This window comes from Lynx canadensis, chromosome A1 (genome assembly GCF_007474595.2).
Source record: "Lynx canadensis isolate LIC74 chromosome A1, mLynCan4.pri.v2, whole genome shotgun sequence".
In the NCBI taxonomy this organism is placed as follows: Eukaryota; Metazoa; Chordata; class Mammalia; order Carnivora; family Felidae; genus Lynx; species Lynx canadensis.
The window spans coordinates 26,290,465-26,434,643 of record NC_044303.2 but is presented as its reverse complement, the minus strand read 5'-3'; the positions used below and the strand labels follow the sequence as shown (position 1 = coordinate 26,434,643).

The 144,179-nt window shown below is 43.4% G+C and overlaps 1 protein-coding gene across 1 annotated transcript; it reads right to left on the bottom strand.

The window, feature by feature from the left end:
• Positions 1 to 31,966: 31,966 nt before the first annotated feature.
• On the bottom strand, positions 31,967 to 119,844 carry SMIM2 (small integral membrane protein 2). Its single transcript, XM_030325764.1, is given in 4 exon segments — positions 31,967 to 32,005; positions 32,007 to 32,201; positions 32,203 to 32,239; positions 119,756 to 119,844. Coding segments are annotated over 4 exon segments (360 nt in total).
• Positions 119,845 to 144,179: the final 24,335 nt, after the last annotated feature.

The following is a 144,179-nucleotide window of genomic DNA, read 5'->3' as shown; positions in this document are numbered from 1 at the left end:
GCGCTGACCACATAGAAGTTCCCCCTTCTTCCTGCTGCATGCGCTACACTGGATGCAGTGTATCAACCTGACCGGGTGGCCTTACCAGGGCAAAATTCCACCACCGTCCTGCCTCCTGCAGAGAAGCTTCCGATAAGGCCGTCCCCATCATGGCTCACTTTGTATCCGGCCACTTTAACAAGTCATTAGAACACACAGTTGGCTTTATGATATCTATTATTTAAGATGAACAGATACGTCAATAAAAAGAATGATAACCCAATTCAGGGGTGGATGGGCAATTATTTTTGGTGATTTGCATATTATCAAAAGCCCCAATTGAAAATTGCAGATTGCTTAACATTACTTTTTTTAAAATTTTTTAACGTTTATTTATTTTTGAGAGGGGGAGCAGAGAGTGAGGGAGACACAGAATCCGAAGCAGGCTCTAGGCTCTGAGCTGTCAGCGCAGAGCCCGCGAGGCTTGAACTCATGAACCGTGCGATCATGACCTGAGCCGAAAGTCGGCTGCTTAACCGACTGGGCCACCACCCCAAGCGCCCCTCTTAACATTATTTTAAAATATCACCAACTCTCTAAAAAAGGTATGTGCTCTGGAGGAACACAATACATATCTGCATTGGAAAAAACTGGGGGGCCCTGCTCATGTCTTTATGTAAGCCTGAATTTTTGTTGAAGTGTAAAACATACACACAGAAATGTGCACAAATTATAAGCGTACAGCTCAGTAAATTTTCACAAAATGAGTACATCCCAGTAGCCAGCACTCAAGTCAAGAAACAGAGTTAGTGCTAACTCCCCAGAAATTGCTTCACGTTTTCAAGTCACGACTTGCCATCCGTAGACAACCAGTGCTCTGACTTTGAATGCCCCAGGCTCACTTTGTCATAAACCCACATTTATAAACTCTGTAAATGAAACCATTCAGTGTGTATTCTTCCCTGTCTGGCATCTTTCCCTCAACCTTATATTGGTGAGATTGATAGATGTCGCTGCCAATTAGCAATAGTTGATTCGTTCTCTCTGCTGTGTAGTATGCCCTTGTAGGCAACTACCAAAAATTATTTAATTCACTCAATATGGGTGGACATTTGGGTCATTTCCAGTTTGGAGCTAATGTGAATGGTTGCCAGCCGTTTTTTACCATTTGATGGTCGTTAACATACTCCTGCCAAAAGTCACACCACACGTGGATGTGAAATTCCAGGGCTGATAAATTCCTATGGCTATAGGAAGCAAACACAACTGCCAAAGAGCTTTTCCCTTGCCTGGGAAATTTCAAGATATGGTTACTGTATAAGGCAGTTATATGCAATTCACTGCATAATGCTAATAGTCATAAGCCAGTGAGAAGCAAATAAGGTTGGTGAATTTGCAGATAAAGAATATGGATCTATGTGGTCCCAGGAATAGCTGGCTATTTTTAAAAACCCTCTGCCTTTAGCAAAGCTTGGTAAGTTTTTCATGTTATGATAATGTGACACTCCTAGGATTTAACATAACACCACAATGATTGACTTAAAACTCTGCGAGGTAGGTGGCAATGGGCATTGTTCCCATTTTCCAGAAAAGGGAGTTTAGGCAAATCACTTTCTCTCCTTCTCGCACCATTCACGACAGTCAGTATTGGCATCGCATTGTAAGCTGCGAGCTGTCCCCATCGGTCCTCCATGAAGTCAGCCTGGCAGGGTGCCCCTCATGTTGCCTGCAAGGCCGTGGGCGGAGCCACAGCCTTGAGGTGGGAGGAATTCTATTAATACTTTAGACTTTTATAGTACTCTGCCTCTGGAGGACTTAGAGCATCCTTTCACAATTGCTGGCCAAAATTTGTGACTCATATGCCAGCACTGAAGAAATGTCGTTTTGGAGACAGGCTTTCATGTGGCTCTTGCAGGGACTTCCGGGCTCCTTATAGGAGCTGATATCTCATCCTTGGTTATTATGTTCAGAGTCAAAAAACTGATGACCTAGGCAAGGGGTAATTCCCTTTTCTCCCCTAAACGTCACTCACAGCATCCCAGCTCTTAGGCTTTCTGGAGTCCTCATCTTTCTCTTTGGGCCATGCATTCCTTGGCTGTCTGGCGAAGCCTGCAGACTCTTTCCCAGAAAACTGTCTTAAAACGTATAAAATAAAATGCACGAGGGGCACCTGGGTGGCTTAGTCAGGGAAGCATCGGACTTCAGTTCAGGTCTTGATCTTGCGATTCCTGAATTCAAGCCCCGAATTGGGCTCTGTGCTGATAGCCCCGAGCCTGGAGCCTGCTTCAATTCTCTCCCTCTCTCTTTGCCCCCTCCCCACTTGCACTCTGTCTCTCTCCCTCAAGGATAAAATAAACATTAAACAATTTTTTTTTTAAATAAAATGCACTGGAGTACAAAGGAAATCAAGTGTATCAAAATGCAGTTATCTAATAAAAAAGTAAAACAAAACAAATTTGCGATATAGTAATATGTGTGCTTTCTTATTGAATATAACAAGATTTAGGGCTGGGAAAATGATTAACATCATTTCAAAGTAATAATAGGCATTTACAAAATTTGATGACATCTACAACAATTGTAATATTAAAATATATTTTTTAAATATTTTCCTTTCTATTGGTGACAAAATCATAGATACTAATACTTCTGTGGTTTGTTGTCCATATTTACAGTTGAAAGAAATTTTGAATTTCCATTAAAGGTTCCCATCTAAATTCATAGCCCTCCTAAATGCCATCACACCCCTCTTGAAATCTATTCCCACCTCCGTGCCCCAGAGACGGTCCCTGTGCTAGACACACATATACACATTTCTACACAGCATTAGCTGTCTGGGGCCCACCAACACTTTTCCAGAAAGTTGGACTCTGAGCCAGTCCTACTTGAGCCTGTGACTATGATTGTCAGACTTGGCTAGTATGGCCAAACAAAAGTTGACCTTGACTTTAATTGCTGCCTTCTCTTGTCAGTTCCCAGCATGACTTTCTGTGATGGGCTGAGAAACAGGCCTTCTTTTAAATGATGTTCTTGCTCTTTGGTAACTATCAAGGAAGTTGAGGGAATATCCAGAAATTGTTGTTAATTTTAAGTTGATGCTAACCAGGTTGATGAAAACATTGTGGTTATGTATGTAAGAAAATGTCCGTATTTTTTAGAGATGCTTACTGAAGTACATAAGGATAAGTAATATAACTGGGATTTGTGATTAAAAATTTTAAATTACTCTCAGTAGAAAGGAGACTGAATGAAATGAGAGTGGTGAAAATTTGAAAATTCTGGACTCTGGGTGATGGCTGTATGGGAGTTAAACTATTTTCTCTACTTGCGTGTATGTTTAAGATTTGTTATTATTAAAATCCTTTAAAAATAGTTTCTGGACCAGGAAATTAGGTAAAGAATGCTTTTTTTATAGTGCTAGTTTGCTTCTTTACAATACTTATTTAGTTTCTTTCCGTGCACAATACTTGATTGTATTGTGTCTCTTATATATGCAAATTTTATTTTTATTTTATTTTATTCATTTTTCATTTTTTAATGTTTGTTTATTATTGAGAGACAGAGAGAGACAGAGCATGAGCAGGGGAGGGGCAGAGAGAGAGGGAGACACAGAATCTGAAGCAGGTTCTAGGCTCTGAGCTGTCAGCACAGAGCCCAGCGTGGGGCTTGAACTCACCAACCGCGAGATCATGACCTGAGTCAGATGCTTAACCGACTGAGCCACCCAGGCGCCCCGATTTATTTTTACTTTAGAGAGAGAGAGGAGGGGAGAGGGGCAGAGAGACAGAGAAACCGACACAGGACTCGATCCATCCCACAACCCTAGGATCATGACCTGAGCAGAAATCAAGAGTCAGACAGTCAACCGAGTGAGCCACCCAGGCACCCCACTTCTATATACAAGTTTTAAAAATTGGTTTCACTCATACCCTTTGCCAGTTGTTGGGCATGGCCTTGCTCTCTAAGAGTTTATATTCAAGTTGGGAAGAGATCATGTATATACATGAAACCATAGTTGGGAAGCAACATAAGACAGAGTACGGTATAAATGCCAAAACATGTAATAAAGATGGGAAGTGTGATAGGAGTTCAGGAAAGGCGAAGTCTGTGAGGACTGGGGGCCGGGCTGGTGACTTCAGGTCAGCAGTAGCTGTCTATCAGTCTCAGAAATTTGCATTCATTGCCTCTTGCTGGTTTAGGCTTCTTTATTTGCACTCATTTCTCCAACAGTGGAATTGTTGGTGACTTCCTAAAGCTCAGAAGCGACAACATTCTTGCTCCCCATATCTCCCTGTCCCCTTCCCTCAGAGGCTGTGTTTGACACATTCTGAGTCTCCACATACGTGCGCCCTCCTGTTCAGGACTGCTCTGCTTCACCTTTCTGTCCCAAATGGCGAACTACAACTCAGATGCTAAGTACTACCGCGAACATTCTTACCCACTCAACCCAGAGTGGTCCCTGGCCTTGTGTGGTGGTGGCAGGAAGCCAGGGGACTACTGTGCCTGAACCCAAACGTTGCCTCAGAGGACAGCCCCCTTCTTGCCAAGTGCTGGCGAAGGGGACTCTGACCAGCAAGAAAGCTTCACACAGATCTGCCATGAGGGGACAATGAAAGCAAAGGTGTGGATGCCTCAGCACGATGGTGGAGACCAAGTGGCAGAGCCACTGGGACCACAACCACAGCCCTCAGGATGGGCTAGAAATGATCTCTCAGAGCAGGAAAAAAAAAAAAAAAAAAAAAAAAAGAAAGAAAGAAAAGAAATTACTAGAAGGCATTCAAGAAGGCCTAAGTCCTAGATGATCTAAATTAAAAAATAAATAAATAAGTAAATAAATTTAAAAGTTGTTTTTTCACATTGCTTAGATCATTTAAGCCAAAGTAAGTTTTTCTTTTTCTTTCTTTCTTTCCTTTTCTTTTTATCTTCATTTAATTCTCATTCTGAATTAGCTGAGGCATCGTGGCCAGGTTACTTGGCCAGGCTGAGCTAGCAAGGAGAGAAGGGGTATGTCCATATAACTGTGCTGCCATCCACACAAAAGCTGGAGACTGCCTTGGTTGAAATAGCCTTTTGATCCTCTCAGGACTTCTTTCTTGGCTTAGAATGACAACCTTGAAGTACAAGAGAAAACATGAAATCCATGGTACTTAAGAGAGGTAGGATTCAAGGAATCTGCCCAGGACACACGCCCTGACTGACAGATACGCAAAACTTCCACCTATCGGGGCACCCAGCAGGGCCACCACTCTCTGGGACCTGTCTTCCTTGTCTCCACATTGCTCCCCACACCTTCTTGGGTAAGGGGGCTACATAAGAGACTCAGATCTGTATGCCTTCATTTTATTCCATCTCTCACCTTTAAGGGGGCAAAACTCACATCGTCTTAACAACAACAACAAAATGACCGCTGCTGTTCTGTGTCTAGGGGAGAAGCTCCTCAAAGGAAAAGTCATCAGGGTCACCTTGATTTTTGAAAGTGTCCTAGAAGGTGACCCTGATGGGAAGATGGGAGAGGGAAACTAGTTCTTACTGGGAAAGGGGCTATACAATCAGGAGACACATGGATCCTTGGATTACATATGAAACAAATCACATTTCCCTGCTTTGGTTGAGAACCCCCTATACACATGTGCACACACATAAAATACAATCATTCCTATTTCTTGGCTTCCCTAAAGTTCTATTTATCTACCATTACAGCAATGATCACATTATACTATATTATTTCTGGCATACTTGTATGTTTTTATCATTAAACTTGTGAATGTTTTCTTTGTATCTTTCACCTATAAAATATGGGCATGTGTTAAGAATTGTGTGTTGAATGAATATTTGAGTAAATGGCTGCTATACATATTTTTAACAAGATGGAAATCCAACTCACCCGTCGGAGTCAAGTCTTATTTTTCACGAAGGACCTGATGCCAGGTGTGTTCTTACCTCTCTGCTTGTCCCTGAACCATTTAGATGAACCCAGGACTTCAGAAGGCATTACTTCTGTGATGAGCCACACATTCCTCCATGTGCTTTAGTTTCTGGCAGAGGAAGAGGTGTGGACAGGCTGGTGTGGGTATGTCACCCTCACTGGGCCTGGCAGAGCTGGCCCGGGTGCACTGCCCAATACAGGGATCAGCTGATTTCCAAGAACAGCAATGACCTGGTGAGTAAAAGAAGTGGGTAGGCATGGCTTTTGAGTCATTTGGTGAATGCCTGGAAGCTTATCCTTCCTGCAGCACCCCCTCCCCCCATATGGAGCTTCCTCTTTCCTGACACCGTATCCAAAATTCCATCATCATTAGTTATTCAGGCTTTGGGGTATTTCGGAGCTTCTAATTAGAAAGTGATTTCTTAACTTGGTATCTGTGTAGGATTTTGGAATGCTGAGGGACATGGGGAGAGGTGAGGAGGACAAAGACAAAAAAGAAATGAGAGAGAGAGAGAGAGAGAGAGAGAGAGAGCGATAGACAGATTTTGTCTCCCTTCCAGAAGTCGTGTGCATAGGATAACACTTCCTAGAACACTGTCAGCCCTTCCAAAATTGTTCAGACAATATTGAGAAGCAGTGGGGTGGGGGGGGCCGGGGGTGGGAGGAAGGTCAGGACTCACCGCACAAATTCTTAAACACATGCTTTGTCTCTCAGCCTCAGAGCACTTGAAAACTCAAGCACAGAAGAGAAATGAAAGAAAAGAAGACACTGCAGTGTTAGCACGCCCCAGACACACACTTCCAGGCTCCCCTCTCCACCCAGATGAGATCTGAAGGACAGTCTTTTTTCTAGGTGAAGGCTAAGAATTTAAAAGGAAACACAGGACTGTATTTTCCAATCCCAAATCGGAACATTGGTTCCGACATATCTATAAATTTTTCTGTGAGGTCTTAAAAAAAGGAAAATAAGTTGTGTTTAGTTTACATGTAATAAATCTTCTTTATTGACTAGTGGATTTCATGTTGTTGGCTTCCGTTCCAGGAGAGGGGTCTCAATGCAGTTGCCCACTCTGTCCCTTCTGCAGCTGCTGTTCTTACCACCTAGACCATCACCATGTGCACAAGCTGGCCCCTGGAATCTGCATTTCCCTTGCCTCCCATGCAGGACCAGCCAGTAATTTTGTTGTGCTTTCTTTTCTCATTGTAAGTAGATATTCACTCTTGTGCCTCTTTTTGTATTTGTGATTTGCACTCCTTTTCATCAAGAGGACCTCCATCTTAGGTGCGTTTCAGTCCCCACAGAGTCGGATTTGCCCTTTTATACACCTGCTAACGCGGTACACATCATTAAATAGAAAATCTCAATTTATAAGTGTCCTGACAACCCTGGTTCTCAGTTAACTGGAATGTTCTCTGCATAACTTGTCCTAGGGGCAAGTAATGAAATTAGAAGGGAGAAGCAGATGGTAGGGATTTCTAACTTTAGAAACGTAGCAAGTGTTCTACCTGGTTCCCAGTCATTTGTCCACCTCTCTGCACAGAAGTGCATGGTAACATCTAACACTTACCTCGTTAGTAAGCTGGGCACCTTTTAGTCCTCAAGGGCACCCCTTGAGGTGGGTACCCTAACTGTACTCACAGATAAGGAAACTGAGGCATAAGAAAGTCAGCAAATTCCCCAAGGTTACACCTAATGTACAGGGTACAACTGGGATCTGACCAGGTGATCAGGTCCAGGGTCCTCACCTCTAAGCTATATCACTTGTATAGGATCGTTATTTACGTTTGAAATGTTAACTGAGTACTACAGAAACAAAATCTTTTACTTGGTCCCACAGGGCCATGCCTCACACCCTTGTATTAGGTGTGCACTGTGTGACACACAGTCCTCCAGTTAATCCCCCTAGATAAAGGAAGAAACCGAGGTCACACAACTACTAAGTGGCAGAGCAAGAATTTAAACCCAGGTCTGTCCAACTCCAAAGGCCATGAACAGAAACACGACACTATACGGTCACTTCCAACACCTTACATAGAGATTTATTAACCCGAAGAGACAGTCAAACTCCCACAACACTTAATGATTTCTCTGAGGCTAGATTTACTAATTAAACTTTCCTTCTTCGGCCATATCCCTCTCACATTTGGTTATTTATTCGTTCTTCTTAGTGCCACTTAAAAGAAATGAGATCCAAACTACTATCAGCCCATTTTCCAAATGGAGGAAACTGAGACGCAGAAAGTTAGGTCACTTGCTGGGACTCATCCCCCGGAGCCTGGTCCCGGAAAATTTTGCTTTGACCACTACATACTCCTCCAGAATCTCGGTCTGAGTCTATCAGAAATAGCCGGTGGCTCTCAGTATTTTTAAGCAGCTTTTAAGTTCGTGGAGTAGGTGTACCAGATCTCTGTGCGCAAAGGTTAATTAAGCCACTATAAAATGCAGAAGCAGCCAGGCCTTTGTCTCCAAGGTAATAAAATCACAAATGATTCCTGTTCAAAATGAAGCTTATAATAATCTGTTGCCAGTGGGTTGTGTGCGTTTTTCTCATTTTAACAACATGTACTTCTCTCTTCAACAGAAACATTAGGTCACAAAAGCCGATCTCATCTACATCTTTACAATATTGTTTATCGTCTTTTTGCATACCAGAGATAGAACTGGTAATGAACCAGCCAAATTGGATTCCAGGGAGGATTTGTACTGACTTAGAATACTTTCAGAATCCATTCACGATGCCTCTGATTTATCATTATACCCTCGGAAGCCATTTATCTGGGGGCCGGCTTTTCAGGGATAGCACATCAATTGTGTGCCAGTTATTGGGAATTATAACACAGCTGATGAAGTGTGACAACACAGAGTCCGTTGGATTTGCAGTAGATTACAGGAGAGTGTTATAGAAGTCAGCAGCTATTAAGCTGAAAATGTTTCTGAGCAGAGAGAGCATGAAAATAAGGAAATTGATTCTATCCCGTCATCTGACCTCTGTCCTGTGGTCTCTGGGTTGAGCACAATTCCTTTCATCTCTGCTGCTGCGCTTTTTTTTTTTTTTTTGTACCCGCTTCCACCCACCCTCTCTCCCCCCCAAGTAGGTATCATACAAAACTAGGAACAGGGACGGAAGATAGGTTGATACTTGTGGCTGTGCCATTTTGGGGGGTAAATTCAGCCATGCCACAGACTCAGTTATGGTCAGAAAAAGGAAGGCAGTATGTGATCTGATGAGGTTTTAGCCAATCTGTAAAATCCAAAACACCTTAGCAACCATGAATCATAGTCTTGTTATACTCACAACTGCATCCACTTGAAGGTAGCCCAGGTCAGGCTGCCCCTTCCCACAGTACACATGATATTCTAAGGAGGAGCTCATGGGAAAGGCAGTGGTGAAGCGTTTCAACCTTTTTGGAGATATCATCTAAAAGTTAACAATGTACATACTTTGTGATCCAGCCATGGCCTTTTCTGATTCTATTCTAAGAGGAAAGAAAAAAATGCCCAAGTAACACACAAGAGTGTCTATTAACAGCATAATACTTGGTGGTTAAAATATGGTAGCAGACAATTTGCATTTCCTGCAACAGGAAATGGCTGAAGAAAGCATGGAAATTATATACTATGGAATATTATGCAGGTATTAAAAAGAATAAGTTAGAGCTATGTACATGAACCTGGAAGGAGGTCCATATAGATCAATAAGTTACAAAAAGTTGGTTGCAGCCTAATGCACATAAGCACATAATACTAGATGACCAAACTTTACATCACCAGGACTTGGTTTCTCCAGAAAGAGTACCATCATGACAATATCATTTGTGAGTTTGAGGCGGACTCATCAGCTCATCATAAGGCAGAAGTCTGAATCCTAACTTAGGTTGGTTTTAATCTAGCTAGGGAGCTAGACTTGATAATATGTACATGCGCTGCCCATGTTTATATAACCCTGGTAATCCTCACACAGTAAAAATATCTTTCATCCTCCAGGGAAATCCCTTAAGGTAGGGTTCCAGTGGGGTGTTAGGTAGAGGGGCAAAATGAAAGAAAGCATTTTAGATATGTTTTTCTTCAAAATGCGCATCCCTAAGTTTTACCCAAGACCCACAGAATCTGAATTTCCAGAAGGCTGGAGATAGGAGATGGAAAGGAAGGCCAGAACATGTAAAAGTGCCCCAGGTAATCTCACTACTGTTTTCTCCATTTTTAAAATTTTTTTCATTTTAAGAGAGAGAGAAAGGGAAAGTGCAAGGACGCGAGCAGTGGAGTGGCAGAGCCTCAATCTCACAACTGTGAGATGATGACCTGAGCCAAAATCCAAAATCAGACGTTTAACCTACTAAGCCACCCAGATGCCCCTCCTCCATTTTTTTATGCAATTGCAAATAACTCTCTTCAAGTAAATGCCTTGCTTCAATGATCAAGAGGCAGCTGTGATGATGTTAGTAACAGTAGCATTTACAATATGCCAGAGGGGAGGTGTTAATTATTATTATCCCCATTTTACAGATGCAAATAGGCAGAAAGGTTAAGAATCATGCCCACGATTACAGAGCTAGTTTAGTAGCAGAGCCAGGGTTTAAAACCCAGGATGTCTAGCTTCCGAGTTTAAATGAAGAGATGTGAGCCACACTGAGTGAAATAGGGAAGGCTCATGAGCTCAATAAAACCTTTCCAAGTCCAAATTCCTCATTTATCTTGTCCGTTGGATGAAATCTTGAGAGTTATTCTATGTCTCAGAGCTCACCTACTGCCACACTCCTTGTCACTGAACTGCCCTTGCCCTTTGAATTATTCAGTGTATCTGGAGAAATGATTTTGAGAAAATACATTTTTACCATTTTTTTTTCTCTCTTTCCTCCCTCAGTTCCTCCTCTGCCATGGAAACAGGTTCCTTTCATAAGCAGAGAACTGTACTGAATCTTCCATTAGAAGTCAGTGCCAAAATGGGCTGAAATCTCATTATGTCTAGTTCTTCTTTACCATGTTCCTAACAGGTGTCACTTTCCGGACCTGTCTTTAAAATTAGCCTGTGAGTACTGGCTTGCTTCTGAAATCACTTGCTTAGGACAGGAGGAGGTGGTGAAGGAGACAGGCATGTAAGTGTTCTTTTGAAGGCTTGTTCTCAGCCTAAAATGTGGAAATTAAGTCTTTCTTACCTTCAAGAATGACTATGTTGTGAGAAGAAAGATGTCGTAAAAATTAAAGTCAGTTCTGTCACTTTTTAACAGTGTGTACTCCACACCAAGCCACTTAACTTTCTGAGCCTCAGTTTCTTCGTTTGTAAAATAGGACCAATAATTGCTGGTCTACTTCAAAAGGTTATTGCGTTGATCCATATAAGAACCCAGATCAACCGGCTTCATGTCCGTTGGTGTCCATCCAGGCATCCATCCCTCCCTCCATCCATCACCCTTTCATTTCTTCATTCATTATCTATTATACCTTCTGATAGTTAGCTAAGTGAAAAGTATATGTTAGGAGGCTAGGGGAAGAAAAGGAGAGATGAATCCCAGATTTGGAAAGAGCACTAAAGGCAGAGACAATGAGGTGATTAAGAACATAGAGTGAGCAAGGACCTACAACAGTCCATAATCCCATATTCTAATATTTTACATGCTATTCCAATTCCTCTGAAAGCAATCATTACATCTTGTACAAAAAGAATTAATTTTCAAAGTTTTCTTAAGACAGAGCCATCTTTATTTTATGCGGGCAGGACTCTTTAGTTGACATCTTCTATCCTACCTTTTCTCTAGGTCCCTCCGTTAAGTACAGTAACAAGTGAGCCTAAGTGGACAGGGCTTGTAAGTCAGGCCTGCTCCTCTGATCCAGCCATAGTAAAAGGTATCTGTGGGGCGCTTTAATCCATGCCTGATATAAAGATAAACCTTAGGTTTACATACACAATGTATATAAAATACAGATTCTATATGACCCAGAAAAATATCTTCAAGGTAATTAATGTTGTATATCTCGCTATGAAGGACATATATTAATAATTTGAATTTATAAAGCCCTTTTCCATGTATTGTTAGATTTCTCTTTGAAGTACCTTGAGAAAGTAAAAATAAGAGAGTAAGAAACACGAGGTGCCTGAGTGCCTCAGTCAGTTGAGCCGCAGACTCTTGATTTCAGCTTAGGTCATGATCCCAAGGTCATGGGATCGAGCCCTGCATTGGGCTCCGCACTGAGCACAGAGACTGCTTAAGATTCTCTCTCTCTCCCACTGCCCTTCACCTGCTCTTTTGCATGCATGTGCTCTCTCAATAAATAAATAAATAAATAAATAAATAAATAAATAAAATCTAAAAAAAAGAATAGGAAACATTATTTCACTCTCCCTATTTTATAGGCAAAGTAACACAGAGTGAAAGAAACATGTGGCAGATTACACAGTAAAATCAGAAAATGAGCAAGAACTAGATTTGAGGTTGCTTAGATTCCAGACAGAGCTGATATCTCCATTTCAGGTGGTTACTGAACCCAATGAGTGTTCAGATTATGGAGGACTTCTCTTCTGACAATACTGCTGAATAATTCTAGAAATAACCCATTCTTTTACTAATTTCACAAGCCCTTAACCTAGGAAAGGAGTGGAAAGTGTCTGGAGACAGGGCTGGGGCAGGAGGTCAGAACCTCTGCTGCCCTGAAAGCCATGTCCAACGTTAGTTAGGCCTTTATCCTGAGGGCAATGGGAAATCACAGAAGGGTGATGGGATATCACAGAAAGGTTTTGCGCAGGGGGAATGTCCTGACCATTTAGCACCAATCACTGTGGACCTCAGTGGGCCTGCTGGAAGACGCACATCTTGGATCAGGAAGTCCAGTCGGAATTATAGCGATAAAAAGCGTGTGAGAGAATGGTGGTGGCAGCTGTAAAAAGCAAAGTGAATAGATCATATCAAAACGTGAGAACCAAGATGTCCTTTCCCCAAATCCCACTGTTCTCGGATTTCTCCTTCTAGAATAACTGCACATGTGTTTCTGGTAGGAAAATCGTCCCTGCTCTTTCTCCTGCCTTCCGTAGCTCCCCGTCGGGCCCAGCCCCTGCAACATTCAGGAATGACACTGGATTCAGAAGGCCCGGGGATCCCTGGCTCTCTATCACAACCACCGATTGCCCAGACACCCGGATTCCACAGCCCTTGAGCCAGCCCAGGCCATTTGCACCACTTCGTGACTTTGCCTGCTGTCCTCACCAAGGAGATTCTTTTAGTCTCCTCACACGAGGCCAGGCCTCTCAGCGCAGGCGGTGAGGAAGGTGATAAGGCCCCACAGATGCGCGCTCATCAAACCCGGGGCAGGGCTGAAACTTGCGGCCAGCTTCTGGCCCGCTAGCCCCCTTGCGAGTCCGAGCGCTCCCTGGGGAAGCCCCGCCCCCGGCCGCCTCCGCAGCCCTATTGGCTTACTCTCCTGCCACTCAGCAGAGCGCCCGCCCCTGGGGTCGCGGGGAGGCGGGATCCCGAGTCTCCTCCCCGCGTTGGCGCCTCCTAGCTCGCCTTTCCAGGCGCTTCCCTGGCGGTAGTGTCTCCGACCCTGTAAACGTTTCAAGGCCTGCTGGCGACTGGCGTAGCCGCTTTCTCTTTGGATTCTCACCCTGTGAGATGGACACGGCAGGGAGAATTCAGCTTTACAGGTGGGAGAAGTAAAGGTCACAGAGGTTGAGTGACTCTCCATAGAAGCACGTGCTGGGATTTTAGCAATGTGTTTTCTCCTTCCTAACGTTGGCCCAGTCGTTAACCGTTCAAAACTTATTTCATCATCTGCGAAACGGGGAAAATGATAGCCATCTTGTGAAACTGGTGTGAAGAACACAGAAAAGAACAGGAGAAGAATCTAGTGCGAGGACTGGCCTGTGGTAGGTTGTTCATGAATAGTATGTGTGTAAGCCTCAAACATTCCCAGATCTTCTGACTTCCAGTCTGGGACTTTTTGTGCTAAACCAGTTTCAGAGGTCCAGAGAACTCGGAGGGTTCGGGGATATAGTCAAGGGATTCGGTGAGTTGTCACATAGGAGAGACCCCGCAGCAAAACACACTACTCTGAGGCAAATACTAAACATTGTTTTTACTACTATTATTAATTAGATTATACTTTATTTTTTGTCAACTTTTGTCAGGCACCGTTCTCAACCTTGTTTGTTTACTCTTCACAATGCCCTGTGAGTTGCCTCCTATTAAAACGCTCACTTTAGAGAGGGGACACTGAGGCGCAGAGAGAGGTTGAATAACACATTCATGCTTAAAAAGCTGAAAGTCGTCAGAGCTGAGATTTATACCCAACCAATCTAACTCATAAAGCCACACATACTGATATTTGTGTTTTACGCTGCGACAAAATGGGGTTGTGATAAGATCTGTCTTTGATAATACATACTTTTGTCACCATCTACAAGATGCCTCTGACTTTTTTAAAACTCCTAAAGGGCAGGAGGAAGAAAAAACGAAACAGAGAGGCACCTAACTAAGTCCTTGACTGTGGACAGACTATATATGGGCTGATTATGAGAAACTCACATGCAGGCGCTATGTTTGGAATTCCATTTTAGCTGAATGTTCCAGACTGTCACATCCCTCAGTGTCTCCATGGAAGTGCCCACTATGGGAGAATGGCCGAATGACATGATTGGAATGGAATGCAACAGTCATCTTATCTGACCACACAGATACCTGCCAGGGGAGGAATGCCTCACATCCTCATGATAATTTTGAAGACTTTCTGAGAAGGTGATAATATTATCCAATTACCTCACGATCATAAGGTGTACTGTGTTGACTGCAAACCCTGTGGGCCTCATTCAGCAGGTATCACAGAACAAGGAAAAAGAAAGATTGAGAGGGAGGTGGGACCTGGTAGCTAGAAGGAGACCAAAGACTCAAACTGAAGGTTAAATCCTGTGAGATAGGAGCAGGGATTTGTCTAGAGGACAAATCTTGGATCAGGAAGTCCAGAAGGGAATAATACCTACAGGGGAAAACTACAACTACAGGGGAAAACTACGAACAGTTCTCTCTGGGAGCCAGGTCAGAGTTCCTGCTAAAGTGACATTGGCCTCGATAGCTGTGGTGGCCTTGAACTACACAATACGCTTCCATACACAGCTTCTGTTTGTCCAGAACACTCCTTTGACTCTTGCCCAATAAGAATCCCCAAGGTCTTGGGCTTCACCCTGCTCTTCTGTCTTCTCTTCCTCCACCTTTCCTGGTAAACCTGGGAAATTTGGAGCGTGAAGAGGGAGCCGAGTGGAGGCTACGTTTTGGCCAATAGTAGATGTTAGATGACGTTTGAACCTGACTGGTAGCAAAAGGAAGATACTTAGAGGGCCCTGTGTTCCCTTCCCCTTCTCCATCCATATCTTTGTTAGGGGCAAAAAGCACCCGTATCTGGGGCTGGGAAAGAGCAGAGAGGTACATAGACAACATCAGACGGGTCGGGGTGGTGCTGGGGGTTGGGTCTCAAGCGCTCTGTCAACATCCTGAGATGATATTCTAAGTGACCAGAGAAAATTCAGTCGCTATTAAAAAGGGAAATCTAGGGCAATCCTGGCAGAGAAATATTGGTTATGAGATTTTAGCAGTGTAATTACAGCAGAGACCGATGAGGCAAGAGGCTGTGAGCTAATGACACCATCTGCTTGGAAAGTGGAGTAAAGGGTGGCATGAGCAATAAAGTCTTACAAGACTGTGGATTAGACAGGTCAGAGGACAGCTCTGGCCTGTGGCTGCTGGACACATGAGACAGGAGCAAGGCAGTGGAGCTAAAGGCCCAGGGATAGATAGCCAAGCAGTGTGGCTTCTATTCCAGAAATGAAGGGGCTTCACCAAACCACCATCCCCCAAGCTCCTCCATCCCCACCAACTGGTGATTTTCTTCGTGATATAAGTCGTGTCTACTGTGTTGCTTAGTATTCATTCCAAGAATGTCCATGTACTTTTTCTTGGGCTTTTGTTGTACATCTCCTTGATTTGGGGTACATTTACTTTGTGCTGGGCTTTTAGTAATTGGCTATAAAATGCTAACCTTTCATAAGTGATCCTAAAAACATGATTTCTACACAGTATTCTGAGTATTTACGATCTTAGAAAGGGAGACTACAGTCTTCTTCTTACAAGAAGCAGTGGGCTTAGCAGACCCTTCTGAATAGCTTGGAGGGCATAAGCCAGGGAGACCCAGGCCGAGATAAGGAAAACAGTTCTTTCATTTGGAATCCGGAACATTTAAATATAGACACTTTGATGTTCACCTTGACACCATCATTAGCAAGTGGATTTTCTAAGTATTAAGTTGACACATGTGAAGTGCTGATACTCAGTTGTTTGTTTTTTTTTTTAAAGTTTATTTTTGAGAGAGAGACAGAGACAGAGAGAGAGGATGAGCGGGGGAGGGGCAGAGAAAGAGGGAGACAGAATCCGAAGCAGCTATCAGCACAGAGCCCAACGCAGGGCTCAAACTCACGAACCACGAGATCGTGACCTGAGCTGAAGTCTGATGCTTACTCGACTGAGCCACCTAGGCACTTCCTCAATCATTTGTGATGCACAACAATGGTAACTTCATGTGGCTAAATCTTCTAGAATCTCAAATATACTAGGGGATGCTTAGCTTACCTGACTGAAGGAAAAAGACTGAGGAACTTCGGAGATCTAGATCTCTGTAGAGTGAGTATTCCAAATTGTAAACAATCCATTAAAAATAGTCTTGCAGGATATCTAATTAAAAACACTAGTTTTATTCATTTACTCATTCACTGTAACAGTAACAAAAATCATTGAGCATCTCCTGTGTCTCAGTCACTGTGCTGGAGATAGAATAAAATGATGGTCCCTGTCCTGAAGACCACACCGAATAGGAGTAAAGGAGTAAGTATGACACTGTGGACAGTGTTATGGGAAGGAGGCCTGGGAGAACAGGAAAACAGCACAGAGAAGGAGCCATGAGGGTAGGATTCTGGGGAAAGAGAGGAGGGGATGAAGGAGGGAACGAGGGTGTGCTCTTATTAAAAGGTTTTGATGTAGGAGAGAAGAATTATAATTAACCAAATGGTCCAGGCAGGGAAGAGCATTCTACACAGAAAAGGGCAGAGACGACCACATGATTTAAAGAAACAATTTGTGCTTAGAGTGAGCATGAATTTATTAAATCTACAGAAAGACATTTCTTAAAGGGCTTTAAGTCAGGTGCCTTGTTGTATTCATGTTCGTAGACCCTGTGTTGAGTCTAGGACAGTGCCCAGCATATAGTAGATGCTCAGTAGATGTTGAATTAAACTGATATGGAAGAATAAGCCTGAAGTGGAAATTTACTACATATTTAAAGGAAATTTTCTTCTCCCCTATTCCCTTTAGTCCATATTGATGAAGTTTCCATGTGTTCCTTGAAATCTTCTGTAAGAAAACATGCACTTCAGCTTATCTCTGAAAAGAGATGTAGTTATGTAACCTTTTAATGTGTGCATCTAAGTAGATATCAGAAGTATGTCTTGCCTTAGGGGCTTTTTCAGTTCCTTATTTGGAATATTTATTGTATACTCTCTATAGGCAAGGGCAATATGCCAGGCCCAGGAACATAGTGGTGAATAGGACAAATATAGCCCCTGCATTCAAGGAGTTTAATATTTTGTAGATAAGACAGTTATTAAATAATTAAACAAACATTTTCTAATTATAATTTGTGTTAATAAAATGGAAAACAACACACAGATGCCATGGGAATTTATAACAGAGGGCATAGCCTAGTCTGATAGCAATTAGAAAGGTGCTCAATCAGAGTTTCTTTAAGGAATACATTTAAACTGGAATTAAATGGAGAGGAAGTAAGAGTGTTCTAAGCAGAGGGAACAGCATATGTGAGGACCATGAAGAAAGGGAAGCTGGCCTTCTAAAAGAAGTGATTATGTGACTGCGACTGTATGCTGATAAAAACATCTCGTATGATCCTTGTAAAGTATAATTGATTTATCTGTCATTTTAATCCAGAAGAACCTAGCACATGAGAAGGAAACCCATTTTGTTCATTTATTCCAGCACATATTAAATAATTGCTATGTGCCTGACACTTTGCTGGGCGCTGGAAATTAAGGAGAGAAGAACTTCATGAACCTCTAGAAGTTTGTGGCCTTATGGGGAAACAGGTGAACCAACACACCATTATAATACAGTGTGGTTGTTTCTGTGCTTTAGGTAAAATACCCAGTGCACAGGAGTGATACGATCTTGTTTGCCTGAGAGAGTCAGGGATGGCTTTCAGATGAAGTATCTGAGATCTGAAGGATGAGGCCATTCCAGAGAGTAAAAGCAGCATATGAGGAAAGGGCATGATGTAGCTGGGGAAGAACAGTGAGTCATTGGGAATGACAAGGGAATGGGAAAGGAGGTGAAGTTAGAAGACTGGGCAGAAATTAGATCTTGAAGCATCTCAGAAAGAAGTTTTTCTTTTATTCTGTTGCCAGTGAGGAGACTACACAGGAGAATACGAAAGAGAGAAGAATCTAGACAAACTGCAAGGCTTACAACTCAGGAAACTGAGTGATAAGAGGCATTCAGAGAGACCATGACCGCTCCTTACTTATTTTTCAGATTTCAGCACATGATCACCAAAAGAGCTGACATGTGCATTAAGACCTTGTGGTTTTTGATCACCAGATCACTGGTATTCTTAGGACTTCATATTCTTACAGCCAAAGAAAAGTCTTTGCAAAGACAAAAAAAAAAAAAAAAAAAAAATCTCAAGAAAAATAAATTATTTATCAAGTCCCAGCCTCTCCCAAACACCTCCTCCTTTTTGACTCCCCCCAGTTGTATAGCTGAGGCAATATTAGTTGCCATGCATTATGTCATTACCATCGATAGCCAAATAACTACATAACCACCAGAGGGCAAATGAAAACGGCCATAAAGACACAGAGTAGTAATTATTTTTGCATTAGCACCAGCCACACTAGTATCAACATAGAACAATTATCATCCCTAACCTCATAGTTATGCTATAACCTCCACATGTCTTGCAGGAATAGATTGATGAATGGCATGGGAGGAATAAGCAACAATGGGGCAGTCGTGCAGTGAGACCCCTGCATCCGATGTCTGTGGGCCATCAGCCACAACGTTGGTGGAAAGCCAGTGGGAGAAGTTGGCTTTGATTACCACTGATCTAGCCAGTCCCCAGGCAGAAACCATAATTCAGCTTCCCTTTCTTTGGGCCTCCAGGAAGTGAGCATTTGAGTGGGAGCAAAGCTACAGCAGTAATAACACAGCAGGCAGCGTCCTTTGCATTTATATCTTGTTATTCTTCCCATCACTAGGCAACCATTCTTTGTGCTTAAAACTACACATCTTTCTACATTGTAACACCTTATTCTTTGAAGTAACCATTCTGGTGTGCAGTGTTCTTAGGGGATATCTATTCTATGTATTTGTTAGGTTAACACAAAAAAACCAAGCCGTTTTGAACCTCCAGCCTGATTTAGTAGCTTTTCTGTGTTCTCCTAGCATCATATTAGAGCATGGATCATAAACTTCATTTACAATCGCATATTTGTTTGTCCATTTCTCCCTCCAGAATGAGTTCCTGGAGGGCAAGTACTATATCCTGTCTATGCTTGTAGCCACATCCAGCATCTAGCGCAGTACCTGGCTACTTGAACAATCCTCCATAACTGCTGGCTGGCTGGCTGGCTGACTGGAGATGAATGAATGTTTTCCCTGAAATTCAAGTTTGGTGGTCAAAAGTATCATTATTTGGTTTAAAGAGCAAGCCAGGCTAATTGGATAGACTTGGCCAGAAAGAATTAGGCAAAATGTAAGATAAAGAGATCTTGGTCTCTCTGGTTGGGGACGTCTGACGTGGATGAGCCAGGTACCAGCTGCAGAGGCAAAGCCATTTTACTCTTCTGGCTAGGAATATCAAGTGACTTACCCAAGGATCTGAATAGCAGAATCACAATGAGCAAAATGGCTCATTATTGCTTAGGCCAGGAAGAAGAGCTCTCTCCAAGTAACTATTTGTGTCTTAAGTTGGATACCGTAGAAGCAGAGCTTGAGACAAGGAGTCTTGTCTAAGTAGTTTATTGAGGACATGCTCTCAGAAGAAAGGGAGTGAGCAGAAAAGGGCAGAGGAAATGCCAGGATGTGACCCCAGCTGCAATTTGATTACCGTGAGCTTTAGGATTGGTACCATCTTAAGACAAGGAAGATAACTCTTTGTTTCTCCTATATGCCAGTCTCTGGCTGTGAATTGTTGTTGGGAGGAGGGAACCATAACTGCCTGGTGAATACAACTTTTGTTTTAATGGAGAGCAATTCTCTGGGGAAGGGGGCAGCTGTGAGCTGTTAGTACTCAATTCCCAGAGCTGGGGGATGGGTACAGTGGCTAGTAAAAGTAGTCTAGGTATGGCACCAACAGCAGCTACTAGAATTGGGTAGTGTGAAATGATGTGGATTATAATAACCACTACCATTTATTGAGCACCTATTATATGTCAAGTGCTGTGCTGAATGCTACATCTATATCGGTCTATCTATCTACCCATATAGTCCTTAGAATACAGCTATTAAATAGGTGATATACTACCATTTCCATTGGACGGATGAGGAAACCCAGAAAATACCATATTTCATGCTTAAAAGATTTCCTTTTTGCATCTACATTCCTATGGATAGAATCAGGATATTGCATATCTACCTAGCCTAAATTCCATGCGGTCATTCAATTCATGAATTCCACCAGTGCTTTCGAGCACCTATTACATACCACAACTGGGCTAGGCCCTAAAGAGTTATCAGTGAACTGATAGTCTTGGATCCTATCCTCAAAGGGCGGAACTAAGCCTCAGGCTCAGTTCTAATACCCATTGTGACCCATTTAAAAATATTGTTTGGACACCTGTTGTGTACCTTATGCTCCATCAGGCCTTGATCAACAAAGAATCTAGACCCCAGGCCTCTGTAGCAATCCCTTTGAATTCCTCACATAAAACATACTTCTGGGTTGGGAAAATCAGTTTTCAAGATTTTGTACAAACCGAGCACCACAGGCCCTTTCCCTGTGTGTGGAAGGATTGAACTTGGTGGTCTCCAAATCCCCTTCCAGCTCTCACAGCCTAGGATACCTTCTGATCATCCACTCTGCTCATGTCCAAATCCTTTGTGGGGGACTGTTGTGGTCAGAGTCATGTGTCTACTTGGCCAGGCTGTAGTCAGGTACTGAACACTAATCTAGGGGTTGCTGTGGAAGTATTTTGTAGATGTGATTAACATCTACCTAAATTGATTTTAAGTAATGATTATCTTTGATAATCTGGGCTTTATGTAATCAGTTGAAAGGCCTTTAGAGCAAAACTAAGGTTTCCCTGAGGAAAAAAAAAAAAAATTCCATCTGTGGACTGCAGCATCAGCCCCTACCTGAGAGTTTCCAGTTTGCTGCTGACCTGCCTTACGGATTTCAGACTTGCCAGTTAGCCTTAGAATCCCTTAAGCCAATTCCTTGAAATAAATCATTTTTCTCTTTGTCTCTGTCTCTCTCCATATATACATATGTATGTATACATATACATACATATATGTAAATGTATGTGTATATATACATATATATATACAAAATCTGTCTTTCTGTACGTATGCGTGTGTGTATATATATATATAGTATACATATATGTGTACTATAAATATACTATATATACCATATATATATATATATATATATGTATAATCTACTAGTTCTGTTTCTCTTGAGAACTCTGAGTGACACAGGGATCCATCGTGTCCTTTTTTTCTTATAATATTGTCTGATATGGATCAGTCTGGTATCTTGTGGTATGGATATTTAAGGCCCCCATCTGGGTTACTAGGAGGCAGACAAAGCACGTGCTTTAATCAATAACACAGGGGCACAAAAACATGAGACAAGTTCAGCTTCTATTCAACTAACTTGTCCAGAATTTTGCAATCAGAAAATCATGCATGCAGTTCTGTGTTTTACACTTTGGTGGGATCTTTAAATTTTTGATCCAGGGGCGCCTGGGTGGCGCAGTCGGTTAAGCATCCGACTTCAGCCAGGTCACGATCTCGCAGTCCGTGAGTTCGAGCCCCGCGTCAGCCTCTGGGCTGATGGCTCGGAGCCTGGAGCCTGTTTCCGATTCTGTGTCTCCCTCTCTCTCTGCCCCTCCCCCGTTCATGCTCTGTCTCTCTCTGTCCCAAAAATAAATAAACGTTGAAAAAAAAAAATTAAAAAAAAAAATAAATTTTTGATCTGTATATGGGTGGGAGGGACTGTATCTTTTCATGTTAGGACCTATAAAGGTTTCATCCAGCTCTGTGTGTCCTCAAGTAAAATGTAAGCCCTATGAGGTCAGAGGCCAAGTCTTGTTTTTGTGTGTGTGTGACCCTACGGTATCTATACGGTGCTTAATAGACACTCACATACACAGGACATGCTGCATCAATGTAGTTTCATTTTATTTTATTCTCCAGAATATGTTACCTTTGGGAAACAGAAAACTGGCTCAGGTAAATGTAGGTTTGTTTGTTTTTAGGCAAATCAGTGTACCATCTCCAGGGAGAAGTTCTCCTCAGTTGGAGATTTATATCTGAAAAGCATTTGAGAGACTAGCCCTTCTCTTGTTTCTCTGGCCATTGACAGGGAGCAGGTTACTGATATGCATCAGGCTTTGCAAGCATTTAAAGAAAGATTATTTTTCACAGCAGCACATGGGCTGTTCTAAGATAGGGACAAGCATTGCTGGCAGTGGGAGGAATTACAAGGAGCTTTTGCTGAGACTCAGTCTAGGCTCTTTCTTGAACACAACCTGGAATAGTAGTGTGATACGTAAACAGCAGGTGTCCAATAAATCCGTAATCATAGGTGGACTGATTATTAACCCCTGGATTATTAACACCCTTGGTGGAGAAATTAGGGAAAGGTCGAGGTCCAGAGCAGAGCTTTCTTCGAGGCCTCCTGGAGAGCACTTCTATTTATCCCCTTTCACAGAAGTTGTTTGGAAACGACATGACAGTTATCCCAGGCAGGTGTTTGTGTGTATGGAATCTGAGGATACTGAGTATCAGCGGTCCTCCAAGCAAGTGAGCACGACTTTGCAGAGGGACAGATGTTCACCATCAGCTCAAGGTGGATGAGGTCAGCACCAGGTAGGGGCTGCCTATTGCTATGAACACCTGACCTTAGCCTTCCTCATGGTCTGAACCTTCCTTTGGCTATTGAACACAACACGTAATGTTGATGTGACCCAATATTTAATATTGGGTAAACAGCAGACGTCCAATAAATCAGTGTTCATAGGCCAGCTGAGACGTGATCCCTGAATTATTAACACCCTTGAGAGAGAAACTGAGGAGAGATCCATGTCCTTATACAAATAACTTCAGCTTCATGTGAGAAGTTGTCAACTCAAAAAGACAAAGCATATTTATGGAGATCATAAGGGAGGGACTTCAAGTTGAGTCTAACCTATGATATGAAACTTCCATTAACCTGAGTGTGCACCCTGGGGTCTCCCATCCCTGGCCAAGGACGAAAAATATTGTGCACCCTGAAATTGTGAAAATAGAGGCTAGATCTCGAGGCCCAAGAAGAATGTGGGGGCAGGTTTCCAGAATAAGCAGTTCCAGAGGATCAATAAGAAAATATCTCTGTGGAGGCGCCTGGATGGCTCAATCTGCTGGGCGTCCGACTTCAGCTCAGGTCATGATATCGCAGTTCACAAGTTCGAGCCCTGTGTTGGGCTCTGTGTTGACAGCTCAGAGCCTGGAGCCTGCTTCGGATTCTGTGTCTCCCTCTCTCTCTGTCCCTCCCCCACTTGTTCTCTCTCTCTCTCTCTCTCTCTCTCTCTCTCTCAGAAATAAACATTAAAAAAATTTTTTTTAATTAAAAAAAAAAAAAAAGAAAACATCTCTGTGTAACAGTGCTCCCAAAGCACTGAAAAGACAAAGAAAGAAACATGAAGGTCGAATAGCCTCCACCTCATAGGTCTCTGGAAGCTCCTTCTGCCGCACAAATTCTGTCACTTTCCTACTTGTCTCTGCTTCCTGCCTTCCCCCTTTCAATGGATTCCCCTCCACACTGGCAAGAGTGAATCTCTTAATGCCCTCTCCCCACTTAGCACCTTTGAAGTAAAAGCCCACATCATCACAGGATACTCAGAACCTTCCAGAACTAGCCCCAACCTCTTTCCAGCCACATTCCCTCTGTGCCTCCCTTCACATTCTCTTTGGTCACAATGGTTTCACATTCTTTTAATGACTCCTTATTCTTTCAGCTTCTAGGCCTGAAATGCCCTCAGCAAAGTTATCAGAAGCTCACCAACCCTTCTAGGCCCAGTTCAAATGGGGTTTCCACCTCCTTGGGCTGAGTCCATCTGTCTTTCCTCGGTGCTTTCCTAATATTCCTCCTTTCTGTGTGCTGTTGTACTCTAATTGTACAGTACATTCATACTTCAATTCTCACCAGCGTGTGAGCTTCTCAAAGCCAAGGGCAGTGTTTTATTCTTTTTGAAAACTCTTTGCCTCATTTGGTCCTTGTCACTTAATAGATCCTCAATAAATAGAGTTGGACAAATGAACCAAATAATCAGTCCAGCAGCTTAGATCTCCAAGCCCGACCTTCTGACCTTCAGCTCACACTCAGGTATTTTTCTCAAGCATTTTCCATTTGACTGTTGCTCTGAAAATCCATGCTCATTGCTGTGTCTGACTTGCACCGCTCCCTCATATTTCCATATATTCTGTATATTCATGGTGCCTCAATGCGTAATTTGTACTCATATTGCAGGAAATGATACAGTCTTCTCAAAGACTATATTGCATCCAGCATTAAGCAGTGAATACTACTTAAGTCAATGATTTGTGATATTTTTCTGTCATTCAATTCCGTGCTCTGAAAAAAAGAGATAATGGCAGGCAGGATCAAAATCTGGTTCAGAATTCCAGGAATATCCACTATTAGAGGGATGGGGACTTGGATACCCTCACTGCCTTCCTGCACTTACTCTGTATTTGAGAGTTGCCCTCAAATACACACGGACCCCGCTTTGATTCCTTGTTCAGGGAAAGGCTGATTAGTGACCTCCCAGAAGTCAGGTGCAGCCCTTGGGCCAAGACAGAGGCAAGAAATATGCTGTGACATCCCCTCCCGGCCTCCAAAGACCTTGCTTAGTAGGGGTGGGGTGTGGGTGCTCTGCTCTTCAGAGGAGGATCATGTTTGTAACCAAGGCATAATTCAGCTTGAATCAACACCCAGAACAAGCAATAACAAACGAGAGCTTTTTGTCATTGCTGTAGCTCCATGAACAAGATTATCTAAGCAATTAGAAGATAATTATTGTCTACATTCAGAAGGACAGAAGTGTCAGAATGAGACCAGCAGAAGCAGTGACATGGTGGATAATTTATTAGTTGTTGAGTGGCTGTTTTTCTCTCTCCAGGCCTTTGTGAGAGAAACATCCAAATGCCACAAGTACATCCCCGGGGAGCCGCAGGGTGGCAGGAGCCCAGGGTGTGGGAACATAACTGCCTTTTATCTGCTCTGATTTGGGCTTTATCAAATCTTTTGGCTCCCAAGGCATTCTGCGGCAGCAGTGTTCATGATGTCCTGGGACTGGGCCCATTCTGCCAGCTGCAGAGCACGCGAGAGCCCAAGGGTCTGCAGAGGCTTCTAGCTCTTCCTCCTCCTGGGCCTCAGAGTCTGTGCTGGCTGCACTTTGGATAAGCTCTGACCAGGCTCCTTTCTAAGTTCTTCTGAGGCTCCAGCCTTGTCTCCTTTCATTCCAGATTGATTTCTTCTGGGCTCTGTGCCTGTGGGAGACTGTAAGGCTAATGATAAACAAATACAGGGGTAACGATGGGTTTTGCCCCCTTAGGAGAGAGTGGTGGGGCGTAAAGACTTTTGTAGGACTCTAGACATCTACCTGTCCATCTGTCTGTTCATCTATCCATCCTCACCTAAATCTATACGTCCATATATGCATCTATACACACATACATTCGTTCAGTAAAGCTCTGTTGTGCTTATTCTGCTCAGAGACCAGGGAGATTTTGTACTGAGGTTGCTCATAGCAGAGAGGAACACAGACAAGAAACCACATAAGCATCAGAGATCATTCTCTCCCATCAGCTTGGACGCTCTAAGGAGACACGGAGATACCCACACACTCCGCAAAGACCAAGCAATAGTTTATACATAAAGTTTCAGCTTCCCAGGAAGATTTAAATAGGTGAAACCTACTGTTGCCAGTGTTTGGTCATATAAAGGACACTCTGAGCCCTGTGGTGACCATCCAGAGCTCTCTATCTTGTCTGCGTTTTCTCGCACCAAGGCCCCTACTTTCCCTATATCCTCACGTTCCTACACACACCCAGACACACACACACACACACACACACACACACACACACACACACACAAAACCTTTCCATTTGCACCAGCCATACCCAGGCATTGCAGCTCTCTGAGTTGTTTCATACCTTTGTTGTCCTTCTGTTCTGTCTTCCAGGGCTTGGTGAGACCAACACAGCTCCTGGACAGGGTCCACCACCTCCATCACTGTGCCTTGTCCCTGTCTTCCTTGCACTAGTGTGTGTGTGTAATCACAGGTCACCTACTGACTATGTGCATGGAAAGCTCACTTATCTTTGCATCTGTGGGACCCAGAACAAAAAGCCATGAAGTATTTTGAAACGTAAGTAATGTTAAATATTCAAGTATCTTTATTGTTCATTATATTTCTCTCCTATTCATTTGTTCACGAATACAATGTCAGATGCTTATTGAACACCTACTGTGTGTCAGGCTATATGCTCAATCCAATTTTCATGGTCTCTTCCCTTAAAACTGTCCTAAACCAGCATCTTAAAGGGTTGTGCTAATAGTGTGTGTTCAGGTTTTGGGGTGAGTAGGAGAAAAAAATTACCAGCTTATATTTACACAAGTGATTTATGCTTTTTACAAAGCATTTTAGAATCCTTTGATCAAGATCATGCATGGTCAGGTGAGGAGGGTTTTGCTTATTCCAACTCGGTGACACTGGGAGGCAACATGGTTCTAAAATCTGAGCTATGTGTCCTCTCTGGAGCGAGTATATGTGCTCACCAGCTCCGGATGACACTTTGAAACAGGGGTGGGTAACAGATGGCATTTGTGCCACTCAAAGCACTGCAGGTGGCACTCAGCCACTTTGTCACATTACTATCACTTTGTACTCTTTTTCTCCCTTTCCCTTCTTTCCCTCTCCTATTTGCTGTCTTTCCTTTCCCTTCCCCTTTCTCTCTTCCAGATGATACTATTATCCCATTCATAGGTACCCTTAGGTTTTGCTTAGCATCTGACACTTGATTTACTTTCATTCCTAAACTGGATTACACTGAAACTGCAGAATGTGAAATGAGGGGAGGGAAGAGACAAAACTGGTCCAGCTTCTGTGTCCCTCAGGATGACTCTATTCCCTGCCCAACACCCTGAGGTGAAGGAGCTGCACCAGCTGCTCAGCCTGGGCCATAAACCAAGAAGGACCCAGGAAAAGGATAGTATGGCATTGTCCGGTTTAAGCTGAAGAACTTCAAAGATACACTCAGCTCTGTGCAGACAAGGGTCTGGAAACGGAGCCTAGGCTTTCTCCTTAGGGCTTCACATTGTTGCAAAGCCAGGGAACAGGAGCAGAAAGGCAGTGCTTCCCGGGCGCCTGGGTGGCTCAGTCAGTTAAGTGTCTGACTCTTGGTTTCTGCTCAGGTCATGATCTTGCAATTTGGTGAGTTCCAGCCCCGCATCCGGCTATGCACTGACAGTGCAGAACCTGCTTGGTATTCTCTCTCTCTCTCTCTCTCTCTCTGCCCCTCCCCTACTTGCGCTGTCTCTCTCAAAATAAATAAATAAATAAATAAATAAATAAATAAATAAATAAACAAACTTAAAATTTTTTTTAAATAAAGAAAGGCAATGCTTGCTTTCACCCAACACACACAGAAAACCCCTTTCTCCCAGCAGTGGTTTCTCCAAACCCTGCCCGGGAATAGTGAATCTTGACTGACCCTGATTAATTGGAGCAGAAGAGGAAAAGAAACAGCAGGCCCTAAATGTCAAGGTGAGGAGTGTAGCCTGGCAGAACGAGAGCCAAGAGTGTTCTGTGGGGTGGAGCACGTGACTAGGATCCTCAGGCCCAGAGGGACCAGGAGCCAGTTCAAGTGGGAGGTGTCGGGAATGCAAAGTCGGCTGTAGACTCAGCACATTAAAAATGTCAAGAACAAGGCAGAGAATAATGCGAGGGGAAGAGTGCCTTCTGTTTTGTGGGAGGCAGGTTACGAAATGTTAGAAGCGCACGTTTGCTTTCACGTGTCTGCTTGGTTGCGAGTCCAATGTGCTGTCTGCTGAGACCCAGGAGAACTGATGGGAAAGTGGCATCCAGGAACCTGCTCCCATTCCAGGGAGTTCTGGCTCTGCCTTCCTGTGCTCCAGAGATTTTCCTGCTGCTGCGTAAAGAGGAATTTACAGAGCAAGTTGATCCAGACATGCTCAACGAAAAGTGAGCATTTATGGTGCTACTCACCAGGCCTGAAAGCTAGTAAGGAGTAGCTGACCCTGCACCTGCCCAGAAGTCCATGTGGCCAGCAAAACAAGATAGAATAGGGAAACCCCAGGCTTACTTCAACTTGGCATCATTATTAAAGGCATTGAGGGGTGGGGAGCCTGGGTGGCTCAGTTAGTTGAGTGTCTGACTCCTGGTTTCTGCTAAGGCCATGATCCTGCAATTGGTGGAATCCAGCCCCACACTGAGCTCTGCACTGACAGTGCAGAGCCTGCTTGGGATCTTGCGTTCTCTCTCTCTGCCTCTCTCTCTCTCTCTCTCTCTCTCTCTCTCTCTCTCAAAATAAATGGATAAACTTAAAAAAAAATAAGGACAGTGAGGTCAGTTCTCTATATTTCTTACCCCTGCAATCCTGATGCAGGGGCCCTCCTGGATATGTAGGAGAAGAGATTCTTCCAACCTGAAAAACTCTATAATTTATGACTACCATAGTCACAGTCTTCATGTCCAGTGGCTGAAAAGGAGCAACACCCAACCAGGAAATGCACCTTTGCCACTCTCAGCAGGAACCTGACTGTGTTGACAGCCCCCACATTTGAGGTACCCCTGGGAGGAAGGAGCTGGGCCACTGTCTTAGGGCCAACCAACAGAACTTAGTTTCCCCATTGGCAAAACTGGAGTAACAACACCTGCCCCATTCACCTCCAAGAGTTGTAGGCAGACTCAAAGAAGCCCACTGGTGTATCTGGAAGCACCTTGAAATGGAAGGGATGCTCATTGCTCAGCCTTGGCCTTTTACAGTGGTTTTGGGCCCTGAGGCAGCGGTCTAACTAACTGATCTCTCAAAGGGATCTTTCCCTCATCCCTGAGTGCAGTATTCTGCTCTGGGAGGGCTGGATGTCCTTTGGTCTAGAGCACACTAGGCCATTGTTGGCCATAGGTCCAGGCAGACCAAGTCCACGGCCAGGACACATTCAGGGGACTTCTCAGAACATCCTCTGGGGATGGGCTGAGCAGGTCTGCTTGCTGCCTGGGTGGTGCCCAGCCCCTCCTATCTCTTCTTTTACCTCTGTGTCAAACAGCAAATTCCTGAATCACTATACAAAGTGGTGGTTGGAGCGATGTAACTTCCCCCAAACATGGCTCGGGACCAGTGACAACACCAGCCACCGTGCTTAGCATGTGTTATTAAAGCCCCTGTGATGTCAACAGAGAAGCACATGTCAGTTGGGCCCAATCTGTCCAGCTAAGTCAGGGAATGCTTGCCAGTCCCTCAGGATGGGCTGCCCTAAGGGTGAACTCGATGCCCGAGGGGTGGAAAAACTAACCATTCTGGAAGAGGACTGAAGGTTTATCACACAAGCAAACAGTGGGGACAGTGCTCGGGTCTGTAACAATGGTAACAATATCCATTGTAGTATTCAGTGTGGGATCAGCCAAGGTCCTTGGGGAGTAATAGTGTGGGGAGGTGCGCTGAGCCCTACACCCAGGCTTCGAAAGAAAAGCTCTTATCGTTACCCAGTTAAAAACAATGTAAGCAAAGCAACTCTGTGATGGAAACATGTTGACGGTGAGGGAGAGACTTGAGGGAGACGCTGAGCAGTTCCCAGAATACATTCCCACGTAAATTCGAAGAATGCTAGTGGAGAGAAGCCACTGCTCGCTCTCCTTTAAGCCAAATAATATCTTCCTGCCGGAACAGAGTTGTTCTTGGCAATTGGAAGTAAACGTGAGGAGGGAATCAAAACATGATGCCTGAGAAAGGAATCCATAAGAAATCTGAAGGCAGGGACATGGTGAGATATAACAAAGAAAGATGAGTTGGTGGCAGGAACAAAGGTTAACTGTAGTGGTGGCGCATTGGCTCCTAGGATAGGGTTGGTGACGGCATGCACTTGGTAGTAAGGCTGGGGCAGGAAGGCTGCAGTGCATCCTTGCACCTCCATTCTGAGGGCTCAGCAGAGGGTCCCTGTCCAGCCATGGTGACCTCAGGTCGGGTGTCCGGAAGCTGAGGCCCTAGCCCCCGCTGCCTCCTTGCACCATTTCTGAACGACCCTCCAGGACCGCATCAGTGAGGCCTCACCTTGCGATGCAGAAGGTCAACACAGAAGGTAGTGAAGCCTGGCAGAGAGTACTTCCTTCCCTCCACCTTCAGTTACTGGAACTGTCTCTGGTGGACTTTGGCAAGTTTGACAAATGGCAGGAGAATCTGGAAGAATTTCTTGGCTGGCAAAGGGGAATGGATGGTTGGGCACAGACCTGCTGCTGTAGTTCTTTGTACTAAAACTGTAGATGGCGGGCAGAAAGGGCAGCTTCCTTTCACTTCTTGTCACAGCTCATCCCCTCCTGCCTATGTGCAAACTCCTCAGGTATTAGCATTTGGGTAAAGATGAAGTTCTCTGCGGTGGAAAGAACAAATTCATCCCAAACACTATACATTCCTGCTTAGAGGCATCACGGTGTTCGGGTGAATCACCAGGCAGAGACGACTACACTTGCCCAACTCCAACATCCTTGACTCACAGAGCCACTCATGTAGACTAATACCCACTGTTTATGCGGGCACCTTTCTCCAAGTGGCTGGAAGTGGTTTACAAGCTGCTGCTCATCCTCAGCATGTCCCCTGCAGGGAGAGCAAAAGGTGGGGAAGGATGAAGGGTAGACATAATCGTCTGCATTTTATGTGGGGAAACTGAGGCTCCAACAAGCCCTCGAGTGAAATGTGCAGACATGCGTGAGTCAGACACTGCCCGTGGAAGAGCAAAAATGAGTGATTCTGAATCCTACGTGGACTGTATTCTCGTACAGCCTTAAAACAGGTGAGCCAAAATGCAGATTCACTGTATTTTATGTTTATAACCCATTTCCCAGCCCTCATACCATCTGTGACTTCTGCTCCATCTCAGTGTGACACTTTTATTACCTTTAGAGGCCTCTTGACCATCCTCTCCTCCTGACCTACCCCCAGCTCTGACAGGTACCCCATTCCTGACACTTACTTCATTCTTGGTCATCACCTGATCCTCAGTATTTCTCCCATTGTGAATCTCTACCATGCTTTCCCCTTACCTGTTCCTAATCCATATACCTTAATTCCCCCAGGTGGGAATGGCAATAAGGTAAAGATTTGGGCTGGAGGGAAGTTCACAGATGGAGTATAAAGTGTCCATGTTACTCACCATTTGTTTCTGAAAATCAGAACATTTATTGGCTGAAAATTTAGGCCAAATCTAAATATCTTCATGTCAAAACAGCTCTAGTAAAGCAGCTCTATTAAAATAGCTGCCTTCAGGGGCACCTGGGTGGCTTAGCTGGTTAAGCGTCCAACTCTTGGTTTCAGCTCAGGTCATGATCTCACAGTTTGTGAGTTCGAGCCCCGCGTCGGGCTGTGCACTGTCGGTGTGGAGCCTGCTTGGGATTCTCTCTCTCTCCCTCTTTCTCTGCCCCTCCCCCGCTTGCTCTCTCTGTCTCTCTCTCTCTCAAAATAAATAAACTTAAAAATTAAAAAAAAAAAAGCTGCATCCAAAGGACTGAAAATCTAGATGTCACCTGCTTCTGGCACCTGACTGTGGTCCTCTTTCTTTGTGGCCCCGTCTCTTGTTCTGCTGTATTTCAGTGTGTGGTTATTCAGAAGACGAGTTAGCACCAGGGCAGCTTTATACTGTGTTGTTCCAAGCAAGGACTATGTAGGTCTCCCAGATGAAACCCGTCTAGAAGCCGAACAGGAGGCTAATGGCATAGCCATGTGTGTCTAGCTCCCCATGAGGCAGCCAGGCTGGCATCAGTCCTTTCCCCAACCTCCTTCCTGCCCCTATCCACCCACGAGCTCTTGTTGGGTCAAAAATGCAGTTCTCTGGTGGTGCCAGACAGCCAGATGATGCTGGAAAAAAGAAAGAAAAAGCAAAAGCAGATTTCTAAATTAAGCACAAGTCTCATTTATAAAAATAAATAACCACAGCCTAGCAACATGCTGACAGCTCAGCTTCCCTTCGTGATGTAACCTCTGTGGCTGGAGCCGGGGATGACACAGCCTTCAGAGGGCCCCACACCCTGGCCCCTCCCCGTGCAGAGTACTCATCTGGAGAGTGCTGACAGTAGCACTTTGAGGACCCAGCTTCGCATTCAAGGCCAACCAAGGGCCAGGCTCCATAGGGAGCAGAGAAGAGCCAGAGCTTTCCAGAGCTTTCCAAGCTTAACGAGGCTCCTAAACACCTACAAACTCTTGGCAGTAACTAACACACCTGAAGCAAAAGCAGATGAAGTTGTTTGGGCCGTTCTGTTGAAACAGACGCCCCTCCTTGAGACCACGACTTCTCTGTTCACCACTGAACGCCCAGTATCCAGCTTAGCACATGGCACATGCTGGGCCCTCAATAACTGTGACGGAAGACTGGATGGAGGTGGACGTGAATGGGTGGGTGCTGCCATCCCATCATCTCTGCCCCTCCAGCTCTGCTCTAAGTGGTGTGAACCCCAGAACATGAAGAGAGGCATAATCTCCCAACTATGACATGTACCAAACAGGCAGTGCTCCCTGGGACTTGAGCCAGCAGCTGGGGCGAGCACCTGCAAGGTGATTAAAGGATTTAGTCTTTTACTTCCCCAGGGGCAGGCAGTGTGGCCTTCACACATGGAGAGGGGCACAGGGGGTGGGATGTGCACTCGGTAGGAATTGTCAGTTCTCCTGCACCTTCTCTCATCGTTTAGGCAGTATCAGCTCCATGGGTGAGGTATGGCTAAACAGAGAAGCTACCGAACAAAACAGTACATGAGTTTCGGGTGTTAGTCCTTTGGGAAACCAAGTGGAGTCCATAATGCCCTTGGAGTCTCAATGGGCCAAACGCATCAGAAATGGAGACAGTACAGAAGATTATATCCTATCTCCGACCCTCTCAAGTAATAAAATTATTAGGTGAGGCCAGGGTGATTCTGACAGTCCCCAGAACACTGAATATTAAGTTATCTTCTGAATCCCATGAGGATCCTGGTGAGGTTGGAAGGGACAGCCTTGACTCCTGGGAACAGTGTTTCTGGTGATGTTTTACATACTCCCTAGTGACCAGAGAGTGGTTGAAGACAGCATGCCAAGAGTCATAAGTCACCATCTCAGAGCAGGGGCCCTAGGTTAAAAAGATCAGAGAAATTAGCCCACATTTCAGAAATCTGTCTTCAGACACCCATGTCTGGTCTGGCCAGAAGCAGTAAAACCACATCTGTGTCACTAAGAAGAAGGTTCTTAATTAAATTCAGATGTACAAGAATATATTACCAGTCTATTTTCAGAATAATAATCTATAATGGACAAAAGAAATCTAAACAGCAGCATAAGTGGTATAATAGCATTGGGCTATTAGCACACAACAAAAAAGCAGGACGCCTCACAGGCTCAGATCATTTCAATCCCACAGCCTTCCGGAGCACCACAGCTGTGGCACTCAGACATTTAGGAAGAGGGACTCCAGCAGTGACCTGATTAGGGGTGTGACCACAGGGACACAGCCCCAGCATATAGAGGGTAAGCATGTGGACTGGTCAGGGTACCCTCAAATCTACAGTGACATCTCTGGTGACTCTAAGAGTGATCCTCTCCAGAGCAGACCAACTGTGGCCTTCACAACCACAGTCCTATGCTCTAGCCTGGGGAGGGCACCGTGTGTCCCATGGGTTCCTAACGCTCTTGCCCAGGGCTCCCACTTGTGAAATGGCTGCATAGTGATAACATGCCATTTACCCCATTCTCTATAGGTGTTACAAAGATTTGTGAGAACGGAATCCAAAAGTCGGCTTTGTGACCTTAACTACTTGGAAACTCAGTTTCCTCATCTGTAAAATGGGGAGAATAGAAACTCTGCCATCTGCCTCCTAGGATTGTGTGAGGATCAAATGGTATACTGTTCTGTTCAAATACTTCTCAGTCTGCAAGCTCTCGTTCTGTGTGGTGATATTGTCTAAATTGTAAAGGTGTACAATGAGAAGTTTGTTTCTGATGTGGGTAATGAGACTTCCTTAATCAAAAAGTTCCAGGGTGCTGCCTGGTTTTCAGTGTGTCGGGGCTTGGTCCATTCTAGGCATATTTCTTCTCTTTTTTTTTTGTTTTTTGTTTTTTGTTTTTTGTTTTTGCAGAGACCCTTGGCCTCTTCCCTTGGCTTCACATACAAAAGACTTCTAACGTGTGTGTGTGTAGCTGTTTCTCTCCCCTTACCATCCCTGAAAAAGTGCTAGGATTCTAGAATGCATGTGAAACTTTGAGGGGCATGCTTGGTCTACCCCTTCACTCTGCAGATAAAGGCCCAGGGCACAGACACTTCCACACTTACGGCAGTCATGCAGTCATACGCATGCATGAAACTCATGGAGTTTCACTCGCCCTGTTCCTGGCTTCTCTTACAGCCTGGTGATGCCTGACCTTCACTGGGTCTTTGAGGCCACGGCTCACATTCAGGTCCTCCCTCCCTTCATAATAGCCACATTTCCCCCAATTTTGAGTGGGTAACTATGACTTAAGTTAGGTTTGTTATTTAGGATATGGGGGAGGGCTCACTGAGTGACAGTTTCTCTACCATCTGTTTACCTTCCTCTCCAGCAGATGAACTTACATCAATATTTTTACTAAAAATTGAGGTTATTTTGTGTGAAACTCTCCCCTGGTTTTCTTCATACTTACCTGTCCATATGAAGAAGGGTCTTTTATTTTGTCTGTGACAACAACTTTACATGTTTGCTAGGCATAGGGTGACTAATTATCCTGGTTAACCCAAGACTGAGGAGGGAGTGCATGGGACTTTCAGTTCTAAAAATGTCTCAGGCAGACCAAAACAAGTTGATTTCCTCAGTAGACCACATACCCTGTCCCATTTCCAAACTCAAATTATTGAGTGAATTGATACCAAATAATACCACATTGCTATGTGAGATTGGAAGCCACGAAGAAAACTGGAATGGATGAATGAATGAATGAATGAATGAAATTATTTGTTTTTAATAAAAACATCCACGAATGGGGGGAGAGAGAGAACCAGGAGGAGAATATCCTACTATCCAGGTGAACAGAAGAAGACAAAATTTCCATTAAAGGATTCATGTAAAAATGTAGATCCCATTCATCAAGAAGAAAAAAGCTTGATGGTAAATCAGGGCAATTCATATTACATAAGAAACAGACCGCAGTAGTGCCTCCCAATTGTTTTAACTTCATGGTGCACATTTTTAAAAATTGTAATGTCTGCAGCATGGAGTCCACTGAAAGGAGGAGCTACTTATGGCCAGGTGGCCAACGAGGGACTTCAGGACCACAGAAACTCTCAGCCGGCTGAAAGCTGAAAGGGTCAGTATCTCAGCTCACTTGTAACCCACTGACCTCTTTGAACCATAGGACTACAGCACTTTGGCCTAAACACATACATCTAGACTCTGCTCCATTACAAATCCGAAATCCACTTCTGGGTTTCTGGTGAAACTAGTAAAGCCTAGTCAGTCAAACTCCCTCTGTTGACCCAATATTTCAAAGCTTCCTTAACAGGCATTTACTGCAATGGGACTAGTGTGGGTTCCTGTTTACATTTCTACTTCTTTCATCTAGGTTTATCCCATATGTACACAGAGTTACAGGTTGAGCAATGACCCAATGACTGGCAAGAAGGAAGTGATCCTAGATTACATTCAGCCTGCATTCGGTTGCTGACCTGAAATAAGTGTAACAAAAACATTAAAAAAAAAAAAAAAAAAGATACTGCCAACAAGTTAAATTTAAATATTCAGATATTTCTTATTAATGAATCCAAAGCAACTGGCTTCCTTGAAAAATGGGAAGACCTGACAACACAGAGCCCAGTTTCCCCCATGAGACTAAGGGCCCAAGTACAGTGCACAGGGGTGCTGGCTTCCAGGATTCAGATCCCATCCCTGCTACTTCTAGGTAACTGTATTCGTGAATTTAACTCTCAAAGTCTTAGTTTCTCATTCCTAAAGACAACATTCAACGGATAGTATTTTGTGTACAGAAAAATCCTTAAAACAGTGGCTAACATATAATAATCGTTCAGTAAATGCCAATGATTCCCCCACCTCACGTCCCTTACATAGGTAGCTTTGCTATTTTTCCTGGCCCCGTGAGCATAACTCTTAGCCTGGATAGTTCAACCAAATGAGTTTGGCAACCGTGGTGCCTCAGGTCACTAGGTAATAATAACTCAAGTCTACATCCTTTCTGGGTTGATTGGCCCCATCCCCAGCCTGACACATACCCCTTCTTCCTCTCTGAGCTTTCTCCCACATTCTTCTGGGGCCCATAATGAAACCTGACAGTAGGGCAAAGGACACACAGCCATGCTGAGTCTTCAGACTTCCTAATTAGAGGTTTCTGGATAGAAGAAACATGGTTCTCCCATTTGCTTCAAGGTGTCTCACTCACTTTCTAATATCACGTCTTTCCTCGCCATTTTGTCCCCTAGGTACCCCCAACACATATAAAGAGAAAATCTTTTGAGTAATTCAGTTAGCAAGTCGGTCAACAAGAAGACATGAATCCACAGGAAAATGCGAGGGTGCTTTCCTCACAGAAAGTTGTTTTTAATAAACCAATTTCTGCTGCTAAGCAACTTTGATGAAGCTAAAGAGAGTCCTTGATTGTCTACAGTGGATTAGGTAGATGTTCTTATGAGTCAGAAGAAGGTACCAGAGAAAGTTTAACTCAGGCTGGGATGAGTGTAAAATATTTTGTAAGCAGCAAAATAGGAGTGGCATACACAGGTCGTGATGTCTAAGAGCTGTAGTTATTTTACTCACACTTTGGGGTGTCACGCTTGTTTGGGGAGTTCACTGCAAAGAGCTGGATTGTTCATTCATAGCTGAGTGGATGGAGTAATGGTGTGAGAGACAGTCTCCCTGGTTCTCTCAAGAAGACTAATAATTAAAGTTGTGGTTAGATCTTACACCAAACTAAGGGAGGTCCAGTGGAACTCCCTGGAAGTGAGAAAGAGGCTTTGAGGCAGATTCGATGTTGCAACTGTCAAATCCCACAACATAGTCATTATGCTAAGGAGATGAGGTGAACTATGAGGCAGCCAGTAAGAACAGCTGGAGAGTGGTACCATTTCCGATTGCTCCAGTCTCCTGGCTCCATTTGGAGAGGTAAGGCAGGGGCAAAGTCAGCGCCACAGTTCCTTTTGCAAAATGTAACACACTGGGTGTCTACACTTCCCGTTGCTGAAAACATGGAAAATCCTCTGGTGTAATTTCCTAAGCCTCTAAATATATATTTCCCCTAAGAACTAGATGTGGCTATTTCAACAAAGCCAATCAGTTAACATAAAGAACAACATTTGGAAGGGAGAATGTTTGTAGTGGGGAAGGGGGATTTCTTAGAAAATTCAATGACTTTTTAAAAAAAAAAGAAAAGAAAAAAAGAAAACTCAGTGACTTCTTTATAAATCTTTTAGGCATCTTTCTGATACTGAAAGAGTCTAATTAAAAATGTCTAGGGGCGCCTGGGTGGCTTAATCGGTTAGGCATTTGACTCTTGATCCCAGCTCAGGTCATGATCTCACAGTTCCTGAGTTCAAACCCCACATCGGGCTCTGCGCTGATGGCACAAAGTGTGCTTGGGATTCTGTCTCTTTTTCTCTCTGTCCCTCCCCCACTTCTGTGCTTTTTTTCAAAATAAATAAACTAAAAAAAAAATGCCTAAATAAACTATAAGCTTAATAACTATAAGTTGAATATACAACTGCAAGAAGTGTTAAGAATTGCTATTGTGACTACTTTTTGATCATCTTTGACTCTTGGTTCTTTCTCCTTTGCTGCTGATCTCTAAGAACATCAACAAGACCCAGGGCTTCTCATACTATATCTCTGTCCCTTCCTACTGCTTCATCTCCCTCCAGGCCGCTCTTTCCTCACACCTGAACTATGGAATAGCCTCTCAAACAGAGGTGAGAAAAATTGAGAGGCTTAAAGAGATAACCACCTTCTGAACTCCGCCATACTCTCCTTCCTGCTGAAGGAGATAAAACAAACTCATGGCACCAAGCTGGGTCATATAATTCTGAGTTAGTGCCAGTCTCATTGGCCAGGAAGCCATTTAACTTCACTTTGCTTCAAGGTTTCCATCTGTAAAAGCAAAGGATATGACTTGCTGCTCCCTACTCAGTATTCAAGTCTATGCTGGAAAGATTCATGAACAAAGGTTTGGAGAGCTCCCGGAAGGAGTGGGGAAATCTGATCACCATGTGTGTTCAAGGAAAAAATGGAAACAGCCCTTGTCTGGGAAAATGAAAGAAGTCACCTCCAATCTGATGACAACTGTGTGCCATGAGGTTCAGCAGAGAGAAGGTGCCATGAACGCCAATGGAAGTTGCCAGAAAGTAATGGAGATAAGAAGAGTGAAGCAGACACCAGGATCCATTAGCTGGCCAGCTCTCTTGGGAAGCTGAGCACACTGTCAAGGACAGCCAAACATTCAAGAGACTTTTCCCACATAATCTGTGCTTTGGACGTCTTGTATATCTTGATCAGTTTGTTGGTTACATGGGTGAGTTCATCCAACTGTACACCTATGTAAATTTTATCTTAATTTAAAATCTATCTATCTAATTCCACACAAATAAATGAGTTACCTGCCCATGAACAGCTATACTCCAATTACCGATTTTTTAATAGTCCTCATATTTATATTTAACAAGATTAATGTATGCAAATATGAATATTCATGTATCTCATAATCTACAGATTAAAATTGGCTGTCATTCTCTAGTAACTTATCTCTGAACATTTATAATGCACTGATAACCTTTCAAATGTCAGATATCTTTGGAATTATCAGAAATAAAATTAAACTGTGAGCAGCACACTTTTAGTGTTAAATATGTTTTATTGTTTTCTAATTCATTAAAAATTGGTAAAGCATGTATGGAAATGTAACAACTCTATCAGAATACTGGTTTGCCCAGGGGTGCCTGGGTGTCTCAGTCGGTTAAGCATCCAACTTCGACTCAGGTCGTGATTTCCTGGTTTGTGAGTTCAAGCCCTGCATGGGGCTCTGTGCTGACAGCATGGAGCCTGGAGCCTGTTTCAGATTCAGTGTCTCTCTCTCCTCTGCCCCTTCCCTGCTCTCTCTCTCTCCCTCTCCCACCCCCTCTCAAGAATAAATAAACATTAAAAAAATTAAAAAAAAACAATATCGGTTTGCCTAAATGATCCTATACTCTTACTAAGCCTAGTAATAAAGTTTACCATATATATGATTTAGTCGTGGAGAAAAAATATATAACAACACTTATAACTGAATCCATGAATTAGTTGTTGTTTGGTTTGCAGTTCTAACATAAAAGATAAATATTGTCTAAGGTTCATGTGTGATTTTCCTGAGAACAACCAATTTCTGAAAGGAGTCTGAAGCTGGGTCCTTATTAAAGAAAGATCACACTTTTGTAAATCATACATACTTGTGAAATTCGAGTTTGTGTGTTTTCTTTCTAATAGGAAAATCAAATAAACAAAGAAATAACTTATTTGAGAATAAATAATAATTCTCAAATTATTGCTAGCCAGTTAATTTGCTAGCTGTTTAATATTCTTGTCAGTATGAGTTCAGGTTTGTTCTTTAAAGGTGGTGAGGTATAATCACCACACCATCTTTCTCCTCATCATTACAGCTTGGTTCATCTAAGACTCTGAGACTTTCATGCTGAAAATTTACCCAGGACTACTCTAGGGAGTAACGTCTGTGGGAAAGCCCCAGAAATGGGATTGGAAGAAGTTGAGCCCCCTTGCAAGGAAAAAAATGGAAACAGCCCTTTTCTGGGACAATGAAAGTAGTCATCCCCCCTTTGTTGCCTGCAGTGAAAACAAAGACCCAAACTGATCCTCAGGAGGAACTTTGAAGATGGAAAGAGACTTTTCTAAAGACCCTTTTGGGGTAAAGGGTACCAGAATTTGTATTCCCACATCAGCTTATCATTGCATGTGGGCTGCCCCAGAAAAGTGTCATGACCTTGAGCAAGAAAGCATCCTTTGGCATAGGGAGCCATTGGTAGCCAGGAGAATAAATGCCTTAGAGGTGAAGGGGAATCTGATGTTGCACCACAACATCCACTACAATTGTCATGATATGAGTCTACTAAATGCCTGGCTATGTGCTATCTTCTGACTATTGTCCCATTAGGGACAGAATTTTTAATCCCTTTTGTAGTTGGGGAAACTGAGACTTAGGAAAGCTGAGTAATTGGCTCCAAGATCACCCAGCTACTGCTTAGCAGTACAATCAGAGTTCAGACACAGGCTACATGTCTCCAAAGCCTTTGCATTTGACCAAAACTGTCAGGGGCCTGGGGTCCCCTCCCACTGATCCGTTGTGTAGTCTTCACTAAACAATAGTTTTGAATCTCTTCTTAACCTGCATATGGAGACATCTTCCTGAAGCATTCACGGACCATCTAGGTCATCAGAAAGTGAGTAGGAAGGGGCCACTGGGCCAGAGATAGAGGAATAACTTTCCTATGGATCTGCTTTCCAGGGCTGATAGTGTCTAACCATCAATTTGGAGGTGTCTACAGGGGGCAGTGAACTTGAGTGCCCGTAAGGCCAATGTCAATATCCAAAGAGCTTTTGGGCAGTACTGGTACCTGCAGTCAGATGGATGGGAGGGCCATAGCTCTGGGTTGTCCATCTACCTGGAACCAAGCCTCCAGGCAGTAGACAGGGGCAAGGAATATGGCAAGAGGAGGATGTTAAGGGTCCCAGCTGACAGGTGCCCATAGGGGAAAGTCTGGTCAGGCTGGACTAATAAACATTAATCCTGGCTTAAAAGGCCAAGATGACCTTTACTTGCTGACATATTTTTCCTACTACATTTATTACTGCTCCTGCTCCTGCTCTGCCCCCAGCTATATTAAGCCATTTTCCCTTTCTACAACATTTACCATGTACTTTCTCAGCTTCAGGCTTCTGCCTGAAAGACCTTTCTCTCTGGCTCCCTTCTTTATCTGGCTAACTCCCACTAATCCCTTAGGATTCTTCCAGGAAGCCTTCCTTGACCTTTCAAGACTAGGTTAGGTGACCCTCCTGTGTTAAGCCAAAGCAGCATGTGTTAGGAGGATTATATAATGACTGGCACATAATAAGTACTCTAAAAAGAGTGGCTGTTATTAATATTATTCTTCCTTGATGGTACCTATCACTCTGAATTGGAGACTATACATGCGTTGCCTGAGATTAAGCCTTTACTCTGTCTCCAGCCTGAGATTAAGCCTTTACTCCAGCACCTAATAATATTTGTTGAAACTATAAAAAACCTCAGTTACACAACTGGGTAAACACAGACAGGAGAGTATGCAGGAGGAAATGGGGAAGGGCTCTCTTGCAACCTTCCAGAGATTGTCCCACAAAACCAATGCCAGTCTCTCCCCAGAGGTGGGTCTGAGCTTCTATCTATGTTGACTATTCTGCTCAAGATGTGTGAGCAATAGGGAGGAATCAGGCCTCTTGGCTGAAGACCTCAGAGCCTATAACTGGTCATGTGGGCAGAACCGCTGTTCACAAAGTGATTTCACCTCTCATTTTTTTAAGAGGCAGTGCAGCTTATGGAATAAACATGGGATTTTGGGTCAGACACACATGCATTCCAATCCAACCCCCCCCCCTTTTTTTAACTTAGAACCGTGGGATAACTTTAAGAATCTTTGGGACAAAGATCTGAATCCCAGCTGGATATGAATCCCATCTCCTTCACTTCCTTGCTGTGGGACATTAGACATGCTATATAACCTCTCTGTGCCTTAGTTTTCTCATCTGTAAAATGGAAATAATTCTTCTTTCACAGGTTATTATGAGGATTGAATTAGTTAATCATTGTAAAGCTCTTAGAACAGGGCTTGGCATATTGTAAACACTGTGTCAAGGTTTATCATTCTAAGCCTCAATTTTCTCATTGGAAAAGTGGATATAAGTAGAACAGTTCAGTGCCTAACATAAGGCATGATCTCAGTAATTATTATTATTATTATTATTATTATTATTATTATTTCTATTACTATTACTTCTTCTATAAGTGGAAGATACTTTCTTAGGGTGAACTTCATTGCATAACAGAAACGTTTTTCCTATGGATGCTTTTGGTCTCTGTTGATGATTTTGGGAGAAAAAGAGCTGTTTCTGTGTGGTTTTGAACCAGTCTCTTCCCTTGTGCCTTGCTTGTCTCACTAGTCCTCTGAAAGCCTCCTTTATGGACCCAAACACTCCAATGCACACTTATTTCTCTGATCTATAAGCAAAGGAGGAGTGTATTAATTTTCTTGGACAACCATAACAAAGTACAGTAAACCTGATGGCTTAACACAGCAGAAATTCATATTCTCACAGCTCTGGAGTCAGAAGTCTGAAATCACAGTATCAAGGGGGCCACACTCCCTCTGAAAGCTCTATGGGAGAATCTTTCCTTGCCTCTTCCAGTGTCTTCTGACTCCAAGCCTTCCTTGGCTTGTGACAGCCAAAATCCAATCTCTGCTTTCGTTTTCACATGACCTTCTCCCTCTGTACGCCTCTGTCCCAAATCTCCTTCTGCCTCTCCCCACTAAGGACATCTGTCAGTAGATTTAGGATTCACCTTAAATTCTGTAATTTTTTTTCTTGATATCCTTAATTATATCTGTGTCTGCAAAGACACTTTTTTCCAAATAGTTTTGCATTCATAGGTACCAGGGGTTAGTGCATAGACATGTCTTTTGGGCCCAACTGGTCAACCCACTGTAAGGGGTAACGGGGTTCTAACTGGGTCTAAATAGAACCCATCCCTGTTCCTTTTCCTTGTACACTTGTTCCAGTCTCATCCATACCTCTTTAATGGTCCCTCAGAGCCAGAGGGACCTAGCAACAAATTCACTCCTTCCTGGCCTCTACCCTGGCCCACATCTGCACCTGTTTCCTGCCTCAGGATTCACCGTGAGCAGCACACGGACACTTAAGCCCATGAAGGCTTATTCTGCTCTGCCCACCCAGTTGCCTTGCAGACAGCAAGGAGAACCAGATGTCACGCTGGGACCTTGCAGTGCCAGCTTGCCCCACCTGGCTCTTCACCAGGGTCATTTTGGCCACACATCAGGTTTCATAGATGAGCCCAAAGCAGGAGGCCCTGGTGAGCTGGAACAAGTAGAGGCAGTGGATCTGGGTCAGATCAGGAATTATGTTTGCACTTGGACCTGGAAAATAGGCTCAGAGAAAGAATCTGGGTCAGAAGCTTGGCAGACTGGCAGGAAATACAAGGCCTGATACACAAATTAAAATAGAGACTAGTTTTTATCCACACAGGCCATTTCTTAGTCTCCAAAGTCTTCTTGGGGTGGGCCTGTGATATGTGGTATATGCTGTATTATAAGGACCAACTAAATTTAGCATATATTCATGGAGCATTTGCTACATGCTAGGATCTTGGGAAACAGAGAGAGAGGTAAGACATAATCCTTGTGTCTTCAAGTTCATTGAAGAATAGCAGGGGACACATACACATAAAGATTGTCATAAAATGTGATAATTCTATGTGCACAATGTTATAAGAAGTCCAAGGAGAGAGTAACTCATTCTGCCTGAGTTAGGGAATGCATCACGATGGGGGCACAGAGGAGGTCACATTTGAGTGGGAGTCACATTGTAAGGAGAATCTGGGAAGAGCAGGAAGTGTACTGTCCATCCAGCCGATCAAGTGAGAGCCTCTTCTCCTCCTATTTGCTGGCCTCATCCAAAACCTGGACCTTGCATGAAAAGAACCACTTTTTTTGATTAACAATCTAGAGACAGATATTAAACTTGTCCTGCAGATAGGCTATGGCCCAGGGAAACAACCAACTAAAAAGCCTCTGGTTTTGAGGAAGTGTTTTGGTGGGTACTGGCTCAAACAGTAGAGACCCATAGCCACCACTGATGCTATCCAGATAGTAGTAAACTTTAGAGCCTCAGCATGTTATAATCATGTATCACCACTGAGATTATCATGTGGCCTATTTGGATATTTTTCTTCTTAAAAATGCTTTCTAGGAGCACCTGGATGGCTCAGTTGGTTAAGGGTTGACTTCCGCTCAGGTCATGATCTCACGGTTCATGGATTCAAGCCCCATATCAGGCTCTGTGCTGACAGCTCCGAGCCTGGAGCTTGCTTTGGATTCCATGTCTTCTTCTCTCTCTGCTCCTCCCCCACTTGCGCACGCTCTCTCTCTCTCTCTCTCAAAAATAAACATTACAAAATTTTTTAATGCTTTCTATGTATTTTACATATAACATTGATGTCTCTAAAACCCAAGAAGGCATTTATGATCTCAGTCTCTAATAAAAGGTAAGAAGGCTATTGCTCAATGCTCCCTGTTCCATATATTTTCAGTATTCAATGGATATCTCTTTGAACTTTCTTGGATGTGTCTTGCAACCAACATCTTTGTAATTAGTAGTAATATTTCTAAATTAGTAAATGGGGCCTCAATTTTATCTTTTTTAATTAATTTTATCTAATGGGATATTAATTTTATCTAATTATTATTGGGTCACATTAATAACCTAACTGGGTAAGTAAGTTCAAATGCATAGCAATATTAAAACAAACATGGATATATTATTCAGCATTTTATACACGCACACACACACACACACACACACACACACACACACATATATATGGGGGTATATCCATCATTGAATATATATCATTTATATTTTATATATGTATGTACAAATCTACATCAGCACTGCATATAAAATTCAAATAAATTTTAGAATCAAAACAATAGACTTCAAAAAACATGAAAGAAGCCAGACATAAAAGGCTACATATCATGTGAATCCATTTATATGACATTCTGAAAAAGGCAAAATTATAGGGTTAAAATTCATATCAGTGGTTTCCAGGGACTGGGAGTGAAGAAAGGAAATTACAGAGGAACACGAGGAAATTTGAGATGACGGAAATGTTCTATATCTTGATTGTGATGGTGGTTACATGATTGTATATACTTGTAAAAATTTAACCAACTGTACAGTTTAAAAGGATTAATTTTACTTTATGTAAATCAGATCTCAATAAACCTGACTTTACAAAGAGTCAAGTTACTTTGGACTCCCTTTCCAGGCTGATTCACTGCTTCATCCATTCTTTCTTATCTGATTTTAGAAATACCTGGTGAGAAGAATTTGAGAATTACCCAACTAATGTCTCTTCTCTCTAAAGAAGGGGGTTTGAGTACAATTTGAGTGATATGGGCTGCCAAACCTTGAACAATTTAAACTTGAGCAAGCATTTCAGGAGTAGGAGATACAAGGTGCCTTCAGATATATATAAAATACCAACAGAATTACACACAATATTTTAGAGACACATAATTATTTATCCCAGCTTTCCTAAACTTCTTTATTTGTGAAAATGCTCACCTGCTGCTGTATACCAGTAAGGCATTTGTGTCAGTTTCCTGTGGTACAAAACACCATGGACTGGGTGGCTAAAACAACACCAATTCATTTTCTCATAGTTGTAGAGGCTAGAAGTCCAAGATCAAGGTGCCAGCAGAGTTGGTTTCTTTGAGGCCTCTCCCCTTAGCATGGAGATGTCCATCTTTCCTCTTGTGTCTTCCAATTATCTTCCTTCTGTGTGTGTCTGTCTTAACCACTTCTTTTATAAGGGTACAGTTGTGTTAGATGGAGGCCCATCTAAATGATGTCATTTTGACATCATTACCTCTTTAAAGACCCTATCCCCAAATGCAGTTACCTTCTTAGGGGCTAGGACTTCAACATATGAATATAGGGGATCCATTTCAGCTCATGGTAGCACGTTTCCCACGCCTTACTTCCTTTACCATATGTTCTTCTTTTACAATCCTAGCCATCCCTCTGGCCATACGATTTCTCCCAAGATGTAACTTGCTCTCTCTTTTTTTCTACTTGGTTACTTCCATGCTCTGGTCAAACATTTGCAAGAGATGGAAGGCAACTCAAACACTAAAATACCCTAGGGATGCCATGACGCTGTCTGCAGACCCAGATGGAAACGTGTGTCATTGAATGTTTTTGTTTGTTTGGGTTTATACCCTACAAATTCTCTCCTCAAAAGGTTATGTGGAGCTGCTTTGAACTCTTAAATGATGTCAGGAATGTATCAGCCATGTCAGAAAGTACTTCCCACGGTGCACATAGCCTTATAATTGCTGCTACCGCACATGTAAGTGGTGAGAAATGGTTGAAGAGCAAATCAGCAGCAAGGAAACAATTGTCCAGTTTTTAACTCCAGCTTCTGCAGCTAGCATGGATAATAAATGGTCACGCAAAAGTCAGATCCTGAAGTCACTTATTTCTGAGCAGTGTAATCATCACAAGCTGAAAATATTCCTCTTCCCACTGAAAGGCAGGGAGACTTTATTGAACTTCTGGCAGAAGGAGCATCTGCTGGCTCAGCTTCCTCTACCACAAGACGGTATTCTCAGGCAGATCTTGGAGAATTGGAAGCAAGTCTCTCCTTCAGTATTTGCACAGTCTCATAGAGCAGAAAATGGAAATATAAATAACTCAGACTGTACGTCTAAAAGCAGTTGATGCAGACTCTGTACCTTTAGGTTCTACTTTTGAGCAAACAAAAGGCTGAGAACTCTTTAAAATTAATACTAGGACTAAGAAGTGATGCAGCTGGCAAGGTTTCATGTGAGGTATGGATGGGGATCGGTGAATGATGCAAATCAGGATGGTAAAAACCAAGAGGACCTAGATAGGAAGGAAGGCAGAAACATCTGAGAATGCAACACCACACTCCATAAGGAAGGGAACAAAGCAGTAACCATGGTACAGCTACCCTCTATTGAGCAAGGCCTGCACTAGATTCTCTACCTATTATGGGCCCAATCCTCAAACTGCACTGCTGTTTGCCTCTTATCACCCCCTAGTTTGCCGATGAGGACAGTGAAGCCTTGTAACATGTAGTACATCACAGAAGTAGAGCCCAGGTATCAAATCTTTTTTATGCCCAAGCCCATTTTCTTCTGCAGCCCATGATAATGGCTATTTACTCATTCATAGCTTATTGTATTGAGTAAACGGAATAATTTGAGGAAACTGAAAAATTTATTTCTTCATAGTTCATCGTATTGAATACATAGAATAAACTTTGAGGAAACTGAACACTTAATTTCTAAGTGTGGTTTTAATTCTGCTCAAGTGATTTTTTTCAATTGTCTTTATAAAATTCAAAAAAACAACATCACAGCAGATTCTGCTAAGAGGTTGATGCTTCAAACAAAGGAACACAGTTGACTTTTGTGTTCCAAGGTTCTGATGTCCAGAGCATACCAACTTTATTAAAGAGTGTAGCCCTCTATTGAAAGGGGTGCGATTCACCCCTCTCCACCCAATTCACAGCAGTTGGGGAAGTGTGATCTCTCCAGGGATGGGGTTGCTGTCCAATGGGAGACAGGACAGACAGGGTTTCTGAACAAGAAGTGCACAGATAGATTTGATTACAATATGCCCAAAGTGAGTAGGGGATTGCTGTAATGCTTGGTGCAAATTGGAAAGGTTGTAGGGACAACTGGGAAGAGTCCAGGAGGGAAAAACCTGATGAAGGAAAGTGAGTAGAAGAGAAGAAGGAGCACTGAGTGATGGCAGTTGTGGTAGTTTGAAGTGCTGTTTGGCCTAGCACTTACCCAAACATGGTTGGATTAGTACCAAAGCTTTTGATCCCTGGGTTGGATTCTGAAACTTCTAGCTAGATCTGCCCTGACTCTGGTGCCTTGTCTTCTGAGTTCCCACAGCCTGTGACTCAGGCCTGGTGTTTTCTTGGGTGGGGAGGGGATAGGACAAATGACTAGATCCGTAGGAAAAAGAAGGATGACTGGCTACCATTATACCTGCAACCTCAAAGGAGGCCCTGCTTCTGCTCTGACTCATGCAGTTGCTGTCATAGTGTCTCTGACTCAACCAGCCTAGAAACCCAAGAATCAACTTTGACACCTCTGACTCCCACAGGCATTATATCTGGTCTCCAACACCTAAGGATTTTATCCCAGATTATTATTAGAACCCATTCCCCTACTCCATCCTACTGCCAGTGCTTTGGGCCAGGCCCTGATCCTCCTTCATTTGGACCTAGTGCCTCCTAACTGGTCTTCCTGCCACCAGTCTACCCATTACAGTCCAGTGTCTAAACCACCACCTATGTGATCTTTCTGAGAAAGAAATGATTCTTCTGCTGTCCGTTGCCAGAGTAGTGGTTGTCAACTGGATGCTGCCTTAAAGTCCAAGAAACCAGGAGAGAAATTGCACATTTATGCTATGTGGCAGAGACAGTTAATGATGAACAAATATTCTGCGTGCACCCCCATGTGTTCTACCCTCTCCTGGGGTTAGGTTGTAACATGTGACTAGTTTCGTCTAATGGACTGTGAACAAAAGTGAAAATGTGACTTCCAGGCTGAGATAGGGTACCTCCTCCATGTCCAGGAACCTTGGAAGAAGTGTTCTCAGTGGCTTTTCTACAGCATGGAGGAGGGCTTCCCAATCCACAATGGACCTCACTTGAGCAAGAGTAAACCTACATACATTAAACCACTGAGATTTGGGAGTTTGTCTGATACAGCAGCTGAAGTTGTATATCTGACCAATACACCCCATGATATGGCTCATCAGTGTGGCTTTTCTCTCGAATGATGTTTTATCAACTCAATTTGGTAACACACTGTGTCTCATACTTACCCATGACTCTGATTGGATGTCATGGAGGTTGGATGACCATTTAAAAATGGGAAACAAATTAGTTACTTCTTAATAAATGTAATATTTGGGAAGATTAAAAAGAAATCTATGAAGACACGATCAATTAGGAAGAAAGTGTAAAGAGGCAGTCCTTAAGAGTGAATATTGGGGACCACTGGACTACAGGATAAAGTCCAAACATGAAGCTCATGTCAAAGCAGAGAGGACACAAAAGCCTTCCTGGCTTTTTTAGTAATGACTTCTTGTGCCTGTGTTTCAGTCAACCTGGACCTCAATTCATTCCCCAATCACACTTTGTCTTTCATGTGACCTTGCTAATCCTTCATCCTCAGCCTGTCCAACTCCTCCTCATCCTTCAAGACGCAGCTGAAATGTCACCTTCTTCACTGAACTCCCATGTCCCTCAGCCATGATCTCAATCATAGCACATCTTTCGTAATATTGGAGTTTCTTCTCAATCAGATCTGACTCTTCATTAAAATGCAAACTTCTTTGCACAGGTGGTGATGTAGTGATTCCTTTTTTCATCTCTGCCCCAGAACCCTAGAATAATGCCTGGCACGCAGGAGGTATTCACCAGCTTCTTTGGGAAGAAGTGCCTTCTAGGCACCCCAGATGGTGATTGATAAACTATTTATGTAAGTGGCCCCCTTGCTGTTCCTTAAGCATGTCAAAATTGTTCTCTCCTAAGAGCCTTCACATTTGCACCCACCTCTGCCTGGAACCTCTTCTCCCAGACCCCACAGAGCTCTCTCCCTCTCATCAGTCAGGACAGACACCTCTTTCTTAAAGAGGAGCTTTCCCTGGTCACTCTGCCCCTCTCTCTCCTTACTCTGCTTTATTTCTTCATGGTATTCACCATCTGGCACATTATATTTTATATTTCTTGTTTGTTTGTTTACTATTTATATCTCCCAGGAGACTAGAAGTTTTGTGAGGCCAAGGGCTTTCTTTGTTCATTGTACAAGACTAGTCCCTGAAACCTCATGGGTACTCAAAACTCTCAGAATGAATAAATAATAAAAGTTATCACACTTTAAGAAATCAAATCTGAAACCTAGCCTTACATTCTCAAGTGCTGTCTTTGTGAAGCCGTAAAACTCGAGAGTGAGAAAGGAATTTAGTAGGTTTGCTTTAGTCCAGTATTTCCATTCAGCTGAAGTGGAGACTTCAGGAGAGTTGTGCACAGAGTTGAAGCTAGACCCCTTGTCCAACCCCTGGGTTTTGACTCTAGTGCAGTGCCTTACATGTGGTGAACATTTAGTCAATGAGAGTTAAGTCAAATTAAAAGGGGAAAAGCCTGAAAAAAGTTTGTTGTCTATGTGGTATACCTTTCTGCCTCAAAATAAATTGAACATCAAAGGACATAGACCTCTAAGAGACTTGCTTGAGAAGGCAGAATTGTGGCAGGTGGGGACCCAGGCTCTCACCCAGGACATGATGGGTAGAGTCAAACCAGTTAGCCACACAACTACCTGACCCTAGAGAATGGAAGCCCCCTAAAATCAGCAGACATGGCTAGCTTTGTTTGCTGGTCACCAAGAGCTGTTTAGGGCCATTAGAGAAAAGAATCTCTCTTTTGACGCATAGGCCAGACGACTGCCAAGGAAGAATGAGAAATACAGTGTCAGTTCTGTATGATACTAGTGATGGAAATGCCCAGAAACTAAAGCTCATTCTCTCCTCAGCTACTTTGCATACTGGGTCAGTCACTGAAATTGTGGAGACCTTCACTTGTGAAATAAATCCTACAGTTAGGAGTAATCAATGTCTCATCACCAAGCACATATTCAAGGACTATAAGACCTAAATTATATGTGCTAGTGCTGCAAATTGCCAATCAAACAATGCCTTCCATAATGGAAGAACAAACATAATGAAGCCCTAGTTGCTAGAATCTAACAAAACTGGTCATACTATTTCTTCATCTTTCCTCTAGATTGAAAATCATCGCCTTTTCTATATGTTCTATACGCCTTTCAGCTTCTGCCATCAGACAGCCAGAAATACAAAGAGCTTTTTGGCTAAATACCCACTATTAAACAAATTAGGAGATTTCATAGCCTGATGCATGATTCTCTAATATGCACCCCAATACAACCAGTTCCCTCACCTGTAACCATCGCAGAGGACCTCAGTGACCACAGGGTGGTCTGAGCCTGGAGGCTACCTCACAATCCCATACATCCAAAAAGCTTCTGCTAGGCAGTTAGAGCTGGCATTTGAAATGAAATGATTCACTATCCTAGGTTTTAGTTGTATAAAGCCAGGACCTAAATGCATAAGCTGTCCTAAATCTTCTATCTATCTCTGGGTCATGTATTTCTGAATGAAAGATAGTTGCCTGTCTTGCAGGATTTGTATTCCTTCTTCCTTCCCCTCCCTTCCCTCCCCTCCCCCCTTCCCTTCCTTTTTGTCTTTTTTCCCCATACACATACAAGGCATAATACAGAACTCAACCATTTTTTCTCAGTGAACTGAACATTAAGTTATAAATTTTCAAGTCCCTCATGATCTGCCATTTCTCACTCCCTCTTTTCCTATTAAACAAAGCCAATCTATGTGTGGCACGGTGCCCTTAACCTGTGTCCTCAATCTACTTGGTTGTGCAAGATGCAATGTTTTGGTGAGTCACTAGGTGGCATCTAATGGAGGCATTTGGAGGACTATCCCAGAAAGCGCATTTTTAGAGCACTCCACAGTTCTCCATGTTGGCTGCCATTGTCTGGTGGGCGTGTTGGAGTTAATCCATTGCCATCTGTCTTTATTTTGCTAACTTACTCAGTCGGACGCCACACAATTGAGTTCTGCAAATGTCGGCTCTCCAGTACAGCAATTACAAAGTCTCTTTCTAAACAATATCACCGCACGGCATTCTTCCTGCCTTGCATAGAGCTTGAAGCATTTCGGTTCATTTTGATTTGCTTTGCTTCTAAGGCTCTTCATCTTCAAAGATTAAGAAAAATTAGTCTGAACTCAAAGCCGCAAGAAGGCATGGTTTCTCTTTCCAAACTGAGAACATGCTAGTCGACATGTTCCTATTACACAAAAACCCCATGCAGCATAGCAGAGGACTTGGGCTGTGCTCATACAGCCCACACCAGCACCACTGCCTCCTCCAGGATGCAGACACTCTGAATCCATTGTGTGGTTTTTGAGAAGGTTGTTATTTTAATATTTGAGGGGCTGGTGGGAGGGGTGAGGAGTGAAGCATGTGGCAGTAGGAAGAGAAGCGGAAAGGAAAAAAGGAAAGAGAAGGGAGGGGAGAATGAGCTGGTATCTGAATGACATCTTTCCATTGCTGTTCCAAAGAGGGGTGAGGTAATAATCTCAAGAGCCTGGAAATGGTATTTGTTCTTCCATTGCTTGCTTATTCGTTCCTCCATCATGTATGGAAGACTCATTGTCTGTGTGAGGCACGATATGAGATGCCCCAGATCAGGGTAGGAGCAGCTCACCTAGAGTCACGGCCCTCTTGGAGCTCACATCTTGATTGCAGACAGAAGTTAATCAAACACAAGGGTGATGGCTGTTGTGAATGAGAATGTTTCACAAGCACATGATGGCAGCCCTCACCTCATGTGGGGGTCAGAGGAGGGTCTCTGAGATAGGTGAAGAGGAAGGAGGTTATAGAGTATCGTTCTTTCTGTGCTCCCATATGCTCGCTATTGTGATTTGCAGTTAGCAGATGCTAAATTAGGACCGATCGATTGGGTGATTGAGTAGCAAGTTTTTATTGGACATAGAGTGAAGGAGATCTAGCAGCATGGGAACCACAGTGAGAACACAGCCCAGCCCCTGAGGAAGAGGCAAGAGGTTCTCTCACACAGCACAGAGTTCTGTTCTCACTGCTCTGTTTGCCTATTTCTTAGCTGGGGCTTGTTTTTCCTTACAACCTGTTTCCTCCTTAATTACTTGCGTTTGCCCCTATTTCTCCACCAAAATTATATTAAGATCTCCTTTTGCCATTTAAGTCCATTTTGTTCAAAGTTATAAAGTACTGACCAACCAAAAGTGAATTAAACATTAGGGTAGTAGTTTACCCTACTTTTTTGAAGAGAGTTCTTCAGATTTGAGTCACTAAGTTTTAGAAAACATGAGGCAAAGAAGAAACAAGGAAAAAGGAAACCTCCTCTGATCATGTTTATTTGCCTCCTTCATTGTATTTCTCTGCTTTCAAGAGTAACTTCCAATTTATTCTACTTTACTTTTAAGCTATAAATAAAGCAAAGGGAGCCTGTGTCCTGACACATTGGCATATGATTTAAGCAAAGGAAGACCTACTGAACTATAGTTTTTAGGAACTGTAAGTTCCCTGAATTTTGTTATAGGTGCTGGAACAGATAGACATTTTAGTAGTTTAATATGGTCTCATTGCTTACCAGTGCCTTTATAAATGACCCACTCTCATAGGACTTTATCTTGATAACCCTATTTATTTGTCATTCAATATTTGAGGTCTGAGTCATTTAAGGTCATCTCCTGGGAGAATTGTACCAATAGGTAATTTGAAGACCAACCTCAGCAACAATAATACAAGAAGGCTTTGTTTTGCTTTATTTCGGTTACCAGATTCCTGGAGGGGGTGAAATTCTTCTGCATGGACGTGGTAACCATGAGAAGTTCAGGTGGGTGAGGCTGTCCTGGGAGAGTGGCTTGGTCTGTGTGGTGGCTATGGGTAGAGTGGTGTGCCCTGTTGCTCCCAGCTCTCTGGGATCTGCCTACACCGTGAACCTGGAGAGGGGTGTGCGCAGGGGACAGTGGGGATGTGAGGGGAAGAAGAAACATTTCTGGAGCTCAGTAGGCCCTGGAGAGACAACCCCTTAGAGTGGCCACAGGTTACCATGGAAACCTCTGAGGAGGATGCTAAAGGCCCCTGGAAGCAGTTCTGAGAATGTTCTTCCAGTTTTGACATCTCATTACATTTGACATATCTGACCACACTCATTCTTGAGAATTTTCCTTCCTCATCATATATGACATGAACCCTCTTGTTTCTGCTCTTTACCCTGAGTGACCTTTGTCAGCCTCTTCTGCAGATGCTTGCTTTACTCCCTCTTCATTCACTCATTAACCATGGTCATAAAATCCTTGGTCTCAGAACCCCTGCCTTCTTTCCCCTCTCTTTTCTGAGGCATTCCTCCGTTCTTGGTTTGAGCTATAAGTCGTCTAGAGAAGACACAGCTGGGATTCAGCAAAGACAGGGAGAAGGCTAGCGTTTGCTGATTTGTTGAGTGCTTACGACGCACGTTGCAGGTCCTTGTCCTGTGCATATATGGTGCTTCAGTCCGTCCCTACAATAACTCTGCAAGGAAGGTGTGTCATTATCCTTTGTCCTTTTACACACTTGTACCTTTTGTCTGAAATTCTTTTTCTTCCTCTGTATTCTCATCTCCCAAATTTATTCTCCTTTTTAAAGCCCAATTCAACGACCATTTCCTTTATGTCATCTCTCTTAACTCCCCAGACCCCACTAAACTCTTTGTGTGAGTTCCATGGCACTAACATCATCTTTCTATTAGATTGTTTACTACATTATATTACACAGTACAGTTTACAAACTTATTTATCTCCCAAAGTTGTCTTTGGGATGCTAGGAGACAAGATGGGGTCTTCACTATCTGTGTCTGGGTATCCTAATATCCCAGTGCTTAACACATAGGCAGGTGCTTAAAGCATCTTCAATTATTATATGATACCTAGCCTTGGTTTGCTCTGTGTATTATCTCAGAGAATTTCCACAATAACTTTGTGAGGTAGGTTATCATCCCTGTGTCACAGATGAAGAGAGTGAGGTTTGGAGAAGTTAAATAAATTGCCAAAAAGCACCCAGGCAGAAATGGGGCATGAACCAGCAGAAACTGAAGCCAGAGTCCACACTATACTGCATGGCCACTCTCTGGCTGGGGCGTATGCTGCCACTGTTTTCTGACAGTGAGCAGAGAAGAGTGCTTAGCAAGGGCCCTGGCACAACCCAATGCTGAATAAAGCATACCTGAATTCATGACAAAGGAGTAAATGAATGAATCGACATCTATAAGTCTTTCATATATTCCAACCTGATTCCTGCTCATTCAGCCTCCCCCTTGGTTCCTCCCTTTCATTTCCATAAATGTTCCTTCAGTCCCAATCTCTCTCATCTCATGCCTACTACCTATGACACCTTCTTGGTGAGTCCCTCAGCCCCCCAGCCTCCTTCCTCCTCTCCCTGCACCCAGCCATTCTAAATACACCTTCTGAAAATTAATTCTGAAATACTATTGTTGGAGCTACACTAAAGGGTTGATTCCAGCCTCTGACTCATGGTTAAGTACAATCCAAGTACTCAAGGCTAACCATCAAGGTATCGCCCTCCCTTATGCCTCCATCATTTTGAACCAAGCAATTTTGTTTATTTCCCCTGGGACACAATTTGCCTGTTTCGCCTCCAGATCTTTGCTGAAGTCATTCTTTTGTGTTTTGAACACCTACTGTATATCAGGAACTTAGCTGGGTTCTGGGAATACAGAGATTAAAGCTTCAGTCTCTGAAGCTCATAGATTAGTGGAGAGATGGCTGCAAGAGCAATTACAAGGCACTGTAATTGTGGTAGACAATTCACAGGAAAGCCCGGTTGCTATGGAAGCACATAGGATGGCCTCCTCCCACATCTCCAGTAATCTCATCCCTCAGCTCTCCCAGGGCACTCTCTGGGCCTGTCCCTCATTTGCTCCCTCAGGCCTTCTTCCTCACAGATGCAATCAGATTGTTCTACACTTACCTGTATGTTTTGATTCATTCATCTGCAAAAAAATATTTTTTTGAACTTGGTCTCTTCAGCTGGTGAACTGTAATGGGGGAGGAGAGGACAAAAGGAGGACAACTCAAAGGAAGAACCGTGTGCCTACTCAGGGAAAATGCATCCCAGAGAAGAACAATGTGGGTGAAAAGCGTGGTTTGCCCTAACTATCCCCTTTGGTGTGCCCTGAAGAGAAAGGGTCATATATAACTCAAACCTGATCCACTAAACTTTGTAGGGGTCCCCTTAAGGAGTGGGTCACAGAAGACAGGGTGCTGTTTCCATGCAGCTGGACAGACCATGAAGCATACAAGACACATCCTCAGAACTCCAAGAGATATTAGAGGAGCCAGAACTAGACAACATCCCATGGAGGATACAGTTGAGCAAACAAAATTTTCTCCTAAGGATTGACAGTCTCATTTGTGTCCCAAGCTGATGAAACTTAGGGAATATTCACGCGTAGTTTGCTTGCGACTCTGTAATGATTTGCTAATCAACTAAAGGGAAGCAGGTTCCACAAGAGATGATCCCAGGAAAAACATAACAAGTGGCAAGACTCACCATGGCCTGGCTGGTCCCACAAGCTTCCCCACCATCCTGCCAGAAGAACCCTGTCTTTCTAGCACCTGGATTCCAGGCACTTGGTTGACATGTAAACATGTCAGCGGCATCTACGGTTCAGCCTTCTTGCTCTCAGGTCCAGCATGTTTCTCTGTGGCTCCAAGCCCCTCTCACTTCAGCCTCCCCAGATCACCTTTTTCCACTACAGTCACCTGTCCCTTGAACCAGCCAGTCAGCAAGCCGAGGAAGTCTCTGCTTTCCTCACAGTCCTGAGGAGTGGGTGCTGGGAACTGGGATGTGGGTGTCCTCTTGGCTCCGCGCTATCATTCTGGGGGCTCAACAACATCAGTCAGAGTCCCCTACTGGCTGAAACTCCCTTGCCATGAGGGATTTCATTTTATGTCTGCAGTTCACAGGTTGAGGGGGTGATAGTGAGAGGAGGAACGTGGAAAGAAGAGAGGATGCCACACATCACTAAACTCACTATAGCTTTGGGACAGAGATACAGAGATTTGGTAAAGGTCCAGAAATCCACATGCTGGGTTGTGCTTACTAAGTCTGCCTGTGTGTTGAGCTAAGCAAACAGATCTCCTGTCTCCTTGACAACCAGAATACAAGCATGTTTACCTATATTATCTACCCTCTTTGCTGAAGCCAGTGCATAATTAGTGGAGAAAAAACTATAGGGTTTTCACCTGCTGAAGCTAGGTGAAAGAGCCCACATCTCTTAAATGTCTATCTTTCACTCCTTTCTAGGCCAGGAGTTACCTACTCAACTTCATTCACATCTCACTTGTCAAATTAATCAGTCCTGCCTTTTACTTACCGGTGGAAAGCTAATATAGGTTTGCCTCTCCCTGTCAGTCAACACTATTGAAGGGCCTGGTAAGAAAATTTGCTTGGAAGGTTCTTCTGGAAAGTTCTATTTATAAAGGCACACCTCAGTGGCCTTAGACAGTAACCATAAAGAACCTCCTTTGTGTGGGAAGAATAGGGCCATGTTGTCACCATCTTGAACAAGAAGGAGAGGCCTATCCTCCTCTTGATAGACCCCACACCCATGTTTGCTGTGTTGACATGTAAGGCATACTGCATTAGTTACAACGTGTTTGAAATGAACTGAACCCGGAGATTTGCCTAATAAGTGGGACCATCTCAAGGATATGGAAAGCAGCAGGCTCTGAATACTTAGGGATCCCAAGAACGCTGTCTCCTGAGATAAACAGCAACTAAAATAAAGAAGGCATCCTGGGAAGATGGAATCTTACCCCTTAAGTCTGGAATGCCCTTTCCCTGTGACTGTCCTAATCACCACAGCCCCAAGCCAGTGGAGAGGATGGTCAGTATGGGAGGACAGTATCTTGACTTCCTCCTGACTGGACACAAAGGGCCTATGAGGCTGTATTTGGAGTGAGTCATCATGTTGAGCATGGTGCACACCCACACACCTGAGCTTATACTCACAGGGTGGAGGAGGACAGGATGGAAGCCAACTGGGGAGAGGGAAAGAATGAACATGAGTATAGAGGCCCTGATTTTTCAAAAACAGTTATTAAAGCAAATGTGATGAGAGGAGTAAAGTGACTTGCTTCTATTCCCTTCTCTCCCCATGCCAGGTCTTTTCAGGATGTTTGCAGACTGTGTGGAGAATAGGAGGGGCTTGTAAACACACGTAGTCCTATTTAGTCCCCGTGTGCACCACCCCATGTAGATCTGTATGGGTATGCTGGTGCCTCTGGGCATGTGTGTGGAAACCCATGCGATGCTGCAAAACAGTACAAGCACCACGCATGTAAGCCTAACCACAAGACAATTGCCAAACCCAACTCTGATGGGAAAAGCTATTATTGTCCAAGAGTCAACAAGTACCCTGTTCTCATGCCAGCTCCCCTTCTGGGAATCACCTAGCATAGTTGGGGAGGTAAGAGCATGTAAAGTCATGAGATGGAATGGAACAAAGGAGAATGTCTACCAACTGTCATACTTGACATCCTGATGGGGAGGTCACTTAGAGTGTAAAAAATTGGACTCATTAGGAATGAGTTGGGACTGGAGCTCAGGCTCCCTTCTCAGAAAGTGTCCTGCTGGCTTTTGCCAAGAAGTGAGAATGGGAGATGGAGGGGCTGTCTGTGTGGACCGCCTTCAACCCTGCTGGGAGTGGCTCAGTGTGAGGTGCAGGTGGATTCATTGACAGGGATATATTTGGAATGAGCAGTAGATTTATGGCAACTGATTACATGATAATAGCTGGCCTGGACAGAGCTCTTGTGCAATTACCAGAACCCTGTACTACTACTAATTTACATAACAAACATTTCACACCTACTTGATGAGGGTAGCTAATGTTTATTGAGAGTCAAGTACTGTTCTGAGCTCTTTATACCTATTAATTTAATCTGCACATGAGCTCTATGATGTGGGTACTGTTATCACCATTTCCATTTTATCAAAGAGGAAACTGAGGCAAGTGAGTTTAAGCAACTTCCCTAAAGTCTTTCACTGTATGCAAGAGCCAGGGTTTGAACACAGGAAGTTTTATTCCAAATTCAACCCTTGTAGTCACCAAATGTATCCACTGCCTATGTTTACTTTTTTGTGAAGCACTATAGGGGTTTGAAAGAGGCTAACGGAAAGGGCATGGTCTCTACTTTAAAAGTGTTTATGGTCTTGTGGAGAGACAGACAGCATTGTGAAAGATTTGTGGAAGACTGAATTAAGCAAATTTGGCCATTCTGCAAATATAAGGGTTTTCTGGTAACTATTGGTAGGCTCTTGAGGTCAGAGGTTGATGGGGAACTATAAATCCCCTCTCCTACAACCTCAAAAGTGTTGAACTGAACCCCACCAGACACAGGCACATATTGGCAAGGAAGCACAGAGATAGTCATTCAATCCATTCAGTAGTTTGGGGAAGGCCCCAGCAGTCCAGTGAGCATGGTGCACGAAAGGCTGGCATGGGGACAGACAGTGGGCCGTTCTGGGTTAGATTAGGCAACAGGGTCCTCTGTGAAGGGAAGGACAAAAGACCAAGGGGCTGGTGGCAGGCATAGGTCTGCCACCTTCCTATGTCTTATTCATGAAAGGGAGTAGAGCCTCTATAGTATACCTAACCAATCACCAGTCTTGACCCTATTCATTGCACCAAAAACTTGATTTCACAGAAGATATAGGGAGTGCTAGATAGCCCCCTCTGAAGATGCTGATTTACAGTCGGGTACCTCATGTGCTGGTGAGCCATCTGGAATGTTGCTTCCTGACCCGGTGCTCATGCCTCCTGCTTCCCGAGTTCCATCAAATGACCTTTATGTGTCCAAAACCATCATCCATTATGTCATTTTGGTCTAGTGTGTCTTTCCAGATGGTATGTTGTCTTTCACAAATCAAATAATGGAGAGAACATCCCATAATACAAGAATCTTTGTAAGAACCTGAACATAAGGCAAAATTCTCTACATCAAAGGGTAATTTGGAGGGAAATATGCCCTGTCTTTGTGTATTTACTATCACATAAAAGCACCTAGTTTGTGTATGGCACATAGCAGATAAGCACAATACATTTGAGTTTCCTTCCTACATCACTGTCTCATTTAGTTTTCAGTAAAAAAAAAAAAAAAAAAAAAAAAAAAAAAAAAAAAAAACACAATGAGAAAGTTATTATAGTTTTTATTTTATAGATGAGGAAATAAAAGTTTAAAGTAACTTGTCTATTTCACATGACAGCAGGTGGCCATTCTGGGTTTATGCTAGAATTCCATGCCTTTCTAGTATCAACACTGCTTCTCTAACACACATAACTGGGCTTTGCAGAAATTGCATTTACAAAGCACTTTCACATACCCCATTACATCAGATCCTCAGAACACTCCTGTAACATGAGGATTATTATTTCCTTCATTTCCAAGTAGAGGAAACAGCTAGAGGAGTTACAGCAATTTGCCCAGGTTTTCTGAAATGATGAATGGGTCCGTCAGAATTTAATCCCATGCTTTATGATGTCCATACCTTTGCAATGGGCACCACACCATGTGACATCTCAGCACAGAAGCCGAGATGGCCAAAGGGCTGGATGTGAACTGCAGGCCAGAGGACCCATTCATGAGCAAGGAGGATCCAATTGGCTCTTTGGTATTCCAGAGCTGCCCTTAAATCCCAGCTCAGCAGCATGGAGAAGGCACTTGTAATGAGAGTGATAACCAATATTTTCATAGATTTTCATAGTTTCTAAAGTACCTATCTCATGTGTTCTAATTTGCAATGCAGCCACTGCATTCAACACTACATTAAAAAACAGAACAGTGAGGTAGCTATATTTTTCAGGCTGACTACGTCTAGCCTTGACTGTGTTCTTAGGTGCAGGAATCAATTCCCATGTCCTGTGGAGGCCACTTTCCTAAATGACACTCTGCATTTTTCTTGCATCGCTTAATCTCCTTGAGACTACCTTGATCTTCTAGGTATAATTTTCTCAGGACCCCTTTAAAATATATTTGCTGTAGATTATAACAATAGTATATGGCTTTGAATATAATTTAGAAAACATAAATGGTATACATAAAAAATTAGCATTAACAAATTACTCATTTACCAAGATAAGCTAATATCTTGCTATACACACACACACACACACACACACACACACACACAATGTTTCATCACATGTACATGTATGTAGGTACCATTATTTGTGTATTAATGAAGGTTTACTATTTGGATTATTTTTTTTTAATGTTTATTTATTTTTGAGAGAGAGAGAGCACACGAGTGAGCAGGGGAGGGACAGAGAGAGATGGAAACACAGAATCCGAACAGACTCCAGGCTCTGAGCTGTCAGCATAGAACCCGACATGGGGCTCGAACTCACAAACTGGGAGATCATGACCTGAGCCGAAGGCACTTAACCGACTGAGCAACCTAGGCGCCCCACTTGGATTGTTTTTAATATATATACAGCATTTCAGTGAAAATCCTTGAACACATATGTCTATATCCTTGCCTAATTTTCTAGAAGTGGAATTGCTGTTCATGAGAATATACTTTTTAAAAGATTTTAACATGTATTGATAAATTACTCTCCAGAAAACTTGAATCTATTTGTACTCTCACCAACAAAACACAAGACATACCTTTTCTACACCTTTGCCAACAGTGAGAATTAACAAACTTTTATTCTTTAACAAGCTAATAGGAGAAAGCAATGACTTGTTTTTTCACATTTCTCTCACTACTTATAATGGTGAACATCTTTTGGGGGACCTGGGTGGCTCAGGCAGTTAGGTGTCCGACTTCAGCTCAGGTCATGATCTCAGGGTTCATGGATTTGAGCCCCAGGTCAGGCTCTGTGCTGACAGCTCAGAGCCTGGAGCCTGCTTCCGATTCTGTGTCTCCCTCTCTCTCTGCCCCTCCCCTGTTCACACTCTGTCTCTCAAAAATAAATAAACGTTAAAAAAAATTTAAAAAAATAAAGGTGCACATCTTTTTATCAGTTTATTGTTCAATCTGGAGTGTGTCAAGAATGAAAAAGGGCACTAACCAGAAGGGAGGCAAATGGAATTCGTGGTCACACTACTTACTGGCCATTTGCATTTCTTAGTTTGAGAGTTACTTGTTCATAGCTTTTATTTTTCTATGTAGTTGTCTATTCTTAATGATTACATAAAGATCATGTTACAATAATAATATTAACCTTTTGTAATTTATGTTAAAATATATTTCCCCAGTAGGTTATTTTTATTTTATGTTTTTAAAAGTTTATTTATTTATTGGGGTGGGGGGGAGAGAGAGCAAAGGAGGGGCAGAGAAAGAGGGAGAGAGAGAATCCCAAACAGGGTCTGCACCATCAATATGGAGATTGATGTGGGGCTTAAACTCATCAACTGAGAGATCATGACCTGAGCCGAAATCAAGAGTCAGACACTTAACTGACTGAGCCACCCAGGTGCCCCTGTTTATTTTTATTTTTTATTATAAAAGTAATTTAAAAAATACAGGTTTTTTTTAGTTTGTTTCAGGCTTTTCAAGGAAACTTTTTGAGGTAATTATAGATTTACATGCAATTCTTAAAAATAACACAGAAAGGTCCCCTTTATCCTTTAGCCAGTTTCCTGCAATGCTAACATCTTGGAACATTGTAATACAGTATCAAGGAGGATATTGACTTGGGTACAGCTAAGACAAGGATCCTTCATGTTGTCCCTTTATAGCTACACCCACCTCCTTCCCACCCTCCCCTTAACCCCTGGAAATCAGTAATCTATTCTCCATTCCTATAACTTTGTCACTTCAAGAATACTATAGAAATGCAGTCATACAGTCTATAACCTTTTGGGATTGGCTTTTTTCATTCAACACAATTCTCTGGAGATTCCTCCAGGCCATTGAGTGTCCTGATAGTTTGTTCCTTTTTATTGCTAAGTGGTATTCCAAGATAGGGAGGCATCACAGTTGGTTTAACTGTTCACATACTACAGGACATTTGGGTTATTTCCAGCAGTTGTAGTTTGACTACTAAAAATGAGGCTGCTATAAATATTCATGTACAGGTTTTTGTGTGAACCTAACTCTTAATTTCTCTCAGATAAATGCCTGAGGGTGTGATTGCTGCATCGTACGGTACTTACATGTTTGGCTTTTTTTTTTTTTTTTAATGCCAAATTGTTTTCCAGAATGGCCATACCATTTTACATTCTCACCAGCAATGCGAGAGTCATCCATTGTCTCTGTATCCTCACCATCATTTGGTATTGTCATTCTTTTTTATTTAAGCCATTCTGATAGGTGGGTAGTAATAAGTTATTGTGGTTATAATTCTCATTTCCCTTCTGGCTAATGATGTTGAGCATTTTTTCATGTGTTTATTGCTATTTGTGTATTCTTCTCAGTAAAATGTCTCTTCATCTCTTTTGTCCATTTTCTAACTGGATTCTTTGGGATTTTTTACTGTTCTGTTGTGAGTGATCCTTGTTGATACTAGACACTAGTCCTTTGTCAGCTATGTGGCTTGGAAATATTTTCTCCCCAATATATAACTTGTCTTTTCTTTTTCTTAACAGGGTCTCTTCACAGAGCATATTTTTTAAGGTTTCTGATTTATCAAATTTTCCTTTTATACATTATATTTTTGGCATCAAGTTTAATAATTTTTTCATAGATCCTGAAGATATTTTCCTATTTTTCCTAGTAGTTTTATAGTTATATATTTTACATTTAGGCTCCTGATCCATTTTGAGTTAATTTTGTGAAGAATGTGAGACTTCGGTTGGGTTTCGTATATTTTCCTATGGATATCTAATTGATCCATAACAATTTCTTCTTTTTTCCTTTCTTTTCTTTTTCTTTTTTTTTTTTTTTTTTTTTTCCATCTTTGTCAAAAACCAGTAGGGCATGTTTGTGAGAGTCTATTCCTAGGTCCTCTGTTGTGTTCCACTGGTCCATCTTATCTACCCCTCCACCAGTATCACACAATCTTGATTACTGCAGCTATAAGTCTTGAAATTCGGTAGACTGATTCTTTTCATTTTATTCTTCCTTTTCAAAATTGTTTCAGCTATTTTAAATTCTTGGCCTTTCCATATAAATCTTAGGATACTCTTGTCTATGTCTACAAAAATCTTGCTGAGATTTTGATAGAACTGAGCTTAACTTTACAGTGGGTTGGATGGTGTTCTCTCAAAAGATATACCCATACCCTGATCATTGGAATAAATCAATGTGACCTTCTATGGAAAAAGAGTCTTTGCAAATGTCATGAAGTTAAGGATGCTCGGATGAGGAGATCGTCCTGAATTATCAGGTGGGATCCAAATTCAACAAGTGTCCTTATAAGAGATATACAGAGGAGACAGATAGAAAAGGAGAACACATTGTAGTCAGGGAGACAGAGGTTGGAGTGAAGTGGCCACAAGTCAAAAAAAATGCCAACTGCCACTAGCCACTGGAAGAGGCAAAGAACAGATTATCCCCTAAAGCCTCCAGAAGGAAAGCTGCCCTGCCAGCACCTGTATTTCAGACTCCTGGCCTTGAGAAATGTGAGAGAATGACTCTCTGTTGTCTTAAGCCACCCAGTTGTGGCCATTTGTTGTAGCAGCCATGGGAAATCAAGAGAAAGCTCGATTTATACCTAAATATAAGACCGTACCTAAATATGAGACTCTGGATCTGATTTAAACTTCTGTTTTTAAGTGGCTTTTTCTGATACTGTTCTTGCAAGAGGTGGCAGGGTTTGGGGGTAGGGGATGGAGAACTACCTTGTTACTGCTAGGGGGAGGTGGAAATCCAGGTTCCCCACTTGGCCTCTGTTGACACATGGGAGGGAGCTCCTTGCTACTACTGGGTAATCTCCACGGGCCCTGAGAGGTGGGATGGGGGGATGTCTTTACAGGCCATTGGGGATGAAAGTCCTGGCCCCTACGTGGCCTTCTCTGCCAATCCCCCAGTGGAGGGCTCGGGAGCACCTTGATACTGGCTCACGAGTGTCAGAAGTATAGGCTCTTCTGCTCTTCACTGGCATGGGTGGGAATGGGACCACAGCTTTTTCTGTGGTGTTTGGCTGAAGGAGCAGTTAATGCCTAAAAATTGTCTATCTTTCCAGACTGCTCCTTTCCTCTTCCTTTGGCTAGAGAAAGCAGACTTTTCTGAGGGCTTTTTGCCATCGTTGTCTGCTTCTATTGGCCTTTCTGGGTTGCTGGCTTCTTGGGTTCCAAGTCTGGGCTATCTGAGGCAAAAAGAAAATGCAGAGAACTCGTGGCCGTGTCATTTTTCGGGTCTCCGGGGGCCTAGCAGCCCTGCCTTCTGATTTCTGTGTTTCAAAACCATGTAATGTTTATTTTAGATATAATGCCCAGGGACTTTAGTTGTCCTTAGTAAAGAAATAGGCAAAAGTACATCTACTCCAAAGCAAGAGTCTGTTTTATTAAAAATGGAATAATAATAATAATAACTAACAGAACCTAAACCCGACATCTAAGTGTCTCACTTCTCCTGCCTTCCCCTCGCTCCACTTTCTTTAAGTAACTCGTGGTTCCTCTAGTGCCTCTGTAATAGTAACAGAATACAAATCAGAAGCCTCACACTCTCCACTTTAAATTTTAATTAGGTAAATATTTTTACTAGGTGCCATATTTCCTTAGATCTCATTTAAAATATTCAGCAAGGCATATAATTGAAAAATCTCCCTCTCATCCTTATTCCTCAGACACCCAGATCTCTTCCCCTAAAAGCAACCAATGTTCTCATTTCCTTGAATATCCTTCCAGAGATATTTTAGTCATATATTATCAAAAACATTACGCTTTTATGATCAAATGTATTATAATTCCCAACTATTGATGTCTTCTTTCCTAGTAAGGGAATTATCTATCCCTGCCTATGGTAGTGCCTTCTTGTGGAAGGATTATCCCTACATGCCCCATAAACAGACTTCACCATGTACTTGCTTTAACCAATGAAAGGTGAGCATCAGTCATGTACACCAGAATTAAGCAGAAGATTTAACACCCTTGTGGGTTTTCACTACCTGCTGGCTCTTCTCTGAAATGAGAAGAGGTGTTCTAGGGGCTATTCCTTTCTCCTGGGTCTCATAATGAGAACTTATGTGTCAGTAAACTCACAGCCACTATATTAGTTATCTACTGCTGCATAACAAATAGCTTTAAAATGTAGCAGCAGCTTAAGATAAAAATAATTGCCATACAAATATTTTAAACATTATTTACTAGATGAAAATATTACTATCTCACAAAATTTCTGAGGGTCAGGAATCTGGGAGCAACTTAGTAAGGTGATTCTGGCTTAGGGTCTCATGAGGGCTATAGTCAAGCGGTCAACCGAGTCTGCAGCAATCTGAAGGCTTGACTAGTGCTGGATGAATGATGTGCTTCCAAGATGACTCACTCACGTGGCTATTTGCAGGAAGCCTGTCTCAGTTCCTCACCACAGGTGCCTCTCCACAGGGCAGCTCAACATGGCACCTAGTTTCCTCCAAAACAAGTGATCCAAGAAAGAATGATACGCCATGTGCCCACAATGGAAGCCATTGTGCCTTTTAAAACCCAGTCTCAGAAGTTATATGGGATCACTTCTCTAGCATTGGATTGGTCACATGAACCAACTCTGGCACCATGTGGGAGAGGAGTACACGGGGGTGTGCATACCATGAGGCAGGACCACTGGGAGCCATCTTGGAGACTGCCAGCCACAGCCAGAGACATGATTTATAAGCAAAACAATACATCATTGTTTTAGTATTTGGGCAGTGTTGGTTGCCTCAGAATAACCCATCACAAGCTAAACCGATAAACTTACATGTCTTTATTTATAAGGTTTAAATAGTTGGCTTTTTGTTTTGTTTGTTTGTTTGTTTGTTTACCTCATGTTCTGAAAGATGAACAATGAATACTTCTTATACTCTCTTTGACTTTCTTACCATCCTGCCCATTTCTTAAGTGTGGTTAGTTTTATTTTTTTTTAGGTTTTTATTATTGTTTTTAAGTTTTTCTATTTTTAAGTTTTCTATTGTGTGTATAACTCTAAATTATGTGCTTAGATCTTGCTCCATCAGCTTTGATATCATCGGCTTACTCCTCACTATATAAGATTAAGAAATCAGTGCTTTTACAGCTCTTCTAACATCATCTCCCTCCAAACTTGTCAGTGATACCATTTATTTTTATTTTTTTAATGTTCTTTTTGCCTCTTCATATCCTTCTCTTCACACCATGTTGTTACCCTAAGACTTTACTAAGCTGAGTCAGCACACAGAGCAGAGGACTAATGAAAGGTTCTTGTGTCCATCAGAGAAACATAAAAACAGTGGGTGCTGAGAGGAGCAGTGGATTTGATGCTATAAGACCTGACTCTGAGGCAGAGGACTGACTGGAATCTAGAGGATTCCTGACCTGTGCTCACATGTATTTTCTTTCAGGTCCTCATCCGGGGCGGACAACATTTCCCACCTGGGGCCAAATTCCCCAAGCTTCCACAGCATAGGAGCATCAATCCTGGTGCTTATGCGAAGAGAGCCCCTGATGCAAACAGGGGAGTTGAGGAGAGGGCAGCCTGATAGAGCTTTTCTAACAGACACCTTTTGTATCCCTCCACCTTGCGCTTGCTATTTTTCCTGAATCAATCCAACCTCCCAGGGTGTAGTTAATTCCTCTTAACTACCTGTTAGTGTGAGTATCCTGTGGAGTTCACCCGTGGGCCCTTACAAAATGAGGTGCTGGGATACAAATATAGCGCAGGACATTCAGTTCGATTTCAATCTCAGATAAACAATGGATTTTTTTTTGTATAAGTGCATGCCAAATATTGCATAAGACATACTAAACAATTCTTCATTGTTTATTTGAAATTCTAATTTAACTGAGCATTCTGTATTTTTACTTGCTAAATCTGCAACTCTACAAGGGTGGGACTGAGCTCCCTCTTATCAGCAGGGACAGATGCAGAGCCAGGAGCCCCACACAGAAGCCCTGATCAATCCAAGACCGTCATGAAGACCTCAAAAAGCCTGCCTATGTTAAGAGATAGGTCTTGTAGAGAGGCATCCACATGCAAGTTTCTCAGAGTTTCCTTGAGTAGCTTTATCTGCCAGCCCACAAATTGCCTCATATGCAAATGATTCCACATCTATTTCTCAGCCCTAGAGAAGCAGTTTGCATTCAATGTATCTGCATTTGTTTATACTTTTGTATGTGTTGTCCTTTTTTCTAACAGATCCAGATTCAATATTTCCTGAATGCCAGTTCTGTGACAGTACACTGTATTAGGTGTTTTCTCATCTCCCCTCTCCTTGTCTTCACAACCCCATGAAGGAAGCATCGTTTATCATTGTTGTTGTTCTTGTTTTCCAGATGTGGAAACTGAGTTTCAAAGGGTCCCTGAAGGCCGAGGGACTCATCAGAACAGTGTTGCCTGCGGCCACTACTAAGAAATGCTGCAGCGGGGATGGAAACTCCTTCCTACAGAGGAACGGCTCCCTTAATGTCCTGGAGGCCTCCCTGCTTTTCCGTCTTCACCCAAGGCACCTACCACTCACTGCTCCCACCAATAACCAGGTACCAGTTTCTCACCCCCACTGGAACTCTTAAAAAGCTGAAGCTCAGTAAAAGGAGAGAGGAGGGAACATTCCCTCCCACAGGATGGTGACGTGGAGCTTCTGTGATTTACTGTGAAGACCATGGAGATCCATTCATTAGTCCATAGAAACAAAGTTGCAAAAGGAGGATAAATCCTACACTTGTCTGAATAAGTAAATGGGCTGTGGTTTGGCAGCTCGAGAATTTATTCAACCTTTAGGTTATAATTTACGTTGGCAAATGCGATCTAAATTCAAGCCATTGATTTAAAAATGAACTTGCACAGTGCTCACCTTGGAGTTTATGCCTGCCTTTCCCAGGTAGATGAATGTATGTGACTGGTTTTGCTTTCTACTGGAATTTCAGTGAGGGGAGGGACCATGTCTTTGGTGATTTATTGTTTCCCTGGAGGACTAGAGCACTGCTTTGGCCAGAACTGAGTTCAGTCCATGCTTTCCAATGATGGAGAAGCATGGGAACCTCGCATATTTCTATCTGTAGCGGTGATGCAGCTCAAGAGATTTGCAATCACTTGCAATCATTATTAACTGCTGGCTAACATTATTATTATTTTTTATTTGAGAGAGAGGGGGGCAGAGAGAGAGAGAGAGAGAGAGAATCCCAAGCAGGCTTCACACTGAGCATGGAGTCCAGTGTGGGACTCAGTCCCACAACTGTGTGAGATCATGAGTCAGGCGCTTAACTGACTGAGCCACTCAGACATCATTAGGCCATTATTTTTCTTAACGGCATAAACCCCTATTAGCTTTTAGTTTGCCCTTTTGAGAAAGCACTGAAGTTTACTTTACATCTTCCCAATTCTCTGAAAGAACCCAGAAAAGTGTGAAGAAGGGAAAACCATTTAGGTAGGTATCAGCTCAGGGCCTTCAAAATAGCTGGGTTGGGTCAAGCTTCAGAACTTAGTTTCTGCTGTGAAATACGAAAATGATGCAGATGTGTACCCTTGGACTGAGGCAATATTCAATTTCACTCTGGTGGTTAGGGAAGAAGGACATCCTAGTCTGAAATCCTACCCATAAAAAGACTGAAGAGAAGTTCCTCCAAAACAAAATAAAATATGTATTGTTTAGGCAAGTGTTATGGTCAGATGACATTTTGATTTGAGTCTGCTCTGCTTAATGCCTTCATCTCCTACTCTGAGGGATGAAATCAGCTCTCCCATCCCACAGGTTCAGAAGAAAGCTCTCCTTTGCAGGCTGAGATGCCATTTTCGGCTTTGGAAGGGAAACAAATCATGTTATTGTCAAGGCTGTTATTGAGAACATCGTGCTCTCAGCCCTACTGGCTTGGCCATAGTCAAAAGACTCAAACAAAGCTGTTTGCCATGAATTTCATCACTCTGCCTTGCCCAGCTGGGATCTCCCCCATCCTTACCTAATCCGCTCTCATTTCGAATGCGCCAGAATTTATTCCAGGAACAAGTTAAAATTCTTGCTACTTTGAGACCTACAAACAGTGCAAATCTTTTCTTTCCTTTCGCTTCCTTTTTTTAAGAAAATAAAATCGCTTGCTGGATGATCCTGGGTAGATAGCTCCCGCGTACAAAGCCCCTCAAGAGTAGCAGGGGATGGAGTGATCACTTTGCCAGACTGGAGGATATACATAAAGTATAGGCCACTGAGCAAATACCTAATTGCCTTCCAGGGCACAGAGGCCCCAGGGCCCCGTGCCTGGCTCTGACACCTGTCACCATTGCTGAGTGGACCCAAGAGAGTTTGTCTACTCAATAAAGGCACTGGAGTCCTACCTGTTAATCTCTTGCCTTAGGGCCTGTACATAGGTCCCTTATCCATTATGCTGTCAACTTCTTCACCTCTGAGGCAGGATAGGAATGCAGTGGTTATCCTGAGGAATTGGGAAAATACAAAGAATAATGTGTTCCCCCAAACAATGTTATTTAAGAGTCCACTGGATGGGGGAGAAATGCACTGGCAGCTTTCATTACTTTTGTTTTGAGCATTTGTGTGTTTGAGTTGGGAGGGTGAGAGGGAGAGCTTTATTTCTTTTTAGAGTTTGTTTTGTTACTAAATTTTCCTTGAAAAGTACTGTTGGCTAGAACAGTCTTTCTAAAAACCTCCAAAATAGAACACAAGAGTCAGTATGGGTAAGAGACACTGCTTAAAAAGCAATACCTTTGGAAGTGGAAATTGTAATATTAGAATTCTTGCTCAGACTCAGAGTCTGTGATTTGAGGCAAGTGAATTTGGATATCTGAGCCTTTCTTTCCACCCCACCTATGGAGATGAGTATACTATAATAAAACCTATTTGAAAGCATGGTTGTGAGCACAAAATAAAATAGAATATATAAAGTACACAGCACAGAACCTGGCATGTAGTGGGTGCTTAAAAACAGCAACAGCCAACATTGATTTACTTATCGGTTACCATCATCTGTGCCTTACCTAAAGGATGTCATTTAAACCTCACCACTACTCCAAGAGGTAGCTACCACAATCATCCCCGTTATATAGAAGGGTGAGACTTAGAAGGGCCCTTCCGATCAAGAGGCAGAGGCAGGATTTGAGCCCAGCTCTGGCTCTTACCTGCTGTGTCCTATGCAGAGGCTGCAAGCTGAGTCCCATTAGCCAGATCTGGCCCATGAGTGTGTATGGTATGGTTCAGCTTGCAATATATATATGTACAATATATATATGTATATATGTGTGTGTGTGTGTATATATATATATATATATATATATGTTTTCAAGAATTTACATATATATGTAACTTAGTTGTCAACTCTTAAAAATTGAGAAAGATTTCACAATTCTGGATCTTTAGCTTCTCCCTTAAGGTCTGAAGCTCTGGCCACCATGCCCTTGTGTTCCCACATAACCATGTGCACCTGTGGACAGTCCGGAGCTTGTGACAGTCCCCACCACTCCTCACCCTCGCACATTCTGGCCCCCAGAAGTATTGTAGGCTTTGTCCTCTCTCCCCCCTCCTTTTGCATCCTAACTAAAGTCAGGAAGTTATTAGGTCTGATGCCTGTATGTGGTTCCTTTGTGGAGTAAAATGGCCAGTCCTGTCTGAGATGGCTCCCGGGCAGTACAGGGTCAATGACACACTAATGTTCCCCATTTCCTCGAGGGCTCCCTGATGCTTCCTCTGCTCTGAGAAATCTGGAGAGACCCTGAAGCACCCCTGACTGTGAGTGCGTGTCATCTCTTACCTCTCAGATTTGCCTTTTTCTTCCCTTTGTACTTCTGTGAAACCACCTGAACCAAGAACCTCGTCACCTCCACCTTCCTTGTTTATCGCAGGAGCCTCTTACCCCATTCCCCTGTTATATCCCCTACTCGTTCAACCCATTTCACACAGTGACTTCATACCCACCTTCAGTAAATCTTTCCCGGTCAGGGTTGGCTTCAGGGGTGTGAGATCTGGCAATTACACCAGACCCCACACTTAGAAGGCTCTGTACCGGTTTAATGCTCTCCTATTGGCATCTTGAAATTGTTTATGATTTTTGAGCCGGAGGCCATCAATTTTATTTTGCACTGGGGCTCACAAATTATGTAGCTGACCCTATCCCGTCTCAGTTCGAGAAGCTTCAATGACTCCTCACCTTAGAAGTATTTCCTAGTCTTTTTTTAGCATGGCCCACAAAGAGCATAGCGGTGTCTGTGTGCTACAGTGGGATGCTCTGAAGCCCCAGACCCCGGCCAGCCATAATGGGGGGAACAGATGTTACGGAAAACCGGGACCCCTTCCCGGCACACAAAGATGCTGAGCACACCCTCTAGGGAAGTTCCGGCCTGCAGGAGTCGGTCCTATTAGTTCACCTTGCTGCTCACCCAGCTGTATTTTAGGAGCCCCGTCCTGTCATGTCAGTCTCTATGAGTCCACGTATTACTCTCGTTCTTATCTCTAGACCCTCATTGATGTAGTTCCTGTAACTGTTCCATCGCAGTGTCACCCAAATGCTGCCCATTTTGTCAGAGCACCTCAAGTCCATCTCCTCCACCAAGTCTACTGTGTATCAGCCAACAGTGCTTCATTCACACATCAAATGATTATCGGTTGCTTAATCTGTACCAGGTCCTGAGCAAGTGTTGGGAATATGCTTATAAACAAACCCATGCCTTAATGAAGCTTATTGCAAGTTAGGAAGGCAGTCGCATAAAGAGGCCACTTCGAAGCACTGTGAAAAGAGGCATCATAGAAGCAAGGGAAGGATGTGTTAGTTCCTAGGGCTGCTGTAACAAATTACCATAAACCTGGTGGCTTACAGCAACAAAAATTTGTTCTCTCATAGTTCTGGATAATAGAATACTGAAATCAAGGTGTTGACAGGACCACACTTCCCCTGAAGGCTTTGGAGAAGAATCTTCCCTTGCCTCCTTCAGTTTCTGGTGGCTCTGGGCTTTCCTTGGCTTGTGGCCGCATCACTCAATCTTTGTCTCCTTCTCACATCTTCCTCCTTTTTTCTGTGTTTCTTATAATGACACTTCTCAGTGTATTTGGAGCCCACCTGGATAATCCAGCATGATCTCATCTCAAAATCCTTAATTACCTCTGCAAATAAAGTAACATTCACAGATTCTGGGAATTCAGATATGGACATTTAGGGGGGCATCCTTACACCCACTTCAGAGGGTATGTGACAGGGCAGCTAAACCCACACTGAGGAATTGGGGGATGTCTTCTTGAAAAAAAAATAACATTGAAACTGAATAATCCAGAAAAAGAGAGGAAAGAAGAGGGGTGGTAGTGGTAAAATTATCTCTATAAATAGTATGTGCAAAAAATCCCAATACAAAGTTAAACATGCTGGGTCCCTGAACTAAATGAAGCTAAGTGTTTTTACAGAATAACATACATGGGATAAAGGATAAGAGAAGCAGCTGGAGAAGTGAACAGAGCCAAGCCAAGATGAGCCTTGTAACCACAGAAAGGCCTTTGGACAAATGTACTGGGGAGGCATTGAAGGCTTTTAAGCAATGGAAGGACATTATCAAATTTCAAAAGAGTGCTATGGCTGTATTGTGGAGCATGATTTGGAAGGGGCCGAGACTGGGTGGGAAATGGTCACATAATCCAGGCAGTAAATAATAAACTAGGATAGTACAGAATGGGGGAGGGGGAGGCAAATCAATAAATTCAAGAATTGATTTGGGAGGCAGAATCAACAGGACTTGGTGGCCAAAGGCATTTCAGTGTGGAAGTCAAGAATGGTGCCCAGGCTTTTAGCTCCCAGTTTAGACAACATTGCCATTGTTGAAGTAGGGAACGGAAAAGGAGGTGCAATCTGGATGGACACTGGAGGAATGAGTTTGAAGTGTCTTTGGACCAGCCAACTGAAGATGATTAGTGGGCATTTGAATTTAGAAGTCAGAAGAACTGGAGAGAGTGCTGGGGCTAGAAATACACTTGGAACCCATCAGCATATGGATCATATGTTAAGTCAGGGAGCAATGGATAGAGTGAAAAGAGAATAGGGCCCAGGACAGGACTCTCAGGAGCACTAAGACTCACTCAAGGACAGTGGCTGTTGCAAGTGGCAGAGAGCTCAGAGGGTGGCAACTACCAATATTTAGTTACATGTAGTTTTTATGATACAATTGAACATTTATTGTCAATTGCCCTATTCTGTGTCATTCATTTTATATTTTGCTGAACAATTCAAGTACAATAATGTTCTCCATTATGCTGTATTGGTCACTAACTATTTCATATACCCAAGAACCAAGGCAAAGGTCCAGAGCCAGAGGCCCATGTGGGAATAAATGCTGAACAGTTGGCTAGGTGTTATCTGTCTGAGCCTGAGTCAGAGAACCTAGGGAAGGGACATTTCCCGTCTCCTCTGATCCTTCACCCAAACCCATCATCCAACATCACCATCAAATGAATATTCTAAAAAGTTTATTTCTCTTAGATTATAATTAAGTTTCTCTAAATTAAGAAGTATGTTTTTCTGGCTCAGTGTATTTCTTTCCCCCTCCCCTGCCCCCTTTTCCAGCCGGTAAAATTCCATGTAACAGCACTGCTCAATGGAAATTTCTACAAACATGAAAACATTGTATACCTATATTATATAATATGGTAGCCCCTTGCTGAAGGTGGCTTTTGAGCTTTGGAATATAGCTGGTGTAACTGAAGAACTGAACTAATTTTATTTAATTTTGATCCATTTAAGTTAAAAAAAAAAAAACCCACATGTAGCTCGTGGCTACCATATTGGGCAAAATAACCATATAACTATAAGGGAGCTCAAAATTCATTTTCTCAAGGAACATTCCCTGAATCCTCCTCCCAAAACCAGGCCTATCTCCCCACTATATGCTGTCTAGAGTCTTGTACTTTCATAAAGCTAAAGAGGGCTATAATTTTGAATAATTATATGTGTATTTACTGCTTTAATGCCTGTTTCCCCTGATAAAACAAGGAAGGCAGGAACTATGTCTACTTTATTTGCTACTATGTTTCTAGCACTTAACAAAGGGCATGGTACTTACTATGTGCTCAATAAATATTTATTGAAAGTGAGTGAATGATAAAATGACTCACTAAAACATATTATGGGATTATGTACCAAGTACATGTTTCTTAAATAGTTGGCTATAGATTGTAACCATATAATAGATAATTCCGGAAGGCTAATAGCTCTAATCTATAGACATTGGAACTGTCAAGAGAGGGACAAGTTTGACGGGCTCGGTTTTGGATATGTAAAAGTTGAGGTGCCAGATCATGTGTTTTCTATTCCCTCGGTCTTACTGTCCACTAAAATCCTGAAGGCTTTCCAGTTCACCATGGATGGTATGCCACATGTCCTCTCTCCTGCACTTTGCAGTTAATAGGAAAACCACTCACACTTCTCATTAACATTTGAGAACATGACATCACTGCTCAGCCCCTCCAAGTTTCTCTAAATCCCGAGTTTGTCATAGTGTCCTGGTCTCTGGTGCCAGCTTTGCATTCTCGCAGTATTTGGCATATTCTCAAAGTTCCTAATCCAATTAATTTCTAAATGGTGACTATGTCATGGACTATGGCACACCACCGCAGACCTCCCTTCAGATTCCAAAACGCACAAGTCAGCACTCTTTGGCTATGGCCCTGCAACAGTTAGGTAGCCCCTGCCTGGGATGGAACTGAAGCCACATGAGAAGCTCCGGCCTCACTGGAGCATCTGAGAGCTCCCCAGCAGGCTTTTTAGTCACCTTCAGCTCTGGGCCCCTCTCAACGCTGTGGCTTCCATCTCCTCCTAACAAATAAGTGGAATCTGGAAGGTTCTGCAAGCCCCACCGAATCCAGTTTCCTACACCCTGGGATGGCATCAGGCCAGGGCCCGTTAGCCAGGTTTCACTTCAAGTCCTTGAAGGGCACTCTGGGTCACAGCCAGGATAAACAGACTAAGCGCCGGGGGGGTTAGTCCAGCTGGGGTTAGGCAGCGTAGAGAGCCTGGGGAAGCCAAAGAGAAGGGAGGCTGAAAGAGATGGTTGGGAGGGGAACTTTCAGCAGTTCTTGATTTTCGTGCCACCTTTGTGGCCGGCTTCTGCAAGCCTTGAGAGGGACTGTAAGGGATTTGGCTTGGTAAAGATGAGTGCAGAGGAGTCGGCCCCCGGTGCACAGATTTGACTCAGAATGGGCAAAAGAGCATTAGCCTTTTCTTCAAAGCAGTCTTCTCAGACACGGTGTGTTCTGTATACAGCTGAAGGGAATGGGCTTTAGTATGTATCACAGGGTCCCTGGTGGTGGACAGACACCTCCCCGTGCACCCCGACGTCCTGTTGGCAGCTCTGTGGGGCAGCCACACCAGCTCCCCAACGTAAAGAGAAGAAGCCACATCATCAGCAGATGCCACCCTCCCTGGTCCATCTCCTTACACTCATTCCGTTGCCAAAAGACCACCGACCTCTGCTCCTGCCCTACTGTTTAGTAGAAGACTCGTCCAGACATTAACATTCCTCATTTTCCCTGCAGGATACACAACTGCCGCCTTTTAAAATTTCTTCATAATCCTAAAAGCTACCAACAGAAGTGAGATGAACCACTTCATGCTGGAGAATCCATAGGCGGTCTGATTTACTGTGAGCTAGAGTCACAAACGGGAGCACGGGGTCATCGCTCAAGAGTCTTGGTAGCAGCCCAGGTGATTCCCAGAAGAGAGCAAAGCCACAGGGCAAGGGCACCTGGTGATGTCGCCCGTGGGTTCCGATTGGCTGCAGCAGAGAGACAAGGGAGCACTTGAAGTCAGAGCAGAACACGGCACACGGGTCCAAGAATGCCTGTGGCCTGTATCGTCCCGTTGTTGTACATAATTCATGGAGTCATTCAGCCCAGTAGTTGGGGCCCAGCCAAGGAGCAGCCCATGCTGTCCCCTCACAGCCCACTGGCTAGGTTTGCTCTACCCAGTTTAACCCCAAAGGAAAACATTGATTTTACCGATATCAAACCTCAGGCCACTGAGAGATCTAAGCCATCCGGTCCTGAGACCTCTGGGAAGCTTTGCAGTGTCAAGCTGCCAAAGCGTCCCAAGTGCTGAGTGTTAGTAAATGGCCCTTTTATCAATTTCCTACAGCATACCGGTGCTGTCTCATAAGCTGTTCCACTTCCTCCTGTCTCCAAAATCTCCTTCCCTTCTCTCATCTTCATAGACGACTGCTCTCATTCAAGGCCTGAGGATTTCTGTCTTTAACTTCTGGAATAGACTCTGACCTGATTTCTCCGCCTCATCCACACAAAAGCCTGAAGGAACTTGCAAGTGTATGAATCTGATCAAGTCATTCTGCTTCTTAAAACTTTTGTGTGTCTCTGACGCCTTTGGAGGTAAGGTCTGCTGTTGGTTTGGCATTCAAGGCCCCCCCTGGCTGCAGGAGCCCGCCTCATGCCCCGGGCCTCCCCATCTGTACTCACCCAGAATGGGCACACTGCCTCACACCTCTTTATGCCTCTCTGTGGGAACTTCCCCTGCGTGTGCCTGCCAGGCAGTCCTGATTCACCTTTGTGATCTCCGGCGTCTTCCTTTTATCCCTGGAGTCTTTCCGGAGAACACCCACCACAGTCGGTCTCCCCCACCATGAGCAGTGGAGTGACTCTACATCTTGTACCACTTATTCCTATTACATCTCCCACTCCCCTGTAATATTTGTTTCCTTCATTTTCAAGGGAGGAGATATCTTCCCCCAAGGGGGAGAGAAGTAGTTCCTGGAGGAGGGGCTGGAAAGAACCTTACTCTTTTTATTATAAAGCACAGATATGCATACAATTCATAAATATATTCAGAGTGTATCTGTGGTATTAAAATTTCACGGAGGGCAGGGGACGACGAGGAAAAAATGTCTAAGAAGGCTCCTTAGAGGCCAATAATGAAAAATAGATTGAGAAATACAGAACTGATTTGTTCATACATCTTTCTCACCAATTGGACTGTGAGCCCTTTGTGAGTCCCCAGAGCTGATAGAATGTTTTGAATAAATGTGTAATGTTAAAAGCTGAAGGCATGTGTACTTGAATGAATTCTCCCAGTAATCCTTTGGGGTGTCATTACTGTCCCACTGGGGGAAGATTAGGAAACAGGTGCTAAGTGCCCCTTCCCCACCTCCACTACCAAAGTTCCAGAGTTAATAAGGGTAAAGTAGAAACATTTTAAATTAAGGAATTCTAGAGTCCAAATCTAATGTTCTTTTATACTTTAGTATAATTGAGATAATTTACACAAAAACAGGAAAATGTGTTTCCCAATTTGCCTTCAGCATTCAAAAATGCTCTGGTTAGAATATCCTAAACCAATTTGAGCACCCAAGAACAACCTTGGCAAATCAAACCTGTGGTCTTGCAGACTCAAGCAAAGATGCCCCAGCCCTTGGCTGGGTTTGGGTGAGGATGGTGGCCTTCTACCTGACTCCCGAGAATCCAAGGTATAATCAAGTGGAGACGACACCACCCACGTAGTTTGTAACCCTGAGCCTTGCAATTGATCTAATTAAATTAAATTTTAAAAAATCCAGCCTTGAGCCTCTCCAGTGTATTGAACTGAGCAGCGTAAGGGGCTACTTTGCCCTCAAGAGGCAGGGGTGGTGGAATGAGAAAGAATACACACAATTGTAATGCAAGATTCAACAAGATGACAGTCACGAGAGAGACAGGCAACTCTAAGCCAGGAGATGATCTACAAGGGGAAATAATGAGGACGGAGATGTTATTAATAAAGATGCTTTCCTGTTGAAAGCAAAGTGCAACATCTATAAAATGGTTTTATGAGTAAATTTGCTGAAGCAGGAAGAGCTTAGTAGTTCAGACCAGTGTTTTATTCTTTCCAAGGTCAAGATGAGGTTTGAAATTGGATTTATGGGGCTGTTTGTTCAATCAAACTCCTGAGCTTATGAGCAGTGGAAAATCCTTGCTGAATGACAGTTCATCTGCCTGAGATGAAACCTTTTACTTTTAAACATAAATACTTCATCCATACAGAAAAAGTGCACTGATCGTAAGTGTACAGGTCAATGAATTTGCACAAAAAGACCAAACCCTTGTTAACAACCACCCAGATGAAGAAATAGAACATCATTGCATCCTAAAAGCCATCTTAGTTACCATAGATTAGTTTTGCCTTTTTTGAATTTTACAGATATGGAATCTTACAATATATACTCCATGTGTCTGATTTCTTTTGGTCAACAATATGTCTGTGAGCTTCATCCAGAGTGTTGTAAGTAGCAATAATTTGCTCATTCTCATTGCTGAAAGAATTTCATTGTGTGGACATACTACACTTATTTCCCAACTCTACTGTTGATGAACATTTGGATTGTTTCCACTTTTTGGTCATTATCTATGGCGCTACTATGAATATTTTTCTTACATGTCTTTTGACGAGCATATGTACTGATACATACCTAGGAGTAGAAGTACCAGTTGATAAGGTATACATATGTCCCGATTTAGTCAATTTTGCTAAATACATTTGAAAAGTAGTTGTATCAACTGTATACTACCACTGTATAATAATAGTGTGCAAGAGTTCCAAATATTCCAAATGTTCTCCAGTACTTGGTGTTGAATATCTTTTTCATTTTGGCCATTCTGGTGTCTGTTTCTGAAGCTCATGATTTTAATTTGCATTCTCCTAATGACTAATGTAGTTAGGCATCTATTCATATGTTTACTTGCCTTTTGGATTTTCTTTTTTGTAAACTACCTTTTCAAATATATTGTATATTTGTCTGTATATATGTCTATCATTTTCTTATTAATTTGTAGGAGATCTTTATATATATATATATATATATATATAGAGAGAGAGAGAGAGAGAGAGAGAGAGAAGTCCTTTGTCAGATATATAACTTGCTAATATTTTCTTCTAATCCAGGACTTCACTTTTCACTTTTTAATGGTGTATATTTTTTTAATTTATTTTTGAGAAAAAGAGAGGCAGGGGAGGGGCAGAGAGAGAGGGAGACATAGAATCCAAAGAAGGCTCCAGGCTCTGAGCTATCAGCACAGAGTCCGATGCTGGGCTCGAACTCACAAACTGTGAGATCATGACCTGAGCCTAAGTCAGACGCTCAACCGACTGAGCCACCCAGGCACCCCAATGGTATCTTTTGATTAACAGAATTTTTTTTCTTTTTTAATGCCCTGTAATATCAATTTTATGATTAGTTCGTCATAAAATATATAAATGCTATTAATGAAATCTTTGCCTTTCTCGTGCTCATGAAAATAATCATCTGATTATAATATTGAATCTTCCAATCCATGAGCATGATCTATACCTTCATTTATTCAGGTTTTCTTCAATTTATCTCAGTAATATTCTGTATATTTTGATCTAAAGATTTTGCTCATCTTTGGTTAGATTTACTTTCAACTTTGGGCAAACTCCAAGTACCTATCATTCAAGTTTCAAGAGACATAAAAAAGAAAGTCTAAAATATGGGCCCTGAATTCTAAATGCTTTGATGTAATTGTGGGACACGCTTGCAGAAAGATAAAAGACTGAATATTAATGAGTAGTAATTGTTTGATGTAGGCAATGAAAAAGGAGAGAGGCAAGCAACCAAAGTGGGTTGAAACTGTTGGCAGAGATGCCTGGCCCAGGATGTGAGAAGGTGTGAGATGGGCTTATGGGATGAATGGCATTTGCAGAGGGGAGTGGAAGGAAGCATTCCAAGAGAGAAACTGGAATGAGTCTAGAGGTTAGAATGAACGCAGCATGTTAAGGAGCTAACAGGGCACTGGTTGATGAAAGTGTCTACACTCTGATTCATGAGTAGTGGGAGATAAGATGAGGTCTTGAGCTGAGAGGCCCTATGAACAACAGAAGGAAGATCTTCCAGTCCATTCCAATGATGAAGTTTGACATCCTGTCCCTGGGAAGGGAGCTCAGCAAGTATTCACCCTTGCTTGATACTAATTGGCAGCCAAATAAGAACTTCCTGAAAGGAACTCCCACACTCTCTCCCTTGAACCTCACTCCCTATCCAAGAAGGCCTCTAATCTAGAAATGAACTATTTCTTATAGAATGTATAATTCAGAGACACTTTCACAGTAACCCAGAGTTCATGGCCCAGCCCAAAGGCTTAGAATCAACACCTACCACCAAGTGCTTTTTGAGAGAGCTATAGCTGTAGAACCAAGTAGCGAAGGCCACTCAGTGCACAATTTCTCTACACCTGGACTTCCCGGAAGAAATGGGGCTGGATGTGGGTGTTCAAGTCTCACGCTTATTAAGTTTTTTTATGCCCCATTTCCTTAGAAATGCCTCCATTTAACTTAGACAAAGTTAAAACCAGCAGGCTTAGGGCAGCTCCAGAACTCATGGAGGCAGGTCCTCAGGCCTCCTGGGAGCTACTGGAATGAGTAAGGCATGGAGTAGCCAGTAATGAGTTCAAATGATAAGATTCCTAAAGGGGACATGAGTATGCATTTTGCCAAGATTTATTCTAATTTTGGAACCCAATTGGAAACTTCTGAACGTCATGTTCCATTTGGCTCTGACAAAACACAGCTCTGCATTGCTTTGTGTTTGTTTTATCCTTCAAGATCAGAGCATAATTTATTTGTAGTTAGATTTTTGTGTTTAGCACAAACCTCCATTTAGATACAAAAACAAGCTGATTTTTTTCTTATATGTCCTTAGGGGGGAGAAAAAAAAGATGTACAATGGAGAAAGGTTCCACTAGAAAAACATGCATACCCAATATAGAAAATTTACGCAAACAGAAGCACCCAGAGGAGAAATATTTTATAAAGCCTAAAGTATAATGAGTCCTCAAACTTGGCACAAAACGGTAGAGATTAGATCCAGAAAATCTTCAGGACTCTCCTACATTTAGGCAGGACTGCATCTTCTCTAGCACCTCCTCCTTGTTAAAATTTCTTACCATATTTAAACAAATATTTTGAGAAGAAATATTATAACTTCCCTTGGAACCACGTTCTCTGACACTCCAGCACTATGTCTCAAACATGAGGATTTTTCCCTATCAGTGCCCCTTTGCCTCTCTTTGTCTCATTTTTCATTATTCTCAGATGAATCTTTTGGTATTTGTTGGCACAAAACCAAAATCTCCTATAGCTAAAGTGTACTGGGGCCTCCATTAAAGCAAAAATTGAGAAGAATTGGGGCATAAGGTTATATTAATCAGGACTCTTTTAGAAGCTCAATATAAAATAAGACCCCCCCCCCAAAAGGAGATTAATTGGCTCGGGTAGCTACAGTCTTCTCACTACCTTCAGTTAGAAAGATCTCAGAGAAGGACTCTGACCAAACTGAATCATGTGCCCAAGTCTGGGCTGATCACTGAGGCTGGAGCTGGGTCCTTTGCCCAAATGGCATGTGCTCTTAGAAAGTGGATTTATTTCCAGGAGGGATGTAGATGGTCACTTAGGGACAATTCTAAACTGACAAATTCGAAAGAAGCAGAAAGAAATGTTTTCCACAGTGTATTGGATCTAGTACATTAGGATTTTGGAGAAAACATTATTTCTTAAAGATGAAGGTGTTAACAAAAGAGGATACCACTACCGTAGTGGTACATTAGCAATGATTGCCCTGAGACCGGTTCTAGAATGTATAGTTACTTTCACTGTGGACATCTTAGGGGCATCAAGAAGGCAGTAAAGCATAATGGCTAAGAGCATGAGCTGTGGATTCTAACTGATTCACATTCAAATCCTCACAGTGCCAATGGCTATCTTTGGTATTTGGGCAAGTTACTCATCCTCTTGCGTGAATGAATAATAATAAAATTTACGCCTTGGGTTATTGTGAGGATTAAATGAAGTAATACACATAAAATGCTTCGTACAGTGTCCAGCACTTAGAGATCACTGTTTACTCCAGATATGATTTCTTTCATTACAAGCATCATAATTATTATTGTTAATAGGAATGCCAAGGAATTTCAAGGCTAGAGAGTTCTAGGTTGGGGGATAGTGATAATGTTCCATTCTATGATCTTTCTGGAATAAGGAGCATCTTTCTATACATCCTCTCCATCTATATCTAACCCCATCCTTTGCCTTAAAGTTATTTAAAATCTCTTTCTTCCACCTTCCATAATTTCTCTTTATATCCACTGAGGTATGAAACACTAATGTACCTGGGCAGGAAAACAAGATGATGGTACCCTTGATACTTGTTTTAATCTTTCCAAAAGAGACTTCACAGGTAATTGGAGTCCAAGAAATTACAGTCTTAGGAAGTGTCCATGCTGTGAGCAACAAAAGATAACTCCTCAGAGAGATATGAAAACAGTTGACCAACTTCTGGAACCAATTGGCAAAGTTATGTGCAACTACACAAGACGACATTGCAAAGGAAAATCTGTGAGGTCCTCTAGGAAAAACTGGAGTCTTCAAGACTGCACTTCTGCCTTCTCATTAACTTTATTATATCTTACTTTTTATAAACTTTCCATTGAGAGCTCCAGGAAGGGAGATGTCTCAACAGAAACTGGTTCCTTTATTTCTACTGCAGCTGTCAGGGATCCCTGTTGCCTGTAGATTTAGGACTTAGAATTTTTTTAATCAAGGAGAAGAGTGTGAGACAGGAAACTAGGTTCCATTTGAGTTTGACTTCCATGCTCTATTGAATGTCTGTGGTAGCAATTACTCAGGATTCAGTCTTATTTTTTAAAAGAAAATGTTTCATAATATTTTTTTTCTTTCTAATTGTGAAAGGCAGATAGAATAACACCTTATATTTATATAGAACTGGTCCTTGGAAAGTGCTACAAATAATGTCATTCTTTTTCCCACCAGAATTCCTTGTGGAAGCAACATATTTTCCTCACACCATTTTTATAGATTATGTAGTCTGTCAGAAGCATTGTGGGGGCCAGAACCTGGGTTTTCTTTGGATTTGAAATGAAGTATTAGGTTTCCTTTCTATTACAAAAACAACATGTCTACGCAAAAGCGGACTTTTATGCATAGTGCTCAAGGTAATTGCCATGGGAAAGAGCTCAGTTAATACTTCTTGCTTTTCAACACTCAATCAAATCATCATTTTCCCATTTTCTTACAAACTTTTTATAGCCATAACTTTAATGGTGGCGTAGCATCCTATCTATATCGGTTATTTGCTCATAGTAATATTAAGTATTTTCTGTGAAACTCATGTGTATCCAGGGTCACAATATATTTCTTCCTGTGGGTTACAGTGGTTTTAATTTGTTTGCCAAATGAAGTGTAATTGACATGCAACATTTTATTAGTTTCAGACATACATAATAATTCGATATTTGTATACTTTGAGAAATGATTGCCATGGTAAGTTTAGTTAACATATGTTACCTTACATAGTTATAAAATTATTTTTTCTTGTGGTGAGAATGTTTAAGATGTACTAATTGTACATCAGTATCTTAACACAGTAAACATATATTTATCATTCATGTGACAGTACAAGATAGGTTCTCCTTCTCAGCAGGTGATGGCTATCCTCCATGTAGTGATTCAGAAACACAGATCTCTTCCCAATTTGTGGCTTCACAACTAGTTCTAAGTCGTGGCCATGCATACACAACACACAGAACGGATCCTGAAACAAAGAATTTTCTGGCTCAAAATGTCAATAGTGCCAAGGTTGAGAAATACTGCCCAAGAGACACATTATCTTCTGCACCCAGCCACCTAAATAGGGAAGCAGAGGAACTGATTAAGATAAAACCACATTGTAATGCCTTGACTTGGAAACACTAGTCACATGATTCCCACCTAAATGTAAGAGGTCTAAGAAATGGGTCCTGGTGGGCAGCTGCTTCCAGCAACAGCTCTTTTTGGGGGGAGCAAGAATCTCTAGTGAACAACTAGCTAACTTGTCAGAGGGGTCAATGGCAGGATTTGAACTGTGTATTTGCATGGCTACTCACAACACTTCTGAAGCCTCAATCTGAGCTAGTAAAACCAGTGATATATAAACGCAACTCTGAACTCCTCCTTGGGCTCCAGATCATCTAATGTCCTATTTGATATATTATTCAGTGTCACAAACAACACAGCCAAACAGAACTTTTGGTCTTCCCACCGAAATTTTACCTCTCTCATCTTTTCTGTCTCAGCAAATGATGACACCATGTTTCTCCCCACTTTCCTACACCCTCCTCCAATTGTTCAGCAAGTCTTTGCAGCTCTATCCCCAAGACGCCCTGCAGGTATTACCATGGACCACCATTTCTAGCCTGAACAACCACAGTAACCTTCCAATTGACCTCTCTGTAACCTCCCTTTTCCCACTACAGTTCATTCATATAACCAAACTTTATAAACTGTAAAGATTATTTCTTTTTTTAAAAAAAGAAGTTCATTTATCTTGAGAGAGAGAGAGAGCACAAGATGGGCAGGGACAGGGAGAGAGGGAGAGAGAATCCCAAGCAGGTTCTGCACTGTCGGCTCAGAGCCCAATGTGGGGATCGATCTCATGAACCATGAGCTCATCATGTGAGCCAAAATCAAGAGTCAGGCACTCAGCCAACTGAGGCCACCCAGACACCCCTGTAAAAATTATTTCTGTACATCTGGTGCCAGATTGCTCTCTTGAGTGCCTTGGCACATGCCCCAGCAAGGGTCGTGTAAGACCCATTCACTTCACTCCACTGTTCCTCTGGGGTCTGCACACTCTCCCTTCACTCAGGTTCAGTTCCCTGAACCTGCAACTGGCACTGGTTTGGTGGCTTCTAGATTCACCACAGTCACCTTCTTTGTACCCTTCTAGGAACGTGGCATAGTTTTGTAAAATGGGGAGTCAGTTTGTCAAAATGGAGCAGCTGATTTGTCCAAGTCCATGAACTTCACCATAGTCTACAAAACTGACCATGATATGTCCCCCTAATCTCATCTTCTGCCTTTCTCCACCACTGCATTGAAGACACACTGGTGTGCAGTCTCTCCCTCTAATGTGCCAGGTCTCATGGGTCTCAGAACGTTCATGTTTGGTGTTCCCTTTCTCCTTAGAGCATGCTTGCCTGGATGCTTGCACACCTGCCTCCTTCTCATCTTTCCAGCCCAAGGTGCTATCTCCTCAAAAGGGAAAACACTCCTAAAATGGCTGTTACCACCCACCTCCACCTCTCCAAACCTATATCCTATCTCCTTGTTTCAGTTTCTCCAGAACACCTACTACAATCTGGAGTGGATACATATTAATTTTTTGCTTGTATACTGTTTGTCTCCCCACCCCAGATTGGAAGCTCCATGAGGGCAAAGGCTTTGCCAGTCTTGTCTTTCACTGTACCCCCAGTTCTAGAACAGTACCTGGCATATGGTTAATACATAGTCATTGAATCATTGAACCAACAGGAGAATATTGGAGCCCTAGAAGAGTAGAGAATGGTGAATATGAGGACTTAGCTCCAGCTTTGCAACAGATCTCATAGGTCCAAAAATCCCACAGGTCTCACAGATCACATTCCCTCCTCTGTAAACCTCTTTTCTTACCCAGGAAAAGAGCCTCCACAAAGGCCTCCTAAAAGCACAGATGGGAAGATCTTTAGACTTAGTAAAGAATTTTGTCTGGGGCCAGCAAATGGTTATCATTTGTGGCTCACTTCAGAAACCTCTGCGTACCTACCTATAAGTGACTTCTGACCTGCTCTCCTTCCAGGCCACACACAGAATGCCATTACTGGGGGAGAGTTGGAGGCCTTGTTATTGTTATTTTTATTTTCATAATAATAATAATAATAATAATAATAATATTATTGTCCTCACCTCTCCACACTTGAACTAACCTCTATTATCTTTTACTCTGGCATATTCAGGCTGCCCTCTCACTTTCTTGAACAACCAAGATTGCTCTGTGCTTTTGAAAAGTGTCATAGTCCAAAAAACTAGATCCTTAGCCTGATGCATCCCTAGAAAGTTCTTGTGGTTGACCACCTGGCTGCTTCCTGGCACCCACGTCAGGCTGAGATGCTGCTTTGGGTGCACACACGGATAGCAGCAGCCTCGCCTTTGATGTCCTCTTTCATCCCTCTTCATTGTCCTTTACAGACTGGGTTCCCCATTCTTTCAATTAACAGCCATTTATCGAGCATTGAACTGGGCTTGAAAATGGATACAAGCAGAGGCACATCTGCTGTGAAGTTAATAAAACTTAGGCTGCAAGACCCACGGTCACATGGATTTTTTAAAATTTACAGAAGTGAAATATTTTGACTGAAATTTAGTTAAAACTGTCCTTCCACTCTGTCTTCCCTTTACCACACTAACCCTTGTGCAGTGTTGCCATAGTATTTTTGGAATTCTGCTGAGGTGAAGGTGAATTGGAGATACATTTAGTTTGGATTTAATAGGGTATATTTATATGGTTCACAGTCGTGTCTGTAGATAACAGTTATGTCATTGTGATTCATCTTGGTGTAGGATTGCTTCTAGAAATACTCCCAGAACTCACTGCGCCAACTTATCCAGCATCATGATATGAAGGCGCACAGCCAGATGTCATACCATGATATGAATGCCCTATGTAGAATCTGGACTTGTAAATACATGAGAAAGGGAGGGTCACCCAGGCATGAGATTACAAAGGCAGAAGCTGGTCTGTGGGAATTCATCCGGTCATCAAACATATAAAATCACATGCAGAGATTTCAATTCTCATGGACATCTAGGCAAAGAGGAAGTTCTCTCTGTGTCTGTAGAGTACAAACTCTTATAGGAGTAATTCTATGCTTTAGTTTTTAGTTTTTAGTTTATTTATTTTTTCGAGAGAGTGCATGAACAGGAATTAGCAGCAGAGGGAAAGAGAAAAAAAAGAGAATCCTAAGCAGGTTCCACCCTCAGTGCAGGGCCTGACATGGGGCTCAATCCCACAACCATGAGATCAGGACCTGAGCCGAAATCAAGAGTCGGTCGCTCAACAGACTGAGCCACCAAGGTGCCCCAGAAATAGTACTATAAATAGCAAATATGTCCTGTGTCAGTCGATTGTTTAGCATCCCAATTATTTAATTTAAAGTATTAGAAAACTGATTTTGATCAACCGTCTTGGAGGAAAGACTTCTGGGTCCGGTATTATCCTTCTATTGTTTCGTTCTATAAAGTTATCGTCATATGAAGAGGTGATCAAAGAGTACATAGCCAAAAAGGTATAGAGGTATGCCAGGCAATTAGTTACTAGAAACAGTATGCTATTGGCAGTGTGGGGAGAGGGTTGGATTACAATGTTTGTGGTGTTTCTCAGCATTTAAAATTGTTAAATTTATTTCCACTTCTATTTTTAATCTGAATAAATATTTAATTTTCTTAAATACTCCCATGGTTGGTAAGCTAACTAACTGAGTCATCTCCTGGATGCAGGTACATATGATGTATTTCTGATTATTTACAAGCTTCCAATAGACACTAAATGAGTCCTGGATAGGAAAAAAGGTGAAGAAATTATCAGAATGTATTTGACACTCCTTCCATCTGCCAATCCCCCATTCCCCTCATTTCTCCTAAAAATAATCCCCAACAAATTAGACTCTTAATAATCATATTCTTGAGGGAAATGAAGGGGCTAAATTGTGGTGTGTGTTATAGGTCAAATTCGGCAACTCTCTTCTTTCCCTTCGGCCATCGCCATCAAGAGGAAAGCCAGCAAGTGTGACCCTTGACTTAAGCGTCCTAACACAAGTCTTAAGAAGGGACCTTCTGATCTTCCTGGGTCAGTCACTCTGAGGGCTAGAAGACCCTGAATGCAGTCACAGCGTGACGCCAATGAATGTTCTTTCTAGAAGCCTGCATCTTTTCTTCCTTCCCTGCTTAGATTATAATGATTAGTCAACTGATTTCCAAACATCCAGTGAATGTTTGACTCAGGTGAGCCACTTACAGCAGAACTTGAACTACAAATTGGGTACCATGCTGCCCAACCCTACCCTTCAATTCTACACAGAGTTGTTTGCAAAAGACCTGTCAAATGGAGCCTGCTTACCAATTGATCATCAACTGTGGCTATCATTTTCTTCATAAAAGAAAATGAAGTACATCACGGTTTTCCGACAAAAATTAACCAGAAATGTAAAGGGATTAGAATCAGAACAGTAGGTGAAGCAGCCAGCAATTAATCATTTACTACAGGGTGGGTGACCTTTACATTGAAGGTAACAGGTATAATTAAACAGCCTCTTGCTGAGTGGGTGTTGAAACTGAAATTCTCTAGGCCTGACTCATGGCTTTCCACCTGGTTCCTGGCTCTTTCCGACTTGGTTGGGAGGCAGGTTGCCTCTCATAACAAACTCTGGGAAATCCCCGCCTCAGGACTGCCTTGGAAAACACTGCCAGTGTTTTACTTTGTCATTTAAAGTTTGTTTGTGTGCTGGGCCAGGAGAAGCCTGCAAGCAGGTACTTGAACTGGGTGGAATGAAAGCCTAGGGATCAAATAGCACCCTAGACCCATTGCCAAGGCCAAGGGAGGGACAGAGACCTAATCACAGAAAGTGGCTGCAGCTGCACTCCAAAGCTGTTATTATTGTCTTGCTGTAGCCCCTGAAACCTTGTTTATTTCCTGTTTCAAACTTCTGGAGGTGTACCCCGCAGGACAGTTATTAAGGGCAATAACATCACAGCCCAGTGAGGTGGGCTAGACTTTTTTGTTTCATTTGGGTGGTACCATCTTAAATATTATAAAGTCCAAAGCAATTTTGGCTTTGCAAACTCCTTTTTTATCCACAGATATCTTCTGATCCCTGCCTCCAGGACCCCCTGCCCCCACATCTCCCCATCCTTGGCTTCCCCTGTGAAATCAGAGACTTTTAAAGGTGATCAAATTGATGATGCTTAGTTCAGGTTCGATGTTTCTCTCAAGTCTGAAATCCTCTGAATCTAATGGGAGAGGAGAAGGAAGTGAAACTGGATAGTCTAAATAATTTATAGTTAAAGCCAAGATTTATGAGGGGAATTACTGCACAGAGCTTGGTTTTGCGTGTCTTTGGACCTGGGAGCCAGATTCTACCCTTTGACTGCCCACATGTGTCTCTCCTGGCTCTTTGGCACTGCCCTTCCAGGGTGCAGGGAAAGCTACAAGTGTCCCACAAGCCAGGATCTTTGGTCCTGAAAGCCGGAGGAGAGTGGCCCTGCTGGTGTTCTTGGTAATTAGCATGTGGCTCTTCAAGATGAAAAAGAAAGACTTTGTGGTGGCAGAGGAGGAAGCAAAAGGAAGCAGAGAAGGAACCACAGACTGTGGGAAACACTCCCAGGGAGACCAGGCCCGGGGGAATGCAGGATGCGCCTTAGACCCTTGAGTCCTGTCTGGCCTCTCCTTTTGCCAAGGAGGTAGACATTAGAGTGGGACCATTTTTGGAGCCACGAGTTAGAATCAGATTCTACTTAGGGCCGGCCCTGCTAAAATTCATTTTGAGAAGTTCAAAGACTGGAACAGAAGAAAACTGAAATTCTAGCATCCTTTCACATGTGCGCACGTGGGCGCGCACGCACACACACACACACACACACTGCTTGATGAAGATATAGGGCAAAGTGAATTAATAAACCACACTTAAAACAGTACCTAACACATAGTAGATGCTATAGAAGCACTATTTGATTTCCTGCTTTAACTATGAACAACTATTATTATTACTATTATTGGATTTTGACTTTGCTTTCAAAGAATTGATTTTGAGCATGAAAGTGTGGGTAAGAAATCCCAGCCATATTCTTGCTTTTCTCAGTAACCCCACATGAGTAGGCAAAGCAATGAGCTAAAGGAGATGGTGTACCTGGTGTGGAGGCCAGGGGAAGCTACAGGAAGGCAGGGCAGTGGGAGGCACGCTGAACACAAGAATAAGCCTGGTGGATGGCTTGTGTATAAGTACAGCTGTTTGCCTGACTCTCCACTGTAGGGGAAAGAGCCAGAGAGAATGAGGCCAGGATCTGAACCCTCAGCTGTGAATTACCTAGCTGTGAAAATTACTGAGTACCTCTGAGCCACCAGCTCCTCTTTTACAAATGGATATGATTAAGCCACATCCCGGGGGAGGAGCAGAAGACTAAGTGACTCTGGGGATCAGCTTGCTTTGGCCCCTCACAGTATTGAGGGGATTTTATTAGCTGGAGTCTACAATGGAGCAAAAGAAATTAGGAAAGAAAGGCAAAATCCACACTATGGGATGACATCTGAGTAATCTACTCAGCAGTTAACTGGAACATAAATGAACGCATACAGTCAGTTACAATTCATATCCACACCTAATCAAAGAGTAAATGATCCCGGCAGGCTTTTGGATCCTCTCTCAGTGAGAGATCTCAGGACTTATCCAGGTGGGCCTAACCTAGGGGAATGCCTGACCTGGTCCTTTTCCTGCTCAGATCCTTTTAGGGCTTTTTCCATGTTTACTGCTTGGCTAGTTGTGGTCTCTGGTCTTCCCCCATGTGCCCCACAAGTATTCAGCCCATGTTGGTCTGCCTGGAATCATCTATTCCATCTATCACAAGTTTCCAATTGCAGCCAATTCTTACTGTTTTTAGTTCAGGATTTAAGAATCTTTACCTTTATTTTTATAACCATTGCTGGTCCCAAACTCATTTTTTTTCCCTCAGTAAAATTGGAATAATCTCATAGGGTTGTTAAAAAATAATATTTTCTATTCAGTTAGCACAATGCTTGTCACCTATATATAAAAATATTTTTAATGTTATTTACAGTCATCATCGTCATCATCTTCATAATTCGATTGTGCTACTCTTTAAACTGGCTCCCAGAAGATGCCTTTTGAAATCACTTGTAGCAGTTTCTCTTTTACATCAGAAGATGGTTTTATGAATCACCCCGATGCTTGGCAAAGAGAAGACAACTTTCAAGTGGAGAGTTACGAACAAAACAAAACGAAACAAAAAACTAATTCCCGTATGATGCAAGTCATTTACTTTATGACTCCTTCCTCAGTCCCACTTGAAACCTACCTGAGTGTAATTTCATTGTTGAATTATTTAATGCCACTCAGATAGGAGCTTTCATAGGGAGTTACGTTACCTCCAAGGAGCTGCCTGGCCTACGTATCTTAAATTCGCGATGGAATCAACATAACCTCATTTTAACATGTTACCATTCTACTCCTCTTTAGAGCTATTCAAATGCTAAGTTTGGGCAGCACACAGAAGCCTAGATTCAGTTCACCCAGGGAAGTGGAAACTGGTAGAAATCAGCAGGCCTTCTATAGATTGGGCATCCTCAGGGATGGTGTGTAAATAAGTTGCTGCTGAGATCATGACATTTGGGATCAAATCCCAGACGAGAACACAATAACGTAAGGAAAGGGACAGCCCATTCAGTGTATTGTAACTGGCCTGGCATGAGGTGGCCCAGATGACACCAGGCACCAGAGAGAGACCCTGTGTTCAGCAGACAGGAGCACTCCATCCACCAGGAAGAAGTGCAGTAAGCACGAGGAGGATGATTTCCCAGATTTTGCATTAGTCTGGTTGACACCTCCCTTGAGATTAGGCAATTAGCTTTGTTTTGATTCTGTGCTCACTGAGAAACCTTCTAATTCTTTCATAAGTCACCCTACGCACCTTAATTCCCAAAGGGGTCCCCTGGATTATGGGAATGAATATTTCATTCACTGGAATGGTAACACCATCTCTGTAGGGAATAAATTTGTTTTGTGGCATAGAAATCAGTTGTCCATGAGTTTAGCATGACGCAGGCCCTCTGGGTCTAGTCAGCTCCAAGCATATCTGAAAAATAGAAATTTAGCATCAGAAAGCTGAGACCCAAACTCTCAATCACTGTTTTCTTAAATTCTGTTGTGCTTCAGTGTCCTCATCTGCAAAGCAAGGGAAAATAATAGCGCCTGTTTCGTATGGTTGTTGAGAGGATTTATGATTTAGTAGGTGTAAATTATTTATATGTATGTGTATATATGAAAGGATTTAACATATGGAAGTACTTCGAATGGTGTCTGTTATTCATAGCGACCCCACGAGACACTCCCCAGAGTACCCTGTTAGAAGCAGCCCCCTGATGTCACTCTGCCTTAGGCTTTCTTACATGGTCCTCGAAGCACTTGCCTCCTCCATCTACTCCTCTCTGAAAACTAGAGACTTCAAATAAAAGCTGCATGCAATGTGCCTTCATGGGCATGTGACCTGTGCAGTTGGTTTAATGCTTGGCTCTTGGCCATCTTGAAGTCCCTAATAATTTTTCAAAAAGGGACCCCACATTTTTATTTTGCACTGGGCCCTACAAATTATGTAGCTGACTCCATGTGACCAGTGACTAGTCAAGTGGCCTCAAGAAGGCTATTTCCTTTCCAGGTGGCTCTATCTTAGTTTTTTGGTTTTTGTTTTTTGTTTTTGTTTTTTAATGTTTATCTGAGTCAGCATGGAGCCCGATGCGGGGCTCAAACTCATGAACCATGAGATGACCTGAGCCGAAGTCAGATGTTTAGCTGACTGAACCACCAAGGTACCCCTATCTTAGCTCTATGGATGTTGTGGAGACAAGGATGAGAGAGATGAGATTAATATGGCCAGAGACCCAGGCTTGCCAATGAGCACAGCAGAGCCTTCTTGAATGTGTAGCAATGTTTCCAGGCTACAGGCAATAAATTATTTCCCAGGGGTCTCAGTAGACTCAAAGAAAACTAAAAGAAACTCTGGATGTACTTCCCCTCTCTACCAATTTCCCAAAATAACAAACATACTTGGTAATTCATAGTGAAATGATTTGAGTTACCCAGAGATATGGAGAAACCAGCTTGGCTTTCAGCACAGGGAATGAGTGCCCTTCGAGCACCTGGCCACTGCTGGGAAACTAAGAGCACATTTTGGCTGGAGCCTTCCAGTGGAGATTGTTGTGGGGAAGAGGGAAACATGACCGCTTCAGACAAGCAGCTGAAGCCATGTACCCTTAAAGGTGGCTTCCATGTCAACCACAGAAGCAACTGCTTTGACTTCCAGCAGGGTAACCCCAGTGGACTGGGAGCCTGTGTTAGGGTCCCTGCAATATGTTGCCTACTTGGGTGGGATTTCCACTAAATTCAGTAACGGGAGTGAGAGGCATAGTGTTTTGAGGGCACTATTGTAAACTGTTCCTTCTTTGAGTTTCTAAGTTTGGAGTGGCCCAAAGAGAAAGGATTCTACAAATACTCAGTCTCCTTATTCTCATATGTCTATACTTTTTTCATACAGTAGGTCTGACTTTGACCCCGGAAGACATTACCGGGTTCATTCTTTCATCTTCTGATTCCCCATCTGTGGCCCTGAAGTGCCAACGTAATTTACCAACAGTTACCAGCGGCACAGATAAATGGATGAGCTTTCTGAAATGCTGCTTCAAATCCCCTTTTAGAGAAATCCATCTAAACATCCCGTTCCCAATAATTCAGTTTCTTTGGACACTTCGGTTCACTTTGTTCTGATTTTAGAAGCAAGAAATGCAGCGCAAGATATTTCTGAGCTGGGAATTCGCCTTCCCGTTGCAGAAGTGCAACAGCAACCCCAGAGAGAAATCTTTCAAGTCTGCAGAGAAAACAAGGGCTGGAAAAATGTTTGTTTATTGCCAGCTCTCCCCACAGCCACTTACATAAGAGCTCGTGCCGAGACAGGCTGTCCTGCCCAGACTCAGGATCAAGAGTTATGCTCCTTGGGATGATGACAGAAACAATGTGGGAACCACAGAGCCGTGGCCTGTGACGCAGTCCAGGAAGGAAAACCAAGTGTTGTGTGGCGATTAGTCCTTTCACAATGGTGTGATGGTTTCCTGGGCTGTTTTCAAGCTCGTGGGGTATGGCACAATCTGGGGGGCGGGAGGGAAGGCTCTGTGAGAGAGATACAGCTGAAGAATGTTTCCTCATTTTCCCAGTTTGAAGATAAAACAATGCACAAAACTGTGTGAGCTGACGGGCAGAGTCAAAAGTTCAGCTCTCTCCTGACCTTCCAGATCCATTCTGACTCTCAAGCTACATAAATAAACACTATATCCAAATCTGGGAGCATTTAAAAAGTTTGGACGAATTTGTGTAGATTTTGTTCAACTGTTTACTGCACTATATAGATTTTTTTTTCTTTGCAAAACAAACATGAAAAACTAAGTCTGCCAGAAAAAAAAAAAAATGCAAAAGCCTTTTACAGCTTGCCTCCCCCCGTGCTGTTACTGAAAAGCAGATGTGACGGGCAGAGATGCAGGCCTGTAATCAAGCTCGTGAAGCAGCCACGAGGCAGTCTAAACTATTCTCGACAGCCTCCCTCTACAGGAGACGCCACAGCCTCTTTGAGTAGACTGTGCCAGGCTTTAAGTGAATATCAAAAAACCATCTTCCATATGTTTTAACTTAACTTCTGGTTTAAACGCAGGCCCATTCATTTTGTTCCCTCCTTCACAGCCTTCATGAGTAATTGTCCACTGACTTTGCTGCTTGCCGTTCATACCTGGGTGTGCGTTTTTCTTACTCCAGACACCTAACTCTTAGCGTCTGTCGTCACAAATATGGTTTCTGCTTATTGCTTTGGAATGACAGGTTGCAACTAGCACAACCTTATACACGTACGAGATATTCAGTCAGCATTTTGCTGATGGAGTAATCTCTCTCTTTCTCTCTCTCTCCTTGCTTCTCCTGATACATTTTTCACTTCCCTTCCCTTCCCTGATTTTTCTTTCTTTTCTTCTCCCTCTGCCACCCAAACTTTGTGCTTACCAGTGCATCTACTGAGTACTCTCTAAAGCCCTGATTTACACCAAACAAACAACATGATGTCCACAAAATAGAACAACACTCACTTTGGGACCCCAACTTTGGCCTGAATCTATGTGAGTTTGGAGTCATAATTTATTGGAACCAAGCTGAGGTTCAAAAGAGCAAAGGTAGTGGGACCCTATGTATCACCCTTGGATTCTTTCTCACTGGACCTCACACATAAGAATCTTTCTCACCTGCGTGATTTCCCATCCTTTCTTCCTCCTGACTCTTCTGCAGATCATCACGGACAAGATGGACTCTGAAACTAATAGTTTCTGATCTTTCATTCACTTTTCAGCATCTCTAGGAAAGAGGAAAACTGGGAAGGTTCTAAATTATTCAGATTCATGGGTTACAAATGGAAGAAACACATCTTAAACCAGCTTAAGCCTAATTTATTTGTTCATATAAACAAGACACACACAAAAAAAGATGGTTGGATTGGGGGATATCCTCAGGACTCTCTCATTCTCTCTCCTTTTTGCTCTTGCTTGATACCATTTTCCCATACCAGCTTCTCCATGGAGGTGGGGACATGGCCATGGGCAAAGCTCACTTCCTCATATATAGCTCATGACGTGAGCAGACAGGATTTTCCTCCCTTTCCCCCTGTGGATTGGGAAAAAACAAAAAAATGAAACAAACAAACAAACACACACAAAAAAGAACAAGATTAGATGCTTATTGGCCCATTCACTATGGCTAAACATGTGAGGTATGTGATGGGCTCTCCTGGGTCTCCTGTGGTCAGGGGGATAGCATGTGTCTGTTATCAGAGGAAAGGGGAGGGGGAGTTCTAGGAAGACTAAATAAGAGTCAATATAGCATCTGAGGAAAAGAGAGTTCTGTGAAGACACCAGGTCTATTGGAAGATGACTCCTCCCTTGTATCTTCCTCCCTATCCTCATAGCCCCATAAGTGAGAGTTAAATACTACAGGTACTCTAAGGGTTCTCAGACCCTTTTCATGAAGATATAACAATAGTCAATATCCTACCATCCTGGCAGAGAAAAAATGGGGACAGTTTGTCTGACTTTCCTACCAACACCAAGAAGTAATTAGAGGTAAAACTTGGGATTCACAAAAAATTACAGACTCAGAGAATTGGAGAAGATCTAAGGAAATCTAGATGATTTCTTATCTCTGCCAGAGCTTTACAAAGAAGGGTGACGATGGGTGGTAAAAGACCTTATAGAGGGTCTTGCATTAGGTGAGAGGCTGGACAAAGAAACTCCTAAAGGTCCTTTAGACTCTGAGAGACCATGAGCCTGTGAAACCATCCCAACTTGCAATCGGTTGATACTTTCCTTAAATTGTTCAGGACATTATCTCACTCCCCCGTGCTTACCGATTTTAATGGCCAGCAAAGCTTGTGGTAGGGGATTCCATCCAAATATCTCATATAAACAACCCCCCCCCCCCCCAGCCCCGACCCAGCCTTAGCAGAGTAAGCCCAAGCCTGGGAATTCTCAGACCTTTAGAAACTAGAAAGACTTCTACTGGCCCTCATCCCATTTTAGCCAAAATTTGTGAGCCTCCTTTTCTATAAATTTTGGCATTTCTGTTCCTTTTCTTTGTGTCTTGACCATACTAACCAGATCACAGCTGAGAAGAGAAGCCTGAGGTTGAATACAGAGACCTAGAATATCTTCATACTAACTTTTTCTGATCACAAAGAATTCGGGAAGTCAAGAAAGCAAGAGAAAGAGTTGATCTTCGTTCTCATTTTCCTACTGTCTTCAGAAAAATAACCCCCAAAGATGTTCATATCCTAATCCTTGGAAACTGTGAATATGTTATGTTATGTGGCAAAGAGGAATTCCGGCTGCTATTAAGCTGACTTGAAGATAGGAAGATTGACCAGGGAAGCCCACTGTAATCCCAAGGGTCCTTCAAATTAGAAGAGGGAGGCATGAGAGGAAGAGTAATACAATGTAAGAAGGACTCCACACACCACTGCTGGCTTGAAGACAGAAGAAGGGAGCCATGAGCCAAAGAATAGGGGCAGCTTCTAGAAACTGTAAAGGCAAGGAAGCAGATTCTTCTCTGGAACCTCCAGAGAGGAAGGAAGCCCTGCAAACACTTAGATTTTAGCCCTGTTAGACCCACACCAGACTTCTGACCTACAGAACTGCAAGATAACAAATTTGGGTTGCCTAAGCCACTAAATTTGTGCCTGTCTGTGACAGACAAGATAAGAAACTAACACATTTCCTATCCCTTTCCTGTGTATCCTGAAATGTTAGGTTCCTTAGGATTCCAACTGCCAAACTATATAGAGACAAGAGAGTTTAGCCGACAAGGAAAACAGACTTGATTGACTCTGTTATGACTTCACTTTGTGACGTTGGATAAATCAGTTTCTCTGGCCCTCAGTTTCCACATCTGTAAAGTGAAGTCGTTTTATTAAACAGTCTCAAAAGCCTTTTTCCCTCTAAGTTCAGAGATTTGATATCCTTAACCTTTTCTTCCTGGTGTAGAATGCTCTGCAAGCCCTAGCCAACCACCCCCACCACAGCTCACGGCCGAGCTTTGGATAGGGAGAAAAGGTCCGTGTGGTCACAGCTCTCTTGGGTCTTACCCACAGTGAGCGAGGGCAGAAGTGGTCAGAGTAGGCACAGCAGCTGCCCAGTTTGCCATCTGTACTCAGGAAGAAAATATCTAGTGCTAAGTGAGCACTGTAGGGGCTAAGGTGCTGGAGAATCCCTAAACCCAGGTGATGACAGAGGTCCTCCTGAAGGAGGGGAGGCTGTGTTAGCTTTGGATAAGGATATTCAGTGCATCAGTAGTGGCAAGAGGCAAGGCCCAGAATGAGCTGGGCGTGGTGAATAGACCAAGCTGATAGAAGAGAAAGGTGTTGTTGTGGACATAAAGTTAGAAAGACATGTTAAAACCGGATGGTAGGGGCCTTAAAAAATTCCAGGACAAGGATATAAAGACTGAGCGACCTCCTTTTCTAAAATACATTTTTAAGTTTATTTATTTTGAGAGAGAAAGTGAGGGAGGAGCAGTGAGAGAGGGAGAGAGAGAGAATCCTAAGCAGGCTCCCCGATGTCAGTGTGGAGCCGGATGTGGGGCTCGAACTCACGAACTGCGAGATCATGACCTGAGCCAAAACCAAGAGTCAGGAGCTTAACGGACTGAGCCGCCCAGGTTCCCGAGTGACCTCCTTAAGGCTGCACTGCATTTTGTGCCATGTCATATGCACAAAGCTTAGTATAGTGCCAGACACAGAATAGGTGCTGAACACAATAGGTGCTCAATATTTGTTGAATGAATAAATGAACACAAACGTTTTTTCGAACAGGACATTGCCATAACCCATGATGAATTTAAAGAATGTAAGTGGGACCCCAGTGTACCAAATGGATTAGAGGAGGCAGGGGTGGAATGTCTGGATACCAATCAAGAGTCTGCCAAACTGACGGAGACATAAAGGTCAAGCTGGGCGGCTGGGCAGTGTGAACTGAAACGAAGAGATCCATGTGCCATTAAGACTTTCTCTAAACCAGCCCAGCTGGGAGGATGTCATTTTCATTCATGCAGATCTCCAAGGAAGGAGCACCCCCACCTCGTGAATAAGAGCAACGCAATAGCCCAGACAGGCTAGCACACACTGAACAAAAATCCTCAGGCAGCAATTTAAGCATCTGTAACCCACATTGTATTGTCAGTGGAAATGACCACTGATCTCTGCACAATTATTCTCCCTGTAATCAAAGCTGGTTCTTAGTTCACCCTTTCCTTCCCTAGACTCAACAACTCTGATTCCCCTAGTCATTTTCAGAGGCTCATTCACCAAGTCTTCTGATTGCTTATGTTCTTCTCCTCTGATTCCTTTCCAACTTCCCTCTCCCTGAAGTCATGCACCGGAATCGGTGTTGCTCTAGCCACACTCATCTCTAAATAGATGGCAAGGAGCATAGCTCTCCTCCAGGAGGGAGATGTGGCCTCACGGGAGCATTGCAGTTATGTTCCAAGCCCAGCCAGTCAAGGATGCTGACTGTCCTGACCTAGAGGAGCCCCCACAGAAATCAGCAAGAAGCCCACCTCCAGACAGCGTCTGGCCTCAGATCCCAGAGGAAGTCACTGTCCTTTTCCTCTTCATCATCCTCTCTAAGCTTTCCTATCTTTGTATCAGCCAAAGCCCATACCGGCAAGGACAGAAGAGTAATTGATGGCCTTAAGGGATATCAAAGTGCTATTGAGCAAAAACACAACTCAACAGCCTCGCAGGTGCTTCCGGCAACAGGGAGGGAAAGAAGTGTCTTTAGAAAGCCCTAAATAACTCTAGGCAGGGATGTCAACTTGACAAATGACCCTCAAGAAATAGCCCCGCTGTTCTCTGGTGTGTGATTCATCCCAGCCGGTGCTGGTGTCAGGGGCAAGGCCCAGCCGTGAGTCCCGCAGTTATCACTTGGGGCTGCTCTTCAGCTCTCCTCTCAGGAGGGATAAGAAGGCATCGTCTTGGTTCCCTTGGCCCAAGTGACTCTGACCTTGTTCTCCAGTGGAATCCTGGATTTGTGCTGATTTGGTTTAAGCTGCATTAGGTGGAGGGTGGGCACCATGGGGAGACTCTCTGAGCATCCGGAGGTCCCCTGCCCTTTGATGTGAGCTCCCAGGGCTTCTTGCAATCATAGCAACAAACACCATGGGCTCCTCTGGACAGAGACCCCCTTTTCTCTCCCTGTTCTCAGTTCCTCAAAGAACTGGCCTAAGTGCTTGTCAAATGTTGGACTGAATAAGTGAAAAGATCCCAAGACCAAGAGTCATGATAGCTAGTTTCTGGTCTTGACTCTGATAATAAGTAGCTGAGATCATGACCATGCATTCAAGTTCTCCGGGCCTCCTTATCCTTGTGTGTAGAATGAGAAAGCAAGCTCTCAAATCCCCTCAAACTCAGACCATGAGGTACACAGAGGCCTGCAGGGGCTGGCTCGGGCTTGCACTCGCTCAGCAGAGCAAAGGTTGGGCAAATATGAGGCACCAGCAATTCCTTTGCACACCCAGCAACAGTTGTAAACAAAAATAGATTGAAAACCCAGGTAAAAGGTGCATAATAATTTCAATTAGTAGGTAGGCCAGGAGGCCCTCTCCAATGACACTAGATGCAGGTATTGTGAGTAGCAACTGGACTGGCAGGCAGCCTTGCGCCCACACTTAACATAAATACAGCATTATCATCCCCCATGAGTTTATTGGGTCCTCTTCACCAAGGTGTCCTAGCCACCAGACTATGATGTACATTCTTTGGCTTATGATGTTTCTTCTGTGAAACAGCACAACAAATGAATTGTCCGAGGAAGGCTGTCCCACCAGCAGAGGCAATTTTGTATGTGTGAGTCCCAAAGAGGAGTCTCTACACAAAGATGGGGATGAGTGGTTTGTAATGAAATCATGGGCATGTTCTAAGGAGACCAGCCAATGTGTCCCAACAGGGGGCCCATTTCTCAAAGCAATCATCTGATTAATTCCCCCTGGGTGGTGGATGTGCTCTGGGTTTTAATGCCCTTGGTTTTCATCAATGGCAGCTTTGTTAGTGTTAACAGAAAGCAAGACAAATGCTTTTGAAATCAAGGTCTGGTGGATGCCTGAATATGTGCCCCTCTCTGAAGATGGTTATAATCTTCAGACTTAAGAATTGAATGAAATTGTCTTTTTTATGAAAAGGCATTTTAGCAACTGGAATTAAGGATCACAAAACCTTTCAGAGGTTTTAACAAGTTTCCCCTCTGGGGATCATTTTCAGTTCTTTTTTAACAGATCACTGATGCCCCTGATCACCGAGACTCTTAGGGCGGGAGAAGTCAGTTAGTGAGGATTTGGACTTGTACTTCCTTTTCCCTTGCCTTTGTGGAAAGTGTCTAGTTACTCTCACACCTTGGCTTGGCTTAAGCAGGTGCTATGGTTTGACTGTGTCCCCCCAAAATTCATATGTTGAAATCCTGACTTCCAAAGATGCTGGTATTAAAAGGTAGGGCCTTTAGGGGTGCTTAAGTCATGAAGGGGGAGCACTCATGAATGAGATTAGTGTTCTTATAAAAGAGACCCCACAGCACTCCCTAGCCCCTTCCACCACGTGAGGATACAATGAGAAGTCTATGACCCAGAAGAAGGCCTTCAGTAGCACCTAACCGTGCTGGACCCTGAACTCAGACTTCCATTCTCCAGAACTGTGACCAGAAAAAGTTTGTTGTTTAAAAGCCACCCAGTCTGTGGTATTTTTCATAGCAGCTCAAACGGACTACGAGAGCAGGTCTGACAGGAAGGGGCTCTGTTTCAGCTGTGGATCTTTGCCGGAGTCTGTATCTTCTGGGGGTTGGACAGACCGTCCCACTGCAGAGTTAGACAAATAAAAGGAAAAATAGATACTCTTGCTCTGAGATACCAACACCTGCACACACACACACACACACACACGCACATGCACATGTGTGTCTCTATCACTTGTGAGTTTGTGCTGAGTTAGCTTGCCTGAGTTGATTAACCTTTCTGAGCCTTGGTTGTCTTGTTTATAAAATAAGAAAAATAAAAGGGCCAAATCATAATTCTGTTTCAAGGATTGATGGGGGAAAATGTACATCAAGCACTTACTTAGCACAACACCTAGAATAATTCAAAGTGTTCAGTAATTATAACAATAACAATAATGAAATGTAATAATAACAATAATGAAATCTCCTCTTTCCCGACAAAGAAGCTTCAGCCCCTCAGCACTCTACAAAAAGTCAGAGCTGACTCCACTTGGACTTTTCCATCAGGTTCCCTATGAGGCAGAAGTACAATGTAAGTTACAGGCTTTTCATATCTGTCGTTGCAAATAAGAACTGGAATTGAGATCATCTGCAGTTGTCTGAGTTTGAGGGACTTGCCTTCTCATTTTACAGATGAGGATACAGAGGCCCAGAGACCTAGGGCACCTGGGCTAACGTACTAAGACCAGAGACTAGCTATTATGACCCTTGGTCTTGTGATCTTTTCATTTACCCATTCAACATTTGTCAAGTGCTTAAATGAGGCGGTTCTTTGAAGAACTGGGAAAAGGGTAAGGGCTAGAGTCCCTGCTCTCAGTGGTCTTTGTTGCTAAGATTGCAAGAAGCACTGGGAGCTAATGTCAAAGGGAGAAAGACTTCCGGCTGCTCAGAGAGAGTGTCTCCCCATGGTTCTCATCCCTCCCGGAACGCAGCTCAAACCAAGCCAGCACAAATCCTGAGAAGCAATCGGCAGCGTGCACAGGACCGAACCAAGGCCTCCATGCTGAGGCCTCTGCTTCAGGCCCTCCTTCCTTCTGAGTCCCTCTCTTTCTGACTGAAGCGTGCATGTTTTTGCTCCATTAGTCAAAAAGCCTTAATTAACAAGGGACCAATATTTTCATAAATCTCAAAAAAGGACCAATATTTATCAGACACCCTCTCACTTGTATCCCTATTAGGTGACACAAGAGAAACACTCCCAATGACTGTTACTCTGGAACTCACAGTGTACGATCTATTTACTGAAACAAACACTGGCTACAAAGATGCCGCCTTCATCACCATTTTAGAAGTGTGACTTTTCATGCCCAGAGCTGCAGAAGGTATGGATGTCATGCTAAACGTGACAGTTGCAGTGTGGGAGTCGCCCCTGATTCAAACACAAGCACTAGGGACACGGGGATCTCCTTTGGGCTTGTTCACTGCTGCACCTCCAGGGTCCAGAATAGCACCCAGACATCATAGCCAATAAATATTTAGTGAATGGATAAATGAACCAAGTATGAACAGTGGAGTCAAAGAACCATCTAGTGAGTTTGGGCAGTTACTTGCCTTCTCTGTCTGCACCCAGATTCCTTATCTTGAAAAAGATTGTAATTGTTGTGAGGATTATTGGTTTCATTGTATAAATCTGTTTAAAACAGTGCTGATCAATATGAAATATTTTTGAGTATAGATCTTCCCACCGATTGTACTTTTTCTTTGTCCTCACAGGGGATTGGCAAACATTCAGCAATTTAACAGATATATCTACAATTTATTTTATTTTTAATGTTTATTTTTCTGAAAGAGAGAGAGAGAAAGCAGGGAAGGGGCAGAGAGAGAGGGAGACACAGAATCCAAAGCAGACTTGAAACTCTGAGCTGTCAGCACAGAGCCCGACTTGGGGCTCAAACTCATGAACTATGACATGGTGACCTGAGCCAAAGTTGGATGCTTAACCAACTGAGTCACCCAGGCACCCCCTCTAAAATTTATTTTAGTTAAATGATCATATTAGAAAAGTTCTGAAAGGTTTTTTTTTTTTTTTTTTTTGGTCATTGTTATTTGTTTTTGTTTTGTTAAAAGGTCGGATGCCAATAGGTGCTTGACTTTACTACCATTATTTTATATGAAGTGTGACTTTTGCGTTCAGACCCACATGTGCTACCAAAAGAACCAAGTCACATTTCCATGCTTTTCTGGGGTTGACCCTCCTTCACAAAACTGGGACAACCAACCTCCTAGACATGCTGATGACTCCCTAGTAGTGAGCGCTTTGTTGGAAGAAGGCCTCAAAGAGCTTTCCAGATGGTGAGCTGACCAGGCCAGTCTCCTCAGGCCACTCACCTAGACCCCTCGAAAAGCTTCATCTCAATTAATAGCAAAGTACATGTGATCTTTATTAAAAAGAAAGAAATAAATAAAGGAAGGAAGGAAGGAAGAAAGAAAGAAAGAAAGAAAGAAAGAAAGAAAGAAAAGAGAAAGAAAGAAAGAAAGAAAGAAAGAAAGAAAGAAAGAAAGAAAGAAAGAAAGAAAAACAGCTAGCAAAATGTGGGATACTTAGTGGCTAAGACAGTGGGAGTAACTGGGAGACATGAATTCATCAAGTCTTATAAAATAGCAGTAAAGGCAAGTGGCATCATATTTAGCGTATCAAAGAGAAGAACAGAAAAAGTACTTGAGAACCAGAAATGGGATCCAATTGCTGCCTCCTGGATCCACGGCTTGGGCAACAGCACACCCACCTGAAGTTCTCTACAAAAAGCCAATGCATTAAGAAAACCGTCATTCCCAAATCCAACTGCTGAATAGTGATCTGCAAACATTTGCACACAAGAAAGTATAGCAAAAATAGCATGGATTTTGGACTCCGAAAGACGTAAGCTTAAGTACCAATAGTGTGATCTTAAACAAGTTGTTTATCTCAACATCAATTTGTCCTTTAAAAAATGGAGTCAAGGATGGCACCCCAGCAGTGTTGTTGTGAAAATGATAGACAGTATCTGTAAGCTTCCAGAAGATTGCCTAAGTCATAAGCGGTGCTTAATAAAGGATGAGATGATGACAAGGATGATGATGAGCTTCCCTATTCAGAAAACACGTTCTCAAGTTAAGCAAACACTACCTTTCCCCCAGAAATGTTAGTACTTGTGAAAATTTGAGGTGCTAAAATTTCACAGCTTATCACGGCAGCTTTTCTGGGAGGACCGAATTATAGAAATTAAATTGGCCATATTCATGTGACCATAACTTTAAATGGCCCAAACTAACTATTCCCATCTAAAACAGCTTTTCTTTCCCATCAGCTTAAGACAAACACACACACACACACACACACACACACACGCATGCTTACCCCAGCAATTCATTTCTCATTTTGGTTTGGGATGGCGCCAGTTGGGAAAAGGGTTCAGAGTGTGTTTATTGCCTCTTTGTTCTCAAGCATTTTCTGGGGCCTCCTGGCAGCTCGTGGGTCTGCAGCAAGCAGCAAAGCCCTCCGGGGTTGCAAAGCCCAGACAAATCCCAGGCTCTGACCATTGCCTAGGGCTGGGGTAGAATGGCTGGAAACATCTGCCCTCCCACCCCAAACTTCTGCTCAGAATTCTGAGCAAACACAGGGCAGGAGCTGAGCATTGGGCCCCCCAGGGCTTGTTCTTACTGGTATTGTTTTGGAGTCTGCAATGCTGCCTCTTGCCAGGCCCCAAACTGGACCTTTCCCCTGATACTGACTGACAGATTCTAGAGTCTCTGTTGTTTGGTCTCAGTAAACAATTGTTTGGCAGAATGAGCGTGTGTGTGTGTGTGTGTGTGTGTGTGTGAAGCCCTTCATACCTGGTCTTCATTAATGACACTAGGGATTGTAGACACCACAGATGCCCTGATTCCAGGTGGCCCATGGGTGCTTTTCCAGAGAAATTACCCAAACACTTAGCACCAGCACAAGCCCCCAGGGCTGACCCCATTTGGGATTCTTACTCTAAGCCTGCAGGTGAAAAAACTGTTCAGCCCAGGCTGAGGCAGGCCATCCTAGTGCTCTCCGCCCCTGCCATGGTTGTGCCACTTAAACCTGTGCTGTCGTGGATGTGTTAAAAGGTCATACAGCTCAGTGGTCCAGAGCACCGCCTTTAGCCTTAGGTCCAAATCTGGCTTTGCCATTTTGGGGAGCTCTGTGACCTTGAGCTAAGCATGTAATCTCTCTTTGCCCCAATTTCCCCAAATGTAAAGTAAGTGTAAGGATATTAACGCCTACCTGGTAGTGCAGTTGTGAAAATTACATGAGGTGGTGGGTGGAAAGGGCCTGACACGTACTGATAGTAAAAAGTAGAATCAGAACGTAAATTGCCGGAAGACTCAGTACTCCTTACGTGTCTTGGGCTTTGTTTTAGTGAGTTCCCAGCAACTCCCTCAAAAGGTTACGTGTAATGAGTGTGAATTAATATGGGTTTCTGTGGGAGTTGTTACATCACTGATATTTTTTCAGCTTCAAGAATGGTGGGATTGATCAAATAACTAATTGTGAGATGTATTTTAAGTGTCAGGCATTGTTAAGGTGTGAGTCTGCAGAAATAAAAAAGCCTGTGTCACCGTCCCCACTGTACACACAGGATAGGGAGAGTCTGAGGTATCTTTTCAGATATTGACAACATCCAGGGTGACTGGGCTATGGCAGGTATTATAGAATGCTGGAGGCATTCCTGGGAGGAATCCTGGGAGGGTCCACCACGGAGCAGGGGTGGCCATGGAGAAAGGTCTTAAAGAATGAATAAGGGACTAACCTAGAAGAGAAAAATGAGGCAGGTGATTCTAGACAGAGTGAATATGCAAGGGCACAAAAGCAGCAAAGAAAATGCCATCTTTAGAGAAGGGTAAATAGTTCTCTGCAGTCAGAACACAACAGGAGAAAGTTGTCTGACAAGACAGACTGTAGGTAAATCTATTCGGCTGTAACAGTTTGGCTTAGGCCACTTGATGAAATAAATCACTGATGAGATGTCAGCCTGGCATGCCATTAACTCTCGATGCTCCCCTCAACCCCAGCCACAGAGGCAGGAAGGCAGTAATGGGAACAGTCAAGGCTTAACTTGATTTAAATGGTTCTCTCAGCTCTTTTTCTGTCATGTAAACAAATGTCTTCTCTAAGTGCAGTTTCTTCATCTGTAAAATGGGAATGGGGTGGGGTGACTCTTCTTCCATTTTAAGGAACTTCATGCAAATCTCAGTCTCCTTACCCACTGATGAAAATATTCAGGGCATTGTTTGAATAGAGTGTTCAACATACCCTTCTAGAAGATTATACAAAGTGACTTGGCAGAAATCAACTTGACTTTTCACACATGGTAATGGACATCTTGAATGAATTTTTCCCACTCTCCTCATGGCCCCATGTGACTTTTCTATGTCACCCTCTGCTCCCACCTGCAGGATGATGAACTATCAAACCTAAACTATTGCTTCCACTTCTGATTCCTCTGAGAAGGGATCTCATATTACGGCTCCGAGGGAGGCAACATTAGCCCAGGTGAAAGTACTTAATTTCCTCCCGTCATCCTCCCTCGTCCTTCTCTCCCCAACCCCCCCAAAACCGCAGCTGAAATCTATCAGAGCCTTAAGTGACGAGCCAACGGACCTTGTTAAGTCATCGGGCCCATTGATGAGAGTGGACTGAGAACCGGAGGCTTCTTTCCTTTCTGGTCCCAGAAAGACATTCTCTAGATTCTATCAGCAGTGAAATTCTCTCAGTGCCTACTCTGATTCTCTTTCCAAAATCACAGCTTGACTTCCCGAAACCGTGGCCAGCCCGTGCTTCCTGCACAAGCTGCCTGAAAATCACCCGTCAGAAAATCTTCAGGGCACTGCCGGGTCTGTGTAATGACAGTCCCACTCTTCACGCGAGGAAACTGAGCCACAGCAAATACAAGGGGAATATTCCAGACCCATATTCTTCAGCAGAAAAGAAAAAAACCTTTAGTGCCATTATTTATGGCTTGAGATCCTGGAGCTCCTTTTTCCAAAGCAACCTCAGGAAGGCAGCACATGTAGTCTGAAGAGTGGGTAGGTAGAGGGACAGATAACATAAGCTGCAGGCAGATATGTAGATAAATCTGTTTATATTATATATATATGCTTATAAATTGTATGAATTTATATATTTACATATTATATACTTATAAAATATAAATACAAATAATATAAACATAAATAAAATATAAACATAAATATTTTAATATATATTTATAAATTTTTATTCATTTGTTTATCAGCAAAATCCCACTGACCCAATGGGACTTGACCCGAGTTTCTTACTGAAACCTGTTCCTTCTACCAAAATGATCATAAGAAAATTTTTCACATGAGAAAATGAAAGACTCCAGACGAAAATGTGTTTTTAAACCCTAGCTAACCAAAAGAGGTTGTTCTTCCTTCTTATTCCACACTTGCGTAAAAGCTCTTGGCTATTTGAGTGTTTGCTTCCTGATTCACGATTGTCCCTCCCTTTTACTTAGCTAATTTATTAAACACCCCCTCCGCTCTGGGAACCCAGCATCACACAAACAATGGCACAGAGAGGTCTTTAGGAAAACAGACTCAGTGTGCTTAAAAGGAGAAAACACAGTTAAAAGAATTGATTCTGACTAAACTATTGTAGAAACAATGGTGCAACCAGTTTGTTTTCTTCCATGGCTTTGCCTTGGCTCTGATGTCAGTGGACCCAGCCCTAAAAAGCACTTCTTAGTAAAATCCACATACCTGGAGCCTGGGGAGCTGTGTGGAAAGAGAAGAAAGCCTCTGAGGTCTGCGTCCTAGCTCACTTGGGGAAAGCGGGAATAGCACCCACCAGGCAGTGGGTCTTCAAGTGAACAGAGACAGCTCAAACAAAGCCGTATGCCCGAGGGGACCAGGAGCCCATAAACCTCCTTCTTATATGCAGACATCCTGGAAACAACCTTGGGACTGCCAAGAAATGGAGACCTGAACCAATTTTACTTGGTTCTTTTTTTTTTTTTAATTCATTTATTTTGAAAGGGAGAGAGAGAGAGAGAGAGAGAACACAAGCAGTAGAGGAGCAGAGACAGAGGGAGAGAGAGAATCCCAAGCAGGCTCTGTGCTGTAGGCGCAGAGCCTGATGTGGGGCTCAAACTCCCAAACCGTTGAGATCATGACCTGAGCCGAAATCAAGAGTCAGATGCTTAACCGACTGACCCTCCTGGGCGCCCTTTACCTGGTTCTTAAGAAGGAAAACTGCTTCCCTGGGTTACACATGAGGCTGAGTCATAGACTGCGTGCCATCCTTCTGTTCCCTGAAGTTCAGGGTGTGACCTCACTGTTGACTGACCCCCGTAAACCATGTCCCATCCCCTTCTTCTTCACTACCTCCCACAACAGAGGCCACAGCTTAATGTTCTGTCTCTCGCAGCTAGACAGAGCCAGATCACGCCATTTTGCCCATAGAATGCAAGCAGTGGACTCCTGGATACTGCTACCAGAATAAATATTTTCCAAGAGAAAGGAATAACCTTGGTGAGCACAAAACTTGCCATTCATTATTCTTGCTGCCTTAAATATGCCACTCTCAGGTATACAGCCACCTTACAACTGACAAATTGATAAAGAAGATGTGGTATATACACAGTGAAATACTACTCAGTGATGAAAAAGAATGAAATATTTCCATTTGCAACAACGTGAATGGAACTAGAGTGTATTATGCTAGGTGAAATAAGTCAGTCAGAGAAAGACAAATTATCGTATGATTTCACTCATATGTGGGATTTGAGAAACACAACAGATGACCATAGGTCAAGGGACAGAAAAATAAGATAAAAACAGAGAGGGAGGCAAACCATAAGAGACTCTTAAATACAGAGAACAAACTGAGGGTTTCTGGAGGGGAGGTGGGTGGGGGGATGGGTTAAATGGGTGATGGGCATTAAGGAGGGCATTATTTTGGATAAGCACTGGGTGTCATATGTAAGAGATCAATCACTGGGCTCTACTCCTGAAGCCAAGACTACACTGTATTTTAACTAGCTTGAATTAAAAAAAAAAAAATGTTGGAATTCAAACTTGGGTCTCAGCCACCTCCTAGACCAATCACTTCTTTGGTCCGCAAATTACAGCCAGCAATAAGGAACCAAAATGTTAGGCAGTGAGGAACAGAGAAAAGTGCACTGGGGAGAGATCCGAGCTCAAGTGCTTGCTCTGTCCTGGCTGTGTGGCTTTAGGTTAGTCAGTTCACCTCTCTGAGTCTCTGTGATATTGTGATTTCTAATATGAAATAAATTATTTGCTTTTGGTCCCATTCCTAAACACTCTTGGAACTTCCTAAGTGATGGGAGTCATAAAAGTATCTTTTTTTGTTAATGAGGTGACTTTTAGAAAGGCCCTAGGTAATCTAAGGATGGGGGCTAGGGGAACCCACCCCGTAATTAAAGGGTTGGAACTTTCAGTTCCCATCCCCTGACCTCCGGGAAGAAGAGAGAGAATAAAGATTGAGTTCAGTCACCAGTGGCCAACAATTTCATCAATCATGGCTGTGTAATGAAGCTTCCATAAAAACCCAAAGGATAGTAGGGCACCTGGGTGGCTCAGTCAGTTGGCCTCTGATTTCAGCTCAGGTCATGATCTCATGGTCTGTGGGTTCAAGCCCCATGTCGGGCTCTGTGCTGACAGCTCAGAGCCTGGAGCCTGCTTCGGATTCTGTGTCTCCCTCGCTCTCTGCCCCTCCCCCGCTTGCGCTCTGTCTCTCTCTCTCTTAGTAATAAATAAATATTAAAAATTAAAAAAAAAACAAAAACTAAAGGATGGGATTCAGAGAGCTTCTGGGTTGGTGAACACCTGGCAGTGCAGGGAGAGCGATGTGCCTGGAGAGGGCATGGGTGAAGCTCCGTGCCCTTTCCCTGTGCTTGCCCCGTGCATCTCTTCTGTCCAGCTCTTCCTAAATTATATCCCTTTATAACGAACTAGCAATCTAACAAGTAATCTAATAACTAGCAATCTAATAAGCAATCTATAAGTGTTCTTAAGTTCTGTGAGCCACTCTAGCAAATTAATCAAATGTAAGGAGGTCATTTGAACCTCCAACGTATAGCAGTTGGTCAGAAGCACAGGTAACAATCTAGACTTATGATTGGCAACTGAAGAAGGGGGCAGTTTTGTAGGACTGATTCTTTAACCTGTGGGATTTGACACTATTTCTAGGTAGATAGTGTCAGAACTGAGTTGAATTGTAGGACACCCAGATGGTTGGTGTGGGGGAAAATCCACACGTTGGACTTGGGTGCAGAATTAGAGTTGCATTTTCCTTATATATGAGAACTAGCCTGGGAAACTTCTGATGTCCATTCCAGTGGTCAGTGTGGTTATGATTCTAGAATATGGACATATTCCACCCCCATTCCTCCTAATAAGCCACGATACCCTCAAAGTCCTTCTGACCCTACCTGTGACTCTGACTCTATGGAAGAAGCAAGCTGATGCCCCAGAACATCCATGGTTCCATTCTCATTTCTGCTGGACACTAACTTCCGGATGCACTGTGAATGTGGGTCCCAAGGAAAACTTGGGGCAAACTCCCAACCACTAAGGAAAGAGCCCGATGGAGTGGTAGGATTTGTTTCCAAAGATGAGAAGTCAGGTCCTTCCCCCACTACAAGTCGTTTGGCTGTCTGAGCCCAGGTTTCCTTTGTAAAATCAGGATAGCACTAAAAATCTCCCTAATCCTAGTTCCAGTCGTGGTGACTGTGAAATCATGTGACATAAGGCACCAGGAATTCACTTTTACAATGATAAATTTGTCATTATCTAGGGTTTAGCAATGTTCAGATGGGCCTGAGTAAAGAAAGTGATTTTACACCTGGCATGTAAAAAGTTCGCATCTCATCGTATGCAATGCAGAGACGTTTCAAGGCAGGCCTGTGCTGCTCAGCTGCACTCACTTCCTGGCCCATTATTGTGCGTGCTCCTCCTTTACTCAAACAAACAAAATCCAAAGGCGACAAAACAACACAACAAAGGGGTGAGGGAAAGTACAGAGGAATCTCTCTCCTCAGAGGACAGTTGTTACATACCTCCACATTCACCATCCCACCACCCTCCGTCTGACCTCATGGGCTGCGGCGTAATCCCATTTTTTGAAAAACAACAAATGCTCTGTCCTTATCAGACACCTTCCCAGCATGCTTTGTGATTCATCCGCTTCTTTTAATAGAAAGTATGTTAATGTAGGCACTGATGCTGGGGTCTATGGTCCCCTTACAGAAAAACACATCACCGTCCAAAAATCAAATTGAAACGACTTCACCTTAGGATGGCCAGAAGACCAGGGATTCAGTTTCCCATTCAGAACTTTTCTCTCCCTTTGTTTTCTGGGATCTCCGACCAAAAGGTGCTTGAGCTCCAGAGCTCCGTGGGCAACTAAAGTTTCCATGCTACAGCCCATGTCTGTGGGTCGGACTCCTTCAAAGTGACCGAGGAGGCTTTTCAGAAGCCAAAGGAAAGATGGCCATTTTCCTCCATAAAACACTGCTCTTCCATATGGCCATTAAAAAAGCTGTGCCCAGGGAAAGTATCAAAGTGACTTCGTGCTACTGGGTTCTGATATTGATCTTTTCACTCTCTCGATGGTTCCCATCCGGAAAATAATCTAACCGCTCAGGGTTTGTTGTTTGTTGGAGGTGGGAGATTTCCAATCCCTGCCTCTCTGAGAGCCGCTCCACACACAGGGAGCTGGATACTGTAACAGCACAATGAGACTGACCAGATTAACAACTGGTGCGAGGAAACTGTTGGCAGGGTAGAGCCTGATGTGTAGTGCTGACCATTATGCCTCACACCCCCGTGTGGCCTTGCTCTCCCACTGTGCCATCTCCTCAGACAGCACCTAGCTTTGGAAAAGCCCACCGTTCTCCATGACCACACACAACTGTGGTTATTCAGGCTGCCCATTGTGCAGTGTCCGTTGCCTAATAGGAAGCTTTGGTCCTAGCGTGAACCCATTTTCAGGAAAGACACATTGTGTGCAAGAGGAAGTAGACATAGTGGTTTGTGCCCAGGTTCAAGACCAACTGCATGGATTCAATCTTATCTCTGCCTCTCACTATCTCTGGAATTGTAGACAAATATCCCTTTTTCTCTCATGGCCTAGCTGTTAAAAAACAGAATGCCAGCACAGATCTCCCTGAGTTGCTGTGAGGGTTAAATTGGCATGAAGCACTAAGAACTGTGCTAGGTATATAGTAAGCACTCAGTACGTGTTAGCTATTATTATCTTTTTAAATGTGGAGAAAAGAGACAACTACCATTTATTGAGCAGTCCTCTGGTCCAGACACGGGTGCTAAGCACTTTACATTCATTATTTAATCCTGGTAGCCACTCAATGAGATACAAGTCATTATGCACGTTTTTACTGAGCAAAGAGATTGAATAACTTGCCCAAGGCAACAATGCTAGTGAGTGGTACATCTGGGACAGGATCTGAACCCAGTTCCGTCTGATCTGAAATCCTTTGGGTAGGCCTGTATAGGGGAAGCAGTATTGTTTCAAGAGAACTGTAGCTGAATTATGGTGATGACCAACAGCAAAACAAATGTCAAAGAAGGGTGTTAATGCAAGGAGCATCTGCTGGTGGAGTGCAGGGCCCGGCTCAATAGCTGATGTAAGACAAATATCCTTGGGGCGCCTGGGTGGCTCAGTCGGTTAAGCAGCCGACTTCTGCTCAGGTCACTGATCTCGCGGTCGGTGAGTTCGAGCCCCGCGTCGGGCTCTGTGCTGACAGCTCAGAGCCTGGAGCCTGTTTCAGATTCTGTGTCTCCCTCTCTCTGACCCTCCCCTGTTCATGCTCTGTCTCTCTCTGTCTCAAAAATAAATAAAATGTTAAAAAAAAAATTAAAAAAAAAGACAAATATCCTTTTTCTCAAATATACTAGAAGAAAGTGACAGATGCCATAGGTTGACCAACCCAGCTGTCATTCCCAGTCACGTTCCCCCTTTCCCACAGAATCTCGATTTTAGTAGAGTAACAATGCATCCATCCCTAAGAAAGGAGTCATGGCCTCTCACTCCCGTTTGCTAGATACCTTCCTGTCCTTCCTTACGTGGTCAGACACTGGGGATACAAGGGAAATTTTCCTGAGGCTTCAGAAAAAAGCTTATTTCTTAACGTCCAGAAATCTAGGCCTAATAAAAAGAAGGTCTTTTGCCCCGGCCTCTTCTTTCTTTAAGCTTGAGATGCTCATGCAATGTCTGGAACTGCAGCTGCCATCTTCAGACCACGAAGCACGAGAACAAAAGCCATTAACTCTGAGGATGGCAGAGAAAGATGGAAAAAGCATGGAAGGATAACCAAGTGACTGAACAAACTCTGAGACTTCTTAACTAAGTAACAAAATAATTATGAGTTCATTCACTCCTAATACTTAGTCAAGTGTTCTGTTCCTAACTGACGGATGGAAGGAAGTGAACGCTTACTTAGCCTAGTCAGGATTAAACTCCTCCGTCTTCGCTCTCATGATCCATGGCTTGTACCTCATTCTGCCCGATGTTTCCAAGGCTACTTGTTTACACAACTTTCCTCTTTCCCTTTTTTAGCCGACACTACCTCCCCCAGAATCACCCATGCCAAGCTATTTGAAGGAAGGAAGCTTGAATCATTTTTTTATCCACTGCCCCCGCTCCCTAGCCCCACCTGCCATAGTGACTTACTATACCATTCCATCCTGAATCGTCACGTCCATCGCAGACAGAAAGGCCAGCATACACACACATGCACACATGTGTGCACACACGTACATACACAGAACCACATATGTTTATCGACCTGAAGCAGGAATCACGGGGCTACAAGTGCTGAACCCCTGTTCAAGGTCTCAACATGCTGGAAAGAAGATAGAGTGATGAGAATAAGTGGGAAGAAACCGATTGGAAAAAAAAAACAAAACAACTAGGAAGCATGGGAAGAGGGAGAGCCAGAAAATAAGCCAGCGTGGCAACAGCTCAAGGGCTTGACATGGGCGAGATTTACTGCACTAATATGTTGGGCTGCCTGCCGTAATTAGTTTCTGTAAAAACCGTATCTCCTAGCTCAGATTCAATTAAATCATATGGTGTTTATTTGAGAGCTTTCTTATTACATGATGGGAGGGCTGGCAGGGCCCCAAGCTCAGCTAACCCACCTGTCCCTCGCCTGGCACAATTTATGTGCCAGTCACACTGTTTTCCGGTGGTCAGGCAGCAAGGAGATGAATGGGTGAGTGTTTGTCCCGACAGAGACACGGGAAGATGCCACGTGAGGCAAGCATGGCCCTGAATGATGTCGTTTTCTTCAAACCCTGAAAAGAAAACACGCACCAGAAATAGTTAACCCAGTGTTTGATCCAGACATTGGTTATCTTATAGTCCCTTTGGGTGGAGGGGGCAAAACCAGAGGGATTGCTTCTCAAAAATCATTTGTTAAGAACAAGCGACAGGTCTGTTAGAGAAGATTCTGATGAGATAGGAAAGAAAAGCATCTTATTCAGAAAATTCATCTGCCTGAGATTTCCTGATCACTGCACAGTGGTGCTTTTGACCGAATGCACTTTCTGTGCCACTCTTCATCGCCTGAGAATGAATAAACATTCCCTCAAAGTGCCCTCAGTATGAGACACGTGCGTGTGGTGAGCTCTTGGGAGGAGAAGAGAGTCCCAGTCAGAATGAGAAAACAGAGGTTTCTGCATGACACCATGTTTAGCAGCAAGGGCAGTCTCTTCCTCCTGAAACTGAAATCAATATCAAATTAAATCTGTGTGCTTCATTTCCACGGGTAACTTCTAGACTTCTTTCATAGCCAGTCACGGTGTCTTCACCCTCATCTGTTCATTTGCATGGTGCATGAGTGTGTGTGTGTGTGTGTGTGTGTTTCTCTGCCTGCAAAGTACATGTTCCCGTAGGAGAGAAACAGCATAACACATCAGCTGCTCCCTGTTACTAAAGAGTTAGCAAGAAAATCATCTTTGAAACTAAGATCTGCAGGAAAGAAGAGTAAAAGATAATTCTTTAATTCTGAAACTCCCCGTGTGCGGCTTATCAGCTCTGTCACCTGGGCCAGGTCTGTTAAGGGAATATTGAACTCGAGCAGAATCTGTCCTAAAATCTTAGGCTGAGTTTCTGAGGATGCTTTTCTCTCCTTGTTCTCGTTTTGGTGAGTGATTATTTGCTTTTGTCTCGATCTTCTAATTCCTTCATTTCACGTGTTTGAATCTTTCTAGGAGACGGTGATTCTTTGTGGAGGTTGTAGTTGAGAACATGACATAAAATAATAATTTTATTATTATAAAAGCTTTCCAAAACTTGAGACAATAGAATGAACTTCAATGCAGTTTTTCCCTAGGATAGTTTTTTTTCTTTCTTTCTTTTTAAAATGTGATTCTTTTCTGCCAATGGGTGGTCCTCACTTTTCTGTGACTATCCTTAAACCCAGCTTTGCTCCTTCCTTGGCTTTACTTCTGCTCTTTACCCGGAAACATGAAAGCATCTCAGTTGTAAAAAGAATCACAGTCAAAAGCAAACCAACAATCCACCAGAAAATACGACATCAGTTAAACGGTAACAGAAGCATTGTGTTTCTTTAAATAAAAGCACACAACCTGTAGCATCAGAAGAAAAAAACTAACATTACTGAGACCTGATCAGGTGGTAGACACCTTAAATACATTCAAACAACAACCTGCAATGCAGTTATTACATTTTGTAAGTTAGGAAGCCAGAGTTTGGGGAGGTGAAGTCATTTGCCCAAAGTAACCCAATGACGAGCCAAGAGTGAACCCTTGTCAACAGAACTCTCAGATCTGGCACACTGTTTACCTATTGGCCGTAGAACACATTCCCCGCTACCCCTACATATCTTCACTCTTTCACGCCCCTACCCCCTCCTGTGGTGCCGAGTGCAGTGCATGGGCCGTCCAACAAGAAGTTGATGATAAAGGGCCTGGGAGTGAATGACATCAATCAATGTCCGATGTAAACCCCAATAGCACAGCTCATGTCTCTAGGCTGTCAGACACCCAGTGTGCGGAACGTCCCTGATGACTACTGAATTCCACCATGAGGAAGGGGAGTTCACCATCCCTAAAGGAGAGAGCAGCACTTACTAATTCATTTCAAAATGGTATCCTATCCCACGTGGTCTTGTGCAGTGGCCTTGCTTAGTCCCTTATCCTGTGAGCCTAGAAAAGAGATCTTTGACCTCTTTCCATTTAGAAAAGAGGAAGCTGGGATTATGACTCTAGTAAGGCTGTCTGTTTCATTATCTGGCATTGGAAGAAGCAGAGGATTCAAGTCTGTGCCTGTGTTCTCAGCTTGGGAAACAGCCATATGTCAGACACAGTTACAGTTTCTCACAAAACCAACCTCATGTGCTGGCCCCAGCCCTGACCAGGGGACAGATGGTTTATTCCAGCACATTCAGCCCAGAGGAAAGGTTACTCCTGCCTGTCTCCTAACTATGGTATTGTCTGTTTCATCCCTGTGCTGATTAAGAGTGCAGACTCCACAGCCAGACTGACCCCCAGCTATGCCACTTACTGACTGTGTGACCTTGTGTAATCACATAGTATCTCTGTATTCTCTCTATCAACTGGAGAAGGGATAAGGGTACCTTTACCCTAGGTAATCATGAAGGTTAAATGAGGTACTGTATGCAACTTCTTAGAACAGTGCTGACTTTAGTCAAGGCTCTAGATATGATAGCTATTTCTAATGAAATTGTTAATATGGCTCCTGATGAGTTTTAGAAAAGGTAGCCTCCAGAAAGCCTTCCTTGAACCTGCTCAATTCTCAAAAGTACAGAAGAGGCTGAGGGGCACTTGGTGGCCCAGTTGGTTAAGTGACCAATTCTTGGTTGCGGCTCAGGTCATGATCTCCCGGTTCATAAGTAAACAACAACAACAACAACAACAAAAACAGCCTGAGAAGCCAAGATCTTATGGAAGATACTCAAAATGTGAAGCTGTATGCTAAAAGGCAAGGAGCCCTGAATTAGACATTATCCCCCGTCTGCCTACATGAGCCATAGGACCCCACACATATCACAGGACCTCCTTAGACCTCCTCATTCCCACCTGTCATGGATAGAATTATGTCAAACCAAAATTCATATGTTGAAACCCTAACCCCCAGTGTGATAGCTTCTGGAGATGGGAACTTTGGGAGCTAATTAGGGTTAGATGAGATTACAAGTGTGGGGCCCTCATGATAGGATTAGTGCCCCTGTAAGAAGAAACACCCGACAGCTCTCCGTCTCTCTCTGTTCTATGTGAGGACACAATCAGAAAGCAGCTGTCTACAAACCAAGAAGATGACCATCCATGCTGGCACCTGGATATTGGACTTCTAGCCTCCAGAACTGTGAGAAAGTAAATGTCTGTTGTTTAAGCCACACAGTCTGTGGTATTTTGTTATGGCGGCCAAGCAGACTAAGATAGTACCTGCACCTGAAACCAGTCATTCTTACAGCTCCTTCCCCGCATGCTAGCAGAGGGAGGGGTTTTCACGTAAGGGTCAGGGGGAGGGTCCTGCATAAGATTCCATTGCAGAAAGGGCTCCAAGGCCAGTAATTAAAAACAAAAATTTTTAAGTGTATTTATTTATTTTGAAAGAGAGAGAAAGCCATCATGGGAGGGGCAGAGAGGGAAAATCCCAAGCACACTCCACGCTGTCAGCACAGACGAGGCCAATAATTATGTAAGGACCACCACAATAGGTGATTGCAAGGACCCCTCGCCATCTGGCAGAGCTTCTGCAGAATCCATGTGTAAGAACTCTTAGCTCCATTGGCTTGGAACTCCTCCTAGAGAGTAGTTGGAGTAGCATAGAACACGGCCAGAACACACACAGTAGTTCACATAACTTAGTTTTCCATGGAGCTGATGTTTTCCCCTTCTTATGTCATCAGTTTGGTAAGAAATCTTCCTGAAATATACTACATACATTACCTTCTTAAAACATATGTGCGTAGGGGTGTCTGGGTGGCTCAGTCAGGTAGGCGTCTGACTTCAGCTCAGGTCATGATCTCCGGTTCGTGAGTTCAAGCCCCACATGGGGCTCTCTGCTGACAGCAGAGAGCCTGCTTCAGATCCTCTGTCTCCCTCTCTCTCTGCCCCTCCCCTGCTCTCTCACGCTCTCTCTCTCTCTCAAAACATAAACATTTAAAAAATACATGTGTATATATGCATATATATTTAGCTTTTCTTGAGACATGTGGGTATCATTCTGAGCGCCAATAAAACAAGACCTTCAGTGGCTTTTGAGATATGCAATACTCTTTGCCTCCAGTATCATTTGGGGGTCCTAAAGGACCCCAACCTACAGTCCTACTAGATGATATTCTCTGTGTTGACTGTAACCAGTTGCCTCTGCATAATGCATTGTCTCACTGGTTTTTAGTGAGGAGGTCCTCAGAATGGCTTCACATCACTCACTTGGAATAAAATGCACGGACCTTCGGAGCCAGCTATTGTTCCCGACGGCCCTTATACCTTCCCCTAACTAGACTTGCACCTATGGGTTCCCCTCCCTGCTACGACGTGGGGTGCTGGTGATCCAACTGCCAGGTTGTGGGCACTACTGTAGATGGAACTGCTCTGAGGGCCCAAGAACTCAGCGATGTCAGAATGGGACATAAAGTACTGGAAATGGAGAGGCCTGCTATGGATGGTTGTAGACTACCTGATGACCCAATGTGGGAGCCAGACACTGTGGGAGGACCCTGACGGTCAGAGGAGCCAGAAACATTTCTGTCCACGTCACACACTGTGGGCACTTACGAAGCAGTTAAACAAATGTATTCTGAGTACGCGGAGAAATGGAGGATTGAACCGAGAACGCTCTGGGAAGCCTCGTGACCAGTCGCCATGACCGCTACGGGAGCCATGACACTGGGCTCCCGACTGAGAGCCTTCATGCACCGAGGTGATTTGGGTCCTCTTCGCCCCCTTAGCAAGGCCCTGTTCAGATGAATTGTCTAAATGGTTGTTTCCATGACAACGACTGAGTCTCAGAGGGCCAGCATCAGGAGGCAACGACCATGCCGGAAACAGACCTGAAATTTGCTCCTGATGGAGCCGAAATGAGAGCGCTGCAGGCAGGAGAGCGAAGCGAGGGGGAGGGGGCAATCCATCACAATCCATCAGAGCAGCTCTGTTCCCCTGCCAGCCCTTCTCAGGGAAATCCTGTCACCGTATTCCTTCACACACCTCACCCCGCTGCTCGAGTTTCTCAGCAGGCTGTGGGAAATGGCTTATGTATACAGTTCTGACTTGATATTTCTTCCCCGCCGTAAGCGTCAGAAAAGCTGCACTGCTGTGTCTCAATAGGCTTGAACAATCATAAAATTCCCATTGTTTCGCCATTGCCTTCTCAACCTTCACCAACAGAGGATTATGTGTAGGGAATCTACCTCATTTCCTTTTGTTTTGGTTTTGATTCCTTTACTTTGGGAAAAGTCTTTGTTTCTTTTCAAATGACTTTTGGTTGGAACAGTGAATTCCCTTTGTTGAGACTGTCTCAATTTCTCTCTGTCTCTCTCTAACGTTACTCATTTTGTTGCCCCGGAGACAAGATAAAATTCACAGCTCTCTTTTTTTCTCTTCTGTCTCTGTGGTCAAAACTGCATGAAATTTTTAAAACTTGAAACATAGAGAAAATGACCATTTCTTAATTCCAATATTTTGTTTTTCATCTTTTGTTTATTCAGCTTAGAGCCTCAAGGTCAGGTTAAAATTAAAGTCACACTAAATTGCTCTGGTTTGTTTTCCCAGTTCCAGAAATATCTTCTTAGTCAATCCCTCACCAGGAAGTGATTTCAAAAATACATTAAAACTGATCATTCGTTTATGCACACATTTAGTAAATTCTGCTGAGGGCCTTCTACGTGCAGATAGTCTGCTGGATGAACAAGACTCTATCTTTGCCCTTTAGGAACTAATTAGGGCCAAAAAGGGGATGACAGAGAAGGCAATGAGAATATATGATAAATGCCGTAATAGGAGTGCATGATGGGGTCTGAGGGAGCAGAGGAGGAGCCCCTAATTCAGGGCTGAGAGGAAAAGGGGAAAGAGGTATCAAGGGGAGAGAGAGTGACCAAGGCTGTCCCCCAAGAGAAGAAATTGATGCTGAGCAAAGGCTTATAGGACAGTGGCACTTAAACTAGTTTGGTACTCAGTGAAGTGCCCAGAGAAGTGCCCAGCTAGTTCAGGGAATGTTTCTTGAATCAAGGGGTAGGAGTAGAAAGTATTCTAGGAAGGAATGAAATATATAAAGTCATAAAGGCAAGACAGAGCATGGAATGTTTGGAGTCCCCAGACCGTAACGATGAGAAACTTAGGAAGTGCTGCCCACATGGCATGATTAGACCCTCCCTCTGAGGTGATGGGGAAGAGCATGGAAATATCAGACAGAAGAAGCAGGTCAGAGCTACAGCTGGGACCAAGAATTGTCCTTGAAAAGCGCCTCAAGCTGCCTAAGTTTTGAGAGGGTGCTTGCATTTGATACGAGGGAGGGAAAGTTGAAGAGAAGCTCCCTCAGTTCACTGGTCTGACAGATGGCGACACCCTGGAGCCGCTGCTTCTGGACATAGGGCCAAATTGCCCGGGGGTAGTGGGACAGAGATGATGCGGTGTGACAGCTGAGTCCAGCACAGAGGCCTGGGCAGGGTTTCCCAGCTTAGGAGCGTTAGTTCAAGTTTTGATCTTCAAAACAGCCACATAAATCAGAACCCAGCATAAGGGGGAAGGTTGCTTTTCCACATGACATGAAAGAGCACCATTCAGGGCAACATCAAGGGAAGATGGGGCCACTTGAGGGTGGGGCTCACACAGGTTCCCATGTGTCCAGGGATGCTTCGAAATACTGCCCGCTGTATTTTCCCGGTGACTCTTCGTTGCCCCCTGCTCCACAGCTCATCTGCCATTAAAACTGCACCGTGGTATGGACCATACAGCCCCAAGAAGGGGATATGCTAACTGGAGAAAAAACACCATTGTTCTTGATGTGAATTCCAAATTGTATTTCACTCTAAAGGCAATAGACTTTATAAGACTGTTAAGAGAAAGCATTTTATCAGGACTCCCAAAGCTTTTATCTTTTTTTTTTTTTTTAACAGAAAGACCCCAAAGCTCTTTCAGCTGGCCATCTGTATCAAGGCCTGAGAGAAGGTAGGGAGTGATATGAAGGTGATTCCTACCCCACAGGAAGAAGAGGAGCCAAGTTAGGACTGTGGCCTCCCTCTCCCATAACCTCCCCTCCCTCTTCTCTTACTCCAACCCTGTGGGTTCAGAACCCTGTCTGGAGGTGCTGGATGGGAACTGCAGACCATGGACTCCAATGGTAACAGGAGGGGCCTGGGAAGATAAGGTGGCCTCACAGTGCCCTCCATTCCCCTGAATGCATGGTGAGGGAAGGGGGCCCTGGGAGCCTGCACTTCCCCTCAGGAGAGCAGAGTCATCTGGGGCACTAAGAAAGGCCTGTCACAGAGAAGCCAGGTAATGGATAATACATGAAAAGCAGAATGAATAGACAAATGGATGGCTGGATGGATAGATGGATAGACAGACAGATGGCTTTGCAGTAATAAGTCAGAAACCCAAGTCCAAAGGTGGATCAGAAATGAAAGGCCATAGCAAGGGACTAAGGGTAAAACGCTGTCAGAGGACGCCCACGTGGTTTCTCTCAATGACTTGTGCATCGTTGACACCTGTTGTTATGGAGGCAGACAGCCCTGTGACAGCCCCCACGGAGGGAGGAGAAATGCCCTGGTCTCAGACTTCTAACAAAGGAAACTTCTCGTCAGTCACTTGGCTGTTACTCTCTCTCTCTCTTAGGATAAAATTAAAACCCACAAAGACTATAAAGGCATCTATTTTTATATGACCCTTCTGCCATATAACCGTGGGTTGAAAGTACCATGAGAAATGTCATTTTTAAATCCAGAAAGTAGGGCTACATGGAAAGTACCCAAACACAATATAAAACCCTTGTTTAAGAAAAACAACAACAAAAAAAGCTATTGTTGCTATACCCTCTAAATCTTCACCTATTATGACCTTTTGAGTATTTACCTATAAACAAATACTAAGCTCCATTTATATCCACACAGGAATTCCCCAAGGTAGTAATAATGTTCTCCAAATCCCTAGTCAAATTTCATTTAAATGGAATGGTCCAGACAAAACCACGCACTCTGTGTTTGGCCCCTACACTCTGCCAGAATTCAATGTTCTTGCCAGAAAGCAAATACACTGTTGTTGTGATTTCATCCTAAGATTCCTGTGCCACTTTTCATATTTCAGTGTTTCTGAGAAGAGCCACACAGACCACACCAGATTCGGTTTAGTTATGGAGGGGCGCAGGCAAAATGTGCTTCAGCACGGCCTCAGTTACTGAAAGTTCTTTGTTGAAGTCAAATCCAGATGAACCAAAATGTGCTAGGGAGAGAATCGCTTCGTATTTCCAAAGTGAAACAACCAGGGGTGACCCAGAAATCCCTTTTTGTTTCAGTATTCTAAACATTTGTCCTAAAAAATAGAAATACAAAAATAAAAATATCTTACATCTGAGTAACCATAAAGAATATGCACATTCGACCTTTTCTTGATGATTTAGAGTCTTGCTTGCATTAGCATCCTGAGCACCCACGAGCACTGTCCGGTAACAACATCCCGGCCCATCCATTACAAGTCAGGAATAACTGGGAGAAGAGCAAAGTTGTGAAGGGCATGAGCTCTGAAGCCAGCGTGCTTGCTTCACTCCTGGCTTTGCCCTTTACTGACTATGCGATCTTAAGCATCTCTGGGTCTCAGTTTATCTGTAAAATAGGAGAATAATAACGGTACCCACCTCTCAAGGCTGTTGTGAGGATTAAATGAGTTGGTGTGTGGCGGGTGACAAGTGTTAGCTCCATACCAGGTTACCTGGTTTGCCACTGTCACAACCTAGGGGTTTCAGGGGCTCCCGGGGGGAAGAGAACCAGTCCTTGGCCGAGGACTGAGACCACGGTCTCCTTCACATCCCACCACCGTGAGTTCTGAAACTTGGCCGTCAGCTTTCTTCTTGCTCCATCCCCACCTATCCAAGCATCTGTGGTCCTGGAGACGTAGATGCTAGAAACAAGAAGACATCAATTGCCCTCACAGAGCCCCCTGGAAATTGCATCTCTAAAATAAATACCGTTATCCAGGTGAGAGTGAGTTTCCAAAGTTAAATTGAGCTTTCCAAGAAATATCACAATTGCATTGGGGCACTTGTACCCCAATGTTTATAGCAGCACTTTCAACAATAGCCAAATGATGGAAAGAGCCTAAATGTCCATCAACTGACGAATGGATAAAGAAGATGTGGTTTACATATACAATGGAATACTACTTGGCAATGAGAGAGAATGAAATCTGGCCGTTTGTAGCAACATGGATGGAAGTGGAAGGTACTATGCTAAGTGAAATAAGTCAGGCAGAGAAAGACAGATACCATATGTTTTCACTCATATGTGGATTCTGAGAAACTTAACAGAAGACCAGGGGGGTGGGGAAGGGGGGGGGGAAGCTACAGAGAGGGAGGGAGGCAACCATAAGAGACTCTTAAGTACTGAGAACAAACTGAGGGTTGATGGGGGGTGGGGGAGAGGGGAAAGTGGGTGATGGGCATTGAGGAGGGCACCTGTTGGGATGAGCACTGGGTGTTGTATGGAAACCAATTTGACAATAAATCATATATATATATGAAATAAATATCACATTTGTTTATTTATATTCACTCCAACTCTGCACAATGATTCCAGAATTCAATCTCAGTATCTGTTGGGGCTTTCTGACCTACCAGGGGCATACCAAGAACCAAATGGGTCTCTTGAAGTCCTAGTTCCTGGTATTTCCTAGCCCATGCCAGGGGCAGAAGAAGCCAATTATTACTGGGGCCGAGGTCCCCATTTCCTGGCCTCAAGCACCCTGAGAACTCTACACAACCATTCCTGCCCTAGGCCTCACCGCTAACCTGGGGTACGGACAGAGAGGAAGTGAGGGCGCCATGACTCAGCTGGCTCGCCCACCTCCACCAGCTCCCCAGTCTCAGGATAGCTCCCCCTCCCTCTCAACTGTCAGTTGCACACCACCCCCCCCCCCAAAGATCCTCCTCCTCTCTCTGCTGCCTCAGGAGTTCATTGTCCAGCAACCCTAAATAACCTGTCTATTTTCTCAGAACAAGAAATCTGGGATAAAATAAGTGACACATAACAGTGTCTCCTTCAACTGCATTCTTCTATCGCAGCCCAAACAAAGCACAAGTTATTATCTTAATACATTATCTTGACACACAAGCTTTGTGTGTTGCTTACTAATCGTTCTCACGAATACTAAATGCAGCCACATAATTCTGGTGAACTGAGGACTCTGGTTATTAAGGTTCTGTTAATCATGCTTTGAAGTGTTTTATTTTCAGTGCACAGGCAAGAATCCTAACTGCTTATGGTGTCTGGCCAGCAGAAAAGGCTGGTCTTGTTCTTTAAAGAGTGACAAACATTACCGATACCCAGTTTGGGGGCAAATATACCAGAAATGTATGTGTCTGTTTGTACACCCAGAGGCAGCTCCCCAAAATGTGGGATTTTCAGCACAGGCAGCTTCTGTGGCCCTCCACGTGCCGTCTTCATGGCAGACCGCCAAGAACCCCACCCATCTGGGTTATTGCACAGGAAGGACAGGGCCACAGTTGCCAGCCATCAGAGCTGGAGGGGCTCTTGCGTCCTGCCACGACGCTGAGCCCACGCCCTGTCCCTGTTGCCAGAACTGGCGATGGGCACACAGGGACCGGGAGGAGGCCAGCAGGGGACACAAGCCAAAGTGAGGCCTCGATGAGAGCCCATCCCGCCTGATCTAACAATCTCATGGCTCCAGTTCATAGACCTTAATAATCTCCAAACCAGATTCATATGCATTATCTCTTTTGAGCTTCACAGTGCCACAAAACAGCTTCCTTATCGAGGAGACATCCATGACAGGCTGTCATTTATATTCACTCCAACTCTGCACAATGATTCCAAAATTCAATCTCAGTACCTGTTGGGGCTTTCTGACCTACCAGGGGCATACCAAGAACCAAATGGGTCTCTTGGTCCCAAGGTCACTCAGATAGAATGGGAGAGAATGATGCAAAAACGTGGCGTCCCAACTTGTGGCTGGAGAGATGCTTCCTTCCCCCAATGACGATGCCTCTCTTACATAAAACTCATCACAGTTGAGAAAACATTTGCATAGCTATTACATCATTTACTCCTCTCCACCAAATCTAGGAAAGCAGTATAATCACTTCACGGGCAACGAAGTGTCAAATTGGTGATTTGCTCAGGGTGATAGACATAGCCAGTAAACCAAAGAAGGATCTTTGGTCTTCTTATCCTTTCCTCCTTCTGCTACCTCCTAGCTGCCTTTCCGTGAGCCTTTGGTTCTATTCCTTTGCCAGTTGGCAGCCAAAAACATCATCCCCCAGAATCAGGATGAGTGCTTGATGTCAAATATGTGTCTACTCTGTACCAGGCATTGTGCTCATTTTGAGGATACAAAAGCCAATGAGAGATGACCCCTAGTCGGGTTCCAGGACCAGCGGGGGAGACAGACTGGAGAACAAATAGTATGCTATCAGCCATTAGTGCTGTGATAATAGCATGCACGGGTGCTCTGCATATTCAAGGTGAAGGAAATGCATTCTTCTTGCCTGGGAAGTGGGTGGAGGTGATACTGAAGCTCTCCTGGTGTTACCCAAACACAGGAATTAGCTGACATACAACAAAAGGACAAAAACTTACCTCCAGTGGTTTATTGAGACTAATGAAAATAATGAGGGCAGGAGAGGAAAGTGATCGGCTAGACTACTGATCCTTTCTATTCTTAACACTTTAATTGAAATTGTCCTGAGTCATGCTTATAACGCTTGACATTTCTTGGAGCCATAACAGGTAAAAATCCTCAGCAGCCAAGTTGTTTGTCTAAATTCATCCTGGAATGCATGCCACAGTTGCCATGAGATCCCATGCAAGGAAAATGAAAAGGGCAAATTTAGAAGCAGATGACAAGTGTCAGGTCCTGGCATTTCCAAGAAGCTTGTGAAATTCTGTCCTGTTTACTCGAAGTCTAATCTCCCTTCCCAAAGCCTATCCCCCACAAGGATGAGGGGGGTGCTCACACTGGAGCTGTTACTTCCTGCAGCTTTCGGTTGAGGACATCAGCCCCGCCTGCCTCCGGGGTGCCCGCGGGGATGCTGGGCAGCCCAGGGCCTTCTGAAAGGCTGGCATCACCAGTTCCCTGAACGCAGCATTCCAAACAACACAGTGACAAAAGAAAGCCAAAATGGTGTAGGCATAATACGTTGTTTACGCAGCGCCCTGGCCCTCGGTCTTCTTAAGCAGGTGGCTTTACAGGAAAAGACCAGAGACAGATGCAGAAGAACAAGACCTCAGACCAGCCCCTTTCTTTTTTTTTTTTTTTTTAATTTTTTTTTTTTTAACGTTTATTTATTTTTGGGACAGAGAGAGACAGCGCATGAACGGGGGAGGGGCAGAGAGAGAGGGAGACACAGAATCGGAAACAGGCTCCAGGCTCTGAGCCATCAGCCCAGAGCCCGACGCGGGGCTCGAACTCACGGACCGCGAGAGCGTGACCTGGCTGAAGTCGGACGCTTAACCGACTGCGCCACCCAGGCGCCCCAGACCAGCCCCTTTCTAAGGCCGGGCTCATCTTCCTAATGGGACAACACATGCCTGGTGACAGAAAGCTAAGGAGGATGGCAGGATTCTTCCCAGCGCAGGAACAAAGAGTAGAAAGCTGCCTCCAGATTGTTACTTCCCCCAAAAGGCCAGGTGTTAACATTTTAAACAGCAGGGTCAGTGATCCTCTTGGTAGATATCTATTAACAAAGTAAGTTTTTATTCCTACTGGCACTCAAAAAATCCTTTGCATTTTGAAACTTTTTAAAGACGTGGCTATGTTAGGAAATGCTGTTTTGTAACCTTTGCTGAGCTCGGATCCAGGCCGCAACATTTTCCGCTAAACTCCCCAGAAGGGATCATTCCCTTCTCACCGTTTGGCCGGCCTCCCCAGGGTTACACCCACACAGAGCAGCAATCTAATTTTCATCTGGTCAACCCCTGGGAGCTATTTTGGGTTTGGCCTGCTTTTAATCCACTTTTCCTGCCAGTGTAGGCTCACCCCTCTACTCTCCTGGGACTCTTGACTCTAAGGAAACGTTTGAAAAATACAGACTTCCCATAGGGCAGAGGTCAGTGCCCAGCTCAGCCAACAGGGCTGCCAGGAGGTGCTAAGTACCACCCAGAGTGCCTCTGGGGAGAGACAGGAAAGGCAGGAGCTGGCCTCCCACCCTCAGCTCTCCTGGCTTGCACTCCCTCCCCTTTCTGCCCCCAGCCTTTGGCTCACTCCTGCAGTATCCTCAGCGCACCATGCTACGTGTCTGACCCTCTGCTCGTGTCTTACTTACTCTATGCCTAGAGCGCACGCACATTTGTATAGCTAATTCCTGTTGGTCCATCAAGGCCTCTTCCCGTCTCCAGGGTGGCTCAGGTACTCCTCCTCCACACTCCTGTAGACTCCGCCCCAGTAGAGCTAAGACCCCACCTTAAAGAGCTGGACCCTCTTCTGGTCTGTCCTCCACCTGCTCCTGCCAAATTGCGAACTCCTTCAGGGTAACCACTGTGCTTCGTTTACCCCTGCACGCTAAGCGCCAGGCACGTGGTCCATGTCCCATATGCCTTTGCCGAATTGAATTGAACTGAGCTAGAAAGGTGTTGGCAGGACAAGATGAGAGACAGGAAAAAAGAACTGGAGGAAGAGAAAAGGAAAGAGAGCACTTGGTGCGAAGTGAGAAGGCATCTCCAAACTCTACCTCGTCTATCATGCTTGACCTTGTATGTGGACTAAAACCAAGCTGACGATGAATCAGGTGGAAATGATGATACTATTTCTCACCTCTGCTGCCTAGGGAAAGGGTCCCCAAGATCATTGTCTCCAGGGACCAACTTAGGTAACATCAGTGTGAAGAAGTAGGCCAGATGTTAACCAGCAGGGAGTGGTGGAACCATAGAAACATGGGAGAAACTCTCACCGGACCAGACATTCATATCCAAACATATTGGGCCAAGCAGAGCCAGCCCATGGATCTGACGTGGGCTCAGATGGCCAGAGCAAGAAGCACAGTGCTCTGCATCCCAAAGGACTGGCATGAAAACAGAACCTGTTTCCCCTTACTTTTCTATATTTTACTGATTTAAGATGCATTCGACGGTGTCATTAATAACAGTGTCTTAACTACATGGAACTACCATTTAACACACTGTTTCTGTGGGGAAATGTAGCTCAAGTTCTAACTCTAAATGTGAGGCATGCCCTAGCACCCTGTCTTTGGTGATGACAGCATCCATTTTATCAACATCTGAGGGACAGAACTCCCAACAGGGAGGCAGTCCTGGGCACAGGAAGCTTAGGTTCTCTCCATACCTCTGTACCTATCTCTATATTTCCTCTCATACTCGACATGGCAGACATACCAAAATATCTGTTTATAAGAGCCACATTATCCCCATCCCCTTGCCCACTGTATGTCATTCTATGCTCTCTGCCTCACCTTCACCTGGCTCTCTCCTTTTCATTCTTGAGGTCTCTGCTTTCCTGGACCCTCCCCCAGCTAGGTTAACTGACACTCCAAATACTTCCAGAGCACTAGGGACTTTCCCTAGCACAGTGCTTATCCACACCAGAGTGTAATTGTCATTTGTGGTCTGATCTCCATGACACTGGCAGGTGCAGGGCATGGTTGTATCCCCAACATCTGCCCGGTGTCACACACTTAGGGGTCAGCATTGAGTGGACGAGCAAATGAATCTGTGAAAGAATAAATGAACAAAGTGGATAAAGCAAACATTCCAGCTAAACGTCTGGCCAGGTATTCTCAAATGGATCACATAACACAGTCCCATATAAGGACAGAAACAAATCTTGAATCTGAAATTCCCCATACCTGCAAGGTTCAATGCATACTTCTTCTTCACAATAACCTCCTTGACATAAGTATTATCATTTTTCTTTTACAAAAAAAAACGTGAATTGCAGATCAGAGATACTGAACAACTTGCCAAACATTATACAGCTGGTAAATGGCCAAGCCCCAAACTCTAACCCAGATCCACTGACTATAAAACCTGTATTTTCCCACCACACCAGACTGGTCAGAGGTTCGGAGATCATTAATAGAGAGGATAAGTGTGCTGCTGCCCACATTCTTAGCCCTAATATTCTAGGCTCACAAGGTTGAGTCAACTCTTAGAAGATGTCAATTCCCAGAGCAGATTTTGGATCACAGCTGTTATGATTAGGCACATTAACTTCAGGTAGAAGCTTCATTTCACTAACCTGGGACTTTTATGAGCATGGAGCATTCCCTCTACCTGCTGTCCTAGACTGCCCTCTCCCATTTCCCATTCTCATTTTGCACATTTTAAAGAACGGACGACCTTAAGCCACATCCCCAAATCTTCCTAGTTAAAATGCTAAGGCAACATTTATCATCATATTTTGGCAAATAGAAGCATGACAGAGACAGAGACAGTCAGGAAGGGGGAAAGAAACAGAAAGAAAAAGCAGGGTTATACACAATAGGCTTTTAAAATACCCTATTCGGTAGAGGTGTAACAATGACGCACATGACTAGAGAAAAGAACAAGATGGAGGAAGCTCTCTGGCATTTTGTACCTTATAAAGCTACTGACTAAAACAATCCTTAAAGTCACGTAGTATTAAGTGACAAGTAGTTTAACTACAGTAGGATGAGTCAACCACTGCATATTCCATTCTATTTTAGCATTGAATCCTAAGATGATTCAGGCTAACCATGCCATTTCCCAAACTGATTTAAAATCAAATCTTCATGTGGAAGAGGGGGAATCACTGGACTGCAACCCAAGTGACAGCCAGTCTTCACAAGAGTCCAGTTGAGGGTCTGTAACACCCTGAGACAACTGCATGGAAAGGACCCAGGGCTGTTCACCCTGGCTGATGTGGTCTTTGAAAATGGGCCAGCAAGGCTCACAGAGAAAGAAAGCAGACCTTTTCAGAACTCAGCAACTCTGCACAGTGACATAAGACATAGACAAGGACTGTCGTGTTGAGTTTGCAAATGTGATTTTTACCACACTAATGAAAATAGTTCCGGTACAACCTATGCCACCTACCAGTTCATCCAGTTTGTTTTGGAGGAGAGGCACTTTTATGTCTAGCCTCCATCAGGCAGAAGGCTCATTAAAAGCAAGTAGCATTGATGGCAAATTCACTGGTGTTTTCATGGGGGCAATGGCAACACACTATGGGTAAGAGAGGGATTATCTCTACCAACCAGCATACCAAGACAAACTTAGACCATGGGGCTCCAGATAAACTATCCATTGCTCAAGACAAGAGGCAGCCTTTTGTAAGAGAAATATTTACAGCTGGAGAGCCATGGTCTTAGAAAGAAAATGTCTTAAATGAAAGTTTATGCCTTTGTAGCTTTGCCCTTTCAGATCCCCAAATACTCCCCATCACTGTTTTCTTTTTTCCTTTTTCACTCCCACAAAGTCACTATCCCTCTGCAAGTTTGGGGAGAATGGAATTGCTGCCTATTCTGCAGCAAAATATAAAGAAAATATACCATGCTCAGTGAAAGAAACCAGTCACAAGAGGTCCCACACTGTATGATTCCTTCTATATGAAATGTTCAGAGTAAGCAAATCCATAGAGGCAGAAAGTAGATTACTGGTGATTAGGGCTGAGGTGTGAGGGAGGAGGGAGATTGGGGTATGATAGCTAAAGGGTACAGAGTTTCTTTTTGAGGTAGTGAATATGTGCTAAAATTAATTGTGGTGATGGTTATGCAGCTCTGTGAATATACTAAAAAATTGTGCATTTCAAATAGGTGAATTGTATGTTATGTGAATTATAAAGCTGTTGAAAGAAAGAAAGAAAGAAAGAAAGAAAGAAAGAAAGAAAGAAAGAAAGAAAAGAGGGAGGGAGGAAAGAGAAAACATAGTGGCCCAAGGAAGGAGTGGTGATAGTTACCTTGGCTCAACCTGGAGGCCAAGTTGTCTGCTTCCCTCTAGTGTGAGCATCCACCACCCTCTCCCGCCCACTGTACACATTTACACACACCAAAACCTATACTCCAACCATCCCAAACAATTTACATTACCACCCAAACTCCATGCAGTTCTGTCCCTTTGAGCTTTTGCACCAGCTCCTCTCTACCTTGAATGCCTACCCACCCCCATTTCCCACCAAAACAGCTCTCATTCATCCTTCAAGAAGGGTTCAAATGTCACACTCTTCAGGATGTCTCTCCTGACCTTCCCTGATAGTTAGTGGGCTCCTCCTCTTCACCTCTGGAGGACTGTCCTACTTGCATACCTGTATTACATGACAGGGTGTTTGTCACAAGACGCTGCAACCTATTTCAATGCATATGGCACCCCCCATGAGACCACAAGCTCATGAAGGGTAAATACTACATTTTATTCATCTTGGTATCGACAAAACCTGGAACAGTGATGTCATACAGAAGGCATCTAGAAAATATTTGCCAAATGACCCAATAGCATGGAGGTGAGATACCGCCGATGCAGGTCATGGAAAGGTGACCAGAAATCACCCCTAGCTCCTGTTCACAGCAGAAACATTAATGGTTTCTCCAAGAAAGTGTCTGGGTGCCAAGTCCACCCCAAGTGGGAATCCTGCCCACAGAGCTCCAGGGGCCCTTCTGGTGCTTGGGTAAGATCCAAATCTGGAGGGGAAAGGCAAATGGAGGGCACCACGTGTGGTTAGACAAAAAGAGCTGTGAACGCAAGTAGAACCACAAAGCAAGCCTTGGGTAACAAGCACAATGACAAAGCAGTTTGCGGAATGTTTTCTAGGGAAACCAAACTCCATAGAGACTGCTTGATCAGAACTGTGTTTAAAATGAAATCTGAGCATTTGCTGATATTCAGCCTAGAAGTTTCTGTACATAAAACCAGCCTCCTGAACAAACGAAGCAGCCAGCCGAGCACTGACAAGAGAGGGCAAGAAGAGTGTGAAACCCAGAGGTCACCTGAACCTGAGAGAAGAGGCTACGAAGTCCAAATCCAATCTGTGGATTTTTATGTGTTTATGTTGATGGTAATGGGTAGACTTCCTAAATGTAAGTTCACCCATTCTCAAAAGTCATTATATTGACCTCATAGAGTCCAGAATTAAAGATGTCCCTCTAGGTCTTAAACTTATTATACTGCTATTTAAAAATATACCATTATTACGTGGATATCGTAGCTCCAATATAACTTGCAAAGCATCAAAAGCTTACGAATATAATGGAAACAATACCTCAAAGGTCGATAAAACTCTAATTAGCCATATTAAATGAATGGCACCAATAACAGTGTCTTGTTGACATTACTTCACAGCATAAATACGATGCTGGCATTTTTGAGTGTGGCATGCCTGTGACACCCTGTGCCACAGGATGACTCAATACTCCGATCACTTTCCTCAGTTCAATTTGGTGCTATACCTCCATTCACACAAAGTTTTGCGATGAGATTTGCCCTTCACTGGAGTGACTTCAGTCATAACTGTGGGTGCTGAAATAAAACCAGCATTCTAGTGATGAGTTCATCATCCAGTTGCTCCAATGATTGAATTAACTGCATAATTTTAAATTGTTTTCATATTGTAAAGGTTAGATGACTATGAATTATGTTTGCATAGAGAACCTGTGGATTCCTCTTTGAGAAACATTTGATTAGATGAACCACCAATCCTGGCAGCAGTCAATAATCTGATCACCCTTTATGCCCAATGAAAGATAAATCACTCCAGTCACCAGAAATCTTGAAGAGACAGCAGGTCCCTGCCCAGAAGAGTGTCAGTATTTAGAGTAAAAGACAGGGATCGGTACTTTCACAGTGAGTTTTCCTCCAGAAGTTACCAGCAAAGAGAAGAAATCCCAAGAAGGCAAAGGGCAGAGGGGATGACCCACCTCTCTCCTCAACAAGTCCTCCCCAGGGAAGCTTCTCTCCCAGCTGAGATCACCTCCTCTGACCCCGCTCCCCAGGTGGCCACAGTTACCAAAGCTCTGTGAACCTGTTAGTTGTTTTACAACTGGCTTGTCTTGCCTTGTAACCTTTCATTTGTTTGTTGTTGTTCGTTAGCTGTGGTAAAATACACATAACATATAATTGATCCTCTTAAATATTTTTAAGTGTACAGTTAGGTAATGTTAAGTATTTTCACATTGCTGTACAGACTCTAGAACTTTTCCATCTTGAAAAACAAACTTTGTACTCATGAAACAATAACATCCCATTTCCCTGTCTCCCTAACCGATGGAAACCATGATTCTACTTTCTGTCTCTATGAATTCGACTTCCCTAGATGCCTCCTACAGTGGATTCATACAAAATTTGACCCTTTGTGATTGGCTTATTCCAGTTAACATAATGTCCTCAAAGTTCATCCATACTGGGTATAGACCTGGTTTTCCTTCCTTTTTATGGCTGAGTAATCCATTGTATGTATACACTACATGTTGCTCATCAGTCCGTCCATGGATCGACATTTAGGTTGCTGCCACTTTTTGGCTATTGTGAATAATGCTGCCAGGAAGCTGGATGCACTTTATTTTTTCCTGAATTGGCTGGTTATTTGGGTTCTATCATATTAACATCTGAATTTTCTAGATTTCTTAATCTCCTTTTAAACCTGAGAAAAGTTTGCCTCTGAGATTTGGTGCTTTGTTTTTTCTGCAGCGTACAATTGCATATGCTTTCTGCCTCCAGGCGTGGGCACAAAGCTTCATGGGTGACAGGTTATAATGGCTAGACTCCAGAACATCCTGCAGGAACATATAAACATGTGCGTAGACAATGATGTTTGTTTGATTCAGCTTCCCAGAGGAGGAGAGCTAAGAGGGGTGTCATTCTCAGCCATCAGCCACAGGGCTTCACGTCACTGTGGTAAGATCCTGGTGTATCCTCAGAAGGATCCCTCCATAGAGCTTTGGGAAGCCTCCTCACTCACCAACCTTCCATTCCAAGGATTTCACAAATGCTTCAGTGGAAGCTACCTCTCTTATAAGTGATGAAGGCAGCCCAAAGTTAGCTGCAAATTGAAGGTGGAGGCTGTCATCCATGATGATGCCTTTCCTGTTAGGGACACACAAAATGTGCTATGACATGTGGAGGATCACTTAGAATGCCACCATCTAACAGCTGCCGCACACACACACACACACATCCCACAGAAAAGTGGCAGCTGATGTCTACAGCCCGCTGACCTGAAATCCATCCTCCCAGACTCAGGGGCCATGCACAAGTTCATCTTAACGCAGGTCAATTTTCTCCTGGTCAGAGAAAATAAATCCCACAGAGCACACTTATTCCTCCCAACTGGTCTCATGAGAAAACATCTTCCCCACACCACATGAGAACTTGTGTTTTCACAAAAGGGGAAACCTCAGACGTGTCTTCCCTCTCTGGGTCAACAGCTGCTCAAGGCGCCCCCTGGGCTTTCTCTGGTTGCAACTGGGTCTTCTCTCCCTGCACACCTGGAACCAGGTAGAAGGAACTCACGGAGGCTGAGGGGTAAAAGGTGGAAGAGTCCACTTTCTTAGCAAACTTAAGTGGTACCCACCTGCTGAGAGGAGGAAGCAAGAGGCAGAGGATTGAGCCCTGGGCAGAAAACCCTAACAGAAGACCTGGATCCCAGGGTGGGCTGCTTCCTCCTTTTCCCTATATTGTGAAGCCGATGTGAAGGCCAAACATAATTTGTGAAAATGTTTTGGAAAGGGTAAAATGCTTTACACATGGAAGGCATTGTTGCTTCGTAAAAATAAATAAATAAATTTAATAAAAATAATTGTCCTGCTCTGAAACATTTTGTTCACAATTTTAATGGCTCTGGGGTAGGATTTGGTTTTAGGAAAGAGCCAACGATTATACAAAGCACCAGCTACATCCCCCCAGGCCTGAATCCTGTCCAGGATCAAAGGGTTGCTTTAAGATCAAAAGGCTCTGCAATCCTGAAACCAAGCCTGGATCTGCCTCACCCTAGTGCTCCTAGAGCAGACCAGCTCCACAAAACAGGAAACATCCCCTCCTCTTTGTTCCCGGGCAAGCTTAGTTCCTACCTTTTTTTCCCATCTGCATGACTTATTTTATGACTGGAGGTTTGCACCTCTTAATCCCCATCACCTATTTCACCCATCCCCTTACTTTCCTCCCCTCTGGTAACCCCTAGTTTGTTCTCTGTATTTATGAGCCTGTTCTGTCATTTTATTTGTTTGTTCATTTGTTTTGTCTTTTAGATTGCACATTCAAGTGAAACCCTACGGTATTTGTCTTTCTTTGCCTGACTGATTTCACTTAGCATAATAATACCCTCTAGCTCCCCCATGCTATTGCAAATGGCAAGATCGCATTGTTTTTATGGCTGATGTATATAATAGATATGTATGTATGTATATCACATCTTCTTTATTCATTCATTTATTTGATGGACACTTGGGTTGCTTCCATATCATGGCTATTATAAATGATGCTGTAATAAACAGGGGTGCATATATCTTTTAACATTAGGTTTTTGTTTTCTTCGGGTAAATATTCAGTAGTGGAATTACTGGATCATATGGAGGCATTTCTATCTTTAATTTTTTGATGCATTTCTATGCTGTTTTCCACAGTGGTTACACCAATTTACATTCTCACCAACAGTGCACACAAGGGTTCCTTTTTCTCCACATCCTTGGCAACACTTGATATCGCTTGTCTTTTTGATACTAGCCATTCTGACTGGAACAAGGTGATATCTCATTGTGGTTTTGATTTGCACTGCCCTCATAATTGGTGATGTTGAGCATCTTTTCATATGTCTGTTGCATTCGTATGTCTTCTTTGGAAAAATGTCCATTTGATTCTCTGCCTATTTTTAATTGGCTTCCTTGGGGTTTTTTGGTGTTGAGTTGTATAAGTTCTTTATACATTTTGGATATTAACCCCTTATCTAATATATCATTTGCAAATATCTTCTCCCATTCAGTATGTTGTTGCTTTTTTGTTTATATGAAACCACAGAAGACCCTGAATAGCCAAAACAATCTTGAAAAAAGAAGAACAAGGCTGGGGGTATCATAATCACAGATCCAAGGTATAGTAATCAAAACCATATGGTATTGGCCCATACCATTATTGGCCCATAAACAGACACATAGATCAATGGAACAGGATAGAGAGTCAAGAAATAAACCCACATGTATATAGTCAATTGATCTATAATAAAGGAAGCAAGAATATACAGTGGGGAAAGATAGTCTCTTCTATAAATGGTGTGGAAAAACTGGACAACTACATGCAAAAGAATGAAACTCGGCCACTTTGTTTCACCATATACAAAATTAACTCAGAATGGATTAAAGACCTAAATGTGAGACCTGAAACCATAAAATTCCTGAAAGAAAACATAAGCAGTAATCTCTTGGATATGGGCCCTAGCAATGTATTTATGGCTATGTCTCTTCACGCAAGGGAAACAAAAGCAAAAATAAACTATTGAGACTACACCAAAATAAAACGGTTTTGCACAGCAAAGGAAACGTATTTGTCAAAAAAACAATAGTTTCCACTTTTATCTCCTTTCCTACCCGGAAGCAATGAATGCTCACAGAGCTTGCTCAGGGCAAAGTCAGAAGGGAGCAGGGCAGACAGATGACCTAGCGTCTCAATGGTGGGCACAGAAGGAAGTGTTCTTTGCTTTACATACATTCTCAAAACGATCAATGGAAATATCAACGGAAATGATCAATGAAACAGGAAATATCACCATTAGAAGGAAATACAAGAGTGCCTTTCCTGTTTTATCATGAACCTCTAGTGATAAAAATTCTACTAGAAATAAGTTTGCATAAGATATCCGATTAGAATACATTTCTGTCCCTCTGTTTCACCCCCTGCCACAATGGCCTCTACGTCTCTCAGAAAAATGAAAATCATGGTAGTTTCTTCCAGGTACTCATTCATTCCCCATCCTAAGCAGTATCCTCCTCCTCTCCAAATGGTAAACCCCAACATTCACCTGACTATTGGACTGCTACCCTATTGGTTAATCAGGAAGAGTCGTAAAAACTTCCACCCAGAAGGACACCAGTCTCCAGTATTACTGGAACCACAGGGGAGATGGGTGCACTTCAGGGGTGCTGCTGCTCTCTGGCCTGGCCCCGACTGCCCTTCTTAGCCTCTTGCTGTGCTCTTATGAGTCCATGATAGCTGTTCCAAAGAGCTGTCCCTGGTCTGCTTTGTGCCACTGACCCTAGTCATATCTGTACACCAAAGCTCTATACTGGCAATCACACCCAGGCTGCTTGGCCCTCAGTGCCCTGGAGCCAAACTGAGATGCATCTGGTCAGGAAGCACTCTCTTGCCTGGGCCAGACTGCCAATCACACAGCTCTTCTGGTTCGGCCCCTAACCCTCTCTCAGGAGCTCAATAGCCAGTCTTACCCACATGTGTAACCTGAATCTAACCATGAGGAAACAATCAGAAAAATCCAAATGGAGGGTTTGAAAAGCAAGTGGCCTGAACCCTTCTAAAATCTTCATGTCTGGAAAACTACAAAAGAGCAAGGGGACTGGTTTCTAAACTAAAGAGGACCCAAGACACATGACAACTAAAGACAATGGATGGTCTTGCATTAGGTTCTGGAATTTGAAAATATAACTAAAAAAAAAAAAAAAGGTGGTAAAAAACCTTAGTGGGAACTTTGAGGGAATTCAAATGGGAGCTGCCTATTAGATAATAGTGTGGTACAAATGTTACATTTCTGAGTGGGAAGGTAGTATTGCAGTGTGTAGAATAATGCCCCTTTTAATAAGATATAAATGAAGTATCTGGGGATGAACACTCATGATGCCTACAACTAACTCTCAAGTGGTTCAACAACAACAACAACAAACCCAGCTATGTATGCTACACACACAGAGAGAGAGAGAGGAAGCAAATGTTATAAAATGTTAATATTGGTGAAGGCAAGTAAAGCGTAGATAGTGTACTCTTCTTGAAACTTTTTGAAGATTTCAAATTTCTTATACTAAAATATTGAGGTTCATAAAACCAGGCAGAGGAGACAGACATTTTGCATTTCTCTGCTATCCGTATTTTTCTCATCTCTCTCTAAGAAGCTCATGCACTAAACTTGGGGGAAGCAAGCAACTCACACAAAACAATTCATGAAGCAAATGTGAGGGGTGGGGTGCTAGCTCATTGACAACCCATTTATCCTGCAAGTAAATATACTCTGTATTATGACTTGAACTCAGTGAAGATCCCACTGCGTTTGTAAATAATGGAATTCATTAATTGTATCCATTTGGGTTTATCTCTGTTGGTTAACACAGGATGGGAAACGATAATGCTGTTCAAATTGCTGGGTCCCAGAAGACCAAAAGAGAACATGGAGCCCAAAAACATATCTCATCTAAAGACTTTTAGGCAGCCTGCTTGCTACAGGACTCTATTTTTCACCAGGATCAACCCTACTCTTGGTGGCTCCAAGATGACACAGTATTCAAGGGAAACAGCATTAAATATAGGTAAAATTGAGATTTTGCAAGTCCCCTTTCAGGGATTAACTCAAATTCCTCTTTCTCCATGAATTTCTTCTTATGCTGCACTTTAAAGACACTTCTAAGTGTACTTCTAGTAAAACTAAGGCAACCAGGGGGTGCCTGGGTGGCTCAGTTGCTTAAGTGTCCAACTCTAGATTTCAGCTCAGGTCATGATCTCACAGTTCCTGAGTTCGAGCCCCACATTGGGCTCTGTGCTTGCAGTGTGGAGCCTGCTTGGGATTCTCTCTCTCTCTCTCTCTCTCTCTCTCTCTCCCCCCCACCTTTGCCCTTCCCCAGTTCTCTCTCTCAAAGTAAATAAATAAACTAAAAAAAAAAAAAACACAAAACAACAACAACAAAACAACTAAGGCCACTGGATTTCTGACACAGCTGTCTTCAAAAACTGTGTCTGTGGCTGGACATTGGTGAAACCACATGGTCCAGTATTTGACCTGGAAAATACAGTTGCTGTAATTATAGGGATTATTGCATGGTTCCTTGTATTACAGTGCTTTGTGTTCTCAAGCCTTTCTCCCCCAGTTGACTATACATTCCCTCGAGGGAAAGGATAACTGACGTGTTATTCTCTCTGTCTCCAGTTGTTCCCTTTGTGCGTGATTCCAGCCACTCCCCCAACTGTATTTTCCACTTGTAGGCTGACCATGCTTACAAGTCACTTTGGCTGTCTTCAGAGTTTCAGGTTATATGTCCAACTCCCTGCTGAGCATGGCCTTTTTCAGGTCCTCCAAGTATTAAATATTCAAGCCTTCTCCTCCCTCCTCAAAATTCTCTTCTCCCTCTTATATTCCCAGTCTCAGCTCACCAAACCTCTGCTCACGCGTTCAGCCAAGCGGCAACGTAATTCATCCTGCTTTCTCCCTTATCTCCTCTCCTTTGCCAATCTGTCATGAAATCCAATTGCTTCTTTGTCTCCTAAATGGCCCTTAGACTTGTCTCCTTCTCCCCACTCCACCCTCCCTCCCCTTCCTTAGCTCAGGAGCTCAGCTCTCACCTGGACAATTACGCAAGACTTCTAACTGACTCCCTGTTCCAGTCTGGACACCCTCCGCACTCAGATTCATCCTCTGTTTTGCAGTTAGCTGATACCAAAGCATGCCATCCTCAACATAAAATCACTCTATGGCTTTCCGACATGACAGAACAAAGTTAAGCTCCTTGCGTGGCCTACTGGTCCTGCACGAACTGGCCTGTACCCTTCTAATTTCCTCTTCTGCCTCTCCCTGCCTCACAATGTATGCTCTCATCTTGCTAAAGCACCTGTAGCTCCTAACAAACATTCTGTGGTTTCAAGTTTCCTTGCTGTTGCTCACACTCTTTAGCCTGGAATTTCTGTCTATCGCTTGTTGACATAGCTACCCTTTACTCACCTTTCAACACTCAGCTCAGCCTCCATCACTTCTTGAAACCTTCTCAGAAGCTCAAGCTGAGTGCTGTCCTTCACACCCCCCAAGGCATCCTCTGCATCCCTCTCCCTTGTCCATAACCATATTATATGAAAATCCATGTATAAGTCTGGCTTCCCAACGAAAAGCACAAGCTCTTAACGGGAGGGACTGATTACCACTTTTATTTGCCTCCAAAGCAGCTGACACGGTGCTTAGAAAATAGTAAATGTTTGTTAAAAAGCGCCATTTGCTTCTTATTTTGACTCGCATGGAATCATGTCGCAGTAGATGACCAAAGGATGTCTTTAGATCTTATTTCCTGGGATGGAAGGTAGGGAGGAGCACAGTAAACCTTTCTACAGAATCCCAGCTGATGAGAGGGGTGTGGGGCTCTGTTGCTTTTCCTGAACACTTTCTCCAAGTATGGCACCTTTTCAACAAGCATGACATGATCGTTGAGAAGCCTGTGGTAAAAAGACATTAGAGGAAGCAGTGCAAAATACCTGGCCGAAACACTAAGGACATGGCTATGAGGTGTGAAACAAAGATCGTTTAAAACAAGGATCCATTTTCCTGCGCTCTGTGCCAACCAGCCTGTCTTTACCCCAGCCTGTCACCTCTTCCTGTCTCGGTCCCCTGAGGTTAAAACCTGCCATGCATCCGTATTTTGAGTTTCAAAATCTTGTCTTCCCATATTCTATTCTGCCATAGTGCCTGGAATCTCCCTTTCCTCACCCTTCAAATTCATATTTCTTAAAACTTGCAGCACTGCCCTGGTACCCATTTTGAAGTGTGTCTGAAACCCTTTCTCACCATGTCCTTGCTAGAATGGCCATTTCCTCTTTGTGTTTCACCATCCTAGAACTCATTGTGTGTCTGATATACACACATTGTTCACCTGTCTCCTACTAGGACTATGAACTCCTTAACGCCAGAATATATGGCACACATACCTTTATGTCAATAGGCCTAGCCCAGCGTCTCGTGATATGCGTGGTTCATACAGCTCACTGACTGAATGTTCTCATATAAAGAAAGCAGAGTCCTGAAAGCGTAGGGATGGCACATTTTGATGGTGGAGAAGGGGAAGTAATTGGGAGCCAAGTGGATGGATCAAGCCTCCTGCGAGTTGACATGATGATGCCTGGCAGCAGTCTTAGGGCATTGGGGTCACTTGGGGGTGGCAAGACAGAATGGGAGAAATAATTCCCAACAGACTCTGAAAAATGCTTTGCAGTGGTGGTACCTATGCCCCAGGCACTTTACCTGGCAGTTCAGGAATCTTTCTGGGAGTTCCAGAAAATCTTGGACTCTAGAGGAACTACATATGCAGATATTACATTTGTGTCTGGGCCTGGCAGTTTGGTCTCCCATTACAATCCCCACACCAGCTAAGACCACAGCTTTTGTGTGATTTCAATCCTGGCAGCGCCTGCAGAATGCTTCCTTAAGTGCTCAGAGAATGTTTGATGACTTGTAAACCATGTTCTTTGACATTGAAATAGTCGTTAAACATGGGAGTGGCTTCAAGTGAATTTTAACTAAGTCTTAGGAAAATAGTCCCAGTCAGATTGTATTCATTGAGTTTTTAATTCACACTCCACTACCCCCAAGATGTCACAGCCTCTTCCTGAATATGCTTCTAAAAGTCAGGAGCACATTTACATGGGAGAGAGTGCTGAGTAAAGGAGGCTGAGCACCAGGCTATCAAAAGGCTCCCAAAGGTGCTTCCCAATAGGGGTATTGCTTTCATGCTAATTTATTGTGCATTTTAAAGTCAGCTCCATCATACTCACAACTACCCCATCCTCCGTCTTAAATCAGTTAGAGTCAAGCTAATTAATACAACAGAACTGCAGCCTTCTCATCTAAAACAAACACTCTAAACGAACCAGAGAAGCCACAGTAAGAGAGCCTCGACTTGCCAGAGGAGCTCATATGCTCAGCAGTAAAAAGCAAAGGAACCTGTAAGAGGTATAAAGGCACAAAGATATATTTATAACGCATGTAAAATGATAGGCAACGTCTCTTAAACATCTGTTAGGTGCCAGGCACTTTTTAGACATTATCTCATTCAACTACACATAACCCTACAAGATAAACATCATTAATCCCATTTCACAAATAAGAAAATTGGACTCTCAAAGAAGCCAAGCATTTTGGCTAAGATTTCTCATCTGGAAAGTAAGGGAGCCAAGATACAAACTCAAGTCTTGCTGATTTCAATTCAGTGCCTATTAGGCTGTATCCATCATTTCCCCCACACACATAGGAAACCAAGAAACCCATAGAGAGTGTCATCTCTAGGGCACGGTCAGAAAACAGGAACTCCACTAGTATTTAACCAAGAGAATTTACTATAGAGAGTTGTTTGAACAGGTATCGGGGCACTGAAGAAAACAGGGAACCCTGAGGTATAAAGAAAGCTGGTAACTGCAGGAAGTAACCAACGAGCACCTCTAGGGCTGCAGGAACACAGAGAGGGGAGGCCGACCCTGGAAGCTTGGAGAATGCCCCAGAGCTAGGCCTCAGACTTAGGAGGGGGCACTGCCTGTCTGGGGCTGGTCCCTCAGAGCACGCATGTGCGATGGTGCTGCTTTGGAGAATTCTGAAAGAGGCTGGAAACTGCAACTAACTGGAAGCGTGCTGCTTCCAGGGTGAAAAGTCCCTGATGGGGACGCTGACAGGAAAAGCAAGCAAACAGAAAGGGCAAGTAACTTCTCCCCTTCCTGCCTCCCTGCAGGGCTGCTAATTGGCAAAGCAGACATGTCCTTAGCAGAGCCCCAGTCCCAGCCCAGGGGAACGGAGCACAGGAGGCAGGTTTGGAGCAGAGAGAGAATGGCTTCCTAACCAGCACAAGTGGGTTGTGTGTAAGCACCAATGCCAGTGACTCAGGGTAAGGGAGATAATTACCACTATCATATCAGCCGCCATTACTGGATATCTACTATGTGACATTCACTGCGTTCCATCCTTTCCACACATTGACTCCTTTGGTCCCCACAACCTATGAAGTGGCTACTATTGTCTTACCAATTTCACTGATGCATAAGCTAATATTTAGAGATGCTAAGAGCCTTGCAAACAACCGTTAGGAAGAAGAGGGGCCACAACTCATAACGAGGTCTGTCTG